Source organism: Trachypithecus francoisi, unplaced genomic scaffold (genome assembly GCF_009764315.1).
Source record: "Trachypithecus francoisi isolate TF-2019V2 unplaced genomic scaffold, Tfra_2.0 Lachesis_group8, whole genome shotgun sequence".
NCBI lineage: Eukaryota > Metazoa > Chordata > Mammalia > Primates > Cercopithecidae > Trachypithecus > Trachypithecus francoisi.
Window position 1 is genome coordinate 83473260 of NW_022681473.1, and position 115271 is coordinate 83588530.

Below are 115271 nucleotides of genomic sequence, written 5' to 3' on the forward strand. Positions count from 1 at the left end.
TTAACTGTAGTCACCATGCTGTATTAAATGATTTCTTGAACTTATTCCTCCTGAAATTTTGTATCGTTGACCAAAAGCTCTCAAACCCCCTTCCGTCAGCCCCTGCAACTCTTCCATGAGTTCAACCTTTTCAGATTACACATGTAAGTGAGATCATGCAGTATTTATCTTTCTGTGCCTGGCTTATTTCACTTAACATAAACCCTTCCAGGTTCATCCATATTGTCACAGATGACAGAATTTCCATGTTTTTAAAGGCTGAGCAGTATTCCATTGCGTATATACATCTTTCTTTATCCATTTATCCACTGATGGACACTTAGGTTGGTTCCATATCTTGGCTATTGTGAATAGTGCTGCAGTGAATATAAGAGTGCAGATATCTCTTTGACATACTTATTTCATTTCCTTTAACTATGTACTCAGTAGTGGGATTGGTAGATCACACAGTAGTTCTACTTTTAATGTCTTGGAGAACCTCCATATTTTCCATAATGGCTGCACTAATTTACATTCCCACAAGCAGTGTGCAAGTGTTCCCTTCTCCACATCCTCTCCAACGCTTTTTTTGTCATTTTGATAATAGCCATTCTAACAGGTATAAGGGTGATATTATTTTAATTTGCACTTCCCTGATTAGTGAGGTTGAATATTTTTTCATATACCAGTTGCCCATTTGTGTGTCTTTTGAGAATGTCTATTCAGGTCTTTTGCTCATTTTCTAATGTTTTCTGACTATTGAGTTCCATATATATTTATATATATTTGGGGTTTGGGGGTTTATTTAAAAATTTATGTGAGTATATAGGTGTATATATTTATGGGGTACATGAGATGTTTTGATACAGGCATGCAATGTCAAATAAGCACATCATGGAGAATGTGGTATCCATTCCCCCTCAAGCATTTATCCTTTGAGTTACAATCCAACTACATTCATTATTTTAATATACATTATTGACTATAGTCACCCTATTGTGCTATCAAATAGCATATCTTATTCTGTTTTTTTGGGGGGTACCCATTAAGCATCTCCCTGTATATATTTTGGATATTAACCCCCTATCAAATGTATAGTTTGCACTTTTTTTAAAAAAACCATTCTGTAGGATGTCTCTTCACTCTATTGATTGTTTCCTTGGGTCAGAAGCTTTCTCGTTCGAGGTAATCCCATTTGTCCATTTTTGCCTTCGTTGTCTGTGCTTTTGGGTTCATATCCAAAAAAATCATTGCCCAGACCAGTGATACAGAGTTCTCCCCCATGTTTTCTTCTAGCACCTTTATTCGTTAATCCTCTATTTCTTAATTTCTATCTACTGACATCATACATAAGCAACAATAAAAGAATAGTGTGCTTCACTTCATACTGCTCCTCCACCAAATAAGCTGGTTATATTATTTCTATTTATTCTTTCAGTACTTACCCTTACACTTCAAAGTATATTATCAGCTTTAAATAATTTCAAGTCCTAACATTAAAAGAAGAATACTTATGTCACTTCGTATCTTCTCCCTTCCAACTTGTTATAACATTTCTGAAACCATAGTTTGCACAGCTGATTTTATCATAATCCTATAGGAAGTTATTTTCCTGTAGCTTCTCCATGTCTCTTGTTTGGACACTATCTTCTTATGGTTTCTTCATAAAATACTCATGAGAAATAGTCCCTAATTCTTCCATGTTTAGAAATGCTTGTGTATTGCAGTTATACATGTTAGTTTGATGTGTTCCCCTGCTAGAATGTACTCTATTTAATAAAGACAGGAATATTTTACATTTTTCTCACTGACGTATCTCCCAGTACCAAGAACAGTACCTGGCACATAGTCATTACACTGAAAACAGTTGTTAAATGAGCAACATATTCTACAAAGGAAACATAAAAAGAGCTCTTGGGTTGGTCTTTTTCTCCCTGGGAATTTTGTAGGCATTGCTCTTCAAATGCTAAATGGTAGAGAAGATCGAGGCTAGATTTCCATGCCCACCGCTATTTATTTTTGGTTTTTAGTAATTTGACTCCGACGTGCCTACGTGTGGTTTTGTTTAACCTACTTAGAGTTTGTTGAATTTCTTGAATCTGGGGGTTATTTTCCATCAAAGTTGAAAACCAAGCGAATTTTTATTAATGTTTTTCATGTGCACTCTTAAAAAATTATATTCTCCATTGAGTAAAAGGATCTAGTTTTATATACCATATCAAGCTTATTGTTATTATTCAAATCTTCTATATATGTGCTCCTTTCATCTGCGTGATCTATCAAATTCTAAAAGTGCTACATTAAAAACAACTAAAATTGTGATGTATTTCTTCTCATGGTCCTGTCAATAGTCACTTGCTTTATATATTTTGAAGCTATATTTACACATTCATGATCATAATCTTTTGCTAGAGTACTAGTATATGTCATCCTTTGTCCCTCATGGCATGTTCACCTCATTTCTTTTGCTGATGTTAAAACTGTTGCCATAGCTTTTGTTCATATTTGCCTTCCTTTTCCTTTTTTTCTTCAATGTTTTGTACATTTTTGCTTTGAGTATGTCTTTTAAAATCCAATCTGGGAGGACTGTGAGATAGGAAAATTTCAATGTCTCTGGAGAATTGGGGTGGATGCAACAGATGGGCAGACCTTTGACAGAATCAGGTGGAGACAGAGAAATTTCAAGGTGGAGGAGTCTGAAAAAGGAGTTCATAATGGCTTTTTTAATGTTTTCCATCCCAAACTTGTTGGTGCCTTTGATGTTAAGCCTGATCCCAAATGACTTAATATGGTTTCTGAAAAAGCTGGGTGATCCCCGTGTGAGCAGTTGTGCCTGTTTCAGTTGGAAAGGGAATATTCAAAGGTTGGATGAAAGTTTCCTTGTGGGAAAGTTCAAAAGCAGACAACTTTTATGAAACAATGGGAAAGTGAACACAAGGGAAGGAGAGAGACAGACCCTTAACCATGACATTACTGAGCATCCAAGTCCTCTCTCAGTTCCACATTCCTTAAGTTGTTAACAGTTCAAGGGAATAAAAGCTTTTTGAAAAGACTGGCTCCTTTCCAAAGAACTGGCAGGCAGGGAGATAATACACATGACAAGACTGAAATACACTGAAGTCAGGGACATTTGCCTTGTAATGAGAAAATACTCAGAAGAGGACTGCCTACTGAAGTACATTAAGATTCGTAAGAAAAAGTTAGGCCTGACAGAGTAAGAGTTTTGCCAGGTAGAGGCAAACCATATGTGCACAGTTGCTCTGTCTGCTATTTGAAGCATGGAGGAAAGGGGACACGGATCCAGAGGATGTACAAACCCTTCTGCAATTCTAATACAGATACTCTCAAAAGATTTAGAGGAAGCTATTCATTTATCTTCCTGATCCCAAAATTCTGTATCTCATTTCTAATGTTTAAGCAAAAGTCTGGGAAATATTGTACAGAACACAGAATTAGACAGTTTCAAATACATTCAAAGGCGAACATCTTTGAAAAATATTCTGTATGGGATATAGTCAAGGCAGAGATATAGGGAATGTGATGGTAGACTTCCAAAAAAACAAAAAAAAACAACAACAAAAAAAACAAAAACCTCAGAGCCATGATTTCAAAAGATTTCCTTATTTTTCTACCTCTGAAAAGTAATGGTGTGAGACCCTTTTGGGGAAGAGGGAAGGACAATCATCTCTTGAATTTTCCTAGCAACCTACAGCAGTGTCTTAACCATCTCCAGTTCACAGACGAGCCTGGCTGCAGGTTCCCTATCTTACCTCATTAAGGACACATGAAGGATGGATGGGTGCATACTTGCTCTGTCCTTGAACTGACCAGGAAAACTTAATAGATGGTGGCCTCAGGACCAATCAAACTGAACTTAACCTTTACAAGTTTAGACACATGATCAGTTGGTAGCAACCACTGCATTTATAGAGATCTGGGAAGATCATGAGGAGATACACAGGCTATCTTGTAGCTTCTATCCTCAGACCTCTTACACCAGGTGCCATTGGTTCTCTGAGCTCCAAGTAAATCTATTCATTCACATAGGTATTTTTGTTAACTCTATGTTCACAGAAGCTCTGGGATATAAGAGCTCTCATGAGATTGTATGGTCCAACATACCTATATGAGGTGCCTGGCCAGTGTCACACCGAGTAGCAGACTGGGTCCAGATCCTTCTTCTCTCAGTCTCATAACCTCCATAATGACAATGATGATCACCAAGATTTTCGTTAGCCAGAAAATGTATACGCAAACACATCTTGGTATCGGGACTTGAAAAAAAAAAAAATATCAAATGACACCTTTTAAACCAATGCCAATGGTTTCTATTCTTGTTTCCAACTCAAATCTTCTTTCAGAATATGCTCTTCAAGAAACATTAGGCTTGGTAATGAGGACTCTGCAAGCCAAGAGTGCTAGATTCTACTGCAGAAACCCCAGCATGACTTTCTGTGAAACTCCTAATAAGTAATTCAGCATTGCCTTGAAGCCATTGAATAGCTGGAAATAATTTGGAAGCTGGTGTCTGAAATCATTACCAAGTACACCCACACGAGAGTACTATTTCCCCTGAGAATTGTTAAACTCCCACCAAGCAAGTCCACAGTAAATTGGCATCTGGTCCCTGCCAGGTGACTCACATCAAAATGTTTATCTTTTAAAGGTCCATTTTCAGCCTGCCTTCACCAAGCCTGTCTAGTAGCTGCCTTCTGAAGGTCCAGTTCAAACCAACTAGGCCTCCTGATGGACAATAAAGAGGAAAACAATGGTGAAGATAGAGCCACAAGCACCTAAAGGATCTGTCACACCGTGTGTGGCATGTCTGTTTGGCCAGTAGAGCCTTGGGGAGCAGGCCTTCATTTATATTCTGAGTTTTTGAACACACTGATGAAAAGGGAATGGCCATTTATGGGGCCTCTATAATGTACTAGGCACAAAGTATGCCATTTTCATATTTCAATATATCTTCCCAACATCCCCGAGAAATTAAACTTTACTTCACAGATGTGGGGCAAGTGCGGCGCAGGTCATGGGTCCTGAGTAAGGTCATTCAGCTAGAAAGTGGCAGAGGTAGAATTCAGATATGTCTGTTTCCCCAAGATTATATTCTTTTCACATCATACACAAAATTTCCTAAGCAAGAACACCGAAATGTTTTAAGTAAGGAGCCCATGGAAAAGATTATTTCTCTTACCACTACCAGGTGAAGCTCCTCTTTCACTGAGCAAAAGACCAGAGGCTGGGTGTAGTTAGTGTCCACAAGGCAGGTCAAACTCACAGCCCATTTGTCTAAAGATGGCATCAAAGGCTGTTCACCATGACCAGGTTTAAATACCCTGGGCAGGCAAGGTTTCTTTAGACCAGGGGAGTAGAAAAAATAATTTATTGAAAGGCAACAGATTTTAATGATGAAGAAGAGCATGGACTCTGCAGCCAGGCTGCCTGGGGTTAAAATCCCATCTCCTGTTTTGCCCCAAACAGTCTACGGCATGTGTGCATATGAGGGTGTCTGCAGAGCAGATGGACGGGCAGGAGTGGCCAGGTAGTGGGGTTTGCTAAAGAATGGTCAATGGGGACCTGAGGCATGCTGCATCTATTTTTGCATATGTCTAAAACGCACTGTAACACAAGCTTAAGAATAAATAAACCAGAGCTCCTCCACTCACTAGCTGTGCGACATGGACAGGTTTCCTGGTCTGCCTCAGCTTCCTCATGTGTAAGATTGAGTAATAATCGTACCTACCTCATGCGGCTGTGTGAGAAATAAACACATGCAAAATACCAAGCTACCATTGTTTACACAGTAACTGAGTAACTAAGCCCCAGGCGCTAGATTTGGCTTTACAAATACACTATTTCAACTTAACCCTCCCCACAATCCTATGAGGCAAGATAACCTCTAAGTGGACTCAGAGGGGTTCCAGCAGCAAAATCTGCATCAAAACCCAGGTTTGTTCTAAAAGCCTTATTTTCTACTAGAGGGTTCACCTTCCTAAAAGTGACTTTATCAGTTCTTTACAGATAGAGCAACTGAGGTTCAGTGGGATTAAGTAATCCACAATTCTGAGTGGTAGACTGAGAACTAAACGCCGATCAGGTAATTGCAAGACATGCAGACTGTCGTCTTTCTGCTGGAGTGGATGGGCTGTCCTTGCTCCATCCTCACAGCATCTGCCCCCCTGGAAGGGGACTCGCCAGCCACACGGCAGCCACTGTGAGGAGCAGGGATGGCTGCAGATGCCTTCCTCCTCCCTCCAGCCCCTGAATGAGAAAGTCCTTGGGACAGTGGCCTGCAGTCTTTCTCAGACCAGCAAGCATTGAAGTTTGTAACAGAACCAAATAAAGGGGAGGAAAACAGAAACCTCAGAGGAACATGATGCTAGTGGCCTCTGAATTTGTTAAGTATTTTAGCGAGTCTCTTTCCAGGGCCATTGGCCCTTAAGTAAGCATGAGGAGGCACCAGGTCTCTCTGAGACCAGCTGACAGAGTAGGGCCGCAGAGCTCTGTCGGCCTGCCGAGTCCAGGATCTTCAGGCATCAGCCAGGGAAGTCCTTCCTTTCAATAGCTGCTTCGTCTTCCTGAGACACTCACTCCAAGAGGCCCCAAATCTCCACTAACAGCCTCCGCCATCAGTGAGCGAGTCGCGCAGCCACGGGCATTAGGAAAAATGCTTGGTCCTGGTTCCTGATGGAGCACCCTCTTTGGAAGTCATAATCATGGTTACTGTTCTGAGGATTTCTGTTCTCCTGTCATTGCTGATTATGGAGATTTGTGGGGAGAGGCATGCGCAGTGCTGTTAGAACAAAATGAGGCAACCATTCCAGCCAATTTGCATTGAAAACTCAGCTGGAATGCCAACAATTTGCATCCTTTCAGCTAAGAACAAAACCAAGCCTGACCTTTACTTCCAGGACCACTCTGTATTGCTGTTTGCACAAACATATCAAGTTAAAGTAGGAAAAACTAACTGGTGTAAAAAGCATCTGTGGTCACAGTCTAATTAGAACTCTCACTTTCTAAAGCAAGCCAATTAATGCACCCTTTCTGTCCCTCTCCATCTTAAAACTGTCGGTCAAAAAGCATAATTTTACTCAGAAACGATGAGCAGAGGGAGTGCTGGGGAAGGTGGAGAGAGCCACAGGAGAAAGGGAAGGGGAGGGAAGAGGGGCAGACCCCTGGGCAGGGGGAGACTCACAGACAGCAACTCCTGGCAAAACACGATAAGCATCCAGTTTAAGGCTATTATCTCCTTTATTCAAAAAATAAATATTTCACTTTGATTCAACATATTTCAAATCACATTAAGCACAGAGAAGAAATACAGTCCCTTTGGAGATTGTGACACGTGTTGGAAAGACGCATGATCCAAACAATGGGAATGAGGTGAGTGCGGATTCCAGCTGCTGCCTGACCCAGAGGTTCTGTACCTCTTCAGGTGGAGCTACTTATTGATTTTTAGGAGAGAAAAGGAAACACACACACGCACGCACGCGCTTTGAAGTCTGAAAGGCACATGAAGTGGACCATAAGGTGTATGGCACATTCACTGATAAAACATCCCCTATTCCCTCCCAAGAAAAGCGGAGATACTTTAATCAAGTCAAAGACCAGAGAAGACAGGGTGCTCCAGCTTACAGCTCAGCAACATGAACATCTCTGAATATGAAAGCCATTTTTTGTTTGCATCCCCCTCCCGCGCCTCCTCTCCCTGCCGATGGGGTCCGCAGCTGGCTGCGGGGCTCACTCAGTGATGGTGGGGCGCGTGGCCACGTACACAAACACCACGATCAAGAGCACGACCACGGCCAGCGTGGGCAGCACCACGGTGGTGATCTGCTGCCGGGCCTCCTGCATGGCTTGCTTCCGCTCCTTCTTGTCCTTGGAGGTCTCCTTCTTGGGCTTCCCTTTGAGCTGCCGCATCTTTCCTAGAGGAAGCTAGGAAGGTGTGTCCAGAGGGATTCCAGGAAGAGCCACCCTCCTCTTGTCAAGGCTGGAACCTCCTGTACAGAGAACAACTGTGATGGTCAAGAATAAACCAAGTGGAAGAAAAAATAAATCATAAAGGCAAATACACAACTAGGAAAAATACCTGCAACTTACACGACAAAGGGCTAAGAAAAGAGGCCACACCGGGCTCTAAGTTCCCTTGGGATCAGCGCTCTAAGTAGTGGGCACTGGGTCACCAGTGTGCTGTGAGAGGGGCCTCTGCTCCAGCACCAGCTGGACAAAGCCCTGGGTACCAGACAAATAATACTGTGTTCTGTACATGCCATGAGGTGAAAGGATTGGGAAGTACCAACTACGCTGCCTCCACTCAGAGGAGTGGCTGTCCCTTTCACAGCTCTAGCTACTTGCTTTCCTGCTCTAAGTTCCATGATCTCCCCAGCCCATCTCCAGCATGCAACTGCAGGCAGTCTGCAGTCTCCAGGCATGTGGCCCCCTTCCTGCCCAAGCCAGGCCAGCCTCATTAAGGCTGCAGAGAGCCCACGGGCACCAACTTCTCTGATCTCTTTGTTGGTTCCTTGGCCCATTCATTCAAACCTTCCTGAGCACCCACCGTGTGCCAAGCATTGCTCAAGGAGCTGAGGATAGAGATGAAGGACTCAGTTGTGTCCCCACAGAGGTCACAGTCTGGGAGGCATGATGGAAACCTGGGTCACAATAACAATGAAGGGAGATGGCTGAGCCCACAGTCCTGCCACCCACTCAACCTGGGATTCTCCTGTGAATTCTGTGGCCCGCGGAGGGTCCTAACAGGTGAAGTAGAACTTTCAGGGGCCTGAGGAATGAATACAAACGTTTGGCTAACCTACAGAGGAACATCTCTATAAAAGTCAGCTTCTTAGCTTGAAGCAGATGAAAAAGACTTTGGCTGATTTAAATTGAGGAGTTTACTTAAAGGTCTTTGGCATCTCATTGATTCCCAGAAAAGCCAAAGAACCAGGCTCAGAAAATGGGAAGGACATTATGCTGTGCTGCTATAACTGGAGCCCAACTCACACTCCCAGTGTGAGGATGCCAGAGCCTGCATCACCACCTGTCAGCACTGGACACGGGCACTGGAGCATGAGGTGCCGAGCCACCATGACCACCCCCAAAAACTAGATGTGGCTGCTGGCACGGTCTCCAGATGAACTCCCCACCCCCCAGCTTTCTGCATCACCAGCTCTCATGCATGTGTGACTAGACAAGCCCAGGTCTATATGCCCACAGCCTAGCTTTCCAATGTGTACAGCAGGAAGAGTACTTTCCAGACACAGTGAAGGAGTGGGGTTGGAAATCAGGCAGGGATATATCAAAGGCAGATGTCCATTACAATATCCTGGGCGAGTAGCACGGAGTGAGGGGTTCTTGGAAGCAGAAGAGCGCTGTACACCAATGTTCCTCTAGCAGAGGGACCTATGCTCCATACTGTCTGCCCTGTTTTGTCCAGGGTAGTGGGTGGCCTGTCATCATCTTGAGGAGGAAGATGACATCTACATCTAAGTGACCGAGGTGGCAGAATGTGGACTCAGAGTTGGGAAAGGTCTTATTGATACCATCCTGTTTTTTTTTTATGAGGGATCCTTAATCTCTTACCATTCCTCTCATTCCATTTAGATCCCAAAGCCTTTTTTTTATCATTCAAAATCAGGCAGAGTTTCCTAAGGTACGAGATGACAAATATTATTGTGCTAGGATGGCCACAATATATATATATTGCCAATCAAGAGCAAACATTAAGGTTCAGCAAATATTAAGTGCCATTTGGACAAATGTATAATTTCCTTCATGAAATTAGGAACAGAGAGAGGGAAAAAAACAAAAACAAAAACAAAAAACCTACTATTACTTTCTTAAGGCCTGAAAGGTATAGGAACCCCTGGCTTTACCAATTCTCCTTTTCGGGTCTTCCAAAGGACTTCCAGACAGACTTGCCTTCAAATCCAGGACGTATCACTTACAGGCTAAATGGTTTTGAGTAAGTCACTTAACTCCACTAGGCCTCCATGCCATCATCTGAACAATGAGAACAGCTTGTTTTAAAGGATGACTGTGAGAATCTGGAAAGCAAATGCATCTGTACGCAGAGCTCTGCCCACCCACAGGGACGCGGTACAGGTGGGCTGAGACATCTCCACCCATACCCGTGGGCGGCCCAGAGACAGGTGCACTGAGCTCCTCTAAGCCAGACTACAGCCTTGAGTGGTGCCCACCTTCGCCGGACCGTGGTGAGGATGGAATAGGAAGCTGTATAACTCCGGGCTCGGCACAGAGCGGGCGCTGAATTCATGCTAGCTGACATACCAACACCTGGAACGCACCCCAACGGCCCTGTGAGTCAGACAGACAGGCTTTATTATCCCCATCATGGAAGGGAGGAAACCAAGGAGCAAAGAGGAAAAACGTCTTGCCAACAGTCACCCCCAGTTTGTAAATATCCCATGGCTTCTAACAGCAACGGACAGCATTCCTGTTCAAAGATGCAAACGGCAGCCCATTCCCTCTGATACGACCTCAAAAAAATTGTTTAAAATGAAACGAGCCATCAGCAGCACTCTGATTCATGGCGATTTCCTTGTGAAACTAATGGCCTGTCAGAGCCCGCTGCTGTCTCCCCCAAATTTCTCACAGGACTGGCAGGTGGCACCCCGGGCCTGGGGCTAGCCTTGCCCTGGCTGTCTGGCTAGCACTGCTGGGCCTGACTTCCCTCATGCACTTCAAGCTGCTGTCAGCATCCACCCACATAAGTGCAGCTGACATTCAAAGGCCCCAGCCTCCACGATGACCAGTCCTCAACATTTGTAAGATGCATTCAGAAGTTCCTGGAGGCATGGGAAAAAGCCTCAAGCTACTGGGGCCGGGGCAGTCTGGTCAGGATTTAAAGGGCAAACATGCCCATCTGAATCCTGGGTACTTCATCAGGCTTCAGGAGGAGCAGCGTCTCTGCTCTCACTCACCTGTGAGCTGGGGCAGCAAGGGAAAGCATTTCTGAGATAACAACTGGGGAGGGGACCCTATGGTGAAAAGGGACCAGCCAGGAAAAAAGCTAGGAAGAGCACCAGGCAGAGGGCAGAGTGGCCTGAGCCAAGCAGCACATGGCTTATCGAGGAGTGAGAGGAACGAGGTGGCGAGGTGGTGAGGGCAGGAGGGGACTCCAGGGAGGGGAGGGGAGGGAGGAGCAGAGGTATTGCAGGCCATGGCAAGATTATTCCAAGAACAGCAGCAGGCGCTGAAGGGCTTTCCAGCAGGGAGGCACAGGTGCTAAAAAGCTCCCTCTGGCTGGTCAGTGGGGAGTGGATCGTGAGGGAACACAACGGGAGGCTCTGGAGCAGTCTAGGGGCTGGGGGGCTGGTGGTGGCTTGGACACGGGGTGTGTCAGCGGTGACAAAGAGGAGGATGGAGTTATGTTCTGAAGGTATAAGGGACAGGCCCCAGTGACTGACTGGACATGGCAAGTAAGGGAAAAGGGGGACACAAGAATGAATCCAAGGTCTGGAGCCTGAACCACCACATGGGTGGCATGAGTGATGATTCTGTCTCCTGAGAAGCAAGAAGGGGCATGGGGAGGAGTGGGCACTGGGGAAGGGTGGGCTCAAGAAGCGCACTGAGTGCTCTGTGGGTACCTCTCTGCGTGTGAGGATGCTTCTTAGAGATCGTCGTGTAAATAATATCAAGGAGGCAATAGGATAAATGAGTCAGGAGTTGGGTCTGGGCTGAGGATCTGTATTTGGAAGTCATCAACTATTGGATTAAGAGAGATCATGTCCAAGGCAGGCAGAGAAAGGGCCCAGGACTGAGCCCCAAGGTACCCTGACAGCTACAGGGCAGGAAGCGGAAGAGCAGGCAGGAAGAGGAAGAGCAAGGGGGTACTCAGAGAATAGGAATGAGGAAAAAGAGAACGTGCCATCGTGGGGACCGAGACAGTCAAGAAAGTCAACTGTCAGAAGACAGAGGCACTTGTGCCAGAACATAAGCGAACACACTGCTTCCTTCCTCGGGAACATTTGGCCAAGGAAAAACTGTCAGTGGCACGTGCTCAGTGCAGAGCTGGCTGACACTCTGCTGTAAGCCCCTCTGTCTTCCGGTAGCTTGTGATGACGGGTCTGCATGCCAGCACGCCAAACAGCACCAGGGCCGCCAACTGCTTCAAAGTTCTGTGGGAAGAGTGTGTGTGGCCAAAAGGGTTTTTCTTTGTTTTTCTTTAAATAATAAGAGAAACCAGAGAATGATGTTTGAGGGACCTAATAGAATGGGAGAAAACCCTGACACTGAGAAAAGAAGAGGTCTCGGTAGGAGCAAGACGGGAAGCCGAATGGACAGACCTGCCTTTGAGAGGCAAAGGACCCTTCGAACTCAACAAGAGGAGGGTAGGAAGATGGCACCGGGGGTGGGGGGTGGCTCCGTACTCTGAGGGTTGGGGGACTAAAGGCTTCTGTTATTTTCAATGAAACAGGAGGTTTCAGCTTAAAGTCTGGGAAGTTGGGAGGCAGGCTCAGGGAAAGGGAAATCAAGAAGTAATCACCTTTGGAGGGTGAAAAGGCCACCACAGAACACTGTCCATGCCTGCCTCCCTCTGGGCTGACGACTGCCTCACCACGGCTCTGGGCCCAGGAGCTGCACTGGGCAGCCTCCTGGGCCACGGCTGGCTCAATCACATCTGCTAGGACCTCTGAAATGTGGGCTTGCCTAGAGGAGAAGCTGGGCCAATTGGCCTCTACTTCAAGAATCTAAGAGACATGAAGGGACACTGAAGTTAGACAATCACACAGATGGAGTCACCAGGGAAGGCAGGCAAGAGAGAGGCCTGGGGGCGGAGGGAGCACTCCTGAGAGGCCACAAGAGAAGTCCAGTCCCCTGGGAGGCCAGCTCTACACAGGCTTCTGTCCTCAGGGTACGCCGATACAGGTGTCTCTGTATGTGATGAACACCTCTTTCAACTTTGACTGGCTCCAAGGGGTCTCTGTGCATTACACTGGAAAGAGCTCTGCCTAAAATGACTGCTCCAGTTTCACAATGAGGAATCCAAGGCCCTGCCACTGACACAAAAGAAAGGACTGGCAGAGTCAAAGGTCAAAACCACATCTGTGACTTTGAAGCCTGGACAGTCCCCACCTTCCTGGGTGCACCGCACTTATCTTCCCGCCCTTCACCCACTTTGTGCCCCCATCATGGTTCAGCAGCCCCTTGCAGAGAGAAATAAATGAAGCTCACATCTCAGCCTGCTCAGCCTGGCTTCTGCCCAGCAAGCAGCTCAGGCAGGATGGAAGCTGCAACCTCCAGCTTCTCAAATGCCAGTGCCCCACGGCCTCTAGCTTCCCTAACCAGGGAAACGGAAACTCCACAAACGCCTGAGTTCTACTGATTCTAATGAAACGCCACCTGCTACACCCCTACCCCCCACCAGCACACACCCACGGCAACAGGTCGGCATGGGGACATTCCAAATGGTCCCCAGGATGTGTGGGCAGGAGACCAGAGGCAGAGAGGAGGAAAGCGGGGACGCATTCTTCAGCACAGAACTGTTTGTGATTTTTTTTCTGTGATTGTAACTTTCCCATCTTTTCCTACTTCTGTGTATGTAGATATGCATGTATGCACACATGCTAACTTCTTATATGCACTTTTCTCCGATTTGGAGATTATAATGTACACAGAGGGTTAGATCCTATTAGGGAAAGGTAGGAACACAGGTTCGAAATCAGGTTTGTGCCTTAGCTCTGCCTCATCTGGTTAAACGATCTTGGACAAGGTACTAAATCTCTCATGTCCCGACTCTCCTCCTCTGTAAAATGGGTGAGAAACATGTTTTGTAGACATCGAAAAATTAGAAATAATGTATTATCTGAAGTATGTAGTGGATGAACAGGCCATACTAGAGGCTCAATAAATGGTACACAGTAACCTGCTGTCCAGCGAGGTCTGTCCCATGGAGATGTACATGAATCTGGGAAACACCAGGGAATTCTACTTTTTTTTTTTTTTTTTTTTTGCACCATATAACCCATGGATGACAAAATCCCCCAGGTTTTCTCTTCCCCGAGTTACCAATTAGCTGTTGGGCAGGTCTGTTTAAAGGTTTGATGGGAGAAGGCTGGTTCAGGCTCTCAGGGGAAGGTCTAGGACAAGGAAGATCACTTTCAATTCTCATCACCCCAGACCTGCTAACCCTGTGCGGCCAATGCAGCAGCCACCAGCCATGTGTTGAACATCAGCCATATGGCTGTGGTCCAAATTCAGCTGTGCTCTGGTATAAAATACACACAAGATTTGAAGGCTTAGTACCAAAAGAAAGAATGCCAAATAGCTCATTAAAAGTTATTTATGCTGATTACATGTTGAAATAATGTTTTCAATACACTGGGTTAAATAAAATCTATTATTAAAATCGACTCCACCCATTTTCTTTTTTCTGTTTTAATGTGGCTACTAGAAAAGTTTTCAATTCCATGAGTAGCTGGCATTATACTTTTACCGGACAGCTTGCCCCATGCAGTCAGGTGCTCACCCTGCCCTCCTGTAACCTTTCCACATCATAGGCTCAGCCTACAAGGCTGAGAACTCCCTAACCCTTCACAGCCCAGCCCCATTCACTCTTTCCAGCCTCACCACACCCAAATGACCCACTATGACCACCACACGTGAGCCTCCCTGTGGGCTCTCAGCTCCACGCCTTTGCTGATGGAACGTCTCTGCTGGAATGCCCTTTTCTCTCGCACTGTCACCTGCCTGACTAAAGTCTCTCATCTTTAGACAACCATCACACATGGCCTTCACCAGCTCCTCCACGCAGAAACAACAGCTTCCTCCTCAGCGCTATCTATCTCAGGACTTGGTTTATACCTTTACTGCAGCACTGACTGGCAGCTACTGCCTAGCTGGCCGGGCCTCTGACGTCTCCACTTCTTGGGGGACTGCAAATGTGCCTTGCTGGTAAGAATATTCTCCTGGGCTGTCATGATGCCTTTTATGTAACAGGTGCTCAACAAACATCTGCTGGACTGAATATCAAAGCTGGAATATTTTAAGACAAGCAGTTCATCTTAGGCAACTAACCATTGAGTTAGAATAGAAAATTCTGTAATAATAAACTAGCTAGCTGCCATTTATAAATACTTATTTCATTCCCACCACAATCATACAAGATTGGTATTTTTACCCCCATTTAAATGATGAAACTGAGATTCAGTAAAGTATGCCGTTACCCAACATCAAAGACTGCTGGGAACAAGCACAATCTCAACTCCACTATAAAACCTGCAATAAGTACTCGTTAAGTATTTAATGAATGACCTACCGAATGAGGATTTGAACTCAGACCTGATTCCAAAGTCCACCCATTTGTGTGACCCCACAGTGCCTTCCAAGCACCCCACAAATAAGAACAGCAGTTACTGCTTCCTGATTGCTCAATATCTATCAAGCGACTGCACTAAAGTCCTCTACAAACATGCAAGCCTCACAGCAGACTTCATCCCCATTTTGCAGACAAGGGAACTGAGGCTTAGAGCAGGCCCCAGGGAGTTAGAAAGTCAGTAGTGCAGCTGGGATTCCAATCAAGCTTTTTCTGGCTCAGAAACTGTGTTCCTCCCACTCCACGCAGCTGCTTCTGCAGGGGACGCCAGGCTATCCCCTACAAGGCATGTGGACCAGTGGGACACAGATCAAGAGTCCATGCCTGGTTCCTGCTTGTCAGCTCTGGAAGCTGAGGACACAGGGAGGGCTGTGAGAGGAACACAGGCCCTCCCGGTGTGTCTCATTTGGCAGCAGGTAAAGTCTGTTGCTTACAATCAGGCTAACCCTGATGCCTGGAAGGTGCCGCTACATGCCGGCTGGGCAGTCGTTCTGGGTTAAAAGATACACCACATCCTGCTTGAGTTTTCAGTGTGGGCCAGGCTGCTCTAAAGGCCCCCAGGAAAAGTACAACTCTCTCCACCCACCCCTACACTGCCCAGGGTCAACAGCATGGAGGGAGCCAAGGATGTCACAGGCTGTTGAAGGGGTGCCTGCCGAGAACAGCTTGACCAGATCTGGAGTCCGTGCTAAGTCCCTGTACACGAATGCCAATTACATCCCACTGTACAACCCACGTGAGAACAGTAACCAGGCCCAGACATCCAACCACTAGACATTCTCAATGCTGTTCTCCTTTTCTGAAGTGTCAAAGCTCTCCTGTCTTCGGAAAAAACAGTTTAAGGTGCTCCCTAAGAAGTGGCTGCATGTTTCTCCCACTTCAAAATCAGGAACACAAATGAATAAACAACACAAGAAGGGGATAGACGGGGAAAGCTTCACCATCTCTTCCTGTAGCTGTGTCATTATTACAACATGAGGCATTAGAAGGGCCAAACTGCTCTATGCTTTATGCCATAAGCCCAGGGAAGCTGCCCTGGGTTCAGGGAGACATAAATTCTGCACTTGAGAGCAGCAGCTCTGCGGTTCATCAAGTGTGCTTGCTTCATTTTATGTCCCTGGTATTTAGCCATAATGGGCCTGTGATCACTTCACTCCAGGCGGCTGCAGAGCGGGGGTAGCGGACAGACAGGCTGCCAGGAGAATTGTGCAAGATGGGACTCCTGACACCCGCAAAGCACCTGCTGATAACATAAGTGTCTGTCCCAGGAACATACACATGAACCAATAATGACAGCCACACAGGTGCCAGCTCCACTGCTCCCTGCTGCTGACAGGCCACAGGGGTCAGGAAAGCTCTTGACCTGAAGGCCAGTGGGTATCTGGGGGGAGGAGGGACCACAATAGTTCCAGACAGATAAAAGATACACACACACACTTCTCACACCAAGGGCAGAAAAAAGAAGAAAATGTTATTTGGCAGCAGTGGCAGCAGCATTGGCTACTCCCAAATAAAAATCCAGAAACACAAAAGAATCTCTGAGTGGGTTGCCGAATGACAGAGACATGAAAGCTAGCGTTCTCAATAAATTAGATAAGTCACATTTTTTTTTGGCACACTTGGATTAACAAAGTGCTTTTCTTTTTCTGTGAATGATTCATTTCATCCTCGAAGTAACTGTGTTATGTATTATTGTCCTTAGTTAACAAGAAAAAGCAGCACATGGCAAGTTAAGTGCATGTCAGGGTTTCACTCCCATCCTGGCAATTCTAGGGTCTGTGATCCTGGGCAAGTAACTTAACTTCTTAAGACCCTCAATTACTATATTGTCAAACAAAGATAAAAGTACCTAGCATTCAAATATTTTTAAAGCATACCCTGTATGTCAGGGGACAATGTTGAGGATGCAGCTATGAACAAAACAAGCAACACTGTTGCCTTCAGGTAATGAAGCTGTCTTCATTCACAGGGACTGTGGAGAGACAGACAACTAACAAATGGAGAGAGCATGTGTCAGATGATGCTGTATGCCGCCGGAGGCGCAGAGGCTGCAAATTTACAGTAACTGATCAGGGAAGGCTTCATGAGAAAGTGACACTGGACCAGAGACTTGCAGGGATCTGTGCAGATTCCTGGGAAGATCTTCCAGGCAGGGCAGGACCCATGCACAGACCCTCAGGCGGGGCATCACTTGCACATCTGAGAAGCACACAGCGGCCACAAGTCCGGAGAAAGCAAAGGGAGAGCTGAGGGGTCAGAGAGGGAGCAGCACAGGGCGAGATGGGGCCACAGGAGGGTGCTGCTTATATTTTAAAAGAACTCTGTGGACAATTGACTGCAGTCATGAAAGGGCTAAGGCAAGGAAATCAGTGAAGATGCTAATGAATTATTCAGGTAAAACCTGATGGTACAGGATAGGGGTAAATGTGGTGCAAAGTGCTCTGACACCAAGTGCACTTTGAAGGCAGAGCCACACAATTTACCGAGACTGGAAGTGGAGTGTGAAAAAAAGAAAACAGACTGAAGGTTCTCGGGCCTGCAACTGGAAGAATGGAATTGCCATTGAGGGAGGTGGGAAGTTGCAAGGGGGGTGTGAGGTGGGTGGGGAGAGCTGGAGTTTCACAATCTATCAGCCATCCCTAGTAGAGGCACGAAAAGGCAGCTGGAGGCATGGGCCTGCAGTGCAGGGAGAACGGGCTGGACACAGGACCCTGGGAGCTGTGGGGCCTTAAAGCCAGGAAGCGGAGTGTGCACAGAGTAGGGAACTGAGCCCTGGAGCAATCCAAAGTCGAGACCTTGGGGGAGTTGAAGAGGAAGCAGGAAAAGACTGAAAAGGGAGTCAAGAAGAAAACCAGGAAGAAGATGGTGGCTTGGAAGGCAAATGAAGAAGGTGTCCTGAGGAAGGGGGAGCTGGTCATCTGGTCTGGCCACATGCAGGTCCTCCATGACTTGCAAAGCAGTTTTGGTGAAGAGGTCAGGGGCAAGATCGGAGTAAGTCTGAGGGAGGGTGGCAGCAGGCAGATGGAAGGTGGCGAGGGCAACTCTTCTCCAGACTGCAGTAAACAAGAGCACAGGGCAGACTTGGAGGCAGTGCCAGCCTGAAATCCTAGTTCTGCCGTTTATCGGCCCTGCAACCACAGACAGGTTACTTAATCTTCCTGTGCCTCAGATTTCTCACCTGAAAAATGGGGCTAATAATTGGACACAGAAAACTGATATACAAGAATAGTGACTGGTACATAGTAGGTATAATATAAGCATTAGCTGTCATCATCATAAGGAATAATGACAAAATAATTATGCAGGAAAAATAATTCCTGAAAGAAGAGCATCCGCTTAGGAGGCAGGGAGAGGAGGGAGATGTTGGAAGTCTGAAGAGACAGAAGCCACAAACAGCTGTCCCAGGAGGCAATGACTGAACGGGAGTGGCGTGCACCCGCCACAGCCTCGGGGCCCACTGCAGTCGTGGGCCACACAGCTTGAAGCAGGCAAGTCAGGATGGCACCAACCACACAGGCGTAGGCACAGAAAAAGTAGGAGGTTCAATTTAACCAGGGATGGGGTTTCATCAGGCCAGTACGACAAAGTAAGAGAAAGACAACAGGAAGATGACATGAGATTACAAAAGAAAAATCCCTGGCATAGGCCCTGAGCCTGAAATCCGACCACTGTTTAAAGAGCTTAAGTCTTGTGTCCAAGGAGCCCCCTCTCTCCACAGCTGTCCCCCACCTGTCCCCCCACACCCGTCTCCCCCTCCATCCCCTATGCAGAGAGTTCAGGACCAGAAAACAATGCTGGACTCTCAACTCTGCTCTTTCAATTAAGCCACATCCCTCCCTTTCCAGCTAGAGGTATCCTCACATCCCTCACACCAAGTTGTGACAAGGTGCCTCTCTTGTTTCTGAGAATACTTTCAGGCTCGGGGCAGTCTAGAGACCAAAGCAGACCATGTAAGTGCAGGTTTGTCCTCAAAAGCTCCTTCCCAGAGCCAGGAGCAAAGCAGGCTCCTCCTGCCTTGAGGAAAGGCTGCCTTTTAAGGACAGGCCTTAAGATTGCACGAAATCCTCTAGGTGCTCACAACCAACTCCTCTCACTGAAGGTGGAGTAAGGAAAAATGAGGAAGCAGAGCTTTTGAACAGATCTTGTTATTTAACCCTGGCCAGCCAGGACATGCCCTTCTTTACAGAGGAATCAGAGTTAAATTAATAGCCACCAGCAACCTGAAACACAGCAACTATGTCTTTAACTAGTTGACATGAAGCCAATTCAACCACTAAAAGGACAAAGATGACAGCTAAATAAAAATGAAGCAACTTGAAATTCCTGTAAGAGGGTCCAAAACAACGGCTTTTGAAATGCTTATCATATGCAGAAAGAATATAACAGCAGCACATGCAACACAAACTGAAATCAGAGTTTTAGAAAATATGTATGTTTATATAGTCTGATACTTCATTTCATTAAAAAAAAATGTTGGTTGCGATCCACAAAAGAGATTTCGCCATCAATCAATGAGTTGAGACCTGCAGCTGAAGTCCACTGGACTAAGTCGACCTGCCAGTCAAGGCTGCCTCTTGCAGACTTCATATATTTAATGGTTAAACCACAATGGTTAAGTGGCCAGGTGAGGTTGTGGAAACACTAGCTCCAGAGGTCTGTATATTAAAAGGGGATAAATTACAGGTTGAAGAAGGGCTAGATTTAGTTGCGGCTCTAAAAGAACCTAAACCAATCCATAGAAGTTACAGGGACCCAGATTGAATTGCCTTTGGGGCTGAAAATGCTCTATCTCCTGGAGAAACCAAGCAGAGCCTGAAAGATGAATAGGATGCTGAAGAAGGGACTTTAGAAATCAGATCAAAGAGATGGACTCAAGAATTACTGAAGTCTCTTTCCATTCTGACAGTCTTCTCTACCTTAATGAATAGGTGGTTATAAGAATGAAATGCAAGAAATCTGTGTGAAAATGCTCAGACAAGTTACAAGCTCCTCTATATAAAGTCATTCCTTAGATGGCAGTTCTTTATCCAAACCTGTAGGTTTCCTCGACTTCATTTGCTATTCAATTAGGTACTATAAAACAGCAGGTACTAAAAGTAAGCATGGCTAATTCATCACTTCCTTAACGGCAGCTCAACTCCAAGGCAAGGCTGGGGAAGAATTCTTGAGAAAGCATGAAAGCCATCCAATGGTGTGCACTGGGTTTTGTTAAGGCAGTGCTTCTCCTAACTTGCCCATCTGAAATACGCAGAAGGAAATGAATGCCCATCCCTGGAGGCCATGTCTAGGGCATGGCCAGGGTAAGAAGAAAATTTCATTTGGCTCTTCTGTTATCTTAAAACGTCAAGTGATCACATGTAATATCTGCCTTGTTGTTTACTTACGATGTGCACACACTGTGATAAAGCCTTCCGTGGCTCTCACTGATCCCTGACATCCCCATGCTGTTGGCTCTACTGCATCACAGGCTCCCACCTTAGAAGTGAGAAATGAGTTTTGAGACTATGTAACTTGCTCAGGACCACCAGGCAAGTAAGTGGTGAGACAGAGCCAAACCTAGGCAATCTGGTTCCACAGCCTGCTCTTAACTACTAAGCGATATTGAATTCTCCTCTAACAAATATCAGCATTTGTTGTAAAATTTTAAAATGTTATTTCTCCCAAATCTTTGGGTTAAATGTGACCCTTGAGGAAGATGACCACATTGACCCTGATCCTTGGCCCCCATGCTGGCACACCGGTGCACTGGAACTAGAGAAACACAACTTTGCCAGAACTTGCCAGACTGTCCCCATGTTTTTGTGGCCAGGTGTGGGCTAACAGTCCCCTCTCTACTGGACATGTAACACAGCCCTCATGTTCTTTTAGGCATGAACTTCATCAACAACCAAGATGCCACAAGCACCTGCTGTTTATAACATCTTTAAAATGAAAAATTCACCTCTCAGCTAAATTACAGTAAGTTAATTACAGAGCCTGGCTGATGGCAGACAAACGGAAAGAGTGAGGGACTAACTGAATTTATCAAACAGGAACAACAACAGCACACACCAAAGGTTGTGCATCCAGGCCTTCCCCCAATAAAGAAGCTGGGGACTAGGCCCAGAGACAGGCGAGTAAGCTCCAGCATCCATTCACTTATCTAGCTAATAGTTGCTGAGCACCAGTGTTGGCGACTAACCATGCACAGATTCATTCACTCACTGACCAATTCATTATTTCAAATACTTCCTGAGCACCTACCACATGCCACATGCTGATTAACTGTTGTGAATACACAAACTGATTGACCAGTCCATCTGATCATTCACTGATTCACCAAATACAAGGCAGACTCGATGGCTAGGTAATGTCCTGGTAGCAGGACAGAATAATGAAAACAAAGTTCCTGGTCTCATGGAACTCACATTCCAAATGAGGGAGATAAAAAATAAACAAATAAAAGTGTAATATGTCAAGGAACAAAGTGCTATGAAGAAAGACAAAAGAATGTAAGGTGACCAGGTGAGAGTCGTGATTTAACATAGAGAGCATCACGAGGGACTGCCTCTCTGACTGGAGAGCAGAGGCCTGCAGGAAAGGGTGGAGCAAGCCCCAAGGAGACCTCAAAGAAGAGGGTGCCAGGGAAGGGCATGGAGGGCAAAGGCCACAAGGCAGGAGCAGCCTGAAGGTTTTAAGGGGTAGCAAGGGGCCAGGGTGACCAGAGCAGAGAGGGTTGATGTATGGTGAGCAAGGGGACGAGCCGAGGAGCTGAGACGGCCAGTCCAAAAGGGATTGTGCAAACACATTGTGCACGTCTCAATGCTTACCGTGTGTGCTTCACTGCAGACCTTTGATTCCTGACAAAATTCAAATATTTTGCAAAAGAAAGGCAGTAAGCTAAGCTGCTATCAAATATTTACATAGCGGTGTGTCAAAGTTCTCCAGGGTCTCCTAAGAGTCTATTTTAGGGTAGGAGAAAGGGAATCATCCCATTAGAAAATGAACTTGAGCTGCTAAAGTTGCATTTGTCACTAACAAAGTGATAAATATTTGATCTTTAACTTAAATGTCCTCCTTTTTGCTGAACCTTAAGCTGATTTACCAGTCAATGAGAATGGTTTTGGCAAATGGCACAGAAAAAGGCTTCTGAGCACTGAAGACAAGGTTTATTGATCTTGCCATTGGCCCAACTGCAGAATGCACAGAAGCCTCCAGGTCAGCAAGGGTCAGACCAGCTCCAGCCTTAAGTCCACTCAGGCCACCATGGGGCCACTGTTAACTAAGGCAAGCCTGGGCACCAGAACAGAAGAGAGCACTCCTGGTCACCTTCCACTCCACCTTCCCCTTGCTGCCCCCACCTGCTCCTGATTAATAGCTTACTAAGAGCTGCTCATTCCCTTCTGTGCTGACTCTAGAATCTGTATCCCAACCCATCCCCAAATAAAATAGAGGCTGCAGACACTGCATGCATACCTATGCCTGTATGTTCTCCCTGCCATCAATGAGTCCTCAGCAACTCTACCCAGATGCCTCCATGCCAGCCTCCTGGTAACTCAATTTCCTCCAGCCTCCTGGTAACTCAATTTCCAGGGAATGATTTCACAGAAACCCATGTCTGATCTTAGTCCTCTAACTAGAATGTGTTCATGGGTTCCCCGCTGACAACAAAACAGGGTACAGATAGGACCTGGCTTTCAATGCCTCTGTGCCGAGCCCAACCCTGACCTCTGACGACATATCATGCATGGCTGTTCTGTCTGCACACAGTGGGAGAACAAGCCGCACTCTTGCCCACTTCCAAGCCTCCTCATCTTGGCCTGCTTTATATACTTGCTGGATGATACAAGACTGTCCCTCTCACCAATGCTGCCCAAGCCAGAAGTTTGGGGATCTCCTAGACACCACTCCTCTCTGTCATTCCCTACATCAGACTGTTCTCCCTTATCCTAAACATCTCTCAAACATGGCCCTCTCTCCTTCCCCACAGTCCTCGTCTTTGTTGTTGAGGAAATTGTGATAGCCTCCTCCACCATTTCTCTGCCTTCACCTTACTGCTTTCTCAAGCCTTAAGTAATGCAAACACTCCTGAGTCCTTTCAGAACCACTGCCCATGGAGGCAAAGCAAGGGATGCCACCCTTGCTCATCCCACATATTTTCCCCTTAGCAGCAAAAAATAACATGGTAATAACACTGAAGAATCATCAGAGAAGCAAATGTGGGAGACAGAGACATCTTTTGCAAAGGGATACAGATGATGCATCTAAACCTCATACCTGTTTTAAAGTCTAGTTACCATAAACTTTGAAGCCAAAACATGTTCCTAGCATAAATATGCATCGCTTCATAGTGCATGGTTAACAACCAACCAAATCATGTTAACCAAATAATGAGAAAGCCAAGTTAACAGTATAATTAGACCTCTAGATTCCCAGCAACTTTTAGTTGCTGTCACAAATTCAAGACCTCACTGACGCTGCACTATCAGAGCGCCATTTCCAAACCAGCAGGAATCCAACTGCCTGTGTCCACACTCAGCAGGCACCTGGAATGCCCCACTGCTGAGCATGGCAACCCAGGGCAGTACAATCATCCAGAAACTCCAGCAGGGCACTAAACACCAATCACATGTCAGTCACTTAGCAACATCCAGCCTACAGTCACACCTAAAATGTGCAAGTCTGTGGAATTTTAAGTCTCACAGCCATTAGAACTAATAAAAGGACTTGCATATCTGAATCAGATCACTGACTTTCAGGAGAAGTCTTAGTACAGACCATGCCTACAGAATCCCTATTGCAAAAGACAAACCCGATCCAGTAACTCCCTAGTATTTAATTCTACAGTGGCATTCCACTGCCTTTAGAACAAAATCCAAATCCCTTGCTTAACCTGCTCCCCAAGGAAGGACCTGCATGATCTGGCTCCTGCCCACTTTTTGCACTCAACTCCCACCCCACCATGCCCTCCACTGCAGCAGCGACTCTCCTGGGGGTTCTCTGGCATGCCACGCTCTTGCTGACCTCCCAGGCCTTTCTCCATGCAGCTGTCTGAAATGCCCTTTGCACCCCTGTTCTCCCAAGCCTTCCTTCTGCTTGGCAAAAAAGTAAAAAGCACTTGGTACTTGGAATCTCTTTCAAGACCCATCTCAAGGGTCACATGACTTTCCACTCACCGGGGTGAGTGAGGGGCCATCTCTGTGTTCCCATGACTCTGGGTAATAAACTCTATCACAATGCTCATGACACTATTAAAAGCACCTTTGCTAGTATTCCCATTACAATCTTTGCCGTAACTCATCAGGGGGACCCACCAAACTCTTATCTTAAAACATTTCAATTTCGAGATCATAGAAAAGTTGTCTTGAGGCCATAGTGTACCAAACATCCAGCTGGAATTTCAGTATTACCATTAATTACCTTGGGGAAGGCCTGAGAATGGAGAGTATCATGCCTAAGATGAAATTCAGGTACGTGCTTTACAGGTGTGTGCATGGCTGCACATGCACACACACACACATAGGAGTAAAGCTCAAGACTAAGGAAAACAAATCGGCTTCAAGATAGGAGAAACATATTTAAAAAGGAAAGCTGTATGCTAATATTTAGCTTTGTTTCTTTTTCCCTTGTATACTAGAATGTCAGTCTTTTCTTGTACCAACCTAGAACCAAGTTTCATTCAAGATTTCCCGAGCTAAAATGCTGCTGCATATTTTTATGCCAAAATATGTGGGTGGAGGGTGGGGAGGTTGCTTGGGGAGTAGCAAGGAGTATTGCAATTTCAATTGATTACTTATTGGCTATTAACTTATTAAGGTTCCAAATGAAATAGTGGTCCACCTCTGTGTTCTAGGAATTGTTATTCTGGTGTTTGGAGGAACAAATCACCCCTTGTTCCATTTCCCAGAACACAATACTCATTCTAAGTACACCTTTGAGAGCTTGAGATATTTTATTGCATCTGGAAAATTGAAGTCACTGCAATCTTCCAAGGAAGCCAAGAGTGAAGGGGAGAGTGTCTCACAAGCTATAACAACGTGGTGCCAACAATGCTGTGCCTCTGAAGCCAGGCCTGGGGCCCAGACAGAGCAGTCCTCTCCACGAGCTGCACTGGGCTTATGTGTTTCATCAAGTGCAGGATGAGGTCACCAACAGGTTTCAAGCAAGGTAGTGAAATGATTTGACAAGAATTTTTAAAGATTGCCCTGGGTCCAAAGTGATGACAGGAACAGAAGAAAAAGAGAAGCAGGCAGGGCAGCCAGTTAAAAGGCTTTGGCAGTCACCTGGCAAAGGATGATGTTGGCTTGGACTTGGGGGTGGATACAGGAAGGCCATGGATTAACTCAATATCCACTTTAGGAGAGGCAGCATTAGGACTTGGTGATTTGGAGGAAGACAAAGATGAGTATTAACAGATGAATTCCCAGTTTCTGGCTTGACAAAGTGAGTTAACAACTATGCACCTTAATAAGATGGGGGAAGGGAGGAGGCCTAGAAAGGGACTATGGTAGAAGCAGACCAAGAGTTAAAATCTGGACACAGTAAGCTTGAGGTGCCCGTGAGATACCAAGTTTGCTAACTGCGAAAAGGGTGTAAGAATGCTACAGAACACAGAGGAGTTCTCAGGCCAGCCTCAGAGGTGACCCCTGTCCATCCTCTCATGGTGCTTGGAGGTCCTGCCACTGTGCCAATTCAAGGTGGGCACAACCACTAAGGAGCACCTGGGACCCCGCCTGGGACCCCATAGAGGCTACCCCATGTGGGTAGCTCTATGAGGATCCTCATTAATGAAGATCCAGTTTTGGGGTTAAGAAAACAATAACCTGAACAGTAAAATGGTGCTTGCATCATGCCACAACTGGAAGTAAAATGTGAAGCCTGATGTTTCCTTTGATTACAAGCATCACAATAGGCTTGCAGATTTCTCGATACTGATGTTTCAGATTCCCAGTAAAAGGGTGTTGGTATCTGGTCTTGGGCCCCAATGCTTACACTATGGGGAGTACCAACCTGTTTGGGAGATTCCAGGTTAGAGTTTCCCATAGGAAAATGTTAATCTAAGAGAGTATCAGAGGAAGGTCTCAAAATAAAAAGACGAGAGACCCTGGCCTATTTTAGGAAAACAACAATTCACTGAAATCATATCCTGCTCTTAAGTTAATAGCCTCCCTTCTAGAATAGAAGCTGGTGTTTTATTATGATGGTTCTATTTTCCCATTTCCCCATCAAAGGACAAATCAAAAAGTCACTTGACAACCCGCTCTTTCATTAAAAGTTGAGCCATTTTTAAAAAATCACAGTTAACTAAACAATTCCACATGGCAATAAAGCACTGTGCTCTGCTGCCTTGATTGATAGAAACCATTTGCAATTATTTAAAAGAGAAGAAAGGGAAAGAACATCATCAGATACAGCTGAATTAAGCTGATCAAACCCGTTACTGTCTTCCAGTTTACTCAGAGTAAGACAATACAGCATTCATGTAAACTAATTAAATTTCTTGTATTTAAATTAGCCTTAACAAAAACAAAACTTTCAAGACTGACTGGAAGGTCTCAGGAGGAACATATCTGCTTTTTCAAGAAAGCTGCCTGGCTGAGGATGGAGGGAGCACTAGGGTCAGACTCTCAACAGAAGGTCAAGACTCCCCTCCCTCAAAGGAACACTGAGGGTGGGGAAGAGACGGTTTTGTGACACTATTAGTTTGCCATGGCTTCCAAAGGAGGGGAACCAAGATGAGATGGGGTGGGAAAAACTGAACCCCATTCACATCAGCTCATGACGTTATGCAAGACATCGAACTTCTGAGCTTATTTCCTGACTTTGAAAATGAGAGGTTACCACTCACCTCTGCCTGCTTCCCAGGACTGGCAGGAAAAGAAAATCTGCCGATGTGTGTCAAAGCACCTTGCAAAAGAGAAAGCACTCTACCAGTGTGAGAGACAATTGCTGGTTACTGTTACAGGCAGAAAGGGCTAAGTCAAATCTTCCAAGATGATGGTGACCAACTACACTGATTTTTTTTTTTTTTGAGAACTGTCAATTATTTATTTTGTATAAAAGTTACATTGAAAGAAGAGGTTGAAAAGTCAAGTATACTTGATTTGCACACACTCGCGAAGTCTCACAGGATTCAACCGCGTGGATAATTTTTTTATTGATAACAGGATATACATATTAAAAGCCTCACACTGAAGCCCAATACACATGTCCAACCCAGATAACAATGTGCAAATGAATACGCAAAACAATCTCTGGAAATTTGTGTCTCTGGGAACACCCACAATCTATGCTTTGTCCCTCTGGCTATGATGTATAAACTCATAAAATTAATAAGAAACTTTTCTGAGATCTTTAGTGGTTACAGTAAACAGTTTGAGAAAAGGAACCTGCTGACTTGTTTATTTAAAGGACAAAGGCTAGAGGCAGGGAGGTGGATTAAGACACAAAGTCACTGAGTGAAGCAGTCGAGAGTATGGCACAGATGGAGAAGGTGATCCACTGGCGCAGCAGACAGGAGGGGCCACAACCACAGCGAGTCCTAAACCCCACCACACGCAACCCCCACTCACACCCGCCACAAGGGGTAGAAGCGGGCTGGGGAGCTGTGCTCCGGGGACCACTGGCATCCAGCTCTGCCTGTCACCTTCCTCTCCACTTCTGGATTCCTGCTCTTAACATGGGCCCAAAATCGAATGTGAAAAAAAAGAGTCAGATACAAAAGCTTTGCTATTAGCTTCATTTCATCAATAGCCAAAGGACACCTGGAGAAGATCAGGAATTTCAGATGAATGCTCAAAGATCAGAATGTATTTAAGAATGATTTCTAGTACAGGCCCAGTAAGGGAGGCATGGTGGGGGTATGATGTGGGTCCACACAGGAGCAGGCCTCTTGTGGGGAGGCTCCTACATTAGTCATTTGAGAAACATTTATGGAGCACCGAGTGTGTCCCAGGCACAATTCAGATGTGCCCTCGAGGAGCTTACTGGGGAAAACACAAAAACAGGCAACGAGAATAAAGGGTGGAAGTAAGTACTATGATGGGGGTGTGTCACGGACCTCTACCCGACCGGCCAAGAGAGGAAGGGTGAGACCATCAGGGGAAGGGCAAACGAGAACACAAACGTCACAGGAAGGAGAAAGTGTCGTGGGGGTTCAACAGCAGGAGAAATCACCCCCAGCCTGGAGGAGATCTTCCACAAAGGACAAAGGTGGCATTTGATAAAGATCTTGAGGGATGAAGAGGAACTTGGCCAGGCAGAGAGAAAGGGTAAAATATTACACACAAAACTGGGCATATGGGAGGAATGACAGGGACAGTAACCTCTCCCCAATGAGTGTCCCTTATAAGAGAATGTTTACCTTTTCTTCAACTTCAAGAATTGTTGATTGAATAATTTCAGCAAACTGATTTCCAGTACAGGTGACTTCAGTTATTCCTGTTGAGAAATTAGAAGAAAGGATATCATAGGTGCCAGGAAGGTATCCCTCCACAGACTCCTTTTTTGGGACTCCCCAGCCCCTCAGCCCATGCTGAGAGGGCAGTCACATGGTCCCCCTCTCCCAACTGGCTTAGGGATAGACACTTACCAGCGTCCTGCTCCAGAAGGGGAGAGAGACAGATACACTGGCACATGCGTGCATGTGTGTGATGGGCAGGAGCACGCAGCCTGTGTGGAGTTAGAGCGGCCTTCCCACTCCTGTGCCCAGCAGGCAGTCAAGCTTTGCTCCTTGTATTCCTGGGATTACTACAACAAACTCACTGCTAACTTAAGCTGCCATGAGAGCGTGGCTATTCCCTGCAATCAGAAACCATTGATTTAAAAATGAGGGATACAGGTTTGGGACTAGAAAAAGAAAGTGGAAGGTGAAGGAACAGAGGCTTTTAAACCAAAGCCTTGGGAAAAATAAAAGATGATGGGAAAGTGACCCAGGCATCTGAACTACTGTCCCATAACATCAGAGAGGAAAGGAAGATATGTGTGAGAGCCATAAAGGACAGCCAACAAATTAACTCAAAACCTCAGTGGCATTAAATATTAAGTTGGAAGCCCAGATACTGGGGGAAAGGAGCTTTTAATACGGGTATTACTCATAAAGCAAAATAAATAAGAGTTTTGTTGAAAATAAAAAGGTGGGAGGCTCCAAAAAGTGTCCATAACAAGCAAAACATAACTGAGTAATGGTACAATGCCTATCATTACTAATATATGTAAAGATAAATCTTGGTTTACTGTGATTTTGTTTTGTTTCAAAAAAAAACCATTTCATTTCAAGGTGTGGTGGGTCAGCAATCAGTGCTGAGTTCAGCTGGGCTTTTTCTTCTGGTCTTTCCTGGCTTATGTATGTGGCCATGGGCATCTGGTTGCTCCACTGGGCCAGGTGGTCTCACATGACTTTGCTCATGTTAGTGGTTGGTACTGGCTACTGTGTTGCCTTTATATTCTCTTGCAGTAAATGTAAACAGTTGTTGTTTTTTTATCCCCCCAAGAGCTTCACAGATGTATGCCCAACCTCTATCCTCGCCATATTTTTCCATTAGTTCCTGAGTTGGGCAATCACAAACTTACCTACTGTGGGGATTTAAGAACCTAACATCTTGTACTCTCTTCTACTAGGGAGCACTGATTTTGGTGAAGTCCAGAGATTAAGGTAGGTAAAAGGGAGGGATGAGACGCAGAACTGGAAAGGGGAAAGGAGTTGGTTATTCAGGAGTCATGAATGCCAAGTAAAGGAGTTTGGACTTTATCAAAGCAGCGTGTAGTCTAGTCCCCATTCCCTAAGAGATAATTACCATTCTGAAAATATGGAAAGTTCAAATTGGGCTCCAGAGGAAAAATATGACCTGAGCTAGAGGGTCTATAAAGACTGAAGCAGTCATTAGGAAATTAAGTCATTAGTAAGCTATGACCTCTACCCTTGACAGGGTTCTTTGCCTGCTGCTGTTGGCTCGGTAGCTGCAGCAAAGGCTCTACCAGTTTGCCCTAGTTTCTAGGCCTTCTGAGCAGCTTGTTGCTCCAGAGGCTCACTGAAGCATCAGCTTTCACCGAACAGGGTACAGAACAGCGACAGGGACACCAGCTGGCCTCCGAAGGGCAACTCTGCTATCTGCTCTCCCCAGATCTGGCCCTGTCTAAATATTCCAAGGAGCAGAGGCACCTGCTGCTCGTCCCAGACCTACAGTACTTCCTCTCACTGGGCCTCAGTTTCTTCATTCATAAAATGATGGAGACTAGATCAGTGGTACTCAACAGGGGTTCTGCAAACCAGTGCCAACCCTGCTGCTGGGTCAGGACCAGATAAATACAAAAATTGGGAGTAAGTGCTCAGAAGCTTTTCTAGCAATATGGTATTGCTACAGAGCCAAGCACATAAACAGTGGAACTGTCCTGGACAGGGCACAGACTAGTATATGAGTTTCCTGAGGCTGCCATAATTATCACTGGATGGCTTAAAACAAGAAGTGTATTAGTTCTGAAGGTCAGAAGTCTGAAATGAAGGAATAGGCAATGCCATGCTCCCTCTGGAAGCTGTAGGGGAGAACTTGTTCTTTGCTGCTTCCAGCTTCTGATGGCTTCGCACTCCCTGGCTTGTGGCCACATCATTCTGACCTCTGCCTCCATCTTGACAGATGCCTTCTCCTCTTGGCACACTGCCTTCTCTTCTGTGTCAAATCTCCCTCTGCTTCTCTCTTATAAGAATATCTGTGATGGCACTTAGGGCCTACCAAATAATCCAGGATGATCTCATCTCAACATCCTTACTTAGTCATATCTGCAAAGCCCCCTTTTCCAATTAACATTTATAGGTTCCAGGGATGTTCTAATCTAAGCACATCTTTGGGGCCACCATTTAGCCAACTACAGCCGGTTTAGGTATTGTTGAATTTGTGCGTGACCTGCTGCATATGGTGTATACTGTACATTTCCACTGGGGAAACACAGCCCACCCTGTGTTTCTAAATAGCCTGAACAGCAGTGGACTAGATGACCTCAAATGTAACAGGTTCCCTTGAGCACACACACTCAGAACCCCTGCTATGCCTCTCTACAGCCCAGAGGCCTGGGCTGCACAGGACCAGACTGCAATGGGCAGCACCAAGAAAGGAGAGCAGGCTAGCAGGTGACCTGGGGGGCAAAGCGCAGATGCAGACTGTTTCCTTAGCCTTTCCCAGGGCTGATCTCCCAGATAATCTGGCAGGTAATGCAGGAGCTTCCCCTTCCCCACCCCATACTCCTGTCCCTCACATGGCCTTAGTTGCAAAGTGATTACATTAATCTGTTTTCTGTTCAAATGTACCTTCCTCATCCCATCAAATGCTCAGTTTTAAATGTCCACATTTGAGAACAGAAGCAAAACTATGCTACTGAAGTCCCTGTAAACCTAGCATTACCTTGCTAGTAACAACCTTTCCCCCAACAGCCCTCCTACTAACTTCAAAAACACCCAGCAAGTTTCCAGGCTTCATAACAGAATGGAGAAGGCACTTGGGTGACTTCACAAAGCCAGGATGTCATTTTGTGTTAGAGGTTTTCTTGCATGGTCAGAATACTCCTCACTGAATGAACCACAATGTGTAGGGGCCCTATGTTGTTACACTTCAGCCTTAAAGCGCAGACTATGTCAAAGGACCTCAGAGTATTGAAAATGGTAACATGCGATAACAGGTATGGCTATGATAAAACAGGTACTCTCATCATTCAACTTTCTGGAAAGCAATTTAACAAATTCTCATTAAGTGGCTTAAAACTGTACACATCCTTTGACATTGTAATTCCATTTCCAGAACTCTACACTAAGGAATAAAGTGGAACAAAACTTAATGCTACATGGCAACATGATACCTGAGATAAAAAATGAAAAAGAAACTTTTCCAGCAAAAGGATATAATTAGACAAATTATGGTAGATTCATTTAAAAACTCTTATGCAGCCATTAAAAATGACATCTGACAAAGAATTCTTAATAAAAATAACAACTACAATAACAGCTACTCCTAACACAGGCCAGTCACTAATCTGAGCTTTTTAGGTGTTCTGTATATATTAATCTTTGTATTTTGTATACCAACTCAAGGAGGTAAGTATTATTATTCCCATTTTACAGATCAGAAACAGAGGTACCGAGAGTTAAGGCACTTGCTCAAGGTTATTCTGCTAGTAAGGCACTAGATCCCATACAGTCTGGCTCCAGAGTCTATTGTCTAGAACCCTGTAGAAGGCTGAATAATGGCCCCAGAGAGGTCAGATCCTGTATCAGTCCATTTTCACACTGCTGATAAAGACACACCCGAGACTGAGTAATTTATAAAGAAAAAGAGGTTTAATGGACTCACAGTTCCATTGTGAGGCCTCCCCAACCACAATGGGGTGGAAGGCGAAAGGTACGTCTTACATGGTGGCAGACAAGAGATGATGAGAACCAAGCGAAAGCAGTTTCCCCTTATAAAACTATCAGATCTTGTGAGACTTATTCATTACCACAAGAACAGTATGGGGAAAACTGCCCCCATGATTCAATTATTCCCCACCAGTTCCCTCCCACAACACGTGGGAATTATGGGAGCTACAATTCGAGATAAGATTTGGGTGGGGACACAGCCAAACCACATCAAGTCCCAACCCTGAAACCTGGAAATGTTATCTTATGTGGAAAAATGGTCTTTGTAGACGTGATTAAGTCAAGAATTGTGAGATAAAGCTGTATTCCTGATTATCTAGACTGGACCTAAATTCACATGTCCTTTAAGGCAGATTACACACACACAAACACACAGACGCACACTGTGAAAACTGATATACAAATAAAACAGATATACAAATGACAAGACCAAGTGCCAAGGAATGCTGGCAGCACCAGCGGCTGGGCTAGAGCAAGGAGTGGAACGGATTCTCCCCTAGAGTCTGTGCACATGAAGCACGGTACTGCCCATACCTTGATTTCAGACTTCTGGCCTCCAAAACTATGAGAATAAATTTGTTATTTTAAGCCACTCTGTTTGTGGAAATGTATTACAGCAGCAACAGGAAACTAATACAAGTCCATGTTGCTCTCAACGCAAGAAAAAGTATTCATATATTAAATGGAATAATAAGAAACAAAATTTATACACAATGATCCTAATTATGCATATAAAAATACATGCAAATACAACAAAATGTTTACAGTGATTATCTCTGAAGAAGGATTATGGGTAATTTTCAGCATTATGCCTTCTGCTATTTACCCAAATGTCTACAATTAGTCTGAATTATTTTTACAAAGAAAGTTATTTTTAAAGTAGGAATCCATGATATTTCTGCAACTCTAACTTAAAGAAGATTACAAATCAAGAGGTCCAGAACTCAGTGGGAATTTTCCTAATTCAATCTCAGAGCAACACTAACAAATTTAGTAACCTGGATACATGCCATTCTCTAAATGACTCCACTCAACCTTTGGTCTCTTGAAAGCCTGTTGGTTTTCAGACTCTGGCAGGAACATGATGTGGCTGAAGAAGTTTCAGGCTTCTTCGAAGAGGATAACCTGAGAAGGTAAATATTTTCCTGCTTATCTACCCATACAAGAGAGGGAATGAGAGATTTTTATGCATTCCCAGAGCTCATCCAGCCCAAAGCCTGTGGCCACATGCCAAAACCAAAAGCACCAGTTAATCAACATGTAAATGTTTGATTTCTCTGTAGGTGACTTCACAGAATGAAACATCAAATCAAACACTGACCTAATCTTCTTACAAAAGTCCTGACTCCAAGGCTATTCTGTCACAAAACCCTCCTGCTATTATCTGCCCAGGCAGCCACCAGACCACAGGCCAATTTTACTGTATCAACATCATGTCCTTTGATTAAATATATTCATACAAATAGTACATTAACATTTCCCCAATGTGTGGGCAATACTCGATCAAAACATAAAGATGTGCTTTTCTGTTTTGCATGGCGGGGAAAGGAAGAGTCATTGGATCCTTCCAAAATGGGGCCAGGTCAGAGCAGGAGCACAGGAAATGCATGTTAAATGATTTTATTCAGTCCCCCTGTACAGCACAGTGAGTTAGGGCAGTGGGTGAGGAAACCACAGTGTAGGGTTTGTCCTTCAGTCCAAGTTTTTCTAGGTATGTTTATGCATTCTTCATGCAGTCTATCAATATGTACAAGTACCTACTAAACATGAAGCACTAAGAGAAAGTTGTCTCCCGCTGTAACAGATCATGTCTTCAACATGCTACACTCTCAGATGATACAGCTTGGCAAATGGACATCTTTACTGATCTTCAGCAGTCTGGATCACAGAGCTACCAGCAGTGGCAAAATGTTGAGAGGAAGACCTAAATAGGCCTGGCAGAGCTTTGAAAGTGAGCAAAACAAAAAACAAATGATTTAGCACTGTGTACCTTCCTACACACCATTCACATAACAGTTCTAATTTCAGTAACTACTTCATTAATGTCTGTACCTCCCACTTAACCATCTACTCCATATAAACAGTATAATAAACACTTTCCCCAACTCTGTTTTTTTTCTTCACTTGCTATTGTATTACCCAACCTAGCAGTGTCTAACTTTAAGAAGTACTCATTACATATCTGAGGTATAAATTAATGTAAGAATGAATATAGGTCATCAGTTTCCTCATCTGTAAAAATGAAAAGGCCAGACTATGTGATTATTTCCCAAAGAAAATTCCAAGAAACCTAATTTTATGAGTTATGCCAAAAAAAGAAGGTTCACAAGTTATTCAGCTTTGGAAATGCAACATTCTATAGCCTCCCATTCCCCTTAAAGATTCACAATATACACCTTATACAATAAAAGATCTTGAAAATCCTTCAGTCAAAAACGTATTTGAGCATTCCCAAATCTAGCTGACCACAGATGCCCGTTCATCAACACTTAAACTGGTATCACAGAGAACAAATGTTCTAAGGAAACCATGGGAAAAACTAACCCAAACTCTTTATTTGTTAAAAAAGAAAAATGTATTAAGCCCTTGCAATGATGATGATGTTGATGATGATGAAAACAGCTAACATTTAATGAGTGATTAGCTATGCCAGACATGGTACTTGGTGCTCCTGCCCACCAGGATAAATATGAAACCTGGCCCACAGTCTACAGCCTACTGGATGAGATCATTGCACATGATTATAACCAGTACTAGCTGAATATACACACGTGTGCATTTATACACCTATACATGTGTAAGATGTATACAAATGTGTGAATATGCACACACAGGAGGAGGGAGAGGTGGTGGTGAAGACGAATGTTCCGGGTAGAGGGCACATGGAGCCAAGATATGGAAAGCAAGAGAATCTAGAGCATGCAGATGAATGATGGGCGTTTAGTCTTACCCACCAGTTTTTGAAGTGTGGCCCAAGACCCTTTCTGGGAGTCCCCTAAGGTCAAAACTATCTTCAGCTGTGTTGACACTTACATTGCTGGTGCAAAAGCAATGGCAGGTAAAACAACTGGTGGCTTAGCATAAATCAAGGCAGTGGCATCTCACTGTATCAGTGGTCATTATATTCTCTACTGCCACACACACAACTATTTTTTAAGTCAATTTTACCTAAGAGTGTCCTTGATGAAGCAGTAAAATTATTAATTTTATTAAACACTGATTCTTGAGTACACATCTTTTTAATGCCCCATGTAACAAAATGTTACCCACTCATTCAGCACTTCCGCTGCAGGCCAGAATAGGGTGGCTGTCTTCAGGAAGAAAAAGTACCTGCATGACTGAGCTGCAAGCTTAGCCACTGTTTTTCACAGAACATCATCTTTCCTTGAAAGAATGACTGAGAAAAACTATGATTACTCAGATTTGTGTATTTATAGACACTTTGTCAAAAATAAATACAGTGAGCCAGCTATTTCAAGGAAAACTGACGGTATTTGTTGCTAAACACAAATTTTGGGCTTTCAAGCAGAAATTAAAACTTTGGGGTCCGGTGCGGTGGCTCACACAGTGTAATCCCAGGACTTCGGGAGGCCGAGGCAGGCAGATCACCTGAGATCAGGAGTTCAAGGCCAGCCTGGCGAACATGGTGAAACCCTGTCTCTACTAAAAGTACAAAAATAAGCGTGGTGGTGGGTGTCAGTAATCCCAGCTACTCGGGAGGCTGAGGCATGAGAATTGCTTGAACCTGGGAAGCAGAGGTTGCAGTGAGCTGCGATCGTGGCACTGCACTCCAGCCTGGGGGACAGAGACTCTGTCTCAAAACAAACGAAACTTAGGCCAGGTGTGGCGGCTCACGCCTGTAATCCCAGCAGTTTGGGAGGCGGAGGCGAGCGGATCACAAGGTCAGAAGATCGAGACCATCCTGGCTAACACGGTGAAACTCCATGTCTACCAAAAGTTCAAAAAAATTAGCCAGGCGTGGTGGCAGGCGCCTGTAATCCCAGCTACTCGGGAGGCTGAGGCAGGGGAACAGCGTGAACCCAGGGGGTGGAGCTTGCAGTGAGCCGAGATCGCGCTACTGCACTCCAGCCTGGGCGACCGAGCAAGACTCGTCTTATTAAAAAAAAAAAAAAAGAAACTCTGTAAAACTTATATCCAGTATTTGGAGCTTTAGAGCATCTCAATACTTAAAGACTTTTCAGATGAGAATGGCAATGACATTAACAAATGTGACATGTTGACATTTTTCTAAACGGTGGTATTAAATGTGATATTTTGATATTTTCCAAATGACTAATGATGCATGATATTACAAAATGATGCATAAAAGATCCTTTCAAGGTATGTGATAGGACAATGGACTTTAATGTAACAGCATTATGAAAAGTTCATTGATTGGTTTAAGATTCTATGTTGCAACAAACCTTTACAGCTGGTCAAGTTCTGATATAGTTTCAAAGACTATCCACAATTAACTGAAAGGGCTATTAAAACACTTCTCCCTTTTCTAACTACACGTCTGTGTAAGGCTGGATTTTCTCCATATAGTTCAACCAACACAACATACTGCAACAGAATGAATGCAAAAGCATTTACGAGACTCCAGCTGTCTTCCATTAAGACAGACATTAAAGAGATTTGGGAAAAAGTAAAACAATGTCACTCTTCTCACTAAATGTTTGTGCTTTGGAAATATTTATTTTTCATTAAAAATGTTCCTTTATGTTATCATATATCATATAATGGGTTTATTGTTATATTTAAACAAGTTTAATAAATATTTTTAAATTTCTTTAATTTCAATTTCTAACACAGTAAATATTGCTAGATACAATCTACATAAACAAAAGCTCTTTGGGGAATCTCACTAATTTTTAAGAGTTATGTAAAGGGGTCCTGAAACCAATTCTGCAGAACTGCTGATCTCGTGTCATAGGGGGCAGGCGAAGGGAAGGGGACATCAGTGGTCTCCAACACTGGGATGGGGCATTCAGAGCTGATCTTCACAAGCCTATGAAGGGTGCTGAGTACCAAAATGGTACGGACAGATATGCCTTTTAGAAAAAGCAAGGACAGCATAAAAGTGCCTCTGCTCCATGAACATATGATTCTGAAAACAAGTAAGTATAAGAAGTCAAACTGTAAGGCATTGAAGGTCCATTATTACAACCTAAAAAATGAAATACAAATTTCTATAAAAGAGCAGGAAGAGAAGAATATTAAAATGTAATGATTTAAGAAAGAAGAAAAGCAGGGTCTTGCCAAATAGAACTACAACCAAATGGAATTCTGCAAAATGAGGGAAATCATTAGTAACAAAGTGCAGGGCTTTAAACTTCTAAAGATGCCAGAATCAAGATGTATTTCAGGCAAGTCTGGAAAATAAAAATAAAGGAGTCAGCAAAGAGCAATAAACTACAGCAGTAAAGCGGGAAAATGAATGCAGCCCAGAAAAGACGAACAAAAGCAATTAGAAATAAAAAGAAGTAGTGACGAGAGAAAATTGGTTCCTATTTCCAGAGCATGGACTCTATCCAATCAGCATGAACTCCACCACTGAAGGTGGGAAGAGAACGAGCAGGAAACACTTGCAGAGCAAAGTAGACCTCTGCAGAGCCTGGATGAGCAGACCCACTGAGCAATGACCTCACCTAGGTAAAACTGGGTTATGCCAATCAAGAACAGAGGCCATATAGAAGAGACAAGAGACAACTTATTAAAAATTGCTCAAAGCCAGGTGCAGTGGCCCATGCCTGTAATCCCAACACTTTGGGAGGCCAAGGCAGGCGATTTACTACAGCCCAGGAGTTTGAGACCAGCCTGGGCAACATGGTGAAACCCTGTCTCTACCAAAAAAAAAGTTAGCTGGGCATGGTGGCACATGCCTATAGTCTCAGCTACTCGGGAGGCCAAGGCAGGAGGATCATTTGAGCCCAGAAGCTCAAGGCTGTAGTGAGCTACGACTGCACTGCTGTACTTTAGTCTAGGCAACAGAATGAGACCGACTCAAAAATGGAAAAAAAAAAAAAAAAAAAAAAGTTGCTCACAAGGAGCTTACAAACAGCCATCATTTTCTAAGTCAAAAAAAGCAATTATGGGAATGTAAACTAGTACAACCACTATGGAAAACAGTGTGGGGATTCCTTAAAGAACTAAAAGTAGGACCACCATTTTATCCAGCAACCCCACAACCCCAGTATCTACCCAGAGGAAAAGAAGTCATTATATGAAAAAGATACTTGCACATGCATGTTTACAGCAGCACAATTCGCGTTTGTAAAAATATGGAACCAGCCAAATGCCCATCAGTCAACGAGTGGATAAAGAAACTGTGCTATATATATATATATATATATATACCAAGAAAGACTAGTCTTTCATGAATGAATGAAATAATGGCATTTACAGCAACCTGGCTGGAACTGGAGACCATTATTCTAAGTGAAGTAACTCAGGAATGGAAAACCAAACATCCTAACTTCTCACTCGTAATTGGGAGCTAAGCTATGAGGATGCAAAGGCATAAGAACGATGCATAAGAGTGGACTTTGGGGACTTGGTGGGGAAAGGATGGGAGCGGAGTAAGGGATAAAAGACTACAGAGAGTACAGTGTACACTGCTCAGGTGATCAGTGCACCAAAATCTCAGAAATCACCACTATATAACTTATTCATGTAACCAAACACTACCTCTTCCCCAAAAACCTATTGGGATAAAACAAAAAAAAGCAATTAAAAGAGTAGTTATAACTAAATGAGAAGGAGGTCCTATAAAGTACTCCAAACAGGAGACCTTGGCGAGTTTCTCAAACTCTCTGGACTACAGTTTCCTCTTCCATAAAATGGGGAGTCCACGACGTACTTGACAGGGTTGGTGCAAGCATCATGGACTCTGGCGAAGGGCAGATGCTCAACAAATGAAAGCTGCAATTATTATCACTGTAGTTATGACCGCAGGGCCAAAGCAGGACCTACAGTTGTCACTGCAGTAGCCTAGGCCGGAAAGCTCTCCAAGGTCAAATATTAAGATTTCAACAATCACCAATGTGTGAACGCAGGAAGGAATTTGAAAGGCTTTGGCCTTATGACTACAGTCACTCTGCTGATGAAAAAACTGCCCTTGACCAACCAAGGCCCGGATCTAAGTGGAAAGGCACACTGCCAAGCACAAGGAGATCCAAGCAATAAGAGATTTTAAAAAAACAAAGTCACTTTTCCTGAACATGCCTGGACCTTTTACACACTATTATCTCCCAATTGTCAAAAGCAGACCAGATGTAGGCTTGTGTGCTGTTACCACCCACCTCCATCCCCACTGCACCCCACCACTGTCTTATGGACCAGGAAGCTGTCTCAGGGCTGAATTGCAAAGACGTGGTGTAGTCAGGGCCTCTACCTCTTGATCTGGGGCTCAGGACTCCTTCACTACCACACTGCCCAGCCCACAAGGACTAAGAGCCTGTCCAACAGATGTAAGCCAGTAGCTCTTCATCTAGTAGAGCAGCACACTGGGGATTCACAGATTAAAAGGCAAAAACAGGCCCTGCAGTGGCTCACGCCTGCAATCCCAGCACTTTGGGAGGCCGAGCTGGGCAGATCACTTGAGGTCTGAAACTCCATCTCTACTAAAAATACAAAAATTAACCAGGTATCGTGGCAGACACCGGTATTCCCAGCTACTAGGGAGACTGAGGCAGGAGAATCGCTTAACTCCAGGAGGCAGAGGATGCAGTGAACCAAGATTACACCACTGCACTCCAGCCTGGGTGACATAGCAAGACTCCATCTCAAAAAAGGACAAAAACAAAAAGCCCACTCAAAAGATTTTGACCCACCCACAGAAATAAACATGTCCAATTAAAAAAAAAAAAAAAAAAAAAAAAACATGCTTTCTAGAAAGGTAAGACAGGAAGAAGAAAGGATTATTTTGACAGGGATAGACAAGCCAAAAATGAGACCGCTCCCTTCCTTCACCTCCCATAGCTAATCAAACACCCAGTTAGGTTTTCCCTGATTGGCATGCCAGACTCTGCCCCAGGGACTGAGGATGCAAGCCAGCCTTTGTGCCCCTGAAGTCAGCAAGGAACTACAGCAGATCCTCAAATAGCATCACTGCATTATAACGTTGATAAAAAGAAAAAAAAAAATCAATTCCCAGCTGGAGCCACTGTCTGTGTGGAGTTTACACATTCTCTCCATGTCTGTGTGGGTTTTCTCTGGGTACTCTGGTTTCCTCTTACAAACTTTACAAATACCTAACTCAAACATCCCAAAGATGTTGGAGTTAGGCATTTGTGTGTCTAACGGTCCCCATCGGAGTGGGTGTGAACGCACCTTGGGATGAAACTGCGTCCTACCCAGGGTGCACTTATCACCTTGTGCCCTGAGCTGCTGGGAGAGGCTCCAGCCACATGCTATTCTGTGCTGGAATAAGCAGGTTAGAAAATGGATAAATGAATGGATACAAATTATTATCAAACAAAAATTCATAAAGTATAATCATACAAATGCAGGACATTAACAATGTGGTCTGAAAGTGCTCAATGAGCTGCCATATTCGTAATTGTTTTTAAACTGCATGGTGGGAGGAGATGCCCCTGGTAATTTTCACTGTGCAAACATGTATTCCTTGATTTAACCTGCTACCACCATGACCACCCACACTCACTGATCCACCAAAAACTGGATCAATAATGATCTCACCTGTTATTAATTTTTCTTAAATGTATGCATAGCTCCCATTTACTTCAATGTTTAGTACTGGAAGTGTTCGGGGTCTTTATTTTGAGGTTTGGTGATATTTTTGTGCCAGAAATATGCAATAGGAATTTAACTCGTTTATATCAATTAGCCTTCATAAAATTGGTTTCATTATACATGGTTTCACTTCAAGTCATAGTTTCTGAGAACCCATGTATGAGGTTAAATGAGGACTTAGTGTACAGTCATTCACCATATAATGATGTTCTGGTCAACAAAGGACTGCATATTTGACAGTAGTCCTCTAAGATTATAATGGAGCTGAAAAATTCCTATTGTCTAATGATGTCATGGCCATCATAAAACCATAGCACAAAGCATTACTCTGTGTTTGTGGTGATGCTGGCATAAGCACATATACTGCACTGCCACACGAAGAGTGTACAATGGTGTCCTAGGCCTTCACATTCACTTACCACTCAGTCACTGATTCACTCAAAGCAGTTTCCAGTCCTGCAAGCTCCATTCATGGCAAGTACCCTATACGGGTATACATTTTTCAAAAGTTTTATACGGTGTTTTTATTGTACCTTTTATATGTTTAGATACACAAATGCTTACCATTGTGTTATAACTGCCTACAGTATCTAGTATAGCAACATGCTATACAGGTTTGCAGCCTAGGAGCAAAAGGCTATAACCACATTGTCTAGGTTTGTAGCAGGCCATACCATCTAGGTTTGTGTAAGCACGCTCTACGATATTCACACAACAAAACTGCCTAATGATGCATTTCTCAGGGCGTATCCCTGTCATTAAGTGAGGCATTGACCGTATATCTTGGTAGCTCCAGTAAGTACTGTGAAAGGGTAGTACAATACAATACAGAGCAATACAGGGTACTATGGGGGCAGGTCATGAAGGGGCCTAACTAAGTCTGAAAGGCCAAATGCAAAGGCCCTGAGGTGTTTCAAAGCCTGGCACATCTAGAAGCTGAAAGGCAGTGGGGCAGGAGGACGGTCAGCAGGCGCCTGAGAGGTGTGGGGAAACCAGATTACACAGGGCCTTATAACCAGACTTTATACTCAACTAAGAGCACGGGACCCATCAACAGAGAAAAATCATCCGACTTGCATTTTATAAGCCTATTGTGGCTGCAGTGTGGGGGCTGGAACACTAGCATTCTCTGTGACCCTGGGCCAGCTTCTCAAATTCTCTGAGCTTCAGTTCCCTGTTTTGTAAAATAAGGGTAAGCATAATGGTACCTACTATATAGGTTGTTGTGGGAGATAAATAAGTCAATATATGTGAAGACCTTAGCAATGTTAGCCTTTTTTGTGTGTATGAAACTATTATTCACAAACACAAGTTTCACAAAATAAAACTCAAACTTACTACATGTAATTTACTCGAATGTCTTCCATTCTACTATTTTTTTATTTTGTTAAATGATGGGAGGAAAACCCTAAATTAATTTCAGAATGAGATAACATGGGTCATGACCTGCAGCTAGAGATGGCTTAGACTTGGGTGATAGCAATGGAAGAGAGGGCAATAGAGTTGCCAGGACTTGGTGGATGATCAGATAGAAGTGATGAGGGAGAGGGAGGTATCAAAGATGCTCTCAAGCCTCTGGATTGATGACAGTGCCAATTTTGAGATGGGGGGGCCCAGGAGGAAGAGCAGGTTTGTCCGTGAGAGGAAGGAAGACTGGGCTCCTCAGTGGAAGAGGATTTGGGTGGAGGTGACAAAAGGAACCTTCATTTATATACTTTCCCAACCAAGGCACTATACAGAGAGATTTCACACCAGAATCGTAGTTATTAAAAAAGAATGCATTTTCCCAGATTGCTCCGTGAGGGGGACAGCCTTTCTGAACCAAGCACAGCAGCAAGTGACTGAGGGAGGACTCTGGGATTTGGGGCTCCCGCCAAATGTCTTTCCTTATCTGACCAATATAAAGCACTAATCACATTTAATTAGAGTCCATTTGCCCATCTGTTTCCTCTACTAACCAAGCTGCTTCAGGGCAGGGACCGCCTGGTTTCATCAATCTCTTTATTCCCCAGACCTCCTTTGCATACTGCCCCACATGCTGCCTGTAGTAGGTGCTCAACAAGCATCTGCTGAATGAATGGTCATGACTCCACATGATGGAACTCCTGAGAAGGCCATTTCCAGTGCACAAAATTGAAGTGGAGAAAATGGGAGGAGGGATGCAGAATCTGTTAGGAGAATTCTGATCACTGAGGGCTGTAGGCCAGTGGTTCATGGCAAAAATGAATCTGCAAAGAAAATGCTAAACTCTGAAATGGGCAATGGGCATGGGTCATCATATAATGATCAGAAACATTAAGCAGATCTGGGAAGGAATCAGGAAGACAAAGGAAAAATAAAACAGGATGAGGCTATATAACATATAAATAAATAAAATTTGGTCTCTTCCAAAGATCACCCTAAGTGTTTAACTCCTGACATCAATTCCCTTGCTATATTTTTCCATCAGCTCTACACCTCCAAGAAGCCTCCCCATTTTCAATCCTCTGCCACCCTCCAAACCCCAGCTGCCTCACATATTACTTTTTTCCATACGTACATGATTTATTTCCCTAATAAACAAACAGGAATGGTGTTACATAACTTCTTATCCACTCCACTGCCACTCCTTGCACAGAGGAGGCACTCAATAGTATATTCAATAGCTGATTAACTGATTTTGGCATTCACATTTTCGAGTCTCATTCCCTTTAGTTGTGAATGGTTTACTGAAGGTATTGTTTTTAATAGCAACAGCTGCATTTGTTCAGCATCTACCACACACCAGACATAGCTAAAGACTTTAAACACATCATCTCCTAGAATCCTCCATCTGCAGGGTTGGGGTAATTATCCCATTTTACAAACTTCAAGATTGAGGCTCAAGGAGACAACACAGTTAAATAAGTGGCAACACTGGCATTCAAACCCAAGGCTACTTAACTCCAAGGCCAAACAAATGAATCATTACTCTAAAATTTTGGCACCATTATCCCTGGCACAGAAACATGAAGAAAAGCTCATCTGACCTGGAGGCAGTACTCTCTGCTCCCCAAAATATAATTAAAACTCAACTCAGAGAAAGCTTTTTTTAGGTTTGGAAAGGCCACAATTTATCAAGAGCCATTCATTCATTTCCTACAAATACACCGGTCAGGTCAAGCAACTCTGTGATTTTAAAAAGTGGAGCGTGTAATTGGCATCATTTGTTTCTGAAAGAATGTTTAACTTATGGTAAGAAAACCAATGATGTTCAGAACAATCAGATTAGTGATAGCTAGTTAGTAAAATAAACACAAAATGCTAAAGCCTCCACATCTCCTATGCTACAGTCCCCCCAAGCTTCCATGTTCATTATTTTATTGGATCATCTCTAACTGTGAAGTAATTACTTGTATACCACTGCATACATGAGGAAAAAATTAGAGTAAAGGAAGTTCAATGAGTTAATGAAGGTCATGTCTGTTACTCAGGACCCTTGGTTGTAAGTAACAAAACAAAACACCTTGGCAAAAGAAAATCTGCAATAAGGAAGAGCGGCCAGACAGGAGGCAATTTCCAGGCCAACACACTCCCTTCTCTGCTTCTCTCTGACCACAAGTTCCTCCTACTCCAAGCCAGCTGCAGCAAGCCAGTTTTCTCCTCCAGACAGGAAGCCAGGGTCACTGCAGCTTCACATTCCCACTTCTCTGGCTGCACCACCCCAGAAAAAAAAGGCTCTTGGGCCTCAAGTTCAAAACTCCAGGGAGATGGGCTTGAACAAATGTGCACTACGCCACTATACCTCTCCCCAGCCCTATCTATGCTGGGTGGATTGGCAGCAACACAACAGCAGCTCTGTCCAAAGACACCTATCCATCAAATCCTCTCCCATCTCTAGTCTGACCCCTTTTTAATAGCTTTGACCTGGCAAGGGTTCCAAATGCAGTAAAACTGGTTGTTTTTCCTTTGTAATTTCTACACAGGAGGCTGCTTCACATTCATTTGGGGCAGGGAAAGGCCCCATCTTAACATCTTATTACATGGCTGCAACTACTGTCTTGGATTTTCTTGAGGCATTCTGGTTCTCATAATAAATTCTTCCTTTTACTAAAAAAGATTTTTAATTAAAAAAAATTAATTATAATGAAAATTATACCAAGACCAAGAACACAGGGGACCAAGAACCATGCTTAGCAGGTCGCAATAATGGATAAGGGAGAAGTAACACCCCCGAAGAAGGGAGAATGCCAGTCCCAAAAGGAGGAAGGGGAATCAGGCAGATAAAGTAAGCAGAAATCCTGTACACACAACTGCTAAGCTCTGCTCTTCAGATCCCAAGTCCAATAATCTTGCTTCTTTCTATACCACAGTTTACATTATTTGGGCACTAAATTGTGACGTACCAACAGTAAAGAACCACCAATATATAAAAGGTGCTAACTGTGCATAACGACATTTAGTGCAAACGGAATTAGAAAAGAAAGATCGGCTGGGCGCGGTGGCTCATGCCTGCAATCCCAGCACTTTGGGAGTCCAAGGCGGTGAATCACTTGAGGTAAGGAGTTCAAGGCCAGCCTAGCAAACATGGTGAAATCCTGTCTCTACTAAAAATACAAAAATTAGCCAGGTGTGGTGGTGCGCACCTGTAGTCCCAGCTACTCGGGAGGCTGAGGCAGGAGAATCGCTTGAACCCAGGAGGCGAAAGTTGCTGTGAGCCGAGATCGTGCCATTGCACTCTAGCCTGGGTGACAGAGCAAGACTCTGTCAAAAAAAAAAGAAAAAGGAGAGAGATCTACATACCCATTTACATTCAAGTAGTATCCTAATATTAGAAATCTCTACAATTGTGTGCTAAGAAGAAATAAAAACTATTTCTTTACCTGTGAAAGTCAGACTAGCCTTCCCTGCCTCACAGCCCTCCGCCTTCCACCTTCCCTTAAAGCTGGACAATGGGAGCCTCTCCTTAGGTCCAGGGTTTCTTTGTCCTCTACTCAGCTGGAAGGTTCACCTGGATGATAAAGACCTTTCTTCCAAGGAAGAAAGCAGGAATCAGAAACACAAAACACATTTACAAAGGTGACCCCAGTAGCTCAGCTTCCTACAAATGCCGGAGGGCTAACAAAAGATTCTGGTGCATCTCCATCAACGTGTGCTCAACACTCTCACAAAACCAGCTCGAGAATAAGACCACCCAAGCATGAAGCAGAGAGCTCAGGAAGGGAAGTGGGCAGGGGCTGTCACCCTACTGCTGCCTTACGACTGCCATAATCCAATTGGTTTTTTCTTCTCTAATTTAATCAAGCACTTAATTGAGCCCTTGCTATCTGGCAGGCACTATTCTAAGTGCTTTATAAATATTCTTTGCTTCAGTTGGTAGAAATCAGCTCCCAATAGCATCACTGACTGCACATGGTTATGGCAACTTCTAAAAAGTAATCTAGAGAACAAGATTTTTAAAATTCTTCTCAAAGGCCTAACCTAAACCTAGATGGCTGAAATCAACTCCAGTTTCTCTAGTTCCAGCACTTTGCTTCTCTTCTTGAGTCCACTTTATTCTTCTCCTTCCACAGAACAGATAAAGGTTAATATTTATTAAGCACTTACAGTGTACCAAGCACTTTATATCCATTATCTCCGCTGATTCTCATAGCAACCCTAGAAAGTAATGCTTTTATGCTCTTTACAGAAGAAAAAACAGGCTGAAAGGGGAGGCGACTCACCAGGCTAACTTGCCCCCAGGCCAAGTGACAAGCCAAGATCCCAGCCCCAGCAGGCTGACTCCACACTCCTTCTCCTACCCACATCGAAGTACCATGCTAGAGAGCAACTCTTATATGGTGTCACTGGAAAAGCCATCTTTCACAAGAACACATATACTGCCCCTCCAAATTGTTTCTAATTGAAGTGAAATGCATATATTAGACATTTTAAAGTACATAATTCATGCCATGTAGACATTCACAATGTTGTGCAACTGCCACCTTTATCTAGTTTCAAAATATTTTCATCACACCAAAAGAAAATCAGTATACACTTGGCAGTCAATCCACACAACCTCTTCCCTCCAGCCCCTGGCAACCACTACTTTGCTTTTTCTGTATCTATGGATTTACCTATTCTGGATAATTTGTATAAATGGAATCATACAATATGTGGCCTTTGGTGTTTGGTTTCTCTTACCAATAACATGTTCTTTCCATTTATGCAAGTTGTGGCATATATCTGTACATCATTCCTTTTTATTGCTGAACAACATTCCATTGTATAGATATAGAAATACCACATTTTGTTTATCCATGTATCCACTGATGGAGACCTGGATGAATTACTTCTACTTATTGACTGTTGCTAATAGTGCTGCCATGAAGATTTGGGTTCAAGGATTTAAGTCCCTGATTCAATTCTTTTGAGTACTGGGTCTTATGATAATTCTATGTTTAACTTTTTGAGGAGCCATGCCCTTTAAAATATTATTAAAATATTTTTAAAATTGGAAATTTAAAATTCTGCAAAGAAAAGTCAAAAGGAAACTGAAAACAAAATGCAAACCTCAATGAAATCAAAGGAGATAACCAGTCTCATCTCATTTGAATAAGTTCAAATCTGGGCAGAAGAAATCCAAACAGTACACTTCTACGTTTTTGAAAGGCTAAGAGAAAAGATATGTCATTCTACCAAATAACTAAGAAAGGGGTTGCTGTATCTCCAGGATATTTTTAACAACAAAATCACACCTAAGCCAGGGCTCCACTAGGAGCCATGTGACTGGCTATAAGACTTTTCAACCAAAGAAAACAGTCAAGAGGACAACCACAGGCCATTAACAGGGGTGGCTTTCTGTGATCAGAGAAGGCTGAATTCCCACCCTGGTTCTCATTTTTAATACGACCACTCTTCTCTTTGGAAAGATATAAGTCTCTAATGTCAAAAAATGCCAGCACTCTTTTAAAAACCATCTTGTGTCCCATCCCTTAAAAGACTACTTTTAATTAGTTCTAAACCGTCAGCACTACTTTAAGAGTGGCTTGCTAGAAATTTAGCCTGGGACCAAGGGAAAGATACACAAGCATCAGAACCAACCCAGGGTCACATATGCCCTTGTCCTGCATCTGGTCTTTCAGGGTTTTTATGAGGCCTAGTCAGCAATGATCTTAACTGGGAGGACAGTGGCAAGATGGGAATGCAGAGGGACTGTAACAAAAGAGGATGCACGAGTGCCTTTAAATTACATGAAAAAAAAAAGTTATCTGAAGAACACAGAAAGCAAACTACAAATGACAAGACTGAGTCTTCGGATACAAGCAAGACACTGACATGACAGGAATGGCTGGCAAATCAGGTAACAGGCAGATGACTTGGCAGCATTCACTGGGCAGGTGTTCAATTAGGCAGGAAGTGGGCTGAAAACAACTCAATTAATTCATTGTGCAGCATGCCTGTCCAAGAGAACAAGATAAACCTGAAACATCAATGGCAGACCAGAGGTTAACCCCACAGCTCCACCTTTTGCAGAAATAGGGGCTAACAAAGATGCATATGCAAAATATAAAATTACACCAAGATAAGCTCTGGTAAGCTCTTTAAAGGTTCGAACTAAAACCAAGGCAAGGAAGGAAACAAAGCAAGAAGGCAGCTTATTATGGATCCAGAAAAGCCATTCCTGTCTCATGAGTGGCTCTCAATGGCCAGCCTCAGATATAGGCAGCCCTCAGAACTTGGGTTGGTAAAGTGTGACAGGTACAAACACAAACACATTTAAAAAGTCAACAGCAAAGTGATGGGCTCACCCTTACTTTTAATATCCCTTATGTGTGAGGCTCTCCCAAGCTGAGACTTAACTCTAATGCCAGACCTACTGTCTGAATACACTAGAAAAAAATACCATAAAACCATGAGGAGTCATTTGGCAGAGTCAGAAAAAGAAAGTTACCCTACGAACATAAAATCAAGGAAAGAAAAGCAGAGGTTAGCAGGGCCTACATCTGGCAGAGCTACTATAGGTCCTTACTGGAAAAGGGGACTCACAACCCTTGCAACCCGGATGGCATCACTCAGGCCTGATGAGAAACAAAGCATGCTGCAGGTGGGGCAGAACGTTTGTACTAGAGGTAACTGGGCAACTCCCTTATCCTGAAGTTTAGGAATTCAGCAATGCATCCACGGCAATTGTTAGCAACAGCAAAGCCAGGTCTATAATTCTGGGCTCCTGGAAAGACCTTCCACTAATAATACTGACAATGATGATGACAGTAACAGCTCTTATTTACTGAAGAGTTTAGGAGCAGACATTGCACTAAGGGTTTTACATGTTACCCCGTTTAATCCTCTCAACAACTTACAAGGTAGCAGTTCTCTTATTAACCCACTTTACGCACAGGGTGCAGAGAGGTTAAGGCACCAAAGTCAAACACCTTGCTGGAAGCACAGGCAGGACAGGAACCTAAATCCAGCTAAAAGTTTCTGCTGTTGACCATTATACTTAACTGTCCCTAAACTACATTGCTTCCAAACAAGGGAGAAGGGCTATTTTCAACTAAAGTATAAACCAGCAAGTTTCAACCATTAGACAATTTTTCATATACACCACCTTTTCCTATCAAGATACAAAGACAATCCGCACTTCGGGATATAAAGAACAAAATTATTTTAACTTTGAGGAGAAAGAAGGCTCAAGACTCTCCAGCCTGGAAAAGAAAACTGAACAGAGACCCAGACTTGCAAATTGGGGGCTAAAGCCAAAACCAAGTCTCTTTGGGATTTCTGTCCAGCGCCTTGCACCTTTGGCATGTCACGTATTTTCAAGGAGTTCGTTCTAAGTGCACAGTGGTGCTGCTAGGCTCAGTGACCGATGTCAGAAATCAGTATTTACCAAATCTTGGAGTTTCCACTAAAATTATCACTGTGCCAGACACAAGACCACCAGTTTAAGCATATACATTGCTATATTCAGTTTTAGGAAACTGTTATTTTTGATGAAAACACAAAGCACCTGGCTTTCCTAAGAAATGTCATTTATATTCTCAGATTCCACATGCAGCCACACCTCTGGAAGATGCTGTTTTCTCTAACTGGCAAAACCAGGACATCTCTTTGTATGCACACACCTGCTCTGTTGCAACATTCACTTCCTTTCACTGCCACAGCCAAACCACAGATTAGAGCTACAAGTTTAGCTCAAGATCAACAGCCATCACAGATCTGTAACTCTGGAAGGGGTGCTCTCGGACCCAACATGAGTCACTTAATCTCTCTTAATCATGAAACGACGGGCAGCAGATAATGCTTAGTAACTGCTTATCAGATGCCAGGCACTGTGCTAAAGCTACTAAACTCGAGCTAACTCATCTTATTGTCACAATACCTGAGGTAGGTGCCCTCATCATACCCTGACTAAAGATGGACAAAGTGAAGCTTAACAAAGTTACCCAAAGTCACACTACCACAATACTGCACAAACAGAATTCAAACCCAGGTTTCTCAGACTTTAGAGCCCAAGCACTTCACTATCACACTCGTTGTCGTTCTGCTTTCCTCATTCATAAAGCAAGGGCAAGAATACCTGTCAGTTCCTTGTAGAGACAGTATTCTGCAAATTGTCCTCAACATCATTCTGACTATTCTTCCAGTCTGAAGGGTGAACTGTTACAAATTCTCCCAGAAAGATCAACCAATCAGCCAAGTACTCAGCACTGGACTAAGGATAAAGGGAACATAAAAGAGAGAACATCCCTGCCGTCAAGGACTTCGCAATCTAGCCAACACCAATCGAAGCCATCATCTCTCTCTCAGATATTTTGACCACTGATCCACAGTCAGAAGCGTATTTCTATTATGGCCTGGGAGGCACGCACCTACACACAGCCTTATTGTGTGTGATACACTGATATTTTTCACCATTCTGTTTCATTTAAAAATGTATCAAGCCACTAAATCAATTCTGTGACTGTGGATTGTGATTAACAGTTTGAAAAGCCCCAACTCTAGCCCCATTTTAGCACAAACTTTAAAACAAAAACAAAATGTCAGGAAGTTCTTCCTCAGACCTAGTTTGTTTCTTGGGCTATCAAGTTAATTAGATTTGTATCGCTGGATAGGTCCTCAGGGGCAGATGCACCAACATATCTGATCTGTGAAGGGTGTAAAAAGTGAACTCCTGAAGGCCCACATTCAAATGCTGACTCTCTGGCATGTTAGCTATGTGACTTCTCCAGATTTTGGTCTATGAAACAGAAGATAATACCACTCACCTCTCTGGCTTGTTACAAGGGACCTACCTGGTACTGGTTCTGTCTTTCTCAGCAGAGGGGCTATGGGCATGGGGGAAGGGAGACAAGTCTGGTCATGTGGCACAACCAGTTTACGCAGAGGACCTGTGGCAGTCAATTCTGCCCCTCCGCCTGCTACCATGTTAAGTGATTCGAAATCTTTCAAATCTTTTATGTAGGCATCCGTTGTATTCCACATGGAAGTACAATACATAAGATGTCTAAGACATAACAGGGCATAGGCCAAGTCTCTGCCATTGCAGAGCTTGCTGTCAAGCTGGGCAGGTGGCCAGGTGAACAGGTAACCATAACTTACTGCACCCGGTGGTATAACAAGTCTGGGAGTCTGAGGAGAGTGTCTCATGCAGGGAAGTCTAGTCCTTGATCCCATTTGCAATTCTTTTAGTGAGAAAAACCACATCTTGCAAACTTCTAGTTTATAACGCATTAAGACTTAAAAACCACTACCACCACACTGAGGACAAGAATCCTTGTCTGTAGCCACAGCAATAAGAGGGCTATCAACTCCAGGTCTATCTCCCCTATGAGACACTAAGTTCCTTGAGACCTGAAGTTAAGAGAATTGCTCAAGATCACACAGCAAATACACAAAATTGGAAACCCCAAAGATCAAAAATTGCAGGTCACTTTGCTGGTTCCTCTGGAGCTTCCCCTATACTTGTCTAGGCTCAAACATAAAAACTAATGTGGAAAGGAGAGAGGGGAAGGGAAAAAAGGTCTGTCATTAAGTGACCAAAAATGTAAGAGCTGGCCAAGCACGGTGGCTCATGCCTGTAATCCCAGCACTTTCGGGGGCCGAGGTAGGAGGACTGCCTGTCCCAGCTACTCAGGAGAACTGCCTGAGCCCAGGAGATGAGCTGTGATCACACCACTGCACTCCAGCTTGGGTTACAGAGTAAGATCCTGTCTCCAAAAAAAAAAGACTTAACCACTAGATGCTGAGTAGGTCTTTTAAGAAGTGAGACCATGCTGGGCATAGTGGCTCATACCTATAATCCCAGCACTCTGGGAGGCCAAGGTAGGTGGATTGCTTGAGCTCAGGAGTTCAAGATCCCATCTCTACCAAGAATATAAAAAATTAGCTGGACATGGTGGCACATGCCTATAGTCCCAGCTATTCGGGAGGCAGAGACAGGAGAATCGCTTGAGCCTAGGAGGCGGAGGTTGCAGTGAGCTGAGATCAAGCCACTGCACTCCAGCCTGGGCGACAGAGCAAGACCCTGCAAGAGATGAGACCAGAAAACCTCAAATTTAGACTTTTTAAAGTCTTTTCAAGATAATTATACAATTAGTGAAAGTGTGTGTGCTACAAGTGCTGACATGTCCACTATGTACATTTAAAATACCCCGCTTTCTAAAATCATGTTTTGGCATTTTCTCATTTTTAAAAATCCGGGGCATTTCTCAAAGGCTGTGTGGTTAACATGGACTTCCTTAGTTTTGGTTTCCAGTAAATGAAACAAATATCAGCACCCCGTTCCAAAACCAAAAAGAATGGGAAAATCTTGGAAAGATTCTAGCTGAAAAAGGGTTTTTAAGCTTCATCCTCTCCCTCTTGTTCTGGGGGAGGAAGTGTGCAGGGAAGATCAGTTACTAATGCCCTTCAGGGGAGGGGAGTTTCTCAGGCCTCAGCCTGTGTAGCTGAGATCTGTGCTTTCTTCAAGCCATCCTAGTTGAAAAATAAAGACAAGCAATTACAACACATTGAGCCCTGGGTGATCTTGCATACATTATCTCATATATATCTTACCACAGTCTCTTTTAGATTGTACTATCATCACCAAATTATAGGACACAGACTCAGAAAGGTTCAATAACCAGCTCAGGCTCACAAAGCCAGGAAATGGCCGCCGGGAGGGAAGTTAGGATGGGTCCACACATTCCTGATGGAGAAGAGAACCCCACTGTGTAGGCGAGCCCCAGGGCATTTGAAGAGGGCATTCTTTCACTTTCGGAATACAAGTTGATTTTAAACAGACACCTCCTCGGCTGTGTTTTATGAAACTTACAGGGGAAGCTATGCTACAGAAGTATGCTACCTAAGACTGACTTCCCTTAAGAATCCCCATCTGTAAAATGGAGATGATGATGACTCCCTGGGAGCACTGGACAAGACTTTCTGAGCAAAGTCCTGAAAACTCTGACACTCAAACACAAATGACCTGCAGCAGCAGCATTACTGCCAGGCCCCTGGAAGTAGCTTTTGGGGACAAACTGAAGAGAAAGGCAAAACACACACTCCCCACTACAAAAGTGTGTTTAGTCCTCCAATATGCAGGGAAAGCACCGAGTACTGAAGATGAGGAATGGTGGATCAACAGCTGGTGCACACAGAGGAGGTGGTGCATCCGATGCGGTCACCACCTATGTTAACTCACTGATCTCGCCCGCTCACTGCACTCATCCAAGGTCTTGGGCAAGGACCCACCAAAAAATAGAAAAATAATGAAACAGGAAAAAAATCCAACAAAGGATAAAAACTCAGAATTCTGTGATACAGTCACATCAGAATGACATCATAAAACATAACTCCAGTTCCACAAAGACAGATGCTTCCCTGGGCTGGGCGGCCCACATCCGCAACACCCACAGCTGGCCTCCACTCAACTCACAATGGGCCAAGGAGCCACTACTGTGCTGCCACTCCCAGCTGGCCAGAACACCTTCTCCCAGGGCTCCTGAGACCACTGTGCTATGGAGCAAAAGGACCACACTCTGATCAGAAGATCTTACATTTGAATCTCAAGCCCTGCTACTTACACAACTGGGTCTGTCTGCAAATTACTGCACCACTGATTCTCAGGTTTTTTCCTCTGTAAAATGGAGAAAATAATAACCACTTTCTGAGCTTGTTGTGAGGATTAAATGAGATAATCTGCATAAAAGGCAAGGCACACAGCAACTGAAGCTATTATCCAACTTGAAGCAGAGGCCAGCTAATATTGGGTAAAAATTAAATTTGATTCCCTGAAAGAAAAAAGTTCCATAAAGTTAGTGAGGATCGGTAATTTTCAGAAAATTTAAGGAAGTGAGGTGGAAAAACTCCATTTCCCCCATTCCTAAAGGGTTTTGAAGCTCACCCACTCCTGGCTCTCCTGCAGGAATAGAGAACTGCAGTATCTCGCTACCTCCAGACTCTTCCCACTTTATAAATACACCCTACGACCAACCAGAGAGTGCTTGCTGCCAACCTCCTGGGCAAATGCATCCAACAGGATTGGATCCGGAAATTAAATGTCCATGCAGCCCAGCCATACTCAGTTCAAAATAGATATCTGTGACCTACTTAGTCTTCGAGTACCATTCTCAAAGCCAAAAAACAAGACAGGGCCGCTGACTTCAGCAGAGCCCTGCATGGGCCCCCGCTTTCCTGTCAGATGAAACGTGCACTGCAACAGTGATGACTCAAGAAATTATCTCAGGATAGCTGGACAGAAACCCCAGCCTGGAAAGAGCTGATTCAAAGAGTTGTAAAAAAGCAAAAAGTCACAGAAGTCCCGCCGACAGTTTATCCTCTCTGACTATCCCCAATAGTCCATCTTCATCCACTTGGACTGAGGGCTGCACGTCTCACGACAGGGGCTTCTCAAGCTGTCTATCCCTAACACTCACATTGGTCTGAGTATGCATACCTTCCCATAAAACAAGGCCTACTGTACCTTCATGTTCTACAAAGCATCAAGCACAGAAATGGTCCAATAAGGAGCAAGCACCACCCAAGGGGGACCCCTCCCCTCCCCAGGGACAGACCACTGGGTTCCAGCCCACTCACATGCTTGGCTGCTCAAGATTAGAGAACAGAAACAGACAAACATTTGCAAAAAAAAAAAAAAAAAAAAAAAAAACTAGGAAGACAGACAAGACCAGGGAAAGTTGCTGTGTACTTTCAACCACCGCAGAGTTACAGAATCATCTCCTAAATTACAACTCATTTCACCAAGAAGATGAGAGTTTTGGGGAGAGTGAATCCAAGGAATTTAGCAGGGGCAAATTTCAGTGAAATCCTAGAGCATTCAGCACCAGACAGAAAAATACTATGTAGACAGTGGAACATTATACTTCACCAGCAAAGCGATGGTGGAGGAAACAAGCTGGTGCCAAAACAAAAAACAAACAAACAAAAACCACAAGAAATAAAGCAAACCTGCTGCTCTTCACATCTGCATCCAACCTCCTCATATCTCCGAGGTCAGCCCCACTCTTCCCACGTACCATTGTACACTCGAAATTCTCACCAGAGAAACTTCCTTGAGAGCCCTGTAGTTTCCTCAGCACGTTTTCCCCACTTCACGACATTTAATCCTCACTATCCTGGGAGGCAGGTAGAACAGGCATTTTTATCCCTCACTGAGAAATGAGGAAATTGAAGCCAAAGTCTGTCTACCACATGGCACAATCAGGACTAATGTACAGACTAATTCCCAAGTTCAATGTGCGTTCTCCAAAACAACCCAGACCTGACAAGGCCACGTATCTGAGCTCTAGGCCACTGCCCTTTCCACTGCACTGCTGAGAACCTTCTAGAGTCAGAATTCCGACACACAACCCTCTCAGCACAGCAGCCCACTCTTCAACCTTCTCAAGAGACACCAGAGCTCACAAACCAACCGTGGCATCCGCCGACAGGCAGCACCTGCGTCAGTCACACACCCTAAGTGCGGCTGACCACCACCTCACTGGCAAACACACACAATCCAACCCCTAGAGTTTCAAAAAAGGGCCATATACTAGCAAATGGCTTTCTACAGTCAAATGATGGGCAGAGGCAGAAAAGTGATCATGGACTCCAACTGTTATATACCGTAGATCCCAGGAACCTGAGACCTTTCTGAGTATGTCAGTTCTGGGTTCAAATCCCGTCTCTGAAGCTGACTAGCTCTATGACTTTGGGCAAGTAGCTGTGTTTCTGTAAGTCTCAGCGTCCTCATTTATCACATAAGAGGTTCCAAAGAAAAGATCTCTCAGGAGATGTGGTTAAGATCACAAAACTGTACACTTAAAAATGGTTGATAAGGCAATTTTTTTTCTTGAGACATGGTCTCGCTGTCTCCCAGGCTGGAGTGCAGTGATATGATCATAGCTCACTGCAACCTCAGCCTCTTGGGCTCAAGCAATCTTCGCAACTCAACTTCTAAGCAGCTGGGACTATAGGCACACACCACCACGCATAGCTAATTTTTTAAAAAAATTTTTGTAGAGAAGGGGTCTCAGTATGTTGTCCAGGCTGGTCTCCAAATCCTAGGCTCAAGTGATCCTCCTGCCTCAGTCTTCCAAAGGGCTGGGATTATAGGCATAAAACACCACAATCAGCCTAAAAAAGGAAGTTTTATGTATATTTTACAATAACAAAAATTAGGGTAATATTTGTTTGCTTTTAAGAAACAGGGTGGGTTTTGCTATGCAGCCCAGACTGATCTCAAACTCCTGGGTTCAGGTGATCTTCCCAACTCAGCCTCCTGAGTAGCTGGGCCTATAGGTACAAGTCACCACACCCAGTATATTTTGTTTTTTTAAAATAGGAATGTCATAAGTTCACAGTGAGAATTAAGTAAGATACTGTAATGGCAAGTTCTTACATTGTCTGGCACATACTAAATCCTAACAAATAGACTGGATTAAGAAAATGTGGCACATATACACCATGGAATACTATGCAGCCATCAAAAAGGATGAGTTTGCGTCCTTTGTAGGGACATGGATGCAGCTGGAATCCATCATTCTTAGCAAACTATCACAAGAAGAGAAAACCAAACACCGCATGTTCTCACTCATAGGTGGGAACTGAACAATGAGATCACTTGGACTCGGGAAGGGGAACATCAAACACTGGGGCCTATCATGGGGAGGGGGGAGGAGGGAGGGATTGCATTGGGGAGTTATACATGATATAAACGTTATGCACATGTACCCTAGAACTTAAAGTATAATAAAAAATAAAAAATAAAAAAAAAAAAAAAACAAATAGCTGTTTATTAATCATAATTTTAATAGTTATAAAGACAGTACATGCTCAATGTAAACAAAATGCTTGAAAATTCTCCTATAATATGAAAATCCAGAGATGACCACTAAAATAAAGTACTTTATGGTCTTTTTCCTACACATAGATATTTCTTAACAAATTTGGAATATAACTGATATAAAATTTTGTAGTTATGATCCATTCTTTTCTGCCTTACTTATAAATACAAAAACTTCTCACAACATCATCCAGAAATAAAAAGCCTTTGTTCAAGGAAAGGATAAAAAGTTGTGTGAAACTTGAGAAAAGAACAAGGAGATCAGGTTGAGCAACTGGAGACACCCGCCTCCAGAGCCAGATCGGAGATTTAGCCAAATCCTCCACCACCTGCTCCTCGTCTCTGCCTCCAAGTTGACCCAGAAAGCAAGAACTCTGGGGGGTCTGGCCAGACGGGCCATCAGGGAGCACCAGGGCTGAAGCATGTTGAGTTCTGGGGAAGCCCTGTATTTATCAGGCTGGCTGGGACAAAAAGTTCACGTTCCCTGTGCCTAGACCGGCTCTACCCTCCAGGAGCTCCCACTGTGACCAGAGAGACAGGTGCAAGGGGCTGCCCAGAGTGGGTGGAGAGGTGATGGGAGACCCTCATGCCAATCATTTCATCCAACCCTCCAGGTTACAGATGAGACAACTGAGGCCCAGGGAAGCAAGTAATTTATCCAAGACAGCAGTGATGAAGTCAGAACTTAATGTTCCAGTCCCAATCTGGATACCAGAAGACCAACTTCTCAAGGTTCTAAGTGAAATCACAGCATGCTGCCTACTCAGAGCCCAGCAAAGATGTCAGCCCACATCCAATACATCCTGTCCATCAACAAGTACGTATTTACTAGATGCTGGGGGCATGTCAGCAGAGACAAAAGCCACCCCTGAGCGTAGGACAAGGGGGTTGTCTTATGGGAAGGGAACAACTGGAGCCCTATCTGGCTCCCACTCTTGGGCAAGGCCTCTCTGTTCTAACGATAACAAGGAAGCAAAGCCTGCCTCCACAGATTCTGAAGGAACGCTACCTGAGTCAAAACTTCCTGTAGCACTCTGGCAGAGAAAGCTGTGCAATTTAAAAAGCAGTTCCTCTAAGGAAGCTCTTTTGATGTGCTAAGGGAAGCACCCTAAAAATAACTCTGGAATTACACACTCACAAAACACATTTGTAACACTCACTTTTCTAGCTAGGAATTGTCTTCACAACTTTCATTTTGGACGGGTGTGTTTTGTTTGAGAGGAAAGAGGGGCCCCAAAGGCAACTCCTGAAATACTACAGAAGAGCAGCTGCTCCTGGCACTGGAGAATTCTATTTCCATCTCCACTTACAAATAATTATCTTCGAAAGCGATGCTCCCCAGAGGGGTCACAGTGACATCGGCCTCCCAGATAACCTCCCCAAGCAGGGTGCTTCTGACACTATCTTGGTAAGTAGAGGCAAGACAGAGAGGCTGAAATCAGGCCCTCGCATAGCCCACTACCCCAGAGCCCTCATTAAACAACGGCCAGGACCCTTCCTTTGGAGGCGAAGAGGAAATTAAATGTCAACCAGATAAGGATATTTCCCTTCAACTCCAAGGCCAAGGAATCTGAAGTAGTGATTCCCCCAGTAACTGGGCAAACTGAACCGGCACAGGCCACAGACCAGCAGGCCAGGCTCACTGAGGGTCAGCCTCTGCTTGGCGTTCCTTCTTTTTAATGACCAATACTCAGATTGCAGGCTGAAGTGTTTTTATGACAAACAAGAACAACAATGTGTGAACACTCTGTAGGCCAGTAACAAGGCTGGCAGCAGAGGGCCCTGGGCCCACGTACCAAGACAACACAGCCATCTACTCACTGTCTCCAAAGGTCCTCTTGGATGTTCCTCCCTGTCCTACATTTTCAAGGCCAAATGTGGCCTACTGACCAGGGGAGCTGACTCATCTCTTTTCACTGCATAGTGATTTTATACACAGAAGAATCCTGGAAGCACAGAAGAATCCACATAGCTTGCACACTGACCTCAGCATTTTCTAAATCTACCCAGGTTAAAGACCACCTGGATAGCAGGCATGGCGTTCACCAGGCAGGCCCAGGGCTTAAGAGGTCGTGGGGGGAAGAGCCCACCAGTTCACATGTGTGAGGCCCTGCAGCTCACAGCAGGGCAGCTATGCACACAGTTTCCTAGCAATTCCTGCCACCACAGTCTTGTCTGTTTGCTCTCTCTTCTTCGTGCTTGTGGTTTCTGTGTGGCGGGTAGGTGAAAAGCATACAGAAAGGGAATGGTAGTGGATCAAGGGTCAGTACAGCACTAACATTTTTTAAAAACCTGCCTAGAAACAGTTGCTGCAAAATATCTAGGCACACACACAGCTCAGCTACATCCATCTGAACTTGGAAAAGTCCTCAATGAGCAGCCCACACTACCTGCTTTCATTCATGCTCACAGGTACAACAGTGGCTCCCATCTTATGAGAGCAAAGGCCACAGTCCATGCAAAGAAGGACCTCTTGATCCTCATCCTTTTATTTCCTCCCAACCTCTCCCTTTCCTCCCCTGACACAATGGACTCAAATTGCACTGTCCCTACACTTCAGGGCCTCTGCCTGTGCTGTCCCTTTTATACAGGATCCTCTTCCTCCACACAGCAGCTCCTCCCTCTCTCCCCCTTCTCCAGCCCCAAGTGCACACATTCCTTCTCAGCAAGGCCCTCCTTGATCATCTCACCTTCCCCTCTGCTGTAGGACTCTTCCAGCTTTTCAGCAGTCACCAATAACTCACATACCACCTGGGCAGAATGGAGTCCCAAAAAACTCTTGTCCACCTGGAACCTCAGAATATGAGCTTATTTAGAAATAGGGTCTTTGCAGATACAATCTTTTAAGATGAGTGTGATGGTTAATTTCATGTGTCAACTTGACTGGGCCATGGGTGCCCAGACTTTTGGCCAAAGATTATTCCTGGTATGTCTGTGAGGGTGTTTTTTGGATGTGACTAACATTTGAATGGGCAGACTGAATAAAGCAGAATGCCTTCCCTCATCTGGGTGGACTTCATCCAATCAAATGAAGACCTGAACAGAACAAACAGCCTGAGCAAGAGAGAACTCCGCTTGCAGTGTATGTAAGCTTGAGCTGGGACATCGGTCTTTTCTGCCTCTGGACTGACCTGAACTGAGAAACTGGCTCTTCTTGGGTCTCAAGCCTGTGGACTTTTGGACTAGAACTTACACCATTGGCTCTCCTGGGACTCAAGGTCTCAGTACCTGGATTGGAACTGACACCACTGGCTCTCCTGGGTCTCAAGGCCTCCGTACTTGGATTGGAACTTACACCATTAGCTCTCCCCAGTCTCAGGCTTGCAGACTGCAGCTCTTAGGACTTCTTAACCTTCATAACCACGTGAGCCAACACCTTACAATGAATCTCTTTATATACATACACATGACCCTATTGGTTCTGTTTCTCTGGAGAACTCTAACACAATGAGGTCATACTGATGCACAGTAATGTACAGACAGGTAACACTAATATATTGTACACTTAAAAATGGTTAAGATGGTAAACTTTATGGGGTTTTTTTTGCCACAGTTAAAAAAAAAAGGCAGTTGTGAAAGGAAAATAAATCTTGGGGCCCCCAAATCACTAAGCTAAAGGGAAAAATCAAGCTGGGAACTGCTTAAGGCAAACCTGCCTCCCTTTCTATTCAAAGTCATCCCTCTGCTCACTGAGATAAATGCATATCTGCTTGCTTCCTTTGGAGAGGCTAATCAGAAACTCAAAAGAATGCAACCATTTGTCTCTTATCTACCTATAAGCTGGGAGCCCCCTCCTCATTTCGAGTTGTACCACCTTTCTGGACCAAACCAATGTTCATCTTACATACACTGATTGTCTCATGTCTGCCTAAAATGTATAAAACCAAGCTATGCTCAAACCCCCTTGGGCACATGTCATCAGGACATTCTGAGGCTGTGTCACAAGCGTATGTCCTAAACTTTGTCAAAATAAATTTCCTAAACTGACTGAGACCTGTCCTCAGAGTCAGAGTTCACACAGTCATACTAGAACAGAGTGGGCCCTAATCCAATGACTAGCGTCCTTGTAAGAAAACAGAGACACAGACCGTAATGGTTAATTTTAGATGTCAACTTGACTGGACTAAAAGATATCCAGATAGCTAGTAAAGTACTACATCATCTGGGTGTTTCCAGAAGAGACTGGCATTTGAATCAGTCGACTAAGAAAGACTTGCACCAGCACATCCTGCCCCCAAACCCCCAGGTTCTCAGGTCTTCAACCTCAAACTGAGACTTACACCATCAGCTTTCCTAGTTCTGAGGCTTTGGACTTGGATGGAGTCCCATTGCCAGCCTTCCTCATTCTGCAGCCTGCAGATGGCCTGTCACAGGACTTCTCAGCCTCCAAAATCATGTGAGCCAATTGCCCTAATCCCCTCTCACCTACCTATCTATGTCCTATTGGTTCTGTCTCTCTGGAGCCCCCTGACTCATACACAGACACAGGGGAACGCCATGGGACAGCAAAGGCAGAGACTGAAGCTATGCTCCCATAAGCCAAGAACACCAAGGAAGGCCAGCAACCAACCACCAGAAGCTGGAAGGGAGGCATGGAACAGACTCCCCTCAGAGCCCCCAGAACCATGGGAAAACATACTCCTGCTGTTTAAGCCACTCAGTTTCTGGCACTTTGTTACAGCAGCCCTGGGAACCTAATAAACATGTGTATTTTAATCACTACTGTCTGTCATCCTCACTAGAAAACAGGACCCACAAGAACAGGATTTTGGCTCCTTTTGTTTGGTACAAAATCCCCAACACCTAGAACAGTGTATTTCCTGAATGAATTCTGAGTGAAGGAGGATAAGCTTAAAGGCAGGCAGGGGTGCTATACTAATCCCAGAGGGTCAAACGGAGAGGCAAATGTTCTCACTTCAGAGACACGAGAGCCAGGGAAAGACTGAATTGGATCTTGCTCATTTATTTGATAAATAATACGGAGTGCCACACCAGTCGCCAGGAGAGCTGCTCCATGCAGGAAAAACTAATGACATACATGGTGTGGTGGGAAAGAGCAGGCAGGATCCAGTCTTGGTCCTCCCCTTGATTACAGGTAACCAGGGGAATGAAACCAGCAGACATCAATCTGTGGCTGGCACTGTTGGAATAGAAGAACACGCATATCATGACCTCATCTCACAAGAACTTTGGGAGGAGTAAATGGCAGAAAGTGCCTAACACTATGTCTCTCCTGCATCTGGCTATAAGCAATGCATGGCAGTGCAGGGAAGAAGGGAAAGAAATCTCAACTCCCCAGAGCACAGAGAGCTGGGCCTACTTGTGCTCTGTCCTGGCCAGCTGTGTAGCTTGAGGCAGACACTTTGGCTTTGAGGGCCTCACTCACCCACCTCGAAATAAAGGGCAGAGGTTGTACTAGCAATCCCCTAGCCATCTGTCTTTCTAAAAAAAGAGAAAAGGCCTCTGTGTGTGGGGCTCTGGTGGGCACAAAGGAGGGGTTTCTGCAGGAGCAATGGTGTTGGAAGAGAACATCCCAACTCAATTCTCCTGCCTCCACCCAAGTCTCCCACCTTCATCCCTTTTAATTCCCATAGCCCCACCCTCATCTGCCCTAGACAGCTGCTAATCTCCGGACCTCTTCTCTTTAATGTTACCAGATTATGTCTACTTATATAATATGCAAATGTAATATGTAGTCACTCATTTTAAAACAGTTATTAGCCGGGTGCTGTGGCTCATGCCTGTAATCCCAACACTTTCGGAGGCCAAGGTGGGCAGATCACTTGAGGTCAAGGGTTCAAGACCAGCCTGGCCAACAAACATAGTGAAACCCCATCTCTACTACAAATACAAAAATTAGCCAGGAGTGGTGGTGCACACCTGTAATCCCAGCTACTGGGAGGCTGAGGCAGAAGAATTGCTTGAACCTGGGAGGCAGAGGTTGCAGTGAGCTAAGATCATGGCACTGCACTCCAGCCTGGGCGACAGAACGAGACTCCGTCTTAGAAAAAAAATATATATATATATACACGTGTATATACGTGTATACACGTATATGTGTGTGTATATATGTGTATACATATGTGCATGTATATATGTGTGTATGTGTGTGTATATATGTGTATATATATACCCATAAGGTGCTGAATGGGAGCTGCAGCCCCTTTGTCTCCCAAGGGTTCCCCCTCCACCATTCCTGCTCTCTGCCCCTTTGAGCAATAGGTAAAGGACTCTGTGGTCCAATAAGCCAGCGCTTCCTGAAGCCCACTGTGTCCACTGGGCAGCCCAGCCTGCAGGGAGGGCCCTGGGATCAGCCTATTCATGGAGGCCACCAGATGCCTTATCTACCAGCCTATTGTGTCACGCCCCTCAAACACCTTCTAAGAAATCATTGCTTCTCCCCAAAGCATCCTGTTAGGGGTCAAAGCACCACAATACCCCCACAGCAAGCCAGGAGATGGGGAACAATCACAGGCAACTAGAAGAAAAGATCTGCTTTACCATATTCCTGGAGGCTCTTCCAGAAGCAACAGTGCCTGATTTTCCAGCACACAAACTTTAAGTATCTTCCCAGTGCTGCTCCCCAGTCTCCAATCCATGCCTCAGCAGTGCAGGACAGACTGATCTTAATACTTACGGAGCCTTGGTTCCTCAGATGGAAGATTTGGAGAAATACTCTGGCAAGTTACACCAAGATTAAAATGTCCTATTACCATACCTAGCATCTGGGAGAAACAGACAGTATGAAACCAGGAGCTCTTGCTTCCAGGTCCCACGATGCCACCACTGGTGGCATGATGCTCATACCACCCTGAGCTCAGCCATGGTATCCTTGAGGGTTTGGTTCCCTCGTCTTCTATGGTTACTACGAACCCACCACTCTGAATGTCTACGATCTCAGCACTAAGAATCAAGAAGCTAATAATAAATGAAATGCCTACTAAAGAACAATCCATTTCTTTCACCCAGGAGAATGGCAGCCCATACACCACTGGTAACACGAACTAGCACACCTGTTGAAAGCATAGTACGCGTACTGCTGTAACATTTTAAATGAATTTAACATTTGACATACCAATTCCACTCCTAGAGAAACATGTGCATACTAATATGTATGAATGAAGATATAACAGCAAAACTAATGAGTTAGTTTATATGCCCATCAATAGGGGACCAATTCATAAATTATGACATACCTATATTAGAAAATATTTTGTAGGCAAATAAAAGGCAAATTAAAAGAACAGAGAAGAGCCACATGCATGAAAAGCTCTCAAAGATATACTATGTGAAAAAAGCAGTATGATGCAATCAGATTCATGCTTCTAAAAGAAGGAAAACCATAGTATATTTGTGTATACAGGCTGACAGTTTCAGGACACAGATCCAACTGCTAACACTGGTTATCTCTGAGGACCTGGAGGAGGTGGCACCTGGGGAGGGATGCTGGGTGAAGGGGAATGTGACACGTCTGCTGTGTCCTTCTGCACTATTTAAATGGGAGGGCAGGCTGCAGGAGAATACATTTGCATATTACCTATATGATTTCAGAAAAAAAGCAACTAAACTGATTAAAAAATCACCACCACGAAAACAAGCTACTTATGCTGATAGGAAATTGCTGCACCAATCTGAACAGGTTTCTATGCTGCACTCCCAGGTCTTCCAAAGACTGACAAAGTTCAAACCAATTTCTGCGGTACTGATGACAGATTGAATTGGGACTAACAGGGAAGAAGGAAAATGTGGGATGCAAGAAAACGTCTGTAAAAGCTCTGTGGAAGCTGCAAACCAGTCCTATCCTGAACCTGCCCATCACCAAAACTCACTAGTTCTGGGGCTTTCCTCCCTCTCATCCCCATAGGATGAGAAATAAGCCAAAACCAGAATCAGGAGAGAATTCCCTTTCCCACGGGAGAGGGAGGCCTCCACTGTCACCAACAGAGCTGCTCCCAGGCAAAGCCAAAGAAACGGCCTGGCCAAACTCCACCTTCCTAAAAAGGCACCATGTGCCAGGCTCCTGGGATTGCAGGGACAGCCAAAACTGGCAGCCCTGAAGCCCACTCATTCGAGTCCCTCCACTTCGGCAAACAGCCCAGGAATCTTTTCACACTCACTACTGAAATCCAAACTGAACCAGTATACAAATCAGATGGTTCTGCCAACAAAACAGCAACAAAATGGAAAAAAGAGTAATAAATCAATAATATCCTGGCTAAATATATACTTATTCTTTCTGCTTGCCTAAGCAGGGACACTGCTATAGATTTAAATATTTGATAAATATCTTTTTTGCTTCCCAGTAATAATTAAAGCAAACACACCCAAACACGCACCTAAACACGAAGCAAAAAGAACAACAAGAAAAGGGCTTTGCTCAGGACATAATGTTAAAGAGGTAGGCATGCCAGCTCATATCCACAGGCAGAAATGCTCTTCTCCCATTAAAACATGTACCTGTCTGGCACGGGCTCTTACACCACAAAAGAAACTAACTGGACACTTTAGGGGACTGCCGAGAAGTGCCCTCGGAACGAAGAGAAGAGGTTCCCTCTTTGAGGGAAAGGTGTAAACATCAAGTAGAGAGTGGGTAAGCGGACTCTTGCACGGGTGACTCACCGGCAGAGACAGCTTGTGGCTGGAGATGCTGGGAGCAGGCAAATCAAACAGAGGTAACCTGGCTTCCTCCTCGCAGCGAGAACACAGCCCAAATAAAGCCAGAATCTGACCACCTGACCTCCGGCCGGACCACAGCCAGCACAAACTCTCAGAAGGGCAGGGATATTGCACAATTTGGAAAAACAGAAGCCCAAAAGCAAGTTTATTACCATGTCTGGCACTGACTAGGGGAGAGGACAGAAAACCAGTATATTCCTGATGTGGCAACAGTGTTCCCTACTGATGACAGGACATGCAGACCCCAGCCAACCATCTCCCTGGGCTGTGACGCCTGCTCCCCTGAGCATGGCTTGGTGCCCCGCAGAGACTGTACCCATCAGAGGAGGCTGACCTTGACTCCTCTCAGGGTTGGCCATTATGTTCACTGCCACTGCTGCTTCCCAGTCAACCCCTGCAAGTTTGGTGACCACAAGTTAACCCCATCTAGGGCAGATCAACTCTTATGGAACAGCCAGAACTGAGGACCAAACCCTGGTGGGTCCCCTGTGCCACCAGGGAAGAGGGATGTGCAAACAATACCCAAGGAAGGCGTCTTCCCTTCCACACTTCTAACCTTGACTGCTCAAACTAGTATTTCCCAAAATGCAGTCTGAGGAATCCAACTTCCATCCTCTGCGACGCTCCTGGAAAGTTAGGAATGATAAGGCTGGGGTGGCACAGGGAAGGCCCTTTCAGACTGTGCTCAGCCACCTTTCTCTAGCTGTTAGCAGAGACCAAAGGCGGCACTTTTGGTTTCTGCAGAGATTGCTTTTAACCTGCACATAGTCAGCATCTCCAACACCCATCCCTGGGGCATCAGACCTGAAACAGGAAGGGACGACGCAATTCTAATATCCAAAGGCACTAAGCTCTATGGATTCCAACAAGTCCCCTCTTCTCTGCCACCACTGCCACTGTCTTAATGTCTTCCGTTCAAGCCCTCATCATCTCTCAAGACAATTACTTCAATGAACTGGTTTCTCTACTCCTAATTTCTACTTGCTTCACTTCGAAACTACAGACAGCCACCGAGCTACCTTTCTAGAATACAGACCTGACCTTCTCTGCCTACAGGACTAAGTCCCAACCCTGGCACAGCATGCAAGGCCCCTGCCTGCCTTTCCAGCTGGAAGCATGGGCTTTGGAGTACTACAGATCATTGCAGTGACACTTAGCCACTTGCTGGCTATGTGAACACACATGTGTTTCTGCACCCATTTCCACATCTGTGTGTTGGGAATAGCATGATCAGCCTCCCAGAACTACTGTGAGGACTCAATCCAAGTTCTGAAGAGCCTAGATCTCACCAACCTAGCTCCAGGGTCCTCTCTCTTTCCCACCTTGCTATAGCAGCTCTTCATAATGAATGAGAATTGACTTAAGGGGAAAAAAAAAATACGTGCAAGATCTAAAAATGAAGGGTCATAAACTTAAAAATTAGGCCACCACAATGTGAAAGAAACCAAAATTAACTCATTATCAAAATAATGTGGGAGGAGGGAAAGAACAGGAAGAGAAGGAAAATATTACATTTAGGAAGAAATGCTTTTAAAATATAAGTCTCTATGATGTTTTGAGCCTCATTTGCTCCAAAGATTTAGGAAGATGACATTTCAAAAGCTCACAAAGACAACACTTCTACTTTTTAAAAACTATTTTCTAATTATTATCTTCAGAAAACTAAGAAGTACTTTCATAGACTGAATGTTAATAAAATTCTCAGAGAAATTCTGGCATCAGTCACAACAAACACCCTCTTGGAATTTAATTTCCTTTCAGCATACAATTTACTGTGGAAACTCATTTGTGATGCCACCACAACCAGTCAAAATCTGCCTGGAGCACAAAAACTTCAAAGTCCCAAAAGATGGTCTTAAAGAACTAGATGGAAATTGGTCCCATATTTAGCCAAATCCTGCATCTAACAGAAATTTCCCCCACACCAAACTCTAGCTTTGACAGTCAGCCAGCCCACTCCTCCCTCTAGCTGCCCTACACTATAGGCTCTTCCAGGGTCCCCCTCCAGCTAGAACCCCCTGAATTCTGTATCTTTTCCCTGTTCAACAAAATTAATAAAAATAATAATAATAAAAAATAAAAAGGAAGAAGGCCACAAAATGGGCAAAGGGAAACAAACCAGCTACATCCATTTTCAACTTTCTATCAAAGGCCTGTCCTTTCTGGCTTATGATTTTTTCAATTCCCTTGGACAAGACAATCACAGGCCCTAGAACATTCATTGCACGTGCTGGGGCTTGGGGTGGGAAGGCAAAAAGGCTAGAAGAATTATTGATAAGTACAAAAAGTACTTTAAGCCTTTTCCCCCCCGAGGACAACTGCTGAATTCCTCAATCCCATTATTCCAAGTACCTGTGTGCAAGGGAAAGGAGTGGATGCCAACCTTTACTCAGCACCCATTGCAATTAGCGTGTACATTTCATTGAATATAAGACAGACAGTATTATCCTGATTTTACACATGTGGAAACCAGGCTCAGAGAGGACAGGCGGTAGGTTCACTATTTACACCCAGGCCTGCCAGACTCCCAAGGCGCTTGAACTTACCACTTCACCACACTGCTTCCAGAGTCCACAAGTGCTTATGTTAAAATGTGCTGCGTTAGGGAGGCTGTTATAGTTTACTTATTCCTCTTCACATACAGTATCTCATTTAGCACAACCCCATAGGATGGCTGAGAATTCCTTTTCCACTGTTAACAAAATGGTAGGCGGATTGAAAGATCACAACTTATGCACAACAGCTGTACCAGAGTCGTGCCGTCTCTTGGTTTTGTTCTCTCTCCTGTAAAATGATGCTCACTCCTACCTCACAATGCCTGCTCAATGGCAGGGGCTCAAATGGTGACGATTACGATTTTTATTAATACTTCTCAATTAAAGTAAAATGTATACACACACAAACAGTAGATATTTTAAAGACTCAACGTAATTAATCAAGCCTTTACTTGTTGGAGAAGATATCATTTTTAACACTACCTCATCTGGTCTGAAAACGAAAGTAGTTTAAAAATTTTTTTGAAAAAATTGTTTAATAATAAAATACCACTACCTCAAACTCAGAGATAACCACTAACTGGAGCTTCCAAAAAGCTGACAAAAAAAGGATTACTGAAAATGATGTGGTCAAACCCAATACGGATTTTGAAAGCTACTAATGGACAAGAACAGGAACCTCGGTTATGATTAAAAAAAAAAAATTCCTCTTCTTCCAGCACCATGGCTTGATCATTAATGTGTGGTGTGATCCCGGCCAAGTCATTTCATCGCTGTGATGGCCCTCAGCATCCAAAATGTCAAGGCCAGCTTATGACCAGGAAGTTCTAGTGAGAAGTTGTCCAGGGGGTCTAGGGGACAGGAGCGGGGTGGATGGGGCACACATGATTGCCTGGAGCAATTTTTAGTGTGTTGCATCTAAGGTACTGCTTGCCTTTTACTACACTCATTTGAAAAGAAATGAGAAGTCTGGACATGCCAGAGACAACAGCAACCAGCTCACCACTTCTCAAGCCAGAATGGAAAAGATGGCAGACGCATAGCTGTACAAGGACCCCAGCATCAGACAGAAGGAACCTATAATATTATGCAATGAGAGACCCTGAGGATGTTCTTCAGACAAACCCCAGCAAGACCAATCCAACTCTAAGCTTGAGTGTCCACTCCAAGCCTGAAGGTTAAAAAACAAGAAAAAATTCGGGTCCACAGGTGAAATACATATTTTCTAAGCACAATAAGCAACTTTATAGTAAAGACAGCTGGACAACCAAATACACTAATTGCAAGCATAAAAACAGTATTCATGTTGTAAATCTGGTACCAACTATTATTAGTTTTTTGTTGTTTTGCTTTTTGCAGTATTTCTTGCTTCTCATGTTTTCCTTTAAATCTATCCTAATCTCTTAATAAGAACAGGCTGAGGCTTATTTTGTGTGGCTGATCCAGCCTTACAGGAAAAAAGATTTCACTGTGTCCCTCAGAAACCCACTCCTGTCTCCACCACACTGTCGAGCTCTCTCTTTATACTCCATGTGACAGATAAGAAAACAGAAGTCCAGAGAGGGCAAGTGACTCATCCAAGGTCGAACTTCTTGCTAACACATCTAGGACGAGAACAAGGGCTCAAAACCCCACTATGGGTCTCTTGCTGTATCACTGCTGCAAATGACCAGGCATACTGGTGTCTTGAATACAAAGTTTATTTGTAGGGAGGGGAGGAAGCCAACATGAGTCATCTGCATTGTCAAGGGGCACCACACAGGTTGTTCTAATAAAACATCCCGCACCTCCAGAACCACTTGTTTCTGAAAGCACCAACCTACGCAGACACTAGCAGGCCATGTCTTCCACCCTTGCCACCCTCGAAGCTGTGAGCTGATGCGCTGTTGGGCTCTGGGGACCTAGAGGTGTCACTTAAAGAGTAAGGGAGCCTGGAGCTTGGCAGTACTGAGTGGATGGGTGGGTGTATGAGGACATGGGAGTGTTTTCTGACAGCTCCCGGAGATAGTTATGATATCATGCAGCCTAATCCCACTCATCTTGGAACACCCCAAACATCTCATCCGCTCAGCTGTCCCTCCTCAACTTCCTCAGGGCAAAAGCACTGCAGTCAAGAGGTGAATCTGGCCGCTGGAGAGGGGCGGTAGTCGGCCCCGGCGGCAGAGGAAGCAACGCTCAGCTCCCTCCTCCACCCACCCCGTACAGGAACTCCCCACCGGGTCTCCAGATGACATAGGCGTCCCCGGCTCAGAGCCTACCCCCGGTCTCAGGGTCGGCCCCGACAGGGCGGGGGAGGAGGAAGGCTCTATCCCGCCCCCGCCTCACCTCTACTCCCCGACCCCCAGGCTCCGACCCTTCTCACCAGCAAGGCCCCCCGCCTTACTCTTGTCCACTCCCAGAGACCCTGAGCGCAACCCTTTCTAGGCGTCCTCGGAGGACCTGCGTCTCCCGCCTTCCATACGGGGCCCTCCCGGCCGCCCCGGCCCGAGCCCTTTGCACCGCGTCTCCCGGCCCCGAGTCCGCCCTGCATCCGCACTTCCCTCCCGGCCCCGCGGGCTCGCGGTCCGCCCCAACTTTTCCCAGCCCCGGCCCCGCAGCAACCGGGATGCAGCGTCTCCAGCCGCGACGGGCAGGCGAGCTCGCGTCCCTCCGGCCCCCAACCCCGCCCGCGCGAGTTGCGCTCGGGACCCGCTGGGCGCCCGGGCCTGGGTCGGCAGCACCGCGCGGAGGCGGAGCCGGCGTGGCGGGAACAGCGCTGTCCCGGCGCCGCACCCCTGCCCGGTGCCCCGCGCCCGCCCGCCGGCTCGCCCGCCGGCTCGCCCGCCCCGCCACCGCCGCGCCGCTCCTAGCCCACCTGCCCGCGGGCGCCGCCGCCGCCTCCGCCACCACTGCCGGGAATACGTGGCAGCGGCCGCCGCCGCTTGCGCTCCCCTCCTCGCCTCTCCTCTCGGCGCCCGCGCGGGCGGCTCCGGCGCGCCGGACCGCAGCGCCAGGCGCCCTCTGCCGCCGGGAAGCCGAATCCTCTCGCCCTAACCCTAACTCGCTGGCTGCCCCCGCCCGGGCCTCGGCCCCCGCCACCTCTTCCCCGTCCCGGGCTCCGACTGTAGCTTCCGAGCGACCTGGGTTCCCGCCCCGCCTGCTGCAGCCGCTGCCTCCAGGAAGTTCGCCCTGACCACCTCTGCAGCCTCAGCGCGCTTCCTCCGGCTCCCGCGCAGCGGGTGCTTAAGTCACCCCCTTGTTGATATATTTCCTGCTTCTTTGAATGCCTCGCCCGTGAGATAGCAGAATCGAGAAGGGGATAGTTGGGGGCAAACGCCATGTCTGTTGTGTTCACCGTTCTCTCCTCCAGAGCAGGGTTGGCGCCCTGTCTGGAATACTGAAGTGTGCAATAAATACTTGTGAAGGGAGCAAACGAGTAAATGAATGAGTTGAGATTTTTACCGCTGTCTACCCAAGTAGGCTTTGAAACCTCAAGCGACAGAGATCCTGATCTGGATTTGTTTTTTGTAAATTACACGTGCATACACGTGCGCAGCTCAGCATAAATAAATGAGATTCACAATTCCCCACCTCGGACCAGAGCCAAATCCGCACGAGGCCCACGGCTAAATGTTATTCAGGGCTTTTGGTCAAACACATTTAGGTTTTAGATCTACCGGTTAAAAGCTGGGCAATCGCGGGAAAGCTCATCTCCCTGGGCCACAGTTAACACGTCTATAAATTCAGAATAATAAAACCTACTTCATAGAGTTGTGAGAATTAATTGAGATGGTGCAGTGTAAAGCTCTTTACACAGCTCCGATATGTGCGGTGGTGTGTAAATGGTAGTTATTGTTGTATTACTACTGATGGAGTAGGTGATTTTAAAAACTATCTTCAAAATGTAAAATATTGACTACCTTTTCACCTGAGGACAAACCTTAAAACCTTTATATGTGTGGTATTGTTACCTGCTCAGCAAGGCCAACCCTGGGAGCAAGGCCACTCCTGTAACCTTTTCCCCTCCACTGGTAAAAATTAACAAGTCTTGGGGTTTTTTTGTTCTGTTTGGAAGAATTGTGGAACCCACTCTTCTGCAGGTTTTCCACCTGGATTTCTGTGGCCAATCTCCTAATTAACAAGTTTTTGTTTTAGGGATGTCAAAGACAGGGAGCCCTTTGAAAGCACCTGCAGTCTACTGGCTCTTCCCGTTTTCTTCCTGACTCTCTCTCAAACAACTTGAGGCTTTTTTTTTTTTCCATTTTTACAGGAAGTGTCCTTCCTGCTGCATACAAAAGACAGCAATGCAGTGGAGTGGGATCAGAGGCGACTGGGCTGCATACACCTTGGTCTTTCTGCACCTCAGTCCCCTCAACAGTAAACTGTGGAGAATAAGACCTTCTCACATTGGGAGATAATTCATGATCCGATCTGTGAAGGAAATACCTGAAACACAAAGATATTTAATAAAACGCAACTATTGATCAGTTTATTTAGCAAGTATTTAAGGAGCATCTTTTTAGTGTTCTATGTGCTGAAAGAGTGAGGGGAACACGCGTGTGTGAGGTAAGTTTCCTGCCTTCAACGGAGTTTGAGCTGTAGCTCCACACTAGGGCAGAGGGATTGGAAGCATATGAGATGTGGTTAAATATGAAATTAGCAAGCCTCAAGGTTTAAATTGGGGCAGTGGTACTGCCGTGTGAATTGCTTTAATTCATTATCATTGTAAATGCCATTTTCCTCTAAATATTATGTACATAACTTCCCAAAGCCACTGCTAAAAATTAATGAATACTTTTATGAAGCAAGCAGAGCCACTGATGTAGGACTCAGTCCCTTAATAAGGTGACTCTACATGCTCCCTTATAGTAGTAATAACATAGATATTGTGTCTTTGTGAAAGTGCCATCCTTGGCTGGGCGCAGTGGCTCACCCCTGTAATCCCTGCACTTTGGGAGGCCTAAGCAGATGGATCACCTGAGGTCAGGAGTTTGGGACCAACCTGGCCAACACGATGAACCCCGTCTGTACTAAAAATACAAAAAATTAGCTGGGCGTGGTGGCAGGTGCCTGTAATCCCAATTACTCGGGAGGCCTGAGGCAGGAGAATCACCTGAACCTGGGAGGCGGAGGTTGCAGTGAGCTGAGATCGTGCCACTGCACTCCAGCCTGGGCAACAAGAGGGAAACTGTCTCCAAAAAAAAGAGAGAAAAGAAAAAGAAAGTGCCATCTTTTTTAGGTTAGAGTTGCATATCTTGCAATGCAAGTCTCAGAGGAAAAGTTTACACATTGTTACACTAATGGCTTCTAATGAATCCCCCTACTGAATTGTCCTTCTGTAGCTCCCTCCCACATTGACCCTGGAGTTGTCCTTGTGACTTGCTTTAGCCACTGGGACACAAACAAATATGACATAAGCAGGGCCTTTCAATGTGCACTTGTGCCTTGCTCCTTGCTTTCTTGAAATGCTACCCTGAGACTGCCATGAAGAAACCTGGTTCAACCTCCTTGAAGAGGAAAGACCCCGAGAAAAGGAAGCCTTGCCGTCCCAGCTATGCAGGCCACCAACTCTCAGCCACATGAGTGAGCTCCAGGGAAAGCCACCCAAAAATAATCCAGCCAACCCAGGGAATTGTGAGAAATAAAACGGTGGTTGTTTCAAGTCACTAAGTGTTGGGGTGGTTTGTTATACAGTAATAGATAACTGACAGACAGATCACTCATAGGCACTCCTACAGTTACAAATTCTAGAAGAGATTCACCCAAGAATCAGTCCTCCCGCTAGTGTTTTCTGTTATGAAGCATTCAGTTGAAGTCACTAAATCTAAGCTTAGCAGACTGTCATATTTCATGCAAATACCCTCTTTCAAAGGTCTTCATTGAATTGGTTACTGAGCCTAGTACTGTTTAAAATCCTTTTGCAGTCAGCATAACAATGGGCTGGCAAAATCAGCTTGTAAGCTACCAAAAGCTTTAAACATTAGAACTTCCTGGAACATCAACAGCACGTATCATAGAGGTTGGGTGTGTTTCTCTCTCCCACTTTATTGTAAGCTCCTTAATGACAATTACATTTATTGGCATGGTTTTATCATAGATCACGAAACATCAGAGAAGGAGTTAGAGATCATCTAACCCACCACCTCATTTTTCAGATGAGAAAACTGGGGCTAAGAGAAATCATCAGAGTCTTACAAATATCCAAGGTCCTGGAGCTGGCTCAGAGCAGAACTGGGATGACCAGTTCACAGTTCTTTCCGCTGTTAGTTGAACTCTTCTGTTTTTCCTTGGTGACATTGGTTGCTATTTAAAATATTCTTCCCGTGCTCAAAATAGGTCTGTAACTTTCCTATGTGCTGGTGATAAAATCTAAACTACTATATATGGCCCCATGAGATCTGGTGCAGCTTGCCCCTCCAGAGATATTGGTACTGTTCTGCCCCTCACTCAGCACATTTTGCCCAACTGGCTTTCTTTCTGTTCCCCAAACCAGCAAGCTGTTCTCCACTTCACAGAAAGCCTTTCCACATGCTGTTCCTTCCATTGATATGCTCTTTCCCAAACTTCACTTTGCTAAATCCTGCTTTCCAGAACCCATTAGAGTTCTGTGGTACATTATTTGGGAAATAATGTAAACAAAAAAAATTGGTGGACATAGAGGTAGCTCTCAGTCTCTTCAGCCAAGTTTTGGAAAGCTCAAAGACCAAACAGCTCAGGAATCTTACAGAGATTTGATTCCTAACAGACGCCTTGTTGAGGTTCAACCAGCGGAACAAGCCACTCCAGTTTTCCTGTTTTTGCATCATACCACTCAAGATTCCAAGCCCTAGAAGAAAGTCAGCCTTAGCTAGCTTGGCTACATGCCTACCCTCAGCCAGAGAACAGGACACCTTGAATGAAAGCCCCCAAACATAATCATCAGGGCGTTGTTACCAAAGAAGGGAAAGTTGATCCAGGATAACAGAACCAGTGAATGTCCACTACATAATCTCTCGGGCCTTGCCTTAAATGTCATCTTCTCAGAGAAGCTTTTCTTAACCACTCCATCTGCTGCACGCTTTCATGACACTCTTAATGTTTTTCACTGTTCTCATCACATTTTTATAGTTATATATTCTCATGTGTTTGTGTCTCTCGAATTCTCCCTCCATGAGAAAAGGGACTGCGCTTGTTTGCCCACTACTATACCTTCAATACCTAGCATGGAGCCTGGTGCATACAGGTACTCAATAAATATTTATTAAATCAATCAATAAATGAGCAAACGAATGAATAATATAAGTCTTGTGAGTCTTCTGACTTAATCCATGTGATACGAACTTTGTAGGAAGAATGAGAAAAGACAAAGAGAATATAATGAGTGTAGGCTGTGGAAGATTCTCTCTGCTGGGTCCCTCTGTGATGCTGTGGAGAGGACAAAGACTCATGTGTAGGATAAATGAAGAAACACAACCTTGTGCATCAGAGATAAGCCATGTGTTGTGCTATGCGGTACTATCCTTGAGGGATAAATTATATAAGTAATGAAGTAGGAGGGGGAAGCCTAGAAAGGTGGTCTGCATGTCTCAGAATGTTTGTAGAAGTAGGAGCCCTCAAAACTGCTGCCTGACTGCAGCTGCCAGGAGCTGAGGTCAGCAATGTATGTTCATAAACCTACTCCCTTGGCCCCTGTTCATGCCTGGCTGTGCATTCTCTGGAGCAGAGGTCCCAGCATCATCTGCCGATGGCTGCAAATCCACAGACAGGTTTTTCACAACTCAGAGGAAAAATGAGAGTAATCAGAGCAATGTAAAGCTAAATGTATGCAATTCTTGTATCAATGATTATTTGTAATCATTTGGATTTGGATTTTTTTTTTTTTTTTGGTCATTTTTTGGCAAAATAAAAAGTTGACAACCTCAGTTTTCATTCTCACTCCCAAAATGTTTTTGTAACGGTTTTGTTCTATGAAATCTGAAAACCTCAGAAATTCCTACTTTATAATCTCAGAGACCTGGACGATCTCTACAATGGCTTTAGACCCAACAGAAAATCAACTATTGCTGTTTTGTTGTTTCTTGTGTTTTAATCATGTACCCTGTTTCCTTTTCTGCCTCATACCTACTTGGCAGTCTTTTTTTTTTTTTTTTTGAGACGGAGTCTTGCTCTGTTGCCCAGGCTGGAGTGCAGTGGCGCAATCTCGGCTCACTGCAAGCTCTGCCCCCTGGGTTCACACCATTCTCCTGCCTCATCCTCCCAAGTAGCTGGGACTACAGGCGCCCACCACCATGCACAGCTAATTTTTTTGTATTTTTAGTAGAGATGGGGTTTCACCGTATTAGCCAGGACGGTCTCAATCTCCTGACCTCGTGATCTGCCCGCCTCGGCCTCCCAAAGTGCTGGGATTACAGGCATGAGCCACCGCGCCTGGCCTACTTAGCAGTCATTTTACTCCGGTGGTTAAAACATGGGGGTTAAGGGGCTTCATTGCCAGAATCACATCTGTGGCTGTGGGTCAGGAGGGAGCTGGGCCTTGGTTCTGTCCTGTCCACAAGGAAGATCTGGACTTGAGGTCTGGTTGTTACCAGTGGAGGGTCCAGGTTCTTGGCATTTTGAACAAAGAACGGGTCAAAACACAAAAACAAAGCAAGGAAAGAATGAAGCAATGAAAGCAGAGACTTACTCAAAATAAAAGCACATTCTAGAGGGTGGGAACAGCCCCAAGCAGGCGGCTCAAGGGCCCTGGTTACAGAATTTTTGGGGACTTATTAAATACCCTCTAGAGGTTTCCCACTGGTTACCTGGTGTATACCCTACATAAATAAAGAGACTGAAGGGAGGTTAGAAAGTTATTTAGTTGATGTACACTCTATGCATACGAAGAGGCTGTTTCCTGTCATAGCTGAAGTAGAGTTACAGAGTTATTTACTTGGTCGTAGAAAGTTGGGTTTTTTCCATTTGATTCGCTTCTAGGAAGTCCTTAGTTTTCCTGACCTGAGACCCTATTCCCCTGCGTTATGGTCAGTGGCCATGAGTGTGTGTGTGTGTGTGTGTGTACACTCACATTCATGTGTGTGTACTTATGGCATGGAGAGTCCCTGGGTGTCCCCAACACTGTTGCACCATAGGGGAGCTACTTAACCCTAAGAGGAGATATTGTTCTTAATCCCTGTTTTACAAAGAAGGAAAATAAGACTTAGAACATTTAAGCAATTCACCCCAAGCCTGGTTAAATACAAAGTTCAAATACTTAATTAACCTTAACCTCTTTGGTCACAGTTCTGGTGCTTGATGGGTGTTACCTGAAGTTAAATCTGATATGAATTCCCAGAAGCCAACATTATGGAAAGACTTTTCTAAAACTGGGAAAGAGGTAAAAAAAAATTTTTTTTGAGTCAGGGTCTCACTCTGTTGCCCAGGCTGGAGTGCAGTGGCACAATCACAGCTTACTGCAGCTTCAACCTCCTGGGCTCAAACGATGCTCCTGCCTCAGCCTCCCAAGCAGCTCGGACCACAGGCATGCACCACCATGCTTAACTAACTTGTTTGTTTATTTATTTTTTTATGTTGAGACAAGGTCTCACTATGTTGCCCAGGCTGGTCTTGAACTCTTGGGCTCAAGTGATCCTCCCCCCTCAGCCTCCCAAAGTGCCAGGATTACAGACACAAACCATTGAGTTTGGCCAAGAGGTAAAACTTAACCTCCCTAACTTAAGAGGGAAAACTACCAGATTCTTGGATTTAAGAAGCAGTAGAGCTTTAAGTCCTGTACATTTACATAAGTATAAAGTGTTATAATAAAAAATGTCTTTTTCTCACTGGTAGTAATTTTTTTTAAGACTTCAAACAAAATTATACCTACTCTTGGAAATTAAGTAAGCATGCCTATTTTCATAAAGCTGTGAAATCCCATATAAGGAAAAGTTTTAAGATCTCCGCTTTCGCTTGTACAAAAGCACCAGAGTGCTATTGAAAAGTTCAACCCAAATCTTCATGCTTACTGCCCCGTTTTCTGAAATTTAAGTCTCTAGCTAAAGGATGGGAAGGAATCCCTACTCTACCCTTGCTGCCAGCAACCAAAGCATGCTCTCAAGCCAAGAACACCACTGAACCCTTTAAATTTCTCCAAATTTTCTCCCTGCTGGCAAATGTCAAGTTTCTATTTCAAGAGAAATAAGAGCGTCATTAACATGCCTGTCTTCACGCTCTTCTAACTCCTTTCAGAATTTTGGGGGTTTTTGCTTGAGAAAGTTAAGACCACACTAAAATCACAACTCCTCAGGGTATCATTAAAAGTGGAACTTGGCCAGGCACAGTGCCTCGTGCTCGTAATCCCAATAATTTGGGAGGCTGAGGTGGGAGGACCGCTTGAGCTCAGGAGTTCTAGATCACCCTGGGCAACATGGAGAAACCACGTCTCTACAAAAAATACAAAAAAAAGAAAAATTAGCCAGGCGTGGTGGTACATCCCTGTAGTCCCAGCTACTCGGGGGGCTGAGGCAAGAGGATCACCTGAGCCCAGGAATTTGAGGCTACAGTGAGCCATTATCACACCATTGCACTCTAGCCTGGGTGACAAAGCGAGACCCTGAATTTTTTTAATTTTAATTTTAATTTTATTTTTTCAGGGAAAGTATGTGGCAGAGAAGAAAAAACAAAAGTGGAACTGTTGGTGTGTTTAGAAGGGAGCGGGGGAGCTCCACTTTTATTCCATAGGTTGTAAATAGCCCACTATCATTTTTAAATTCCAAAGTGAAAAATAACGCTTAATTACCTTAACTTTCAGACCCATAACCACAAGATCTTCATCAGCGACTCATATACCAGCTGTCCCTTTTGGTCTGGCACATTTTTTAACATCAAAGGTGTTTCCTATCAACTATGTCTTTTCCCCCAAGGGAGCTTCATCTTTAGGAAAGCAATGAGAATGTTTCTAACCTATACTTAACTCTTCAATGACTTCACATGTATTTACAGAACACCTGGTACATGCAGGCAATTTACTGAGTTGTGTGAATATAAAGGAAAAAAAGACATATACTCCTTTCCTTCCCTAGAGAAACTCACAGACCAGTGGAGAGAAAAAATAAATATAATTACAAATTTTATGAATTATGTTAAGAGTGCTGTAGAAAAAGAACAAGGTTCTATGAGAAAGTTTTATAAACAGCACGAGTTATATATTGAGAGGTCAGGGAAGACCTTTCTGGAAGTGATCTGAAAGTTTGACCAAAGAGATGAACAGGTACTGACCCAGTGAGGAACCTCCTGGTAACGTGGTCCTCCTCACCCAAGGCTTCTCTATGTCTTGGACAATGACTCGGACAAGAAGTGCAACTTCTCGGTGCATCATTGCTTTCGGAGAGGAGTCTTAGGGCTCTGTCTCCCCAGAGGTACAGAGGCAAGACAGGCAGTCCCCAGCTTCTTCTTTACAGGGGCTTACTTCTCTATCCAACCCACAAGGTGAGCACTCCAGGTAAGTATTTTACTAGTTCCTGTGGATATGCAGTCTCTACACCTAAACTGTCAGCACGTGGAGAGCAGATGGCTCTATCTAACTCTCCTTTTATAATGCTCATGGTGTCTACAAGAGAACTTGATTCATAGCCACTGTTCAACAAACACCTGTTTAATGAGATTGAATTTTATCTCAGCATTTAGTAGTGTGCCAAACATCTGATGTGAAATAAGAGCCAAATTAGGCAAAGTAAGCATGCTTTAGAAGTGCAGAGATAGAAAGAAAATGGCATGAAGAGCATTGGTGTAGAAGTATTTCCTGAAACTTGAAGGAATCCATCTGGTATCACTTTCATTGACTTTGTTAAGGACACAGTTCCTAGGTTCTGAGACTCCTCAACTCTAAGATGCCAGTCATTGAACAACAGTTTACTTTTCGAGGGGTGAAAAACGGCTGCTTTCAATGTTTACATATATTGAGAGTCATAGAGCCATATTCTGACTTTGGAAACACTAAAATGTTTCCCAAAAGTGTGTTTTATAATAAAAAAAAAAAAAAAAGTCAATACTCATCACTACTTTTTTTTTTTTTTTTTGAGACACACTTTCATTCTATCACTCAGGCTGAAGTGCAGTGGCACAATCTTGGCTCACTGCAACCTCCTCCTCCAGGGTTCAAGCCTTCCAAGTAATTGGGATTACAGGCATATGCCACTGCAGCCAGCTAAATTTTGTATTTTTAGTAGCGATGGTTTCAAACTCCCAGCCTCAGGCAATCTACCCACCTCGGCCTCCCAAAGTGCTGGGATTGCATGCATAGGCCACTGTGCCCAGCCACATTATTATTATTATTATTATTATTATTATTATTTTGAGACGGAGTCTCAACCTGTTCCCCAGGCTGTAGTACAATGGCGCGATCTCGGCTCACGGCAACCTCTGTCTCCCGGGTTCAAGCGATTCTCCTACCTCAGCCTCCTGAGTAGCTGGGGTTACAGGCACTCACTACCATGCCCGGCTAATTTTTGTATTTTTAGTAGATACAGGGTTTCACCATGCTAATCAGGCTGGTCCCAAAGTTCTGACCTCAGGTGATCTGCCTGCCTCGGCCTCCCAAAGTGCTGGGATTACAGGCGTGAGCCACAGCGCCTGGCCCACATTACTACTTTTAACAGGACTTTGTTTTCCCTTTTGCCTACCTCATGTCTACATCAATTTAATTTAATATTTTTTGTAATAGCGCCTCAAATTCCTTTTAGGAAATTATTCTTCCTTATTAGGATTATTTCATCAAGGTGTGCAGCTTTCCCCTAGTGAAGGGATTGAGGGACACCCTACCCAAGTTGATACATATTCATATGTATCAACAGTGACCAGAACATCAAAGGCCTGGCCACGGATGGAGCGTACTCATTCCAGACATGGGATGTAGACAAGATTGTCCAGAGCTTCTGCTACAAAAAGCCTCTAAAACCACATGGTTCCAAAGTCCATTTCTGTTATTTACAGGGAAATAATTCTAAATGGGACAGTGCTTTTGGTTGATAGTACATCTAAAACTGAAGTTCTTAATCTGAGGTCCAGAGACTTGGACATGGTTCATGGGTGGCTGTCAGGGGTCAACAGACAAGATATAATTTTTATATCTGCTGATGAGTGTATTTTCCCAGTGAGATGGTCTACAGGAAGCTTTTATCAGATTCTCAAAGGGGTCTATGGATGAAAATGGATTAGAAACCATTGATCCCAGAGCAGGAGTTCTTAATAAGTCTGTGTATAAACTCAGATGGGGAAAAATTATATCTTTGTTTGTACTAACTTCCATTCATGTTTTCTTATTTATGAATGTTCGTAACAAACCACAGTATTATTAGCAATTCCCATGATTTTGCTACCAATAGAAATCAGATATTTTCATATCATATTATAGTGTTGCAGATATCAAAATATAATTTATACCTTTCACTGCTTTAAAATTACAGTGTTAATAGACCCAGGCTAGACCTTGTTATTCAATGTGTTAACAAAGAAGCATATATATTACTTGATTACCAGATACTTTAATATTTTAAAGCTGCATCTCAACATAATTGGTTTCCTTGGTAATCTGTATGCTTCAGTTTATTCAAAACATTATTCTGAGAAGTCCAAGAGCTTCATCAGACTGCCAAGGAGCCTATAATACTAAAAAGTCACTAGCCCTCTTAGGAAAATCTTGGTAGGACCAAGCCTCCTAGCCTTACCTTTATTTGCTCTACAAAGCCAGGTTCTATCTGGTAGTTCCTCTCCTTTCAATAACCTGACATCTTGGTTCCCAGCATTGCAACCTCTGAATGCTTCCAAAGTAGCAGGCATTGCCTAAGTCCAGAAAAACACAAACTTATACAAACAATAGGACAAAACAAGAGCAAAAAGAGAGAGAAAGAGAGAGAGAGCCAGAATAGGTAGATCCAGAGAGGCAGAAAGCAGATTGGTGGTTGCAAGGACCTGCAGGGAGGTGGAAACAGGGAGTGATGGCTTAATGGAGGGATTGACCCCATAATGGGTATAGGATTTCCTTTTGGGGTGATGAAAATGTGTTGTGAATGGATAGAGGTGATGATGGAACAGCACTGTGAAGGTAGTAGATGGTGATGGATTATATACGGCAAAAAAGCTAATTTTGTGTTCTATGAATTAGCATTCATTGGCTCAATAAAACAAAAACAAATAAGAAATAAGTAAATAAAAGGCAACTCCATAACAAATTCACCTGGGAATTATACAAAGTCCTACTTAGGGGAATAAAGAAAAAAAATAATCCCAAAGTTTAACGGTATTTTATTTCCCTTTTTCGCCCCTCAACCCACACTCACATCAAGTTGCTTGTGTACACTGCAATTTGAGATCACTTATGAAATTGCTAATGTGTACTTTAGCCTACATATTAAATTCCGGTTTGCACTTATGCATATTAAAACACACCACTAAATACTCATCTGACAAGCTATATTTTAAACCTCAACCTAGGCTTTATTGTGCCTGGATGCACTTTTAATATATCCACTAAATTTCAGCCAGACTGAAGACTGGCTGGCAATGATGATTTATAAGGAAGTGTAGAGTCTCTCACTTTCTAGCCCAGAGTCCGCTCCCACTTGAGGGTCTGGGGATTGGCAGCCCGGGGATTGGCAGCCCCCTAATGCCTGATGGCTCTGTGGAACTTCTAGGAAAATATTTCAAGCATGATCTCACGGCCTCAACCTGGATCTGAAAGATGACTGAAGGGCTTCCCATTCTGGTAATAGGCCCCACCGAGGACTCAGCATATCCCATCAGAGCTTGCCAGCCTCCATCACGGCAGGCTTGGATTGGCTGTTCACAAGCCCCTCTCATATCCTCCTCCATCATTCCCTCTCTGCCAAGGTTTTGAAGTTCCTTTTCCTGCTCACGAGCCCTGCTGGCACCACACAGCCTACAGGATAGTGTCCAAGTGCCTCAGTCTAGAAAGGGAGAACTGACCTTTTTTTGAAGCCCCACACAATAGAAAGCTTTCATATCAAGGGCCCCATTTAACTTCATGAAAACCACAACTAGGCTTATTATGGCCATTTAGGGATGAAGACACTAAGGCAAAAGATCATATAAAGTCACACAACTGGTCAAGCTTTCACCACATTTCCGTTCCTCCTTCCTTTCCAACCTTTTCTCTACCACTCACTCCTTTGTGTCAGCCTGCAGGCCCCCCTACTCACTATCCCCTGACTGTCACACCTTGTCCACAGGGTCCCTCCACCTAGGGGCCTCCCCTCTCCACATTCCAAATCCCACTCATTCCTCAAGGTTTGGCTCAAGTCTTCCCTGCTCCAAAAAGCTTTCTCAGACCCCAGTTCTCTCCCCGTCCTCTGAATTTCCACTTATTACGCCACTACTCCTATCCAGGTATTGCCTGGTCTGGAGTATGTGTCTGGCCTCCTCTATTAAAAAGTAAACTCCCTGAGGACAGAAATTGTGCGTTATTCCTTTTGTATTTGCTACAAGTATCCTGTAGGATTGAGAAATCAAAACTGCTTGATTCTCTCCACCAGCAAGAGATTGATTTTTTTCAGGCCAAAACCTTGATCCTTTTTCCCAGTTTCTGCACTTCTCCCATCTCCTGCCACATTCCCTGGACAAGTCTCATGGGACTCCCAGTCATCCTCTCCAGGCTGCCCTGCACAGGAGAGCCCCACCTTGCACAGGTCTCCTTCCCTGCTGCATCATCTCCCCTAGATGCACCCTGCTTCCTTTGTAGCTAGAAGATGAAGAAGGCTCTTTTTTTTCCTTTTACATGTCTAATGACATTGTTTTTTTCAGACAGGGACTTTGGGAAAAGTCATGGCAATAAAGTATGGAGCTTATTCAGAGAATGAGCAGGTTGTGTCCTGTCTCCAGGTGTATGACAGCTGCTGAGGGGGTAGCATGTGAACTGTTTTGGCAGGAAAAGGGAGTTCAGTGGTATTAAGCGCTCACAGGAAAGAACAGTGGCTTTGGGATGCAGGACACAGATGAAAAGCACTGTTACCTGCATCATGTAATTTGACAGATACTGTAAGACTCCAGAGGTTCCCAACCATGTCCCTTTAAGTTTATAATGTTTTCTTCTTTCCTTCTGTGTTCAAAATTTCTCACATTTTAGTTTTTCTCTGTTTTAGATGATGTGGTTAGCTAATATTTTGCAACAACATTTATGTTCTCTTCTCTTTTTTTTCTGCCCTGCCTTCTTCTCCCACAACTTCCAAAAGTGCCTTATTTTTTCAGGGATGTGGCAAGGAAGAAAACAGGGGTTAATCAGTAATATCTCTAGGCCTTTGTTTTCCAAAGTCCTCTGTCTTTTGAAGACCTAAGAGGGTTAATGAAGGAGGTTAAAGAATGAGGCAATTCACAGAGTAACTTGAACATTTGAATCAAGACATGGAAGAAGAGAGGATCCTCCCAAGACCACACAGCCAACCCCAGGCCAAGGCAGGAAAAAAGGAGGCTGTATGACTCCAGAGAGGAATGGTAAGCTCAAATGTTCAAATGCCTTCAAAGAATCAGAAAGATATTACAAACAAACAAATGAGTAAAGCTGGTAGGGAGACAAGTGGGACTGGTAAGGACTATGTCTACCTGGGGTTTTATATCCTAAGTGTATTAATTTTGTTTAAAAAATTTACACTATGCTGGTGAAAAAAAACACATCTAGGGCTTCATTTCACTCACTGGCAATCTCTGAATCTAGCTAGTTGTGACAGCCTTGTAAAAGACTTTTGTGCCTGAAGCATGAAATAAAATCTGCAGAGCCAGCCATAGTGCTGTGCACCTGTAGACTCAGCTACTCAGGAGACTAGACAGGAGGATTGCTTGAGCCCAGGAGATCTGGGCTGTAGCATACTATGTCAATAGGATGTCTGCACTAAATACATCAATATGGTGACCTCCCAGGAGCAGGGAACCAGCAAGATGCCTGAGGAGGGGTGACCCAGCCTGGGTCAGAAACAGAGCAGGACAAAACTTCCACGCTGATCAGCAGCAGGATCACATCTGTGAATAGCCACCGCCAGTCTGGACAACATAGAAAATCCCTATCTCTTAAAAAAAAAAAAAAAATTATGCAGAGAGGCGCTAGTTCTAATAGAGCCCTGCAGACAGCAGAAAACTGTGAACTAATGACCTGGTAACAAGGGAGACATCACCCCACATCAGATGCCTGGGGAATGTGAATGATCCTGAAACTGTGATCTAAATTCTAGGGTTGGAGGAGGCAGAGAAAGTCCAAGAATGACTTAGGTTAAGTAGCCCTTCCCCAGCTACCAGCCCAATGAGATAGGATAAATTAGGTTACTTTATAAAAATATTTTAAAGGTACAATATTTGTGTATAGAGTTGAAATTCCTATAACTACAAACATTGAAGGATGTGTTTGGGTTAATTCAATTCTCCATACATCTACTGTGCACTGCCTATATATCTCTGCTGTGTGCATATATATCTCTTACATCTATAGATATTGAATTGAGTTGTGCTGTAATGGATCTGTCTCATTTGAGTCTTGGAATAAAATAAAGCCACATCCTTGTGTTCAGAAGATTTGGTCACATATACAGTAATGGGTACTTCCAGTGTTGGTGGTCCTGAGAAACAGTGGAACTTGGAAGAAGTGAGGGATTAGAAGACAGGACTTAGACCAGGGTAAAGGAAGAATGTCTTCCTTTCTCTGATATGGCTCTCTTGAGCTCAAGCTCCTATAAGTTTAGCAAGGTTTGAATGTCCTACCTGGTTGAGGGGGGATAAAAGCTGACTCTTGCCATTTGAAGCTGGATAGGGAGACAGATTACTGAGGGAACCTGCCACCAATATTTCAACGTAGGTTCTTTCTATTTTCCATAAGTGTCAGCTGGTCTGAGAAATAAGGAGAAAGAGCACAAAGAGAGGAATGTTACAGCTGGGCCTCCAGGGGTGACATCACATATCAGTAGGACCGTGATGCTCACCTGAGCCACAAAACCAGCAGGTATTAAGGATTTCAAAAGAAGAGGAGGTGTAAGAACAGGGAGTAGGTCACAAAGATCACATGCTTCAAAGGGTAAAAAGGGGAACAAAGATCACATGCTTCTGAGCAAACAGGACCAGGGGTCTATGTTCAGCGGTGCACGTATTGTCTTGATAAACATCTTAACAGAAAACAGGGCTTGAGAGCAGAGAACCAGTCTGATCAAAAATTTACCAGGCTGGAGTTTCCCAATCCTAGTAAACCTGAGGGTACTGCAAGAGACCAGGGCATATCTCAGTCCTTATCTCAACCACATAGGACAGACATTCCCAGAGCGGCTGTTTATAGACCTCCCCCTAGGAATGCAATTCTTTTCCCAGAGTATTAATATCAATATTCCTTGCTAGGAAAAGAAATTAGTGATATCTTCCCCACTTGCATGTCCATTTAGAGGCTCTCTGCAAGAAGAAAAATATGGCTCTTTTTGCCCAACCCCGCAGGCAGTCAGACCTTATGGTTGTCTTCCCTTCTTCCCTAAAATTGCTGTTATTCTGTCCTTTTTCGAGGTGCACTGATTTCATATTGTTCAAGCACACATGTTTTACAATCAATTTGTACAGTTAACACAATTATCCCAGGGTCCTGAGGTGATGTACATCCTCAGCTTATGAAGATAACAGGATTAAGAGATTAAAGTAAGACAGGCGTAAGCAATTACAAGAGTATTATTTGGGAAGTGATAAATGTCCATGAAATCTTCACAATTTATATTCCTCTGCCACGGCTCCAGCCGGTCTCCCCATTTGGGATCCCTGACTTCCTGCAATACAGATCTGGAGGGGCACCCAAGGATGGGCAGATGCAGGTGATGAGAACAACCATTTATTCACCCAAGAGTTTTATGAATAATTCTATGTTATTAGCACAAAGGTTTAACTTAAGCACAGCTGTTCTGAAAGATACTAAAAGAAGAGAATTGGCCCATCCTTAGGCTAGAAAGGTAAGGACTTTGATGCCACCTAAGGCCATGAGAGCAGTGGAAGCAGCAATTGAAGACATTCCCAAGAAAAAAGTGATGTTGGAGTAACAAGTGTCAGGCCATTACAGGGATCCTTTCACAAGTGCCCACCCTGAGGGATCACAAAGTGCTATTTTGTTAAGCCAGCTGGTGAGTTCCCTGGCCAGACATGGCTGAATTCTGAGGGACGACTAAGACAGAGCCTCTGCCCTCCAGAAAAAGTGGACACATTTTTATGGTGGGGGAGCTTACGTACGATGTGTTGTAAAAAAAAAAATTTAGAGCGTTTCTCTAAAGAAACACTGGAAGAGTAGAATATTAGTGACAAAGGTGTAGCTGGGAGTGTGTTCCAAGTGGAGTAGACAGCAGGAACCACGGGATAGACATGGGGAGCCCCCTTTGATCAGGAGAGATGGAGCTACACCCTCTGACTATATCATAGAGACATGAAAAGTGCAAAGCCTGGAGAAACAACTGACATCACAACAGACAAAGCCTCAACTGCAAGGGAAGACATTTGCTCTTAATCAGAAGACAAAGGGACTGTGCACTTTAAGACTTCTGAGTTACAAACAACCATTCCAGGGAGTTTAAATAGAAAACAAATTAATTAAAAGACATTACAGACTTGTACTTGTATGAAGAATAAATTCTGCAGACCCAACATACAGCATAGTGACTATAGTTAATAATAATGTACTGTGTACTTGCAATTTGCTAAGAGAGTAGATCTTAAGTAATCTCATCACCAAAAAAGGTAACTATGTGATGTGACAGATGGGTTAACTAGCCTGATTGTGGTAATCATGTCACAATGTATACATATATCAAAACATCATGTTGTACATCTAGAATATACACTATTGCTAATTGTCAATTGCACCTCAATAAAGCTGAAAAATTGGGGGTAATTTGAATAAAAATATTGAGATATTGGGTAATTTACAGAAACTCTGGGTGGGCAAAGAACAAAACTTGAAAACCGAGCAGCTAATCCACCCTCTGTGCCAATTCCATGGAGGCCCACATTTACTGCCACCAGGCACTAGATGCAAGACCTCATCTCTACTTCCAGAAAATGAGTCCCACTCCATGTGGCTTCCTGGTGGTGCTCTCCTCTGAACCTAAGTCTACCAAGAGCAATCTATGGGCAGATCAAGGGTCCTGGGCCTATGCTCCAGCTGCAAGGGAGACTGGGTAAGAGTTTCTAGCATCTGCCTTGGGAAAGCAGGACTCCTAATTGCACATTTCCCTAAATGTAGAAAGGCTTTCAGAAGATGCTGAGCAGCAGTAAAGCATAGAAAATGTCGCTACAGTTGCCAGTAAAGTTTTTGGAGATGGAGAGTAAACATAATCTAAGCACATGTTGGGAAGATTAATTAGGGGTTGGATGGGTAATGCCTACATGTTTTCTGGGAAGAGTGACCCAACTGGAGAAGGGCAAGGAAGGCCTGAATGAGTAGCCTTCATTCCACTTCTGCAGAGGACTAATTGTCACCCTGTGGACAGTTTGACAGGTCCAGGGAGTCAGAATGGCAGGACAGATATGTCAGGAGTAGGGAAGGATAGTAAGAAAGTGTCTACAGAAGGAAAAGACTGAAGGTGAGCAGGGAAGTAGATGTGAACGTGTTGACAAAGGTCAGTCTGACCAGCTCCCTGAGTTGAGGCAAGCCCAGGTGAGGCCCAGCACCAGGCCATGGAAATCCAGCCACTACAATGCCAAGCGAAAGGTGAGAGGTTAGAGTTTACATAGGTATGGGCAGAGCCACATGAGAGATGAAGCAGCAGCAGCCAGGAGCTGCAAGTGGGCAGGAAGTGGAGATGAGTGGTGTTCACTGCAGGTTCTTCCTGCAGGTCAGAGCTCCAAGCCAGAAGGGAAAGGAAGTGGAGGAGTGCTCTGAAAAAGCAGCAATCCTGCAGCTGAGGGACCAAGGGGCTGAACGGTTTCTCCACTGAGAGATCCAGTTCTCAGGTAGGAACTGAGAATCAGAAACAAGGCAGAAGCACATCCTGTTTTATGAGAAAAATCAAGGTCTTCAAAGATAACTGTAATAGGTTTCTATCTGTCTGTTTTTATTGTGGTAAGATATGTGTAACATAAAATGTACCATTTTAACCAATATAAAGTGTATAATTCAGTGGCATTAAGGACACTCACAGTGCTACGCAACTATCACCACTATCCAGGTCCAGAACATTTTCACCACCGCAAATGCAAATTCCACGCTCATTAAGCAGTTGCTCTCCATTCCCCACTCCCCACCAGTCCCTGGCAACCACTCATCTGCTCACTGTTTCTATGGATTTGCCTATCCTGGATATTTTATATAAATAGAATCATATAATATGTGACCTTTTGTGTCTGGCATCTTTCTCATGGCATGTTTCTGAGATTTATCCATGTGATAGCATATGATGGTCAATTTTATGTGCCAATTTGACTGGGTCACAGAGTGCCAAGTATTTGGTTAAACATCATTCTGGGTGTGTCTGTGAGGGTGTCTCTGGATGACATTAACATCTGAACTGGTGGCCTGAGAAAGCAGATTGCCCTCCCCAGTGTGGATAGGCCCCATGCAATCAATTAAAGGCCTGAATAGAACAAAAAGGCTGTGTAAGAAAGGATTTGTTCTCTCTCTGCATGAATGTCTTCCACTGAGAATGGAATTCTGCCTTTTGACTTGGACTCAGAATAGACCTTACACCATTGACTCTCCTGGTTCTCAGGCCTTTGGATTAGGACTGAAACTATACCATAGACTTTCCTGGGTCTCCAGCTTGTCAACCAAAGATCTTGGGACTTCTCAGCCTCCATAATTGCCTGAGCCAATTCTTTTTTTTTCTTGAGACAGGGTCTGGCTCTGTTGCCCAGGCTGGAGTGCAGTGGCACAATCTTGGCTCACTGCAACCTCTGCCTTCTGGGTTCAAGTGATTCTCCTGCCTCAGCCTCCTGAGTAGCTGGGATTATAGGTGCCCGCCACTACGCCTGGCTAATTTTTGTATTTTTTTTTTTTGTGGAAATGAGGTTTCACCATATTGGCCAGGCTGGTGTCAAACTCCTGACCTCAAGTGATCCACCCACCTTGGCCTCCCAAAGTGCTGAGATTACAGGCATGAGCCACTATTCCCGGCCTCCAATTCTTTATAATAAATCTCTCTGTGTGTGTGTGTGTGTGCACGCGCGTGCGTGCGCGAGTGTGTGTGTATGTGCATGCACATATATACATACACTCATACATATATCCTATTGGTTCTTTTTTTTGTGAGAATCATGACTAATACATAGCATGTATCATTACTTTATTTCTTTAATGGCTGCATAATATTCCATTGTATGGATATATCACATTCTGTTTATCCATTCATCAGCTGATCAGCATTTGGGTTGTTTTCATCATACACCAAGGTTTTAAAATCCTGGTTCCCCATTCACATTGCAGGGTGGCTTGGTCAAATCACTTACCCTCTCTGGGCATCTGTTTCATCACATGTTAAGTTATTAGGAGGGTTAAATGAAATGAAGCATGTAAAAGCCTAACATAGAGAGGACAATTGGCAAGCAATAAAAAATTGGTTCTCTTAACTGGAGTTGGAACTCAGATCAGAGTGGGCCCAGCAGCAGCAATAACTTGCAATAGATCAGGGCTCCTTAAATTCCCCCCAAATCAGAACTGCACCCACAGCCAGGGTAGAGTAGATACCTGCAGGTAGAGGACAAAGAGGTCTTAATTCTGAGGCAAGAAACTGGACCCTCCCTTGCCTTCCTGCCTCTTCCTACTGTGCGTGCTTGGGGAATTAGGGGTTCTAAATCAGGGCCGTAAAACATGGCTATGCCTCTGTTTCACAGTCTTAGGCAATAAATATTGTCTGGAAATATCTCACGTTTAAACTGTTAGAAATATCATACATTTTACAAATATTTGAAAGATAAGCATATACTTCTATCATATCGTATCTTAAAAATGAGTACTCTTCGGGTTTATTTACAACTTTTGTTCAGATAATTCCATAGCATGCACTCACATTATATAAAACCTGTGAAAAAATAACACCTATCATTCCCTAAATCACAGTAATTTCAGAAGTTTACACTTGCATTCATTTTTCTTTTAATGTTCTGTAACCGTAAATGTCCCTCTCCTAGGTGTCATAAAAGGCAACATAAAAAGTGAGTTTAAATGCACCGAGGTTTCCTTGCTAAAGGCACATAAGCAGAAATTTCTTACTCCACATTCAGCGGTGAACAATTCAATAGCTGACCAAGGAACACAGCCCTGGGGGTCACAAGGCCCTTGGTGCATGCTCCAGTGGGGCCCTGAACATATTCCTCAGTTTCCTCATCTGTGCAATCCATTCATTCAGCAGCAATCCCTGAGGACCACAGTGGGCCAGGCCAGGCTGTAGAGTTACAGGATCAATAAGACCTGCATCCCCGTTCTCAGAAACCCATAGTCTAGCAAGAAAGCAGTGAACAAACTTAATAATTATTGTATACCAGGCATTGTTCTTCAATTTTCCATGTATTAGCTCATTAGGTCCTTCTAACAACCCTCTGAAATAAACAGTATTTCCTATGATTTGACAGTTTGTATCTCCCACCCGCAGAGTCATATGTGGAAATCCTACCCGGCAAGCTTATGGCTTTAGGAGATGCGGCTTTGGGAAGATGATCAGGTCATGATGGCTCATGAGTGGAATTAGTGCTCTTATAAAAGAGGCCTGGGAGAGACCATTACCCCTTCTGCTTTTGAGAAGGCAAAAGTGAGAAGATGACTATCTATGAGGAAGCAACTCCTCACCAAACATCAAATCTGCTGGCACTTCCATCTTGGATTTTCCAGCCTTCAGAACTGTGAGAAATAAATTTATGTCGTTTATAAGCCACCAGTCTATAATATTTTGTTGTAGCAGCTAGAGATCAGGCTAAGACACTATTAGTATAAATACCATTATTGTCTTCATTTTACAGATGAGGAAACTAAAGCGCAGAGCAGTTCAGTGACTTAGCCCAAAACAAACCTGGTCAAAAACAAACCTTGGCAGCCTGGCTTTATAAAGTCCACACCATTAATCATCACGTGAGTGTGCCTTATGTGTTTTACATAATAGACCTTAATGTGAGTAACACAGGTGCATACAGCACAGCAATTAATTTTACCTGAACAAAGTTAAGGAAGGCACCGGACATGACTCTGTATCTCGGCCAAGAAAAATAATTTCACACAGCAGGGATGGGAGAGAAAAGCAAAGAACGGAGAGACCAGCAGGAGGAAACAACTGGAGATGTGGCAGAGTCAGGAACCTTGAAGAAGCCCCTGATGGAAAGAGAAAGGCCAAGCAGGTGAAAATAAAGAATGAGGGCACAGGTCTCCTCTGAAGCTCCTTTTAGTTCTCAATCCTGTGACATACCTAAAAATTGCATCTACAATCCTTCATTTAAGGACATGCGATACTTGTCTATGCATTAATCATGCTGGGGTTTAAGAAGGCATTATCTCTCTCTATCCTATCACCTACATCAATTTTCCTTTAACCAGTTTGTATAATGTGTTGTATATTTAAATGTGCACATTTTAAATACTTGATATTATTGAACAAACATGCTGAGCATTAGCTCAGTGCACAGCATCCTCTTCATTCTGACCGCACTACCTTAGTGAAGGGAGTGCCTTGTGTCTTGCCTGCAGTATTTGCTTTCTCCATCGAAGTCCCCTCTTCTATATGACATTAACCTAATCATGATTTCCTAAGCCCCTCCCCATTTCCAAGGCCATTGCTTCCAGCACAAAATCTGTCTTCCTTAGTACACACTCACCACCTTTCTCCATGTTTGCAGTCTAACCTTCAGCCTCATCTTCTGCCACTCCTCATCCCTCCATCCTTATCCCATCTGTCCCAAGCTCCAGCCCACACCAAGCCACTTCCCACCCAAAGGGGATTCACCTGCTGCCTGAATTATCATCAGTCTTTCTGACAGCCCCAGACAGCTCATCACTCCTTCCTCCCATAGCTCTCTGTTCTAACAGCGTGCTAGTATTCACCTTATCATCCAGCCATATCTAAAACACCTAGGTAAGTTTCCTTAAGATTCACCTGGACCTGCTTTTGTTATGATCACTTAGCCAACAAATATACACACATCTAGTGACCATATAAAATCCAGGCCTGCCGGGCGTGGTGGCTCATGCCTATAATCCCAGAACTTTGGGAGGCTAAGGTGGGTGGATCACCTGAGGTTGGGAGTTCAAGACCAGCCTGACCAACATGGAGAAACCCCGTCTCTCCTAAAAATACAAAATTAGCCAGGTGTGGTGGTGCATGCCTGTAATCCCAGCTACTCTGAAGGGTGAGGCAGGAGAATTGCTTGAACCCAGGAGGCATAAGTTGTGGTGAGCCGAGATTGCACCACTGCACTCCAGCCTGGGCAACAAGAGTGAAATTCCATCTCAAAAAAAAAAAAAAAAAAAAAAAAATTCAGGCCTTCTAAATTATTAAATACTGACCTGAGTAGATGATCATTACTTAGAAGAAACGTATGGGGTGTTTTTTTTTTTTTTTTAGCATTTATTACTTAATATTCATAAGATACATTTATCAACTCATTTGCCAAATACGTATTGAGCCTCTGTTCCTTGCACATACCACGCACTGGTGTAGTAAACAAGACAGTGGTGAGGAAGATGCCATCACAGAGCTTACAAAACATTCCAGATGGGGAAATAGACAAGCACAATAAAAGACATAAACATGACCGTGAAAGGCTACAGTAAATTATCAGCAAGAACCCATCAGCAGAAAAGGACATCATAACTGGAGAAAGCTGTTTAGATTGGGTAGTCAAGGGCAGCCTCTCCAAAATGATGTTTGAGCTGACACCTGGTGGGTACACACAAGCCAACTGTGAGAAGAGCTGAAACTAGCATGTTCAAGGCCAATGCGACAGTGAGTACAAAGGTCCAGGGAGTGGGAAAGAGCTCTGCGAGCATTTGGAAAGTACAGCTGCCATATAAATTAGAGAGGAGGAGAGATAAGGTTGTCATAAAGATTAGATGAGATTCTAGCTAATGCTGGTTGGTATTTTTTAAAAAAAAGATTAAATGAGAGAAAGCATATAAAGTGCTTAGTGGATGCTCAGTAAATGCAGTCTATTTTTCATCATCATGATCATCATCGTCATCATCATATCAGTTTGGACAGATGGGAGAGATAGATCATGTAGATCTCTGCAGCCCATGATAAGAAATGTGGGTTTTAGTCTAACAACAATTCCGAGTTATTAATGGGCTTTTAGCTGGTAAGGGACATGGTCTGATTTATTGTTTTAAAAGACCCCCTGGCTGCTCCATGCGGGAGGATTAGAGCAGGATACAAAAGAAAAGGGGAGATAGTTAGGAGGCCTTTGTAATAATCTGGACTGGAACTTAACAACACAAAATGTTTAAACACCCATCTTTTATTTTGTCCTTGATATAGTTCATAAAGATGAAATCTGTGTGTTTTTGAGTCTGCTACACAATTTTCACAATTTTGACATAAGATGTTTGTATTTTCTGATGCCCATGTTTAGTTATGAACATATTTGTGATGCTCTCTCAAGAAGCCCACTGTGGTGTTTTCCACTTCCAGTGGCCAATTCTCTAATTTTCTGAGCAGCAACTGAGTATCCTATGATTCAACTAAATTCCAACACTGCTCAGAGTTAGTGTCAGATCCCACAAGGTAGAGGCTCAGTCTCACAGTACTACCCGCACTGCAGACACCAGTCACAGGTCCCACGGCACCTGTACTTCTGACTGACTGGCTATAAATCTGGAGTTCCCATGACCCCTCCTCAGGTTTGATAATTTGCTAGGATGGCTCACAGAACTCAGGAAGGCATCTTACTTACTTTTATCAGTTTATTATAAAGGATACCACTCAGAAGCAGCCAAATAGGAGATGCAGAGGAGAAAAAAAGGAAGGGTAGCACATAGAGTTTCCATACCCTCTCAAGGAGCACGACCCTCCCAGCAACTCAACATGCTCACCAATGTGGAAGCTCTCCAAATCCCAAAGTTTAGGAGTTTTTACGGAGGTTTCATCATATAGGGGTGATTAACTCAGTCTCCAACCTCTCTCCCCTTCCCGGAGGTTAGGGTTTAGGGCTGAAAGTTTCATGCTGCCTATCAAGGTTTGGTCTTTCTGGTGACTACCCCCATCCAGGAGCCCACCAAGAGTTCTCTCATTAGAACAAGAGATGTTCCTATCACTCCAGAGGTTCCAAGGGATATAGGATCTGTGTGTCAGAAACCCTGGGCAAAGACCAAATACATATTTCTTATTATGTCACACCACCATTAGATTAATTTAACTATTTTTTATGAGCATACATTTGTTAATTGCATTTAGAATAAAACACAAGATAAATACATAAAATATGTGAATAGTCTATAAATAACTGGTAAGAACTGCTAGAATGGCATACCCAAAGCAGGGTCGACCTTGTTATTTTGTAATAACTCATTGACTTCCCTAGGTATTACCCTCATAGGATTATTAGCTCCCAAAGAGCAGGCCCAGTGATTTTTTGTCTTTTTATTGGCAAATGCTTGGCATAGTCCCTGGCACATAATAAGTGCTCAATAAATATTTCCCAAATGCATGAATGAATACTCTGGAAACACTGCAGTAGAAATGATCCCACACCACTGCACTCCAGCCTGGGTGACTCTATTTATTGATTTACTTATTTTAGAGCCAGGCTGGCATTAATTTATTTTAGAGCTAGGTCCTTTCCCTCAAGAAGCTATTGGGTTGGTGCAGAAGTAATTGCGGTTTTTGCCATTGAAAGTAATGGCAAAACCATTACTTCTGCACCAACCTAATAGAAACCATTTGGGAAGAAAATAGAGACATGAACACTTAAATAATAATTCTTTTCACAACCCTCACAAGACAGAGGTACCAATATGTGGCGAAAGCTCTTACACTTTGGAGTTAACCTGGGCTCTCAATGTGTGTGCTCTTCAGTGAGTTACTTCATCTCTCTTCACTTTCATGTCCTTTCCTGCAAAGAGTGGTTGTGAGAGACAGAAAATTGACAAAAAGAGCTTAGGGGCAGCACCTGAAACAAAGAAGTGCTATCAATTTGAACCCCAAAAAGGATATCATCTTTGTCCTGAATAACACTGGAGTCAAGGCCAACATATTTGTTTGGGTTAATAAGAAACAAGATTAATAATGAGATGACGGAAGGTCTGTGTGATTTGGCATCCTGTGAGTCTTGGAGGCTTAGCCTCAACCCAGCAGAGAGGTCTCCGGTCTTCAAAAGAGCAACTCACATTGGCAGCCCCTGCTGCCACACCAGGACCTTGGCAGGTCCGCCTGGGACCCTGCTGTAAAGTGTTGGCTTGGGGATGATCCAGGACATGGCTGTGGCTGAACCATCTCCAAGAAGCCAGCTTCTCTGCTTTTGGCTGGAGGGAGGTTTGGGTGGCCACTACTGCCAATTTCAGCTGGGCACTTGCCACGTTTGGCAGCGAAGCTCTGGGAAAATGTAACCTCTTATTTCTCTTATTTCACTATATTCTGCACAGGCTCATTGCCAGAGCTGGGTTTTGGCCTGCACCATGGAGCTGGTGCAGAGCAAGGAAGCAGTGGCTGCTTTATGGAGCGAGTGATTCATTAGCCTAGGCTCCACTCAAGTGAGTTAGTGTCAAGCAGGCTAATGCTGCCTGCCTGGCCTGTCACCCCTACTCCAGCTGGAATATGGTGCCCTTCCAGCAGTTTTCCCTTGCTATCTTTGCAATACCATGAATTTAAAATGCTGAAAACAAGGCTCAGAGCCAAACCATCATTCTTCCCCTCAGTCCCATCCCTCACCCACCCTTTCCAAACTATCAAAAGTATGTCGCACTTCAGAAACCCAAACCAGAGAAGCCCAGCAGAAAATAAAGGTGATGTACCAAGGTGCTCAACCCTTGACACATCAGATTCTTCAACTGCACTCAAATGCTGACACATTTCTAGAGTATGACATTTTTACATAAAAATGAATATGATTATGGGACTCCTTTCTAAGGTTGCCCCAAATCTAGTTCAATGATGCAACCCATCGCCCTTCCTGTCAATTGTCTATTGCTTCTTCTTTCTATTTACCTAATATATTCATTTAAGTTAGAATTTATTATATATTTTATCTTTACTATAAGGAGACAGAAGATCATGGTATTAAAGTCCAAGTGATAGAGTCTGATTGCGTGGGTTGGAATCCCAGCCACAACACTTACTAATGGGTAACCTGGAGCAAGTTTATATAACCTCTCTGTGCTTCAGTTGCCTCATCGGTACAAATGGGATAAATGGAGTTTTCATGAAGCACAAATAAAATTATTCATGTAAAATACTAAGAGGCGCACCTGAAATATAGGAAGCTCTCAGTGAACACTTGTATTTGGTTTCGAATATATGCCAGTAACATTTTTATTCCCAAAACCTCTGATCAGTTATTCACATTGTTACTTTTCATTCTTCAGCTCTACTGAGTACAAATATAACAGGCATTTCATTCATTCATTTATCAAACTTTTTAATAGAAAATTTAAGTATTTTAACTTATGATGATTGTATTGTTTAGGATTCTCCAGAGAAACAGAATCAACAGGATATAGATAGAGCTATCCTATAATAGGACATATACAGGAAATTTATAGGCATTGACTTATGTGATTATGGAGGCTGAGAAGTCCCACAGTCCGCCCTCTGTAAGCTGGAGAACCAAGAAAGCCAGTGTAATTTAGTGTATATTGGCATTTCAGCCTTTGTTCTGAGATGGGGGGGGGGTAACGGTGTCAATCTCAGTCCAAAGGCCAGAGAACCAGAAGTGCCAACATCCAGGGCAGGAGAAGATGGATGTCCCAACCTAAGCAGAGAAAAGAAATCTGTCCGGCCGGGCGCGGTGGCTCAAGCCTGTAATCCCAGCACTTTGGGAGGCCGAGACGGGCAGATCACGAGGTCAGGAGATCGAGACCATCCTGGCTAACACGGTGAAACCCCGTCTCTACTAAAAAATACAAAAAACTAGCCGGGCGAGGTGGCGGGCGCCTGTAGTCCCAGCTACTCGGGAGGCTGAGGCAGGAGAATGGCGTAAATCCGGGAGGCGGAGCTTGCAGTGAGCAGAGATCCGGCCACTGCACTCCAGCCCGGGAGACAGAGCAAGACTCCGTCTCAAAAAAAAAAAAAGAAAGAAAGAAAAGAAATCTGTCCTTCCTCCACTTTTATGTTATCTTTAGGCTCTCAACAGATTGGAGAATGCCCTTCTGTGTTGGTAAGGTTGATCTTCTTTACTCAGTCTACTAATTAAAATACTATTCTCTTCCAGCAACACCATATCAGACACACTTAGAAATAATGTTTTACCAGCTATCTGGGCATCCCTTAGCCCAGACAAGTTAACACATAAAATTAACCAATGCAATCATGACAAAATAACATTAAATAGTAGCAGTTAATATTTATTTAGTGTTTTCTGTGTGCCAGGCTCTACACTCAGCTATTTATACATATTATCTCATTTCATCTTCATTATTAATGGGATTCAAAAGTCTGGACACAGATGGTGCTGGTGTAAGACTAAAGTTTTCACCAGCCTAAAATAAGGACATTGGAAAGTATTTTTCTTTTTAAAGATATTTCTGTTTAAAGAAATTTATCTTTCTCACTTTTTGGTGTTAAATACTCTTTCTTTTATGGTGATAGTAGATGATAGCTTCTTTTTTGGAACATTCTTACTTGAAAAAATAAAAGGTTAGTACTAGACTTTGGTTTGGATGCATTAAATAGAGAAGTCTAAAATCTGTTTCTCACCAAAACTCTGCGATGTAGATGTTATTGTTCCTATTATATAGATAAGAAGCTAAGGCTCAGAGAGGTTAGGTGACTTGCCCAAGGTCACACAGCTAGCAAAAGGTAGAACCTGGATGCAATCTCAGGGTCTAGTTCTTAATTCCTTGACAATCACATTTATTCGTACCTACTACATACAGGACATATATCTCATTTCACTCCCTCAGCGGCCCTGTGAGGAAGTGTGATTCCTCAATTTACAGAATAATGGAACTTGCAGAAGTTAAGCATTTGCCATAGTTCCACAGTTTGAAAATATGAGGGCAGGACTGGAGCACAGAGCTCTGATTCCAGCTCCCTTTCTCTTTGCACCTACCATGTGCCACATACCATAACAAAAGCTAGACCTACCTCAGATAGCTAAAAAATGTGCTCTGTCCTCAAAGGCTCACAATCTTGGCAGAGACTCTCAACAATTTATTGTCATGCCCCAATAAGCACTATAGTGAGGTGTGTCTAAGGCACTTTGAGAGCACTAAGAAGGGAAAAATTAATTTTGAAGCTTTTGCAAACATTTCTGACAACATCATAATATCTTGCTATATCATATTTAAAGAATCCCCTGTGAAACTTTGGATTTCATGTGACTGCTTTTTATGAACACTTGGCAGGAAAATCTTTTCCATTAACATGTTTTTGCATTATATGATGCTCTGATTAGTTAACTTGGTGAGAATTTTCTGGCATCTTGTAGACTAACACATTATTTTTTAGTAGCGACAGGGTCTTGCTACATTGCCCAGGCTGGTCTCAAACTCCTGGCCTCAAGTGATCCTCCCACCTCAGCCTGTCAAAGTGCTGGCATTAGAGGCACGAGCAACCACATCCAGCCCCACATTTTATTTTTAAAGTGAGAAAGGATTTTTAATAACAAACACACAACCAAAAAAAAAAACAAAAAACACTAAATCCTCCAGCTTCCGTTGTATCCCAAAGTAACAAAACATTTCTCCTTGTGTCTTTAACTTTGGCTAAAGACTAAAAAGAACTTGATTCAGCTTGATTTTTCAGCTGATCTAGCCTTAGTTCTGCATTCTGATTTTTATCTAATAGTTCTTAAATAGCAAAATACAAGGAAATACAAATGCACTAGCAAACAAAAGTTAAATCATACCAGGGCAGGCTGGAGGGGTGGCATAAAGGCTGCATTTCACTTTAAACCCTAAAACAGGTAGCAGGCGAAACGTCTTCAGGTCAAACTCTTCCCTCCAAATTGCACTGTGGAGGCTGAGTCAGACACACTGAGCACAGGGAACTCTCACTGACGTCAGTGCACATTTGGAGAATCAGCTATTAAAGCTGCAGTCAGGCAGGCAGCCCTTGCAGCAAAATTGTGCCCTTGGACTTTGCCTTTGAGGGTTAATGTCTCACTGTGTTTTCAAAAGTGTGGGCAGCCAGCTGGCTTTCAACATAGGGTATTGGGAATTGGCAAGTCAAAATCTTTGGAGAGAGATATGTTTCCTGGCCTAACAGGGCAAATGCCTCTGCAATTTATAGTGTCCTTGAATCTCATTCACTCAAAATAAATGATTCTCTGACCCAAGACTTAGAGGCTAGGCTTGCATAGTTCTATAGAATTTTTTTTTTTTATTAATCCATTTCCTAAGAGTCCATTTACTCTTTAACAAATATTTATTGAGGACTTGCTATAAGCAAGGTCCAGATACATGAAAAAGCAAGCACAGACACGTATGCACGATTCAAGCCTGTGTAGAAACTCAGAGTCAAGTTGAGAGCCAGCCATTAACCCATTAAATCAATGACAGTAGCGAATGTGTCATACTGAATAGGGATAAATAGACTTAGGAGGGAAATAAGGTTCTTTAAGAGTGAATAGGCCGGGCGCGGTGACTCACGCTTGTAATCCCAGCACTTTGGGAGGCTGAGGCAGGCGGATCAGGAGTTCAGGCGATTGAGACCATCCTGGCTAACAGTGAAACCCCGTCTCTACTAAAAAAAAAAAAAAAAAAAAAAAAAAAAATACAGGGTCTAGCGCGGTGGCTCATGCCTGTAATCCCAGCACTTTGGGAGGCCGAGGCGGACGGATCACGAAGTCAGGAGATCGAGACCATCCTGGCTAACACAGTGAAACCCCGTCTCTACTTAAAAAAAAATACAAAAAATTAGCCAGGCATGGCGGCAGGCGCCTGTAGTCCCAGCTACTCCGGAGACTCTGGAAGGAGAATGGCGTGAACCCGGGAGGCGGAGCTTGCAGTGAGCCGAGATCGCGCCATTGCACTCCAGCCTGGGAGACAGAGCGAGACTCTGTCTCAAAAAATAAATACACAAATAAATAAATAATAATAATAATAATAATACAAAAATACAAAAAATTATCCAAGCGTGGTGGTGGGAGGCTGAGGCAGGAGAATCGCTCTGGACCCAGGAGGCAGAGGTTGCAGTGAGCCGAGATCGTACCACTGCCCTCCAGCCCGGGAGACCGAGCAAGACTCCGTCTTAAAAAAAAAAAAAAAAAAAAAAAGAAGTGACTAATAAGGGAACCTGACCTAGACCGAGGACTCAGGAGTGAGACACGTGAGGAAGAGATTTCCAGGCAAGGCTGGGCTGCAGAAGGGACAGAGAGGAGGTGGTGTGGCTGGAGAGCAGAGACAGCATGGTAAGAGGGCAGTTGAGAGCCAGGCAAGCCACACCAGGCAGGACCTTAAAGGCCTAGTTAAGGATTTGATCCTTGTCTTAAGAATGATAGGAGGCTTTGGAGGGTCCTAAGCAGGGGGGATGAGGTGATCAGATATGCCTTTTGGAAAGATGGTCTGACAGCAATGTAGAGAAGAGAATGAGTAGGGGAGGCTGTCAGATAATATTGGTAGGAAGACCAATTAGGAGATTATTGGGACTGACCACACCAAAGGCTGGAGAGGATGTGGAACAACAAGAACTAATTCATTGCTGGTGGGGATGCAAAATGGTGTGCAGCCACTTTGGAAGACAGTTTGGTAGTTATTTATAAAACTAAACACATTCTTACCACATGATTCAGCAATTATACTCCTGGCCTTACTTACTACCTAAGAGATACTATCTACCTAAGAGGTAAGTGTCTACCTAAGTATCTGCATTAGTATCTACCTAAAGGAGTTGAATTCATATGTCCACACAAAAACCAGTCCGCCAATATCTATAGCAGCTTTACTCATAATTGCCAAAACTTGGAAGTAACCAAATTGTCTTTCAGTAGGTGAATGGATAAACAAATTGTGGCACATCTGGACAAGGGAACATTATTCAGTACTAAATCAAAATAAGCTACTGAGCCAAAAAAAAGACATAGAGAGAACTTAAATGCATATTACTAAGAAAAATAAACTAATCTAGAAGGGCTATATACTAGATGATTACAGCTGTATGACATTCTGAAAAAGGCAAAACTATGGAGAAAGTAAAAAGATCAGGGTTGAGGTGAGAGGGAAGGGATGAATAGGCAGAGCAGAAAAGATTTTTAGGGCAGTAAAAATACCCAGCATGATACTATAAGGGTGGATACATATCACTCAAACCATAGAATGTACCATAGCAAGGACGAATCCTAATGTAAATATGTACTTTGGGCGATTATGAGTCAATTGTAGGTTTATCAGTTATAATAAGTGTAGCACTCTGGTGGGGGATGTTGATAACGGGGAGGATGTGCATGTATAAGGACTGGGGGTATATGGGAACTCCCTGTACCTTCCTCTCAATTTTGCTGTGAACCCAAAATGTCACTAAAAGATTAAGCGTTTAACCGCAACACCTTTAAGGAAAAAGAAAAAAAAAAAAAAAGGAAGAAGACTATTGTGGTGGTCCAGCCAAGATGTGACAATACCTTGGCCAAGGATGGTGACAATGAAGATGATGAGAAGGGGTATTTAAGGTAAATGTGACGAGGCTGAAGATAAGTTGGATATAAGCATGAGGGAGGATGACGTGTTAAGGATGGTGCCCAGGTGCCCAGCTTTCGGAACTGGGTAGATGCTGATGTCATTTAGTGAGATGAGAGCCCTACAAAGGGACCGGAAGGTGAGGGGAAAGATAATGATTCAGCCTAAGCCACAGGAAGTTTGCAGTGCCTTTGCAATACCCAAGTGGAGATGACTGTCTAAACACAAGACAGAGAGGCCAGAGCTTGAGATACAGACTTGGGAGTCACCATTCGGTCATGGCCATGTAAGACGGGAAGAAAATCTTCAAAGCCAGGGGAGTATATAGCATTAAAGAAAAAATGGCTTTGATGTCTCTTTAGGAATTCCACCCCATGGCATTGGAAAAGAAGAAGGGCATTAAAAAAAAAGAAAAAAGAAAGAAAGCCCGAGGTGGATTTGCTGCCAAATAATTCTCTACCTTATATGAGTTCCATCCAAGGCCTTTTATTTGTAATTTTGTATTCCTTTAAAGACAGACCCCCAAAATAAAAACACTTCAAGCTCCAAAAATCTGGTCATGCCCTGGCATTCTCAGATGTAGAGGGAAACTTAGAGAAACGTGCAGCACACAAAATCAACAGAAGAGAGTTTTCATGGTAGGAGGAACTGTAGAAAGGCTGCTGAGTGAAGTAAGATGATGTTTAGAATATGGATCTCACAGGACTTAAAAACCATCAGGTAGGTAGGAGAGAAGAACATGAGTGAGAGCTGAGGACCCCTCCCAGACTTCCTTCCAGCTTGTGGGACAGAGTGGGTGTGCTGCTGAGGAAGGAATTCAGGAAGAGGAGCAAGATTGGTCCAATATCTCTTGGGGCCACAGAGAATTCCCTTCCAGTCACAGAAATCAACCATCACGATCCTGCTGGCCTCAACCTCCCTTCTTGAAGTGAACTATTACCTTTTTCTTCTGCCATTCTCATTACTTTCCTCTGAACAAGCTCCACACTCAGAAACTGAAGGCTCTCTCCCAGTTGTAGTCCAAGCGGCCTGGAGGAGCTCACTCTACAGCCCAAATCTTGGTTCTAGAAACGCCATCCCAGTGGTTCTCCACGGGTGCTTCCTTTCCCAGCCTTGCCAACTTGTCCACTTTCTGTTTATGTTCTGCTTCTTTTTTATTTTATTTTATTTTAGAGACAGAGTGTCACTCTGTCACCCAGGCTGGATTGCAATGACGCAATCATGGCTCACTGCAGGCTCGAATTTCTGGCCTCAAACAAGCCTCCTGCCTCAGTCTCCCAAAGTGCTGAGATTCCAGGCATAAGCCACTGAGGCTGGCCCATGTTCTGCTTCCAAGCCACATCTCCCCCATCCTATATTTGTACCATTGAACTTTTTTTGTACCCAAATGCTATGTTTTACGTTTGTCTGTGTTACATTTCAAATTCATAGATTTGGTCCATCTCTCTAGCTTATTAAAAATGTTTTCCGGCCGGGCGCGGTGGCTCAAGCCTGTAATCCCAGCACTTTGGGAGGCCGAGACGGGCGGATCACGAGGTCAGGAGATCGAGACCCTCCTGGCTAATACAGTGAAACCCCGTCTCTACTAAAAATACAAAAACTAGCCGGGCGAGGTGGCGGGCACCTGTAGTCCCAGCTACTCGGGAGGCTGAGGCAGGAGAATGGCGTAAACCCGGGAGGCGGAGCTTGCAGTGAGCTGAGATCCGGCCACTGCACTCCAGCCTGGGCGACAGAGCGAGACTCCGCCTCAAAAAAAAAAAAAAAAAAAAAAAAAAAAAAAAAAAAAATGTTTTCCAGCCCTGATTCTTAGTGAATCGTCACTTCAGGGACATCTGTACTGTATTGTGGCATGGTCTTCTGCATAGTAGCCAAAAAAAAGGAATGTCATGTATTATGACAGGGAAATTATAAGAATCCTGACTGCATTACATAACATGTTCTCTGATTACAGAGTCAGACTACATCTAGTTGAATATTCATGCATGCATACATGCTGTAACTTACTCATTAAATTATAGTTACAAGTCAATGTGAACACATGGACACAGGGAGGGGAACAACACACACAGGAGCCTGTTGGTGGGGGATAGGAGGAGGAAGAACATCAGGAAAAATAGGTAATGCATGCTGGGCTTAATACCTAGGTGATTGATTGATAGGTGAAGCAAACCACCATGCACACATTTACCTATGTAACAAACTTGCACATCCTGCATATATACCCCGGAATTTGAAATTTTAAAAAAATTATAGTTACAAGTATCAACATGGATAAATCTAAAAATATAATGTTGAACCAAAACAAAAATCAAATTGCAGAATATCTGCAGCATTATATTATTTGTATAAAGTTTTAAAATATGTAAAACAATACCATGAATTGTTTATGAATTCATACATACATGGTATAAAAATATGCAAATAAATGATAAACGCCAAATATAGGAGAGTGATTGCCTTCAAAAGGGAGGAAGGGAATGGCATTGGGAAAGGGTGCCAGGAGGCTTCCACTGTATAAACACATATTACATTTACTTTTTTAAAACATCTGAAACAAACAAAGCAAAAATGCTAAGATTTGACAAAAATGAGAGTACCTGGGAGGTTTTTTTTTTTATTATTCCCTATACAGTAGTTTTCTAGGTGCTTAAAATATTTCAAAAAAAAAAATTTAAGTTCACAATCTAGTGGAAGAATAATAAGTGATACAAGAGAGGCATTGATAAAAGATATGGGAGTATAGGAGAGGAAAACAATTCTAACAGGAGAATTTATATTGCTAACTTCATCGTCAATAGAAATATGGCCAATGTATGTGTCTGATTCTTTTAATTCAATAAAGATTTTTTAAGCCCCAACATATTAGTTGTTAGAGGCACAGGTATGACAATGGCAGAATCCATAACACCAAATCATACACAGTCTACAAAGGAAACAGACTTCACAGACACAATGAAGCAATAACCAACCAATGCTATGTTAGGGTTACATGAAAGGTTCCGAGATCCCTATGTCTGCCTGGGTGCTTGGTAAAATCTTCACAGAGAAGGAAATACCTCAGCTAGACCTTAAGAAATAAATGGGAAGAGAGAGACAGAAAGGTAAAACTGGTGATAGGGACAGCATATAAGAGATGAGGAGTTGTGAAAATTCAAAGTAACTAACGATGAGCCTTGAAAGGGACCAGTCTATGACATGGTCTTCTCGATGTCCTAAATGCCTGTTTATTTCCAACAAGTATTTGTTGAAGGAAGGAATCTGTATCTCAACCTTTGGACAAAAGGCAGCCAATGGAAGTATTTCATTAAGGGAGTATGAATAGAAGTGGTGAGAAGGAAGATGTTGGCTGGAGTTGAGTAGTGGAGGGGAGCAAGACCAGAGGTTCTCAGACTGGTACAGTGGAGAGGGGCTGGGGACCTAAACTAATACTGAGCAGTTGAGAGGGTGACAAGAGAAACTCATTGGAGATAAATGTTTGAAGTCGAGTAAGCAGATTTCATAATTGATTAGCTGTAGGGAGTAACAAAAAGGAGGAACTGAACACATTTTAAAATCCCAGTTGGCCAGATACATCAATTTTATGAAGATATACTTTACATAAAATAAAAATGCACCTATTTTAAGTATACAGTTCAGTAAGTTTGGGCAAATGTATATATTCATGTAAGTACAACCAAGACACAGAATATTTCCATCATCCAAAAAGTTCTCTTTGGACTTCTATAGTCAGTAAACCACTCTCTGATTCTGCCAAATCCAGATATCCACTAATGTGTTTTCTGTCATTATAACTTAGTTTTTTTGTGTGTGAAATTTCATAAGAATGGAATCGTACAGTATGAACCCTTTATGTCTGCCTTCCTTCACTCCACATAACATTTTTGAAATTCATCAATGTTTTGGTCTTTATCAGTAGTTTGTGCCTTTGTATTGCCAAGTAATGTTCCATTTTGTGGATATACCATGTTTAATTTATTCACTCACCTGCTGATGGATGTTTGAGTTGGTTCCAACATGGGGCTATTACAAATAAAGCTGCTATGAGGTTGGGTGCGGTGGCTCACACCTGTAATCCCAGTACTTTGGGAGGCCGAGTCACGCAGATCAGTGGAGGCCAGGAGTTGGAGACCAGCCTGGCCAACATGGTGAAATCCCATCTCTACTAAAAATAGAAAAATTAGCCAGACATGGTGCTGCATGCCTGTAATCCCAGCTACTCAGGAGGCTGAGTCATAAGAGTCGTTTGAACCCAGGAGGCAGAGGTGGCAGTAAGCTGAGATCACACAACTGCACTCCAGCCTGGGAGACAGAGCAAGACCTTGCCTCAAAACAAATAAATAAATAAAGCTGCTACGAACATTTATGTACAAGTCTTTGCGTGGACATATGTTTCTATTTCTCATGAGAGAAATAGCTAGGAGTGAAATTGCTAAAGCACATGGTAAGTGTGAAGTGAACTGTACAATAAATCGTCAGTCTCCAAAGTGGCTGTACCATTTTATATTCCCATCAGTAATACATGCAAGTTCCAGTTGCTCCATATCCTTGCCAACACTTGCTTGTCAGTCTTTTAACTTTTAGATATTCTTGTGGGTGTATAATGGTGTCTCATTGTGAATTTAATTTTTATTTGTCTGATGACTAATGGTGTTGAGCATCTATTCATGTGCTTGTCCACTTGTACATATTCTTAAAAATCATCTATTCAGGCTGCGCGCAGTGGCTCATGCCTGTAATTCCAGTGTTTTGGGAGGCTAATGTGGGAAGACTGCTTGCGCCTAGGAGTTCGAGACCAGCCTGGGCAACAAAACAACACCCTGTCTCTATAAAAAAAAAAAAAAATTTTTTTTCTTAATGTGATGGCATATGCCTGTGATCCCAGCTTTGTTTTTGGAAGGCTGAGGAAGGAAGAACACTTGAGCCTAAGAGTTTGAGGCTGCAATGTGCTATGATCAGGCCACTGCACTCCAGCCTGGGTGACAAAGTGAGACCCTGTCTCTAAAATAGAAAAAAATGTCTATTTAATCTTGGTTGAACTCTATTCAACTCTTGGTTGGAAGATTTCTTTATATATTTCAGGAGTCTGGGAAGGTAGAGAAGGCATTAAAGTGAGCTGGGGAGCAGTGGAAAAAGAGCAGCTTTAAAAGGATGGAGAAGGCCGGGCGCGGTGGCTCAAGCCTGTAATCCCAGCACTTTGGGAGTCCAAGACGGGCGGATCACGAGGTCAGGAGATCGAGACCATCCTGGCTAATACGGTGAAACCCTGTCTCTACTTAAAAATACAAAAAAACTAGCCGGGCGACGAGGCGGGCGCCTGTAGTCCCAGCTACCCGGGAGGCTGAGGCAGGAGAATGGCGTAAACCCGGGAGGCGGAGCTTGCAGTGAGCTGAGATCCGGCCACTGCACTCCAGCCTGGGTGGCAGAGCAAGACTCCGTCTCAAAAAAAAAAAAAAAAGGATGGAGAAGGAGGCAGGAACAAGGAGTTCAGTTTTGAATCCCTTATGTCTGAAGTACATACAGGACTTTTTTTTTTTTCCTTTTTAGATAGAGTTTCACTCTTGTCGCCCAGGCTGGAGTGCAATGGCACAATCTCAGCTCACTGCAACTTCCACCTCCCGAGCTCAAGTGATTCTCCCACCTCAGCCTCCCAAGTAGCTGGGATTACAGGCGCCTACCACCACATCTGGCTAATTTTTGTATTTTTAGTAGACATGAGGTTTCACCATGTTGACCAGGCTGGTCTTGAACTCGTGACCCCAGGTGAACCACCCACCTGGGCCTCCCAAAATGCTGGGATTACAGGCATAAGCCACCATGCTAGGCCATATAAGACATGTTGGTCGAGGTGCAGGAGGAAAGCTGGAAATATGTTCTGAAGCCCATGAAAGGGTGATCTGCAAATAAATTGAGTTTCAAGATACAGAAGCTTATCTAAGTGTCAAATGCCACAAAAAGGTAGAGTAAAATAAAGACTGGAAAAAAAAAAATAGACTTCAGCAGTGGTTTTTAAACTGTGGGCAACAGCCTGTTAGAAACCAATTTAGTAGAGCCTGACCAGTATTTCTTTTTAAAAAACTAAATAGAATAGAAAAGTGTATTGCAGGTACTAAGGTTAAGTGTAGTTCCATGAAATTTTTTCTGTTATATATATGCATTATGTTCTGGGTCACAGAGTAAGATACATCTTTAACTTTGGATCATGGTAAAAGAAAATCTTGGAAGAAGAAAAGAGGCCACAGATGTCCATCCCAAAATTATCCTAGAATAGGGCAGTGGCTAAGAATTTGGACCCAGATCGGGCTTCAAGCCCAGGCTTCTGCCCTTTGTTAGATGTGTGATTTTGAATAAGTTACAGAAACTCTCTAATTCTCACTTTCACTTTCCTTAAATATAAGTTGGGAATAATGATAATGTTTACCTCAAAGAGCCATTTTAACAGAGCTGCTTTTAGGCACAGTGGAGCTCAGTGCCTCCCTCTCAGGACAGACACAACCTGAGCAAGGGGTTCAGCTGAACCAATTTGGTCTGGATTAGATTTTTAGCCCTGATTCTTCTGCTGGGATGCCTGGTGTGAAACCAAACTACCAAGCTTCTGCCCTTACCAGGATTAAATGGGATTATGCTTGCAACATATTTTGTATGATGTCCAGAACAGGGCAAGCTCTCCCATAACTATGGGCTGTCATCATTACTGGTTGTTACCCTTGTTAGAGAAGAAGCCAAATCTCAATAGATTAAGGATATAGAGATATTGCATAGAATCTATCCTTAAAACAATCTAAATTTGGTGGAAACAACCTAAATGTCCATTAACTGTCAACAAAATATGGTATATCCATATAATGGAATATTCAGTCATAAAAAAGAATGAAGAACTGATGTGTGCTACAAAGTGGATAAACCTATCTAAGTGAAAGAAGCTAGTCACAAAAGGTCACATACCGAATATAAAATATTCAGAATAGGCAAATCCCTAGAGACAACAAGTGGATTAGTCATTGCTAGGGGCCGAGTGGGAGGAGGGAAGGGGAGTGACAGCTTAATGGATACAGGTTTCTTTTTTGGGTTGATGGAAATGTTCTGAAGCTGCCTAGTGGTGATGGTTTTACAACACTGTGAATGTACTAAATGCCACTAAATTACACACTTTTAACTGGTTTAAATGGTAAATTGTACGTGTATTTCACAACTTGTTTAAAAAGCCCCGTTCAACTTAAGGATGCTTCACCACTGCCCTTTCATCATTTTCCCAAGCTATCTCAAAGAAAGAAGTTTGCTTGGAAGCACAATGGAAAAGATTAACTCAAGAGAGTGGTAAAGCTGAGGAAAGATTTTCCTGAGAACAGGCAGAAAAGAGCAGGTTTGGAAGGAAGGGAGCAGGAGAATGGAAAGTGACAGAGGAAGAGGGGAACAACACACCGTAGTCTCCCCTGCTGCACTTTGATGCAGCTCTGAAGGCTTCTTAACGACCTGCTGGAAGGTTCTTGGGGCCACCCCAGCACAATCTCTTTGTTAGAAGGACCCTGAAGCAGTGGGGTGAGCACAGATGGGCCCCTCCTCCCCTCCTTAGATGTGGCTTGTGTACTGTTGCTATTCCTAAGGGAGAAATAATTGGACAGACAATTAATAATAATAACCCCTCATGACTGCCTCTCTGGCAGGTGCTTAGCTATAGCCCCAGGAGCTTGGTGGCTGAATAATTCTCTATTATAAACTGATTTCTCAGTGAATAGTATTATTGGTATTAATAATTAGAGCCAATTTACTATTACATACACTATTGAGTGGAGCAACAATGTGTGTCATCTGCAGCACAAGATGATTTTTTAAATGCTTTTCATTGTGTCACAGGTATTTGGGTCTCCTTCAATATATTTACTTTCTTGATTATGTCTGACTTGGGATAATGTGAAAGGCACTTTGCTTTCCCAGAGGAGGGCCATGCAAGTGTCATTCTCCTGGTTTCTTTCCTCCCTGCAAACATTCTTAGCTCTTCCCATTCTAATAAATGTTGACCTTAAACTAAAAACCAGTTTTTAAACATTCTATAACTAATATAATTGAGAGCAAGATATATTAGAAGGATAGTAGCAGTAATTAATGAGTCTCAGTCTAATCTGCCTTAAAACATTTGGGCAATATTTACTAATCAATAACATTTAAATCTCCTTGATAGTCGTTCATCCAATAAACAAATTTTGAGGGACATGTAGAAGGTGCAGAAGATACAGAAATAAATAAGATCATTGCTCTCAAGGAACCACTGCTCTAGTAGAGGAAACAGATGTAGAAACAAATCTTTCCTCTCAAATTTAATAAATATAAGGAAAAAGCAATTAACTCAGCCTGGAATCAAGGCCTTCAGTGAGGATATACATGAGAACTATCTAAAAATACTACCTTCTGTAGCTATAAAATATTTGATTTTTTCCTCTTAAGCATATTTATTTTTTATTTCATATAATTTCAACTTTTATTTTAGATTCAGGGACTACATGTGCAGGTTTGTTACACAGATATATTGTGTGATGCTGAGGTTTGGGGTATGAATGATCCCATCACCCATGTAGTGAGCATAGTACCCAGTAGTTAGTTTTTCAGCCCTTGCCCTCCTCTCTCTCCCCTCTTTTAGCCTCCAATGTCTATTGTTGCCCTCCTTATGTCTATGAGTACCCAATGTTTAGCACCCACTTATAAGTGAGAACATGCAGTATTTGGTTTTCTGTTCCTTTGGATTATGGCATCCAGATGCATCCATGTTGCTGCCAAGGGCATTAGTTTGTTCTTTCTTTTTATGGCTGCATAGTATTCTATGGTGTATATGTACCACATTTTCTTTATCCAGTCCACCTTTGATGGACATCTAGGTTGATTCCATGTGTTTACTATTGTGAATAGTACTGCAATGAACATACAAGTGCATGTGTCTTTTGGTAGAATGATTTATTTTCCTTTGGGTATCTACCTAGTAATGGGATTTCTGAGTTGAATGGTAGTTCTGCTTCAAGTTCTTTGAGAAATCTCCAAACTGCTTTCCACATTGGCTGGATTAATTTACATTCGTCCCCGGTGTATAAGTGTTCTCTTTTATCTGCAGCTTCACCAGCTTCTGTCGTTTATGACATTTTAATAATGGCCCTTCTGACTGGTGTGAGATGGTATCTCATTGTGGTTTTGATTTGCATTTCTCTGATGATTAGTGATGTTGAACATCTTTTTCATGTTTGTTAGCTGCCTGTATGTCCTCTTTGAGAAGTTCATGTCTTTTGCCCACTCTTTAACAGGGTTATTTGTTTTTTGCTTGTTGAATTGCTTAAGTTCCTTATAGATTCTGGATATTAGATCTTCGAGAGATGTGTAGTTTGTGAATATTTTCTCCCATTCTGTAGGTTGTCTGTTTTCTGCGATGATGGTTTCTTTTGCTGTGCAGAAACTCTTCAGTTTAATTAAATGTCACTTGTGAATTTTTACTTTTGTTGCAATTGCTTTTGAGGATTTCATCATAAGTTCTTTCCTAAGGCCAATGTCCACAGGGTCTCTCTTAGGTTTTCTTCTAGGATTCTTAAAGTTTGAGGTCTTACATTTAAACCTTTAATTCATCTTTTGCATATGATGAAAGTTAGAGGTTCAATTTCATTCTTCTACATACATCTAGCCAGCTATCCCAGCATTATTTATTGAATGGGGGAATCCCATCCTCATTACCTATTTTTGTCAACTTTAATGAAGATCACATGGCTGTAGGTATATGGCTTTATTTCTGGGTTCTCCATCCTGTTCCAGTGGTCTATGTGTCTGTTTTTGTAACAGTACCAAGCTGTTTCAGTTACTGTAGCCTTATAGTACAGTTTGAAGTTAGGCAATGGGATGCTTCTGGCTTTGTTCTTTTTGCTTAGGATTTCCTATTGTAAATGGGATTGTGTTCTTGATTTGGCTCTCAGCTTGAACATTATTGCTGTATAGAAATGCTACTCAATTTTGTACATTGATTTTGTATCCTGAAACTTTACTGAAGTCAGTTCCAGCAGCCTTCTGTCAGAGTCTTCAGGGTTTTCGAGGTCAACAGTCTTATCATCAGTGAAAAGAGATATTTTGAGTTATTCTTTTCCTATTTGATGCCTTTTATTTCTTTCTCTTGATTTCTCTGGTTAGGACTTCCAAGATATTTTATTGTATCATGTATGTAGAGCCAACCCAATCAAAGATTATAATTAACCTATTTTTAGTGCACCTCAGACTTTACCTGTTTATACTATTATTAATATTTTCATTTTTCATTTATTATTATTACTTATATTGTGCAATTATTGTCACTTTTATTGACACATGCTAGCATCTTTCCATCAACCTAAAGGAATTACATAGCTGAAAAAGCCTAACAGCTTATGCTGTGCTAGCAAATGTCACAGGCCAAAGTTCATAAATAGGAGTTTCTGACCATCTGCAAGAAGACTGATGATCACACCCAGACTTCAGCTGTGGGCCAAAGCAGATCATCTGCTGGACTGTCAATATCACTGTGGTGTGTGACATTTGGCCTTGGCTGATTTATTGCCTCTCTCTGTAATCAACCTATTTGCATTACAGTCCAGGCACTCTAGGTCCAGGGCAGTTAACGCATTGGTGATTAAGATATTGATAGCACAATAAATGAGCATAATTTTCACCTCTCCCAGGTCTCTAGAAAGGTATCAATGTGGTTCAGTATTCCACATGGCTTATTCCCTCTGGCTGGGGGGAAGTCTCTTAAATACCACCCCGTGGAAGAGTAAAGAAGGAAAAGGTAATTGAATTCTAGGTTGGAACAGACACAAACCTTAAAGGTCATCTCAATTCATCACTTATGCATTCATTTATTCATGCATCAATATTTAATGAGTGCCTACTGTATGCCAGGCACTGTTCATGGTGCTAGGAACAAAACATTCCATGGCTGATCTACGGAATTTATAGTCTAGTAGGGGAGAAAGACAGGAAACAAATAAACCAATAAACAGAGGCAATAACAGATCTGAATAAATGCAGAAATGAGAAGGTAGAGGGGCAGGAAGGGATGGGCATGAATGAGGTGGGAGGCACTTTAGATAGGGTGGTAATACCAATTAGAACCAGGACACTAAGGCCAGATGTCACCAAATTACGGTTGGGAGCTTTAGCTAGAGAAATGAAAAATGTGTAAAAATAAGAGTTTAGCAATAACACAAGGGTTCTATAACAAGACCCCAAAACAAGGCTGAGTCTGCAGAGAGGTTTGATCTAGCTTTCACTGCGCATAGAATTGTAGAGATGATTTAGCTGTTAGGGGCTGAACTTTGTCACCCCAAATTCATATGTTACTAACCCTTGGTAACTCAAAATTTGAGAAAGGGCCTTTAAAGAGCTGGTTAAGTTAAAATGAGGCCATTAAGATAGGCCTTTATCTAATCTGACTTGTATCCTTATAAGAAGAGATTAAGACACACAAAGAGACACCAGGAGTACCCATGCACAGAGAGTTGACCATGTGAGGACATAGTGAGAAGATGCCCATCTACAAGACAAGGAGAGAGGCCTCAGAAGAAACTAAATCCTCTGACACCTTGATCTTGGACTTCCAACCTCTAGAACTGTAGAAAAATTAATTTCTGTTGCTTAAACCACCCAGCCTATTATGGTAGTATGTTATGGCAGCCCTAGCAAACTAATGTACTAGC

At 43.7% G+C, this 115271-nt stretch overlaps 2 long non-coding RNA genes across 7 annotated transcripts; one reads left to right on the plus strand and one right to left on the minus strand.

Moving 5' to 3' along the window:
* Positions 1-7214: 7214 nt before the first annotated feature.
* On the minus strand, positions 7215-66427 carry LOC117080464. Of its 6 annotated transcripts, none has more exons than XR_004435862.1 (3): positions 66340-66427; positions 28659-28735; positions 7215-7982 (listed from the first exon to the last, which is right to left on the minus strand). It is a non-coding gene; the product is annotated as an uncharacterized LOC117080464 (long non-coding RNA). The 6 variants fall into 6 exon arrangements; XR_004435864.1 differs by lacking the exon at positions 66340-66427 and adding an exon at positions 61016-61039; XR_004435865.1 differs by lacking the exon at positions 66340-66427 and adding an exon at positions 55936-56279.
* Positions 66428-85184: 18757 nt separating this feature from the next.
* LOC117080465 lies at positions 85185-92686 on the plus strand. The gene is made up of 3 exons (XR_004435867.1): positions 85185-85328; positions 89672-89789; positions 92423-92686. It is a non-coding gene; the product is annotated as an uncharacterized LOC117080465 (long non-coding RNA).
* The last annotated feature ends 22585 nt before the right edge of the window (positions 92687-115271 follow it).